At 42.5% G+C, this 144179-nt stretch overlaps 2 protein-coding genes across 12 annotated transcripts in view; one reads left to right on the top strand and one right to left on the bottom strand.

Moving 5' to 3' along the window:
* Nucleotides 1–60594: 60594 nt before the first annotated feature.
* On the top strand, nt 60595–109181 carry rgs19 (regulator of G protein signaling 19). Of its 7 annotated transcripts, none has more exons than XM_026331689.2 (6): nt 60595–60855; nt 60935–60986; nt 89959–90131; nt 91359–91445; nt 92009–92243; nt 106140–109181. In XM_026331689.2, exons 1-6 carry the CDS (start codon nt 60845–60847, stop codon nt 106326–106328), a joined length of 747 nt encoding a protein of 248 aa, XP_026187474.1. In that variant the 5' UTR covers nt 60595–60844; the 3' UTR covers nt 106329–109181. The 7 variants fall into 7 exon arrangements, with proteins under 7 accessions (XP_026187474.1, XP_026187473.1, XP_026187476.1 ...); XM_026331688.2 differs by having other exon boundaries at nt 91347–91445; XM_026331692.2 differs by lacking the exon at nt 60935–60986 and adding an exon at nt 65887–65997 and having other exon boundaries at nt 60596–60855; nt 91347–91445.
* A 33227-nt stretch (nt 109182–142408) lies between these two features.
* tcea2 (transcription elongation factor A (SII), 2) overlaps nt 142409–144179 on the bottom strand; it is a 16705-nt gene continuing 14934 nt past the window's right edge. For 4 of the 5 annotated variants that reach the window (XM_026331386.1, XM_026331389.1, XM_026331390.1 and 1 more), the window contains one exon: nt 142927–144179. This exon is cut by the window's right edge and continues 82 nt beyond it. In XM_026331386.1, the coding sequence (XP_026187171.1) occupies nt 144160–144179 (20 nt within the window). In that variant the 3' untranslated portion in view covers nt 142927–144159. The other variant, XM_026331387.1, reaches the window with a different exon arrangement.

Genomic DNA, 144179 nt, shown 5'->3' with positions numbered 1-144179 from the left:
GAATTTATCCTGCCAGCCTCAACCAGATTAGGGGCTACCCGCCTTTCACTGGAGCGGGAGATTCTCCAGGCCAATACAGGTAACCCCTCTCTCTCACAATGCCGCTCTCAATGTCTCTTTGTCCCTCCCCAGTTCCGCGCCAGAGTGTTGGACCTATGCCATGCATCCCGGCTCCACGTCCACCCCGGATTTAGACGAACCCTCCAGGTGGTACTACAACGCTTCTGGTGGCCTGGAGTACGAGGAGACGTTCACCATTACGTTCTGGCCTGCCCTACCTGTGCCCAGTGTAAGGCGACAAACCAGGCGCCTCCCGGCCTTCTTCAACCTCTGCCCGTTCCCAAGCGCCCCTGGACTCATATCGCTATGGACTTTGTAACAGGACTACCCACGTCGTTAGGTAATAACACCATCTTGACCATTGTTGATTGTTTTTCCAAGATGGTACATTTTGTCCCCCTACCCAGAGTTCCCTCGGCTGCCCGAACTGCCCAGGTCCTCATAGATAATGTCATTCGGCTGCATGGAGTACCACAAGAAATCGTGTTTATCCTCCGGATATCATCCTCAGACCAATGGGCAGGCTGAACGTCTCAACCAGGAGTTGGAGAAGGGTCTACGCATCCTGTGTGCCGAGGACAGCGGTTCGTGGGTAAGAAACCTGGCGTGGGTGGAGTTCGCCCATAACACGCTCCCATCGGCCTCTACTAACATCTCGCCATTCCAAGTTGTGTATGGTTTTCAGCCCTCGGTGTTCGATCCTCCACTACCCCGAGGAGGCCCTCCCTCGGCCTCCGCGGCCTTTCGGCAGTGCCACCTGGCTTGGAGACGGGCTAGACGAGCTCTTCTCGACTCCAGAACCAGCTATATGCGTCAAGCAAATAGGAAGCAGCGGCCAGCTCCTCACTATCAACCGGGGCAGAAGGTTTGGTTGTCCACGAAGGAGGTTCCTTTAAAGGTACCCTGTACCAAGTTAGCTCCTAGGTTTATTGGAACTTTTCCCATAACTAGAGTTATCAACCCCGCAGCAGTCAGATTATGGTTACCCAGAGCTTTGAGGATTCATTCTACTTTTCATGTTTCTCGTGTTAAGCCTGTCTACAGTAGCAGTCTCCTATCGGTCCGCCGGCTCCTCCAGTCACGGCGCAGGGGTCGGGGTGTGCAGTATCTGGTGGACTGGGAGGGGTATGGTCCTGAGGAGTGTACTTGGGTGCCTAGCAGCCGCATTCTGATCCTGACCTCATCACGACTTCCAACGGTCGCATCCTGATCAGCCCAAGGGGCCGCCAGGGGTCGGCCGTTGAGGGGGGGGGTACTGTCACGACCGGCTACGTAGAGTCGGGTTGAGACTCTTATTTTGAAAAGATCCCGTCGTGGGAGTAGTTACCTTTGGGCTTCCCTTAGCAATTAGGCAACACCACTCACCTGTGTTTTCTTGCAGGAGCTCACGGTATTTAGTCGCCTCTTCAGCTACAGACGGATCGCGGGATTGTCTGCTTCACCATCGAGAAGTGCGGTTTCATGAGGAGTTTCCAAGCGGACGAAGGAGAGTCTTCGTGGAGGAGTTTCACCAGGACCAAGCGCTTACCCCGTCGAGTGAAACGAGTTCCCACGGTGAATCCCGACAGCAGGTTCGGACGCTACAATTAGACCAGTGACTGTTTGTTTTCTTCCTCGCTAATCTGCAGAGGAGTTCGATCTGCGGATTTTCTATGACTGTTGTTTTTCCCCTCCTTGTCTGACAAGAGGACTAACCGGAGGTGTTTTCAGTTATTAAGAGCTGGTACAGGAAACAAAACACAACGCATTCACCATGAAACATCCTTGAAGCCTGTTGTCTACCCCGCCCCCTTTTTTGCAAATGGCCGAACAACACGTAGCTAAATTAAACTAGCTGTTGTTCTTACATTTTAAGAGTTATATTGACGACCTTGGTGCCGTTTGAAGCAAAAGCGTCCCAGTTTTCTATCGGCGCGCTGTAAAATGTGAAATATGACTCCCCTCCCCCTCTAGCGTCGAGCGCTGTTTGCCCAGTGTTGTCAAGGCTACATTTACAGTAAGGAGGGGCTGCGTTAAAGCCCACTGTTGCATCATCTGGCTCGACTTGCCATATATTGTTGCAAAGGTCTCATCATTGGCTACAAGATGCGTCAGTCACCATTTACGAACAATTTGACTGGCTAATTCCCCTCTCAATCGAAGTTAGACTATGCCTCCTGACTGGGATTTTCTCTGAGGATGTGAATTCTATTGGTTTTACCGTTAGTGACGCTGTGAAACATAACAAACAAGTTTGATTGAGGCCTCATGTGATTCACAGAAGCTTGCTATGTAAAACTTTATTGAATAAATGGACGAAACAGCCGTAAAACGAAGCGGTTTACGGCTTTTTATGAGGAGGATGATGGATTTATGGATTTACTGTACAATATTACGTCTTGTTGGACTAAAACATTGGTGCACTTTGTTCTATGGATTCTAACGAACAAAACGATATGCGACACTCCATATTTGAGTACATATATGAACTAACGCGACAGAAAGGTAAGGAACAGCGTATTGTACTGTATTTCTACTTTTGTTAAATATTAAGAAACTGTAGTCGCTGTGATTATTCAATCCAAAATTGCTTTATGTCATTTGAATCGTGAGACTGTAAGGTTTTGTTAGACATAAAATTTTTTAGACTGTATCCACATTTTCTGACGATCTTTTTGTGACATATCTAGACATACAAATATCGGCTCGGATCCGCTCCAAGGGTGACTGTTAGAATAAGGGCATTGTAAATTGCTAACTGTGTTATGAGAATTGTCATTTTGCAGACAGATTTATGTAAAGTGTGTAACCAGGCATGTCATAGTTGAGGAAACCCAGGTTTTCTGTGCAAATCACCAAGACATGTAAATGTATGGATGTGAACTTTGTATGAACTCTGAAGTTAACCTATGTTTCAACTCTCCCCTATTGTGTAAAGTGAGACGGTGCCTGGAAGTCATGTAACCACCTCCAGATATAAATTAAAGTGTTCTGAGCGGGCTCGTGGCTGCAGCCGGAGATAGCAACAAGTTTGTATCTCCTAACAGTCACGAGCTCAACCTAGAACAAAGAAAAGAAAGTCTCTGTGTAGATGTTTGATTAGAACCAACATTTATTGGTGTTTCCGCCCGGTTTCCAATACAGCATCAACGGTGAAGAGGAGGACGAGGACGCTGGAAAACTGCGCGCAGTCGGTCCCATAGGGGACCGAGAAAAATCCACCCTCGTGAATTCGACGGGAGGTCGGTGTCTACTCGCCTGAAAAGATCCTCTTCACTTCTGCTGCTTGACGGAAGCCGGACAAGAGACGTATCTGCAGAAATAGGTGAGCTGCGTTGACTTCTATGTCTGGGACATAGCAGTGTCAGGGACACTAGAAAGCAGCTGTAAGTTCGTCAGGGACGAAACCTATGTCAGGGACATAGTAGTGTCAGGGACACTTGAAAAGTAAAAGCGCTATTCGTCAGGGACGAAAAGAAAGTATCAGGGATACTGAAACACGTGTGAGTGAATGAGAACGTGTGACTGATGGTAGTTGACGGACTATTGTCGGCTGAATAGAGCAGCGTCACTACCTATTAAAACTGTGTATTTTGTTGGGCACAAGTAAAAATTGAAAAGTTGAGTGTGGTGGACGGCTGTATCCGCAGGTACTTAGCACCTGTAGAAGCTTGATACAGTGGACGATCCCCGCGCTGTTGTGACTGATCGTTTGCTTGTGCCAAAGTTGCAACTATGGGAAAGGGAAACAGTAAACCCCAATTAATGGGGGATCCTAAATTTATGAACACTTATTCTCCTGGATCAGCGAGATATTTAGGAGAATGGAAGAAAAAGTATGAGTTTCCTGGAAAATTGGAAACCTGCGCATGCGATAAATTGGTAACTCAGTTAAAAGCAGAAATGGCCATAGCAGAACCTAAGAAGATTGATAAATTTAAACTTCAGCTCATTGAGGCAGTAAAGTGGCAAGAGCAAGCTGAGAAGAGAAGGCAGAAGAGAAGAGATAAAAAGTCCCTCATAGCAGCCCTCCAAGAGGACCCAGCTGATTTTGTAGGGCGTCCACAAGCGTTAATTCAACAAGAAGAAGCGGCTGCTGCGGCTGCCGCACCTGTGACGGGGGCAGCGAGGACAGCTGCGGCCCCGCCTCCTACGGCTGGACCTGCTCTAATCAGTCCTAGCCACACTAGATCAGGAAATCTGTATGGTCCTTTAGTTAATGAGGTCCAAGGACTGGCAGAGGCTATGTCAAAATTAAGTCCGTTTAGGGACCTCCAGGGCGATGGGTCAAGGATGGGGCCCCGTCCTGATCCGCCGCCCTGGCCACCATTGACTGACCCAGCCAGCATCTTTCCAGCCATAGAGGTGCCTAACCCTCATTTTGGAGTAGGGAATGATAACAGGCCCCTTCTCCTGGTAAGGAGACCGTGGTCTTGTAAGGAGCTGGAGGATGCAGTAAAAGGGCTAGGGGACCCCTTCGCTAATGTTCGTCAATGGATTGTAAATCTGCAACAACTTAGACAAACTTACAATTTGGACGGGCAGGAGATTGACTCAGTGTGCAGGAAAGCTTTAGGACACAGATATGGAGGAGTGAGGGGAGGATATACAGGGCGGACTCCAGGGGGGGAGGTTTTGGCCCCCGGAGATCCAGTCTTAGACAACCAAGTTGCATTACTGACAGATAGAGTAAAAAATGCATTTGTTAAACCTCCTGATTACCAAGCTATTGCCCAATGTAAACAAAAAGAAGGTGAGGATGTGCAGGACTATATAGGATGGCTAGAGGAAGTGTTCAAGGCAAACAGTGGTTTGGACCCCTCTGACACTGTCGCTTCCCCCTATCAGCAACAACTGAAACAGGCCTTGCTGAGTGGGTTTCTTCCGTCCATCACCCACCACATCCGAAAGCTAAATATTAATACACCCACAGATGGAGTGACTCAAATAATGAATTATGCACAGCATGCCCAAGACTTACAGAAACATAAATCAGAACGACAATCAAAAGCTGCAGTGTTTGCACTACTGGATGTCATGAGTGACAGGGGGAGAGGAGGTCCTTCACAGTACAACAGGAGAGGATTCAGAGGAAGAGGCAGAGGTAGAGGGAGCTCAGGGAGAGGTTTTGGAAATAGGAAATGGAAGGATGATGTATGCTATAATTGCGGTAGACCAGGACACTTTGCCCGTGATTGTGATGAGCAGAACCAGAGCTCAGGGAGAGATGAAGGCAGACGATCAGAAGAGTATAGGAGACCAGGACCCTTTAACCCCCAAGCATGACTAGGCCCTACTGTAGATGAAATGCTGAACCTTGAAGAAATTGTAGACACTTATTATAGTGCAGAAGGGAATAAGGTAATGCCCATTAGAATGCTAAAAATTAATGGAGTGAAAATAAAGTTTTTGTGTGACACAGGAGCAGACAGAACAGTCTTGAGGGATAAAGTTCCTGGCGTGACAAGAGGTGATAAAAATATTTTTGTAAAATCAGCAAATGGACAGGTCACCCCTTGCAGTTTCTCCCAAAGTTTTATGATTGAGGATGAGGCATCTGGCTTTCAGGAAAAGGCAATGGCAGTTTTGTGTCCTAACTGTCCTGTGAATTTATTGGGCAGAGATCTGTTGAGCAAATTAAAAATATCCCTAGTGCCTACTACTAACGGGATGGCAGCCATAGGCCCGGGGGAGGAGATCCCCTCTTATGTAGTGCTGAAACAAGGGGCACCACATTACTGGTGGTCCCTAGATCAGCCCATGCCTGACCCTGGACGCACAGGAGAGCAGCTCCTGCGCCTGCTGCCTGATCCTCAACCACCACACTCAGAAAGCCTCTCCCCAGAGCAGATGCATGTCACCCTCTATTATAAACACACCCCAGGTCCAGATTTTGATTATGTACGGAAGTTTGAGAAGTTAGGGCCACAGAGAATAACACTTAAGACCCTTTATACTGATAGGAAAGGAAAGGCAGTCTGCTCTGTTAGTCTTCCTCCAGAAGCTAAGCGCCTCTTGATGGGATGGACACCTAATCCTCATTTGTCAGTTTCTAAGACGAATGACATGTATTGGGAGGAGTTAAAGCAGTTTTTGAATAAAGCTGAGAGTATTTGTGATTGGCATGAAGAAGAAGGAGGCTGGTTTAGTAATAGTGTGGGAAGCTGTTTTTACAAAAACTTAAATTGGGTTGTGACGGCCACTCCCCGTGCTCACATGGGGGAGGATGACCGAGAATGAGTGTTACTTCTGGAGGAGTTAGATCCGTGTTTGGCTGAGGTGCCTGACAGTTTCTGGTCTCGAAGCAAAACTGATGTAGGCCTAATGACTACAGCTCCAGAAGTTATTATTAAGGCCAAATCTGATTATAGACCTAGGATAAAGCAGTATCCCCTTAAACCAGACGCCCTTCAGGGAATCAGGCCTGTGGTACAAGAGATGCTTGATGCAGGGATCCTGGTGAGGGTACCAGAGGCTCAGTGTAACACCCCTATATTCCCAGTGAAAAAGGCTGATGGGAGGAGTTGGAGGATGATTCAAGACTTAAGGGAAGTAAATAAAGCAGTTGAAAGTAGGGCCCCGTGTGTCCCAGATCCTCACACTTTGTTGAACCATATAAAACCTGAGATGAAGTGGTTCACGGTTGTGGATCTCAGTAATGCTTTTTTCTCTATCCCAGTACATCCAGACTCACAGGGATGGTTTGGGTTCACCTTTGAGGGAAAGAAACTTACCTACACCAGGTTGCCACAGGGTTATGTTGATAGCCCCACTATATTTGCATCAGAATTGGAAAATTGCCTATCTACATTTCATGTGCCTACACATAGCCAAATTTTGACCTATGTGGACGATATTTTAATTACATCAGACACTCAGCGGCACAACAAAGACACGGCGATAACACTGTTTAAACATTTAGCAAAAACAGGCAACAAAGCATCTCCAAAAAAGCTACAGTGGGCTACTTCTGAAGTTGTATTCCTGGGTCATAAATTAACACCAGAAGGCAAAGCCCTGACTGAATCCAGGAAAGCAGCTATTCAACAAGCTTGTAAGCCTATCACTAAGCAACAGATGATGCAATTCTTAGGGCTGTGTAACTACTGTCGACAGTGGATTCCAGATTATGCTCAATTAACACAACCACTGTTAGATCTGATTTATGAAACACCGATGGCCATGAAGCAGGAAATAAAGTGGACTCCAGAAGGTGAGAAGGCTTTCTGTGAGTTAAAAGCACAGTTAGCGACCACATCTGTCTTGAGTCTCCCAGATTATAGTAAACCCTTTGTTCAAACTGTGGATTGTAAAGGGAAGTTCATGACCTCGGTGCTAACTCGGTTGTCAGGAGGAAAGCAGAAGCCAGTAGCCTATTATTCTAAGAGGCTGGATCCTGTGGCTTGTGCTTTGCCTGCCTGTGTCAGAGCTGTGTGTGCCGCTGCAATGGCAGTGCAAGCCTCGGCAGAAGTAATACTTTTCCATCCACTTACACTGCTAGTCCCACACTCAGTTGACTTACTTCTGACAGAAACTAAAATGTAATTTTTGTCACCAGCTAGACATCTGTCAGTCATGGCGCTCCTAATGTCCCAGCCACATTTGACTATAAAAAGATGCTCTACACTCAATCCATCTACATTGTTGCCCACAGCTGAGGAAGGCACACCACACTGTTGTATTACAAACACTGAGGAGACATGTAAACCCCGTAGTGATTTGAAGGATATAGCCTTAGCTGAAGGGGACGTGTGGTTTGTAGATGGTTCTTGTTTTAAAAATGACAAAGGAGAAAATATGTGTGGGTTCGCAGTAGTGTCACTACAGGATGTCTGTGCAGCAGGGCAACTTCCTTCACATTTCTCAGCACAGGCTGCAGAAATAATAGCCTTAACGCAAGCATGCAGGCTAGCAGAGGGGAAGAGTGTTACAATTTATACAGACAGCCAGTATGCTTTTTCAACTCTTCATTTCTTTACTGCACAATGGGCTCGCAGAGGAATGAAGACAGCTGGAGGACAGTCAGTTAGACATGCTCCACTCTTGCAAGAGTTATTACAAGCTGTCATGTTACCAAAACAACTTGCGGTCTGTAAATGTGCCGCACATACGAGGAATATAAATCCAGTATCTAAAGGAAACAATAGAGCGGATGCTATAGCAAAAGCAGCGGCGCAGGGACAGTTTGGAAAATGTAACCTTTACCTCATGGAAGAAGTGAAACAGCCTATAGATTATGAAGTACTTTCAGACATGCAGAAAAGAGCTCCACCGGCTGAACAGCAACTTTGGCTCAAAGAAGGAGCCATGATAGAGCAAGATCTTTTTAAGATTAAAGACAAACTTTGTCTGCCTAGAAGTCTCTATCATACGGCAGCTATTTTGACACATGGGCCTTGCCATGTGTCAACAGGAGGGATGGTATATGCAGTGGAAAAGTATTTTCATGCACCAGGTTTTAATAACTACTCAAAAAATTTTTGTAAATCCTGTTTGACTTGCTGTAAGCATAACCCACAGGGAAATCTCAGACCAAAGAGAGGGAGATTCCCCAATCCGGACTATCCATTCCAAGTTATTCACATGGATTTCATAGAGTTGTCACAATGTCAGACATACAAGTACTGTCTTGTTTTGATAGATGCATACTCTAAGTGGGTTGAGATTGTGCCCAGCAAAAGTGCTGATGCACTGACAGTGGCTAAAGCGCTGTGCAAAAACATTATTCCAGATCATGGGATCCCACAGCAAGTCTACAGTGATAATGGTCCACATTTTGTAAATGAAGTAGTTACGCAGATGTCTAAACATCTGGGGTTTGAATTGAAAAACCACTGTTCATACCATCCCCAAAGTGCAGGCCTGGTAGAAAGAACTAATGGCACTATAAAGATGAGACTGAGGAAAACTATGGAGCAAACGGGAAGAACATGGGTGGAATGTCTCCCCCTGGTAAAAATGTATATGAGGGTCACGCCAACAGACAGAGGCCTGACCCCGTTTGAAATCCTTTATGGAAGATCTTTTACACTTCCCATTTGTGAAAATGTGTGTGAAAAACCTCAAGGAGAAACTACTCTAGCTGAATGGATGAGCAAGATGTTGCAAACTAGAGAAGTCATGAGTGCAAATAATCTGCCAAGAGATGTTTTGTCTCCACAGGTGCAGAGAGTCAAACCTGGTGACCAAGTCCTGATAAAGGTCATCAAGAGGAAGACCTGGTCCACTCCCAAGTGGGAGTGGCCCTATACAGTGATCCTGACCACTCCCACTGCAGTAAAGATTCAGGAGAGACCTACGTGGATTCACCAGAGCCACTGCAAGATACTACAGCCACTAGGAGCCGAGTAAGGTGGAAGTCAGCCGGTATCAAAACCCTTGGCTGCTGAAGAGACCATCTGATCCTTACTCCCAGCTATGGCTCTCCATCGGCTGATTCTGTGTCTAGGGACACTAAGTATTGTCTGTTATGCAAGCACAAAGGTGACTGTAAATACCACTTGCTCCAAACAAAGGGGTTATCAATTCGGCATACAGGTATGCTTACCGTTGAATAGCTCAGCTGTAATTACAATTCCATTCCACGCCCTAGTGAACACAAAAACAGGTTCAAAGGGGGAGCAGTATAGGGCCTATTATTGGTACCTGACAAATGATCCACAGGACACAAGCTGGTCGACCCTAGTGGCCGATCAGGGTAATCGATGGACCCCATCATGGGGCACCACACGGTATGCTAAACATCAAAAACAATTATTTAAGTTGACAACGATGAATAATGGCCTCAGTTTAACGGTTAACCTTACAACGAAGTCATTGTGGCCCCCAGGAGTAAAAACTCAAGGTGCAGGAGAACAAGGGGATTGTTGGGGATTTAGGCTGTGGGCCCATGCAGCTGGCACAGACCCTTGGTTTACACTTATCATATGTGCTGAAAATCGCACTATTACTGACCTCATAGAGCCACAAGTGAGCCCCACAACAAAAAGAAAACGAATCCAAGTACGGAACCCAAATAACATGACTACTGATGATTGGCTTCACGTAATGACTGGAGTGAGCCAGAGTACAAATAACTGGTTATTGCTGGCAGAGGAAGCGGCAAATACAACCAAGGGTGACTGCGTGGTTTGCATGGGTTCACGGCCACTCCTTAGAGTAGCAGCTGCACCACATATGGGAAATTGTACTTTAGAGCTTCTACAAAGTTCCAGTTCTTCATCAACTTGTTCCAGCTGGGATAATGTTTTTCCTGTCACACAGAGAACCAAAAGCGCCCCCCTCTTCAATTCTCAAGTGGCCCAACAGAACTTTACATGTATAAGGTTAACAGGTATTAATCAAGTGGGGAATGTAAGTGCCCACTGGTGCAATGAAATACATAACATAACTGTCCCCAGCCATCTGTTGGTGCCTAGGGGAGATTTATGGTTATGGTGCGGAGGTAAGAGCATCTATGATGTTTTTCCACGGAATGCATCAGGAATATGTGCATTGATTAATTTAATGCTGCCTGCAGTTGTACTTGAATATAATAACGCCTCTTTTGTACATGCCTATCTTGAAGCTAATCGTGACTGGTTCACAAAAAGAAGCATCAATATTCCAGGGCCAGACTCCACGTATATTGATGCTATTGGAGTTCAAAGGGGGGTACCAGATGAGTATAAGTTAGTAGATCAAGTAGCAGCGGGGTTTGAGTCCTTTTTGTTCTGGTGGAGCACCATAAATAAGAATGTGGACCGTATCAACTATGTGCATTACAATGTTCAGAGGTTGGCAAATTACACCACAAAAGGATTCATAGCAGTACGTGATCAACTACAGGCCACCTCGCTGATGACCTTCCAAAACTGTTGGCTGTAGATATGCTCTTGGCGGAGAAGGGAGGGGTATGTGCCATGTTCGGTGACATGTGTTGCACGTTTATCCCGAATAACACAGCTCCTGGAGGAGAATTGTCTGAGGTGGTTGAAGGATTAAGGACATTGAGTAAGAAAATGAAAGAACATTCAGGAGTGGACACCTCAATATGGGACCGATGGTTAACTGTGTTTGGAAAATACAAAGCTTTGGTGGTTTCAGTTCTGACCTCCGTAGCAGTGTTCTGTGCTGTTTTAGTCTTGTGTGGGTGTTGCTGTATCCCCTGGTCGAACGCCTAATACAGCGAGCGTTGGGCCCAATGGAGAAACAGGTGGATCAGCTGTACCCTCTCCTCATAGCCATGGACCACTCTGATGAAGACGATGATGAACAGGTTGTGTAAATACTGATTATGTGTAACTGTTTGTGCTCTGATAGAGGACCAGAGGTGGTCGCCCAGGAGCCTGGGGGCCGGTTGGGAATTTTTCCTTTACAGAAGGTTTTCGCCCAACCCCTCACAGAGCCTTGCTTCTCCAAATCTTGTTTAGTCATAATGACGAGTTTCCAGAAAATCCCAAAAGGAAGATGGAAAACTCTGATACTATGGTGAAAATGACAAACAGGAGGGAAATGTTAGAATAAGGGCATTGTAAATTGCTAACTGTGTTATGAGAATTGTCATTTTGCAGACAGATTTATGTAAAGGGTGTAACCAGGCATGTCATAGTTGAGGAAACCCAGGTTTTCTGTGCAAATCACCAAGACATGTAAATGTATGGATGTGAACTTTGTATGAACTCTGAAGTTAACCTATGTTTCAACTCTCCCCTATTGTGTAAAGTGAGACGGTGCCTGGAAGTCATGTAACCACCTCCAGATATAAATTAAAGTGTTCTGAGCGGGCTCGTGGCTGCAGCCCTAGATAGCAACAAGTTTGTATCTCCTAACAGTCACGAGCTCAACCTAGAACAAAGAAAAGAAAGTCTCTGTGTAGATGTTTGATTAGAACCAACAGTGACCATGGTGGCCATGGATGGGGAATGCCTTACTTTTCCTAATCTGCTGCATAGTCGTCAGACTTGGCAAGTTTTCTCTCTATCATAACCTGTACACTTACTTGATTTCCCTCTCTAGTTAATTAGTTAACTCCGTAAAAAGCCTCCAGTTATTCCAAAATGCTGCCGCCAGAGTCTTGACAGGAACTAGCAGAGAGATCATATTTCTCCTATATTAGCTTCTCTTCATTGGCTAACTGTAAAATACAGAATACAATTTATAATCCTTCTCCTCATATACAAATCCCTTCATGATCAAGCTCCTTCATACCTCAAAATATGGTACCTCATAGTACCATATTATCCTAATAGAGCGTTTTGTTCTCACAGTGCAGGTCTACTAGCCTTTAGCTATCAAGCTCCTCTCTCCTGTGGAACCAACTCCCAGTCTGGGTTCAGGAGGCAGACACTCTCTGTACTTTTAAGGCTAGACTTAAAACTTTCCTTTTCGACAAAGCTTATAGTTAGGGCTGGTTTAGGTAACCCTGAACGATCCCTTAGTTATGCTGCTATAGGCCTAACTAAGCCTGAGGATTCTCCATCGGTGCACCAAGCTCCCCTACCCTACCCTACCCTACCCTAACCCTCTCCTCTCCTTCTCTCCTTCCCCCTCATGTGTATTCCACCATTGAATGTCACTAACGCTGTGCTCTCTCTCTCCCCTAGTTTGTGCCCTCTCCATCTCTCTCTGTTCTCTCCCTGTAGCTTCTGCAGGTGTCCCTGGTCACCTGCCTACAGTGTCTATTTGTTGTTTATTGTTGCTCTTCTTTTCTTTCTCCACTCACTCATCCGCTCACCCCAACCGGTCGAGGCAGTGGCTGCCTAAACTGAGCCTGGTTCTGCTGGAGGTTTCTTCCGTTAAAGGGAGTTTTTCCTCACCACTGTTGCCAAGTGCTCACTCATGAGGGATTTCTTTTTTGTAAAATGTCTTGAGATGACTGAATTGTGATTTGGCACTATACAAATAAACTAAATTGAATTGAATTGGTCAGTATAATAATTAACATAAAATAAAAAGTGGAAAACAGCAAAACCCATATGTGTTTTGAAAGTTCACCTCAAAATCTTAGTATTAACACAATGTATCAGTAGTATATAAATGGTTTGTCTTCTGGGCATAAGCGGGAGGGGTCACTTTTTATGATCGTTTTTATGACAGTCATAAAAACAATAAAACCATAAAATCGTCGACACGCTCTCCTCCCACCGGGCGGCGCTATTTTCCTATTGGTCATTGGGCATTCCTATTGAATGTAATTGCGTCTGTGTGTGTATCACATGTCGCGAGGCATTTAAATACCCGCAGAAGGCACATGGGAGCCTTTTCTACCTCTTGTTTATTAGCAAGAACTGTCGGGAACAACCATGATGATCTTTCCATCAGGTACGTGCGTCGTTTGTTCCTTGATTTAATAGCGTGTATATCAGATCGTCTGCATTGAATACAATGTATTTCAAAATAGCGTGACTCCATCAGGTACCGCAACCATTTCGTTGTTGGATTTCGTTGTTTCGTTGTGGATTCTCCACATTCAGCAGCAGCTGCTGGAGGTGTGTATCCTTCTTTTATAATTTTTATAATATGTTTTATCTCGGGCTGTGCCTGTTACTGAGGTGATTCTAATGGAAATATGGTCCGCTCAACAGGCTCCAGCGCTGAGCCGGATAAACGTAGCAGTGCATACCTGCGTGATAAAGGTGAGAGTTATTCCGATGTGTATTCGTGTTTAAAGTAGGATCAATGCTTAGCAGAAACTTGTGATGTTTACAAATTGTTGGTGTGCTTTACAGAAAATCCTGGAGGGCCGCAAAGAGGCCGCCTGTCTTTAAAGAGATGCAGAGAGCACGCTATTTTAACCGAAATAAACAGTCAGGGTGAGTATGCACGTGATGGTGGGTTTATATTAAAAAATAGACTAAGTATTGTATTATCGGGGGTGGTGTAGCTGATTATCTTTTATACAATCTGGTAATGTGGCTGGTGTCGAGAGTTCGGTGAGCACAGGGACAGGAGGAGGAAGCCCCAGCGGGCCTGTGCTATCCAAGAGTTGTGGAGCGGCTGCTGGTACCGGTCGGACTGCTGAGGAAGGTCAGATGGCGGCCCAAACTGAGCCGCCCAAACTGAGCCCGGATCTGCTGGAGGTTTTTTCTTCCGTTTAAGGGAGTTTTTCCTCTCCACTGTCGCCAAGTGCTTGCTCATAAGGGAATTGTTGGGTTTTTAGTTTTAGTTTTTGTAAAGTGCCTTGAGATGATTTGTATTATGATTTGGCGCTATACAAATAAAATTGAATTGAATTGAATTGAATGCGCAAAATCTGTTTTCTACCTCTCTAGACAAAAATGGCAGGGTGTGATAACCTGTATAGAGGTGGTGCTGATAATGGTTCAACAATGAATACAATGTCACATGATCAATTCTCACGCTGGGCTGTTGAGATGATAACCAACCCTAAAGGTTTTTTTGGTGGCTCATATATCTGTGAACTTTGTTATAACACATACGAGACACCCTTGCTGCATAATTGCCTACATGCAAGCCCATTTGTAAATCAATACAAATCAATGTTTCCAGAACCACAAATTACCTGACCCTAAACACAATATGATTCCCTGTGCTACAGTTAAATATTGTGAGGGGTGTGGAAAAATTTACAGGTCTTGCATAAAGAACCCTAGACACAGATGTGCAGCCCCGCGGTGCAGACACTGCGGTGCACTTAGAGGGGACATGGTGCATCAGTGCTACATCCAGCCGCCGCCGCCTAAAGAGGTAGAGGAGGAACCCCCTGATAATTACATTCTGTATGAGTTTTAAACCAGATACCGTGATGGGAGACATGAAGCGAATTATGTTTGTGCCATGGAGATGAGTGAAGAGGTTGACCCCTACCTGTTTTGTTACACTGGTGTTGATTGTGTGGCCGCATTTATCAGGCAGTTTAGACGCAAGAAGTACAAGGGCTATACGTTCATAGCTCATAACGCAGCAGGGTTTGACAGTTATGTTGTGCTCGAATATCTTGTGAGACAATGCATTACCCCCCTAGTCATCATGAAAGGTAGTCGTGTAATCATGATGTACGATGACGACTACAGCCAGCGGTGGATCGATTCATACAGTTTTCTGCCTATGAGTCTGGCTAAAACACCAGCCGCCTTAGGCTTTGATGGTATGGCGAAAGGGTACTTTCCTCACAAATTCAACACTGTTGAAAGTGAATTTTATGAAGGCCCCTACCCCTCGCCAGAGTATTATGGCTATGACAAGAAGCACCAGAGTGAGCAGGTGAAATTCATGCAGTGGTATAATGGAGTTAAAGATGATACTTTTAAAATGCAGGCTGAGCTAGCTTATTATTGTCGAGATGATGTTGCGGTATTGCGCAAGGCCTGCAAGATTTACCGCACAGCATTCATGCAGTGTACAGAGACTGACCCTTTTGTGTTCACGACTCTGGCATCAAGTTGTATGGGCATTTTTAAAAAGCTCTTCCTTCCTCAGGACACATTGCCACTCACCTATGATGGGATGTATCTGGAATGTAATAAAGCATTCTCAGATGTGTCTGTGTAATGGCTCGGATACGTGGCCTATTCTGAAAAGAGGGTGATCAGACATGCCCTGAGAGGTGGTGAACACAAGATTGGCTCCTACTGTATTGATGGATTTGATGCCGCCTCAAACACCTGTTTTGAATTTGCAGACTGCTATTATCACCTTTCACAAGCCTGTATCCTACTGTTCAGGCTAAGAAAAATTATCCGATTGGGCATCCCGAAATAATTGTAGGCAATTTTGACAGCACTGAAAATTATTTTGGCTTTGTCAAGTGTACTGTTTTACCCCCTAGAGGTCTGTACCATCCTGTTTTGCCATACAGGTGCCACCACAAGCTCATGTTCCCCCTCTGTCGCAAGTGTTGCGAGGAGCTGAATCAGGGCAGTGCCTGCAGTCACACCGACTGTGAGAGACAGCTGACGGGGACGTGGGTTTCCTTCGAGCTTGAAAAAGCTATTGAGAAGGGCTACCGGCTTGTGAACATTGATGAAGTGTAGCATTTTCCAAAAAAGACTAACACACTATTTGGGAATATGTTAAAACATTTTTGAAATATAAGCAGGAGGCCTCGGGGTAACCCAAAAATGTCAAGACAGAGGAGGAAAAGCAGAAGTATGTTCAGGACTACGAAGCCCATGAGGGTATAAGGCTAAACCCTGACAAGATTGCTGTCAATAAAGCTGTCAGGAGCTGCAACAAGCTCCTGCTAAACTCATTGTGGGGGCGTTTCAGCATGAGGACCAATATGGGCACATGTGAGTTGATCACTGAGGCTGAGCGATTCACAGAGCTCATGTTTAGTGACCATTTTGACGTCAGACAGTTTTGCTTCATATCTGATGAAGTAGCTATGGTTCAGTGGCGTTATAGTGATGACCGAGACGGCAGGGCCAGTGATGTGAATGTGTTTATTGGCGCAGTGACAACTGCCCATGCCAGACTCATGCTGTACGAGCTATTGGACAAGTTGCAGGAGTGTGGACTGTACTGTGATACTGATTCTGTCATTTTCACATCTAGACCCGGTGAGTGGATGCCGACTTGACAGACAAGCTGTGTGATGATGATGACAGGGAGGATGATTTTATCACAGAGTTTGTCTCAGGTGGACCGAAATGCTATGCTTACCATACTCAGAGAGGGAAGAGACGTGAAATGTAAAGAGTTAACTCTGAATTCAGCTAACGCATTGGTTGTGACTCAGGAGTCTCTAGCAGGGCTTGTTAAATCATTTGTGGCTGATCAGCAATCAGACAAGCACATCATCACAGAGACTGACACCATCAGACGTCATAAGAGAAAGTTCCATTTACAGAATGCCAGTGTCGCAAAGAAAGTTCATGTAGTCTACAACAAACGCAGGGTCCTGCCTGACTACAGAACATTGCTTTATGGATACTAAGTTGGAATTTGACGGGCGTCTAATGCACCCTTTTAGCATGATTGTAATGGGCCCTCTAATAGCGGAAAGACTGTCTTTGTCAAAACACTTATTGAGAATGCACAGAGTCTTATTTCACACAGAATTGATAATATTGTCTACATCTACTCATACTGGCAGGCAGTGTACGATCAACTCCTAAAGATTATTGACATAAATTTTGTCCACGGGCTGCCAGAGTCACTGTGTGATGACACCCTTTTGCCTCCAGACAAAAACAACCTCCTGGTTATAGATGATTTGATGAATGATGCCAGTGGTAATTTGGAGGTGCAAAATGTATTCACATAATACATTTTGAACTTTGTTCATACAGGGTAAAGCCAGTCGTACTATTAGCTTAAACACTAACTATCTAGTTTTGTTCAAAAACCCTCGTGACAGATACCAGGTGGCACTGATTGCACGTCAGATGTACCTTGGTAATACAAAATACTTTTTAGAGGCATTCAATGATGCCACAAGTGCACCATACGGGTACTTGCTAATTGATTATAAAGCAAAGACACCTGACCATCTGAGACTTAGAACTAACCTGCTCTCTACCCGGCAAGTTGTGAACATCCCCAGATGGGGGAAGTGACAATGTCTCACCGTATGCATAGAAATCTGCCATTGCTGGAGCTCCTGCATAAATCAGCGCCGAGGCAAAGACGTGCCATCATAAGCAGCTGTGACAACGACTTTATTACCGCTCTGTGTGAGATTGCCCTCAATGTGTTAAAGGGAAATATCCCAGCAGTATACACAGCTAGTAGGTAGATATGGAGCATGCCCAGAAAATGTATCTTGCATCACCAGCTGGAGATGTTAAAGCAAAACCAGGACAATGGTAACATAAGACAGACTGTTCAGAATGACCTTGACCGGGAGATGACAGCTGTTTTATATGACCAAGGGGTTGATGTGCATGAGAAGGCCAAAACGTATGCTGCAATTCTACAGACGTATTTCACACTGGTGAGACAGGGCGAGCGTGAAAAGGGTGTGTTGACTTTGTAGCTGCCTCCCATGCAAGGGTCTGCAGGAGGTAGTGGTGTTGGTGGTGATGATGAGAGTGTGAGAGCACCTGGCAATGAGAGTGACAGTAGGACGCGAGATTTGGTGGTTGACGAGGTGCTGAAACATGTTCCCAAGAGACAGAGAAAAAATACAGAGCACATCATGTCTGCACTGTCTAGATCACCAGATGTGTTTTCATGGTCAGCCCAGGACGAAGTCAGAATCAACAATCAGACGATCAGAGGCACACACCTATATGATTTAATTAAAAGAGTCACTGCACCCCATTGTGTCTCTGACTCCTCATGGCTAGGAGCAGTTTCTAAAAACGCTTGCAGATCTGAATGTACCATTATCAGCAGTATCAAACACCCTGGCACGACGGGTCATACAGGAGTATAAGACAGGTAAAGATGAGGTAGAATCTAGCTCCTCATACACCAGTGAAAAGAAAAGAAGAACTATCACAGCTCCACCAAGACCCATAAGGGCTGCACGTCACAAACAGTCCTCTGTGCCCTGGGCTCAATACTGACTCATTTTAAGACTATGCTGACCTGGTATTTGTAATAATGATGATCTGACATATTGAATGTATTTTTATTTTATTTTATTTTTTTTCATATTGAATGTGTTTGTAATAAATTCCTGACATGCTGAATGTATTTGTCATATGTGATTGTATTTGCAGGGCTTCTGACAATGTGAGATGTGTTTGTGATGTCACCACCATATTGAATGTATTTTTGAAATATTTGTTGTCCTGCTGAATGTATTTTTGAAATATTTGTTGTCATGATGAATGTATTTTTGACAATATTTGATGTCCTGATGAATGTATTTTTGACAATATTTGATGTCCTGATGAATGTATTTTTGACAATATTTGTTGTCCTGCTTATTGTGACCTGTAATACATTTTGAATGTATTTCTGTGTACAAGGTCTTTATTTTATCTCATTGTAAAATAAAAACACTCCACGAATCAATATACACACACGTCTTTATTATCATTTTATCATCTCAGACATACACATTGAACACATTTAAAAATGCTGTGTACTGGCTCATTACACACACACACACACAGTATCTTTAATATCATTTTATCATCTCAGAAATATACATTGAACACATGTAAACTTGTTGTGTACAGATGCAGGTCTAATTCCAGCGACAAAGCTTGAGACCATCTGCTCATTGAAAAACCTGAGGCCTGTGCCTCGACAGTGCTCGCCACAGGTCACCGAGAAGGGCGCCTGAACCTGACTACGTGAATAAAGCACTCTGTTAGCGTTTTTTAGGAGAAACCTGCCAATATGGGGATTGAATTTGTTGGGGGCGTGCCCGAAGCTGTCAAAAAAATATGCTCGCCGGTCACTTGTCAAATATATTGCCAACCAGTGCTCCCCAGGCAAGGTGGAAGGATCAGTGTTTACAATCACCGCGGCAGGACGTTTGGTTATTTTGAGTCTGGTCAGCTGGTCACAGGGCTTCACGCCTACAAAATAGGTTCTGTCGCCAATTATCTTTTTAGCAGCGCCAGTCAATTCGATGTTGTTCATGTCTCAGTAATAGTCTACCAGCACCTATCTACTGTTTGACACTTCAATAAGTGAATCGTAGACTCCGTAACAGATTAAGTTAACGGTGCGTGCCAGAGGAGTCCGGAACTGTGGGAATGCAGACACACTTTGTGTGACTAGTATTGCAGTATAGTGTATAAAGTGTAATCCTATATGTTTAGACACGGGAAAGGGTCACCGCTCTTCACTGAGGGGAGACAAAAGGGAATAACAACTCCATATATGGTAATAGTCCTTTGTGGAAAAGTACTGGCATGTAGGGCGGTGGCTAAGCTATATACATTGTATAGATTCTGCTTATAGCTCAGATCTCTCCGTGTGTCCCATGAGGGTTGATCTCCAGAGCGCTCTGTATAGTTTATGTCAGGATTGGTGCTGGGGGGGTTAGAAGTTCGGACCAAGGATTGCCCACTCTGGTACTCAAGGTTCAAATGAAACTTTATTTTAAACAGAACTCAAGGAAGTCAAAACATGAACATAGAGAACTAACGGGACAAGTACATAAGCCAGGGGCCGAGACAACACAAACCAAGGAGACGAGACAAGAGGGTCAAGGTCACACATACCAAGGGGAAACAAACATGGTCAACGGCCTGGGGTCACACAAACACCTCGGGGACACACCAGGCTCACACAAACGAACAAGGGTCAAAGGTCTGGGGTCACACACACCACGGGGACACACCAGACTCACACAAAGAGACAAGGGTCGAAGGTCTGGGGTCACACACACCATGGGGACACACCAGACTTACACAAGAGACAAGGGTCAACGGTCTGGGGTCACACACACCACGGGGACACACCAGACTCACACAAAGAGACAAGGGTCGAAGGTCTGGGGTCACACACACCACGGGGACACACCAGACTTACACAAGAGGCAAACGACAAGACTAAGACAAGAACAAGGCAAACCTAAACACGAGGGAGACAAAGCATAAACTAGAGGGACTAAACATGAACACCAGAGAGCTAAGCAGAAAAACAAGATGTGGTAAAACACATACAAAACAGAGGTAGATAACTTAACTGAAACTTGGAGAGAACAAAAACCAGTCCATGATCAAAAACTCAAGAAGGGAAAAGCAAGGCAAATCTGGGCAGTTGGTAATCAAACGAAGCATCTGGGAGGAATCACAAACAAGAGCATGTTGAGCAGATGATCTAGCAACCAAAGAAACACTGAACCAAGGTATAAGAAGGGAGGAACACAAATGAGGGTCAGGTGAAAACAATCAAGTAATTGGGTCAAAGTAAAGTGGAACAAGGGAAAACAAATTCCTAAGGGAATCTACAAAATAAAAGCATAACAGGAACTCAAAAACACAGATCCTGACAGTTTAAATAAAACCTGTAATCAGCTGAACCACTCCAGCTGCCTCTGTGTACTTCCTCATCAACGGACCTGGGTAAGTCACAGGTATATTTAACAATTTGGTGGCCCATACGGGGATGAGGAAAATTGGATTGACTGCCTGAAGAACACATTGACAATATACTTGGCGCCGCAGAAAGGTGAGCAGGAACCTTTGTTTTGAATTGTGCATAATTGGTATATTCTAAAATTACAATTGTCAATGTGTGAATCGGGATAGTTATAAATTTGGATGGTTTGGGGTGGTAGGTCGTCATTCTGTGTTGGATCGTTTGACGTAAAATAAAACAAAACCTTGTTGGATCGGTAATAATAATAAATGTCGTGTTGGATCGACAGATAAACAGAAAAACCGTGTTGGATCGGTGGACTTTAAGTTTTTTTATTTCCGGTCGTGGTGGACCCACCAGTCCTCGATGGGGGAGTGGCAGACCTGGGTTGTATTACAATTTATTTGGCTCCCTCTGCTGAAACAACCAGGGATTGCAATAACAACTATAGATAGAGCTCCCTCTGATGGGGAGGGGATAACTACAGAAAAATAAATAAATAAATAAATAAAATAAAATAAAATAAATATATAATACAAGAATAAATGATAATAAATAAATAATAATAAGAATAATAAATAATAATAATAGTAATAATAGTAAAAATATACAAAATAAAAATAGACCACGCATTAATTTGGAAGGCAGACCCGAATACAACAATGGAAGGACACCTTGACCAACAGGTAAGTGATGAGGAATGGGGCCCGCCTAAAAATTGGGTGAAACTGGAAATTCAGGTGGCATCAACCCTGGCGGCAGGTCGGCTGAAGCAGGGGCAGAAGACTACAAAAGAAGGAATGGAAGAACAATAGAGGAAGAAGCTATTGGATTTGATTAAAGAAAAAGGAAGAAACCCACAGGATCGAGCTGCCCTGATCCCATGGATATGGAAGATGGCACATGGACACGAGAAATGGGCCAAGGAAGCAGGAATGGAAAGACAAAAAGCTTCCATGTTTCGTAAAGGTAAGTTCAGACAGAAAAAACAGGAAGAGGAGGCAGAGGCCAGTACCTGGACTAATATAGCCCTGCTGTGGCAGAGTACCCATCATCTACACAAGGATAAGACATCGAAGGCCAAAGGGGGAACTGACGAGAAATTGCCGCCACCTTATTTCATAAGTAGTCCGTCCGCATCCTCGGTTCCAACCCTATATCTGGTAATAGAGATTAAAAAAGGAGAACTGCAAGTGCCTGATCTGCCTCAGCCTGGTCCAAAGGCCCACCCACAGATATCAGGCCATAAGGAGTATACCAGTGAGTGGGAAACCTTGAAGTTAACTCCCTCTGGAAGTGGACGAAGTTCCCCGGATCACGTGCTGGAACCTGTTCCTTTTGCAGACAGAGCACATAGAGAGGGGGGCCCAGGAATGTTCATATTCAAACATCTCCTGAGGCAAAGGTAAGTACAGACAGGTGGACGGACCCACAGACTTTAGACCAGGAAGTGTTGCTGAAGTTCACCCCACAAAGACAACCAAAGGTAGGACAGATAGTCCTCTGGGAGGAAGGAGCATGGCGTCCAGAGATAAAGGAGGCTGATGAAGAAGAAACGAACGTCTCAGGTGGAAAGGAGACTGGTAAACTAGAGGATCCAGGTCCCAGTGAGAACTACTGCCAAAAGCTCAGATCATGGGGACCCCCCAAGGGTCCCCCACTTCTCCCCAATCAGTCCACCCAATCCATTGAGATCAGCGAGGACGAAAAGGACCGAATGGAGGATGGGGAGGTAAATCCTCATTCATTTCAAGCACCCTTGTTGGCCTCAGGAGGAAGAGTGAAGTATTGGCCGTACGGGCTCGGGGATGTGCAGGCGTTGGTGGATCAACTTCCCCTGGTGGCAGAGGGAGGAGGTTTGTGGCTTGGCAAATTGGATAAGCTGACCGCAGGGCAGAGATTGGCATTGGGAGACTTTAGGGCGGTTATTCAGAGGTGCCTGACCAGTATAGACGCACGAGACCTTGAGAGGGCAGCAGGGACCTTGCGCCGGCATGATGAGGAGCCGTTTGCGCAATGGGCTGGTGACCTGAGCAAAGTGATTAGAATAAAATATCCATTACCCACTTCGTCCGCCGTGCCCAAATTGGCATGGAACTGGAAAGAAAATCCAAGGACCTTCTTAGATCAGACTAAGGAGCTGTGGGTGCGTCATACTGGGTGTCATCCTGGCAAACCAGGGCCCCAGAGGGAGTGGTGTAGACAGGCGGTATTGGAGGGAGTACCGGAGAAGGTAAAAACTGCTATGTGTGACAATCCTGATTTACAGGGGGCCGACTCTGTAGTGTGGGAGAGACATCTGGTGCAACATCTGGTGCAACAATTGCAAAAGGAAGACGAGCAGAATCAGGGCCTCCAAATTCAGCTTTTAAAGCTGCGGCTGTCAGAGGCCTGGCAAAGGGATAACTCAGATAAAAAGAAGGAAAAAAAATTGATGTGGCAATGGGGAATGGATGCTCCGGAATCCTGTTTCCCATACCGCCCTGGCAGCCGAATCGCCGTCTACCGGGGGGGTACAGGGGAGCTCCGAGGGTAAATGGATGGAGAGGATGCGGGGGGCGTGGGGGCCCACCCCGAGCCACCTTAAATGTATGCTTCCTATGTGGGGACACAGATCATTGGGTAAAAGACTGTCCTCACAGAGGTTACTTCACCCGAGGAAGAGCCCGGGGGGGACAGGGTGCCGGTCCATATTGTGGACGGTCAATTACATGAAGTTGTCGTTTTTGGTCGACACTGGGGCAACGTGCTCCACGTTGAACACCACCTCAAAATCTACACTGTTGACGCAGACTAACACAGTTATGGGCTTCTCGGGGGAGAAACAGACTCTGCCGGTGACACTGCCACTACTCACACAAGTGGGCCACCAGTGCGTCCGCCACTCCTACATCTATTCTCCGGGCACTCCTGTCAACGTCCTGGGCAGGGATTTACTGATCAAACTGGGGGCTACTATTCTCTGCTCCCTGGGCTGAGTGTGACTCTACCAGATGGCACGTGCTTGTCCTGCACCCGGTATTCTACCGGGGAATGTGCACAGTTCCTACTTAGACCCTCTGAGGAAGAGGAAGCTGACATTTACTGGGCTAAACTTTGCCCTGAACCACCAGACCAGGGAGACAACTGGTCAGCATATCAAAGGTGGCGCCCCTGGATCTCGCTCCTCGACCGCCATTGGCAGAGAGTTGTAGAGATATCTTTTCCTTCACATATCAGGGAGCCCAGTTTCGGTATACTAGATTACCTCAGGGCTTCGCTCTCTCACCTGGCATATTTAATCAGGTACTGAAGCAGGCGCTCGTCACTTGTCAATTGCCGGACCAGACCACCCTAATTCAGTATGTAGACGATCTCTTGCTGGCGGCGCCATCTGCAACTGCCTGCATCCAGGCCACTAAGACAGTCTTGATGCTTCTGGCAGAGAGGGGTTTTAAGGTTAGTAAACAGAAACTCCAAACTTGCAGAACACAAGTCTCCTTCCTGGGGCGTTTGATCTCCCAAAAGGGGAGATCGTAGGGGTCGAGGAGCGAGATCCAGGGGTGCCGTGGCCAATGGCGTCCTGTTCCAGAAAAAAGGGGGAGAGAGGAGAATTCTGATGTATACCATATATGTGTAATGCTGGATACAATGGAAAAGAGACACCACGCCTGTACACAACATGCAGCAGCCGTGGCAAAGATTATCAAAAAAACCGCTCACATCGTGATGGGACACGCACTTCGAGTCCTCACGACATACAGTGTAGTGGCCTATGTGAACTCTCAAACATTTACCCTGTCGCCACTTAGGCAACAAAGGTTGAGCAAGGTTCTGGAGGAACCACAAATTTCGTACACCCATGAGGGAATCAATATGGCAGACAGAATTGGAACAGGGCAACCACACCAGTGTGTGGAAAAGGTCCTGAAGGAGGAGAGGGCGCGACCAGACCTACAAGATCTCTATACGGATGGTTGCTTTTGTAGAGACGAGAAGGAAGGACTGAAGGCAGCATACTCGGTGGTGGAGGACACAGGGTGGCCGAGAGACTGGAGGGACAAGAGTGGCCGAGAGACTGGAGGGACAACAGTTGGCCCAGAGAGCCAAGGTGATGGCAGTAATAGCAGCCCTGAAACTAGGGAAGGGACAAAGAGTCAACATCTACACTGATTCAGCCTATGCAGTGGGGGCAGTGCATGTGGAATTAGGACAATGGCTTCGAGCTGGATTTGTCACTGCCTCTAATCAGCCCATCAAACGTGAGGCGGAAATGAAGGAGTTGGCTGAAGCGCTGCTCAAACCACTGGCCGTGGCAGTGATTAAGTGTAAAGGACACGACTCGTCTAACAGCACCACGGCAAAGGGAAACCAGGCCGCAGACCAAGCAGCTAAGGCAGCGGCAGGGTATCAGACCAAACTTCGGTTATTGGACGTGGAACAAGAAGTTAGACAGCGACTCAACCTGGAAGAGCTTAAGAAACTCCAAAAGGGGGCATCCCCACAGGAGAGGACCCTCTGGAGAGAGAGAGGCGCTACAGAAGTAGATGGCCTATGGAGGGGACCGGATGGTCGCCCAATTCTCCCTCCAGGAATTAGGAGAACAGCTCTACAGGAAGCACATGGACTGGGACATGTGGGAGCAAGCCAAATGATGAGAAATTTAGGACAATGGTGGCATCTCTACTTACAAGATATGGCAAAGGAACCGGTTATGGCTTGTGACATTTGTTCATAGTTCAACCCAAGACCCACAACGCGACCAGAAATGGGTAAGTATCCCTTGGTCATTAAACCAGGGAAAGAGATTGTGATTGATTTCACGGATATGGGGACCACGGTACGTGGATATAGGTATGTGTTGATGTGTGTGGATGCTTTCACAGGGTGGCCAGAAGCCTGGCTGGTAGTAATACTGTGATTAAGTGTCTAATTAATCAATACATTCCTGCACATGGGTTTCCTGAGAAAATCAGATCAGATAATGGGACTCACTTCAGAAATCAGGACCTACAGAAGGTAGAAGCAATGCTGGGATTGAAGCATGGGTTTGGTACAGTCTACCATCCTCAGTCACAGGGAAAGGTAGAAAGAATGAATAGGACAGTGAAAACCAAATTGGCTAAAATCTGTGCACAGACAAAAATGAATTGGGTGGATGCATTACCGCTTGCCTTAATGTCAGTTAGGTGTTCAGTTAATCAATCTACAGGCTTTACTCCCTTTGAACTTCAGACAGGTAGAGCTGCAAGAACATACCTCTGACTCAGTTGAAACAGAGAAGGACCCTCCCCACGAAGTGTCAATAATCCCAGCGGTTTGGGTCTAGGTACTGAGGTAGTCTACCCTCAGTCTGAAGATAAGAGGAACAGCGGCCGACACGGGCCTAAAGGGAGGAGGTGAAAGCAGCGCCCCTCTCCAACAAGAGGTGTGCCAAGCCTCCAGCCGACGAATCAGAGCGCAAATGGAGGCAACGTCAAGGGATTGTTGGTTGTGATTTTGAGTGGTAGTTTTAGCCGTTGATTTATTTAGTTTATTGTCTATGTTTAGCCATTGTTAGATAGTTTAGTTAACAACTGGGGAGTTAAAACGGAGATGTTTGGATTTGGGAAGGTATTGGGGGTCCTTACGACCCTGATTGTAATGATTGTTGTTTTGTGTTTGGTTATATTTTCTTTTTCCACTGACCCAACTATCATTCACAGGGATCGCCGTGGGTTTGGGACAGGGTATCACTGCGAACCTAAGTTGACCCTCAACTACACACAACGGTCTGAGACGCTATTCAAATTCGACCTGTGCACTGTCATAAATTGTGGCGGATATCTGAGTAGTTGGCGTGAATACGATGTATACTTATGTGCCCCTCCTGCCTTAGTGCCGGATTGCAAAGAGAGAGGCGTGCGATACACAGGGGGGCCCTGTGATTGGGGACAGATGACTAAGTACACAGGCCTATGGGACCCCACTACGATGGCATTCTCCTATTTGGATTCGACCCGCAGTCAGTGGTGGTGGAAAGTCAACTTCCAAAGAGATTTTAGTCCGAGTAGTAACCCTCTGTCCCTTTCTTTTGGCCAATTGAGCAACTCGTCATACAATTGGTCTGTTGCGTATTTCTTCTTGGGAGTCACTGCAAGGGACCCCTTAGAGTTAATTAGGGTGAACTTCCTAGATCCTCCTCCCAACGAGATTACCAGTCTTCTATCCCTCCCTGTGCTTGCCCCGTCCAGTTAGCCTAGTTCGACTATTACAGATAAAGTGATAGCAGTTGATTATTCCACTCTCAAACCCCTAGACATTATGGAATTGGCTACTGGATATTCAGAGGAGAACCTGTGGTTGTCTTGGATGGCACAAAATGCCAAAGAACAACATGTAGGGGACTGTGTGGCCTGTGCCTCCGCACGCCCCCACTTAAGAACTGAACCAACTCCTCTTTTCCCAGAGGACAAATGGGGTTATGGGTGTATGATAGGGTTAACTCGAGCTGCCACCCCCGCCAACTGTACCACCTTGGCTAGTATTTTTCCGCCGATTGACAATAAGACTAAAACTGGCCCCTTTACACCAGACAAGGGGAACGGCTCTTATATATGTTTTACCATCACGCACCTGAGTCCCTCCGTTGCTCTGGGACAGATCCCATGGGATTGGTGTAACCATACCCTGAGTGGATCTGTCCTCGGGTCATGGGCACAAGCAGGTTTATACTACTATTGTGGCGGCCGACGTCTTCTTGTCGTCTTCCCCCTGCCGGTGTAGGGACATGTGCTATGGTGTGACTTCGTGCGCCATTGGTGCTGGTGGGAAATGCGTTGGTCTCTTCAAGGCCGGGGGTTAGCCTACCAGCATTGACCACGCGATGCCGACGCCATGTTTTGTCTAAACGGCAGGTGACCTCTCAATATTTTGATCTTTCTGTTGGTTCTCCCACGTATATTGATGCAATCGGAGTGCCCCGAGGGGTGCCCAACGAATATAAATTGGTGGACCAAATTGCAGCAGGTTTTGAAAATCTCCTGATTATTTCAGCTCTCTTTTCTATTACCCCGAGCAAAAACGTTGACCGTATTAATTACGTGCATTATAATGTACTCCGATTGGCTAATCTGACCAGGGATGCGGTAGAGGTGTTGGCGGAGCAAGCCGGTCCTACCTCCCTGATGTCAGTTCAAAATCATATGGCGCTGGATATGTTGTTGGCCGAGAAGGGAGGTGTATGCGCTATGTTCGGTGACATGTGTTGCACTTTCATTCCCAACAATACGGCACCAGATGGGACGGTTTCTAAAGCTCTGGAAGGGCTGCGCACGCTCTCACAAACTATGCATGAACACTCTGGTATCAAACACCCTCTGGAGGATTGGATGACGGGTATGTTCGGTCAGTGGAAAAATCTTATTATGTCACTATTGGTTTCGATTTCTGTATTTGTAGGCATACTGGTCACATGTGGGTGTTGCTGCATTCCCTGTATGAGATCCCTGGCGCTCCGGGTAATTTCATCCACCATAGAGAAGCAGGACCCGAAGGTCCTCATGCCTTTATTGGCTACTGATCCTGATGATGTACACGGTAGTGATGCCATACTAAGGCCTATTGATATGTGATCTCCTAGGGGAGATCAAAAGGGGGATATCAAATTTTGATACTTACATATTAGGGGTGGGCTCTTAGGAGAGCCCAAAAGGGGGAATTGTGGGAATGCAGACACACTTTGTGTGACTAGTATTGCAGTATAGTGTGTAAAGTATAATCCTATATGTTTACACACGTGACAGGGTCACCGCTCTTCACTATGAGGGGAGACATCTCCATATATGGTAATAGTCTGAATTCCTTTTGTGGAAAAGTACTGGCATGTAGGGCGGTGGCTAAGCTATATACATTCTATAGATTACGCTTATAGCTCAGATCTCTCCGTGTGTCCCATGAGGGTTGATCTCCAGAGCGCTCTGTATAGTTTAAATAAAACCTGTAATCAGCTGAACCACTCCAACCGCCTCTGTGTACTTCCTCATCAACGGACCTGGGGACCTAAGTCACCGGTATATTTAACAGAACTTTGCTTCCAGTCGGACATTTCCGGTTTTGATTAAAGACACGTTCCGGTACCGTTGACATGTTTAGCCGCATGTCGTCGTTCCGTCGCTGGCTGTCTAGGTGGTGTCCAGCAAACGATGTGGGCTTCATAGACAATTGGGCCACTTTCTGGGGAAAACCCGGTCTGATAGCGAGAGATGGCATCCATCCCACTTTGAATGGTGCATCTCTCATCTCTAGGAATTTGGCCGAGTTTCTTAGCCGACCTAAAGCCTGACAATCCAGGGTGGGGACCGGGATGCAGAGACTCAGTCTAAAACGCTTCTCTGCAGTTTCCTTAGAGCCGCCGCCCCCCTCAAACCACATAGAGACTGTGTCTGCCCCTCGAACATATAAATCAAATAAATCAGAAGTTAATAGAAGAGGAGTTATTCATAAAAACTTAATGAAAAATTAAGACCACTCCTCTTATTGAACAGAAAAACAGAACTGTCAAATGTGGATTATTAAATATTAGGTCCCTTTCTTCTAAATCTCTGTTAGTAAATGATTTGATAACTGATCACCAAATTGACCTACTTTATCTTACTGAAACCTGGTTACAGCAGGATGAATATGTCAGTCTGAATGAATCAACCCCCCTCAGTCATAAAAATTATCATGTTCCTCGAAGCACAGGTCGAGGTGGAGGAGTAGCTGCAATCTTCCACTCAAACTTATTATTAAACTTTCATCCTCAGAACAGTTATAACTCATTTGAGAGCCTCACTCTTAGTCTCTCACATACAAACTGGAAAACACAAAAACCAGTTCTACTTGTCATTTTGTACCGTCCACCTGTTCCTTACTCAGAGTTTTTAACTGAATTCCCTGACTTCCTGTCTGATTTAGTGCTTAGATCAGATAAAGTCATTATAGTGGGAGATTTTAACATTCATGTAGATGTTGAAAATAACAGCCTCAGCATTGCATTTAATTCTATATTAGATTCAATTGGTTTCATTCAAAACGTTAATAAACCCACCCACTGTTTCAATCACACCCTTGATCTTGTTCTGACCTATGGCATCGAAATTGAACATCTAATAATTTTTCCCCCAAATCCTGTTTTGTCAGATCATTCTTTAATAACTTTCGAATTTAAAATGATGGATCATGCAGCGTCTGGAAGAAAATTCCACTACAGCAGATGTTTATCTGACAACGCTGTTAATAAATTTAAGAAAATGATTCCATCTTTATTTGCATCTATGCCAAGTATAAACATAGTGGAGGGCAGCTGCCTTAATCCTACTCCCTACCAAATTGATCATGTTGTTGATAGCGCTGTAGCCTCACTGCGTGAAGCGCTTGATTCTGTAGCCCTCTGAAAAAGAAGTTAGTGATTCAGAGAAGACTAGCCCCATGGTATAATTTACATGTTAGAGCACATCATAGTACAGAAACAGCACTGTTGAAAGTTACCAACGATCTTATCTTAGCCTCAGATAATGGACTTGTTTCGATACTTGTCCTCCTAGACCTTAGTGCAGCATTCGACACCATTGACCACAACATCTTATTACAGAGACTGGAGTATGTGATTGGTATCAGAGGAACAGCGTTAAAGTGGTTCCAATCCTATTTATCGGACAGATTCCAGTTTGTTCATGTCCATGATGAACCTTCCACACGAACAAAGCAGCGTCACATTTGGTTCGATGTCGCCCGTCCTGGCCCCAGGAATACATTTGACTATGGTCGCTGGTGTCTCTAAGATTCATTTATTGCAAGTATAGGAAGCATCTGCTGAATTTTATCTGTAATAGTTGTGATTTTATTTGTAAAGAAACTCATAAATTCATCACTGCTGAGAGCTAAGGGAACACTGGGCTCAACAGAGCTGTGACTTTTTGTCAGCCTGGCTACAGTGCTGAAAAGAAACCTGGGATTGTTCTTATTTTCCTCTATTAGTGATGAATAGTATGTAGTTCTGGCTTTACGTGGAGAGCTTTTTTATGTTAGTAGACTGTTTTTTCAGGCTAGAAAAATTTCCTCTAAGTTTGTGAAACGCCACTTACTTTCCAGCCTTCGTGATGCCTGCTTTAAGGTACGAATATGTAAATTATACCATGGGGCTAGTCTTCTCCAATTCACTAACTTCTTTTTCAGAGGGGCTACAGCGCTGTCGACAACATGATCAATTTGGTAGGGAGTGGGATTGAAGCAACTGCCCTCCACTATGTTTATACTTGGCATAGAGGTAAATAATGATGGAATCATTTTCTTAAATTTATTAACAGCGTTGTCGGATAAACATCTGCTGTAGTGGAATTTTCTTCCAAACGCTGCATGATCCATCATTTTAAATTCAAAAGTTATTAAAGAATGAACTGACAGAACAAGATCAAGGTGTGATTGAAACAGTGGGTGGATTTTGAATGAAACCAATTGAATCTAATATAGAATTAAATGCAATGCTGAGGCTGTTATTTTCAACATCTACATGAATGTTAAAATCTCCCACTATAAAGACTTTATCTGAACTAAGCACTAAATCACACAGGAAGTCAGGGAATTCAGTTAAAAACTGAGTAAGGGACAGGTGGACGGTACAAAATGACATAGATCTGGTTTTTGTGTTTTCCAGGTTGGATTCGAGAGACTAAGAGTGAGGTTCTCAAATGAGTTATAACTGTTCTGAGGATGAAAGATTGCGGCTACTCCTCCACCTTGACCTGTGCTTCGAGGAACATGATAATTTTTATGACTGAGGGGGGTTGATTCATTCAGACTGACATATTCATCCTGCTGTAACCAGGTTTCAGTAAGATAAAGTTGGTCAATTTGGTGATCAGTTATCAAATCATTTACTAACAGAGATTTAGATGAAAGAGACCTGATATTTATTAATCCACATTTGACAGTTCTGTTTTTGTGTTCAATAAGAGGAGTGGTCTTAGTTTTTATTAGGTTTTTATGATAACTCCTCTTCTGTTAACTTCGGATTTATTTGATTTATATGTTCGAGGGGCAGACACAGTCTCTATGTGGTTTGAGGGGGGCGGCGGCTCTAAGGAAACTGCAGAGAGGCGTTTTAGACTGTGTCTCTGTGTCCCGGTCCCCACTCTGGATTGTCATGCTTTAGGTCGGCTAATAAACTCTAATAAACTCAAATTTCTAGAGATGAGAGCTGCACCATTCAAAGTGGGATGGATGCCATCTCTCGCTACCAGACTGGGTTGTCCCCAGAAAGTGGCCCAATTGTCTATGAAGCCCACATCGTTTGCTGGACACCACCTAGACAGCCAGTGACGGAACGACGACATGCGGCTAAACATGTCATTGCTGGTCAGATTGGGGAGGGGTCCAGAGAAAACTACAGAGTCCGACATTAATTTAGCAAAGTTACAAACCGATTCAACATTAATTTTAGTGACCTCCAATTGGCGTCATCGGGTGTCATTGCTGCTGACGTGAATAACAATTTTTCCAAATTTCTGATTAGCCTTAACCAGCAGCGTCACATTTGGTTCGATGTCGCCCGTCCTGGCCCCAGGAATACATTTGACTATGGTCGCTGGTGTCTCTATTTTCACGTTCCTGACTATGGAATCGCCAATCAGAATCGGTTTCTCAGCGGGTCTGTCACTGAGCGGGGAAAATCTATTAGAAACGTGAACAGGCAGGTGATGAGCCGTGTCCTTCTGCTTAGGAGTACGTTTCCATCGGACCATCACCCAGGCTAATTCTCCGGGCTGCTCTGGAGCTGCCCTCGGACCGCTAACAGACCCTAGGCTCGGTGGCTCCACACCAGCTAACGGGGCTAGGCTAGCTGGCTTTTGTTCGAAGGTGCGGAGCCGCGCTTCCAAATCAGTGATCCTCGCCTCCAAGGCTAACAGAACCTTACAGCATAGAGACATAGATACTCTAGGTCCATATGTTCAAAATTAAATGGATTTCTGGTAAAACTCCCTGTATAGGCCTTGTTGTCCACGAAGCCCAGGATGACAAATTTAGGGATGTGGCCCAGATAGAGATTGTCCTGACAGCACACCCGGGTTCCGGGAGGATTGGGTGTGTTTTCAGCGCCACTCTGTCGACGCTGTATTTCGCATTAGTGTGCTGCTGCACCCTGCTGTGGGCGAGTCTGAGGCTGGGTGAAAGTGTGACCTTTTTCACAAAAAGCCTGGCACTCAGGATTTTAACACAGAATTGTGTATTGGGTTCGGCCATCAGGCAGAATTAGTTTTTTGCCCTTATGAATTTCATGGAAATGTCGAGTCCGTTTAGTAGGAATTTTTCCTAAAAACAGGTCCACGTGTACCGGTGCAATTAATTCCACAATCCTGCTGTTTTCTGTATAGCGGCCTCTGACCCCTAAGCCCCTGTTTTCACCGTCCAGGGTGTGGTTATTCATATGTCCGCATGTATCTTTCACAAATAGAGTGGTGCTGAACTGGGACTCCAGTGTGTCCCTGCCATAATTGATTAAGCATTCAATCACCCCCCGATAAGGATATGTGTTTGATGCCTGGGTGATTATTCTGTCACCTAGTATCATATCCACCTGCGAAAACATTGTGCATCCTGGATAATTCATAAACCCGTCTACACTGTTTCCAATGTTCGTCTCGTCTGGATTTGTGATTTTCACGCGTAAATACAAATGAATATCATTTAGATCCAGATAATCTTCACTATTACACGAAATGAAAAAATCAATAGGTGCCGTGTCGTTAATCACCGAAACCTGGGGGATTTCAATAAATGTATATTTTTCAATGCTCTTCTGGGTACACGGAACCGTAAACAGATCCAGCTCCGTCTTTACACATTCAGCGGACTGGCTGTGAATGAGCGACATCGTTAAAATATGTCTTTAGTCGCACTTCTGCTGTGAGATCTTGATCTGCGCCGCTTGACAGATGGAGACTTTCTGCTCCGCCTGACAGAGCCACTCAGTGTTTTACACAACTTTTTGGTCTGGCTGTGCGCTGTCACCAGCTCCCCAGGAGGGCGTTTAAGCCCCCGAGGCGCATACACTGCAACACCTCCCCCCTCCTGTCTCCCATTCATCAACTTGCGTAAAATATTGCTCATCACATCACATATTAGCAGCTGCTGATTTTAAATGTGGTTTCGCAAGATTAAAACCATTTCTGAGCAGCAGAACTGCCCATCTAAACAGATTCCGGAATAACCCGCCGGGACTGTTTCCATATTGGGTGTGTGCACCGGCAAAACCGTTAAATTCACCACCGGCCTGATTCTGATAATATCTCAGCAGCGTGTCGCCGTTATCGGGTGTGTATGGGCATCTCGTCATGGTCTCACGGGGCGGAAATGTAATTTCACAATAACCTTTCCAAAGAGAAACGGGATGTGTTCATTGTGGTCGTTTTTCAATGCCACCTCTATGCAGTCAATCCGGTGCTTAGCGAGACGCGTGTAGTCTGGCTTGTCAAAGTGGTCTGTCTGTATCTTCCCTCGTTTCTCTGCTGTTATATTAATGCATCTGAGTAATGGTGCACACATGTCCCCCACCAGCTGATGTTCAATAATGTCTGGATATACAAAAATATTATATAATCCTGCATGAATATCCGCATGGTGTGGTGCTGTAAATATTTTCGCCCTGGATGGAATACTAAGGGCTGCTTCATCCGGATCAAAGCTCAGTATCCTAGCAAGCTGGCCTTTAAATTTCAGTACCAGTCCTTCAGCACCAGATATTTGAACTCTGTGTGAAATCTGATTGTAGCGCATTTTTATAAACATAGTGTTTGCGTCTAGCGCGCACGCCGTGTTGAATTCCTGTGTTATTCTGTCTACACTATAGTGTCCTACAGGGATGGTCAGCGTATTTTCCTTCCCCGCCTTAGGGACTCTTATCAATATGGATGCATCATCTTTGGGGAAGCTGAGCCATGTTGCGGGGTACTGGATCTCTGAAAGCCCCACTTCATACATGTCGTCCAACTGTATCGGTCTGGCTAGCTGAACCCTGTAACTCCAAATCTTGTTGTTGGGATATAATTTTGTTGATGCATTACTTGGGAGTGTGACATGAAAACTTGTAGTCCGTCGCTTCTCCACGTCGACACCCTGCTGTTTACAAATGTACCTTTTGATCCCTCAGTCCTTTAAATCACAATAGGTGTTTATTCACCTCTCCCAACGCTTGATAGATGACTGTATGGTGATGGCGCCGGTGCGGTCTTGATCACTGTGTGACCATTGTGTCCTGTGGTGTCTCTCTCAGATGGTCTGAATATCTTTTGTATCCACCCATGTGTTAAATTTTTCCGGCCATCCGAGCCATTTCACCAAAAACTTGGTGCCACTGCGCCTGGCTCTTATTTCCTTTATCTTATAGGGCTTGTCTGGATCTACAATCACAGGCTGGAGCTCTTGGTGATAAAGTGTCCCTTTCACGGCTAAATCGCACAGTGTGTACACAGCGGGGGTTGTCGGACGGCGTCCTTTTATAGTGAAAATTTCATCTGTGAATGTTTGGAGGTACCCCTTCCTGAAAACCCCTCTGTGTTTTAAAATCCTCACTGTGTCGCCTATATTAAATTTGAATAGTGGCAGGTGGTTTTCATCCTTGGTCTTGTACAGCGCCTTGATCACCTCCTTCTCATTTTCTCTGGTCACCGATACTGGAGATTGTGGAAATGCAGTCGCACCTATGGGGACTTCATATAAGATAAAGGAAGTAACTGGCTTTAGCTTGCACAGCGACCACCGCCCAGAACACATAAAAGACAACAAGGGAATAACAACTCCATATATGGTAATAGACTAAATTCCTTTTGGTGGAAAAGTACTGGTATGGTGGTCACCAGCTTTAGACAGGCTATAGGTTACACCTATGGGTTCAGATCTCTCTGCATGCTTGTGTGAGGTGATCTCCGGAGACGTCTCTGTACTTTTATAATAAACCGGTGTGCCGATTCCCAACTTCCACTCTGTCCTCTTTTATCCCTCCATTAATGAACTTGGGTGAAGGTCACCATGTCTGACTTTTCAACAAGATCTATTAATTGACCTGTGATATGCCGAGTTATATGATCTCACCAGATCGTCTATTTTATCAGTATATCTTTGCGAATTAACATCTGTTAAATAGCGCCACATTAACCCTCTGGGGTGTGAGGGGGTTTTTGGGGCCTGGACAAATTTTGACATGTCCTGACATTTGTGCTTTTTTCAGTGTTTTTTAAACATATTGTCTAAAGTCTAACAACACTGTAATCAGCACAAAATTGGCTACAATAATATGTGAGCAGCAAGTTTATACATGATTGTGTTTTTTAGAAAAAAGTGTTTATGCATGGTTAGTGAAAAACTACAATATTTTACTCACTGAAATAAGACCATAAAACACAAACAGAACATTGGTTCACAAGACTTTGGAGACCTGCATGTTGTAGGCTAAAGTGATCCTCATTTGAGTTAAAATCAGTGTTTTTACTCTGAGGACAAGCTAAACTATTTGTCTCTGTGAGGAATGTAAGGAGCGCCGCTTCACGTGCGTAACGTGCCATCATCCAAACGCGCAGAAAAAGTGAGTAAATTCTATGATGAAGTTTTATATTATATGTCATTTCTCGGGGGTGTGCACATATTTACCTGGTTCACCTGAGATTATTTATATGTGAACAGTGAACAGTGTACAAGGCGGGACCGCATTACCTGTAATGAGGTGACACAGGAAAAAACGGACTTCTCCTTACGTTCATACGGATTAAATAAAAAGTGATGATTTGTTTTTGACTTGAATTGTTACACTCAAAAGAAAACATTTCAAGCTTTCTAGCCATATAATTCTTATTTTTATGAGGCAAGTATTCGCTGAAATTCTGGTTGTTTTATTTACGCGTCTGTGAAGAGAAATGGCAGAGACAGAAAAGTCCGAGAGCGCACCCTGTCGGCTTTCTTTATTTAAAAAAAGCACAACGTTTTGTTGTTATTATGATGATATACAGATTTGAATGATATACTTCTTTTATCTGTACGATCAGAATTGACGGAGTAATTTAAGTTTTTTCAGCCTTATCGGAAAAAGATGCGTCAAAACGCGAGCACGCGTGCGTCGACCCCAGAGGGTTAAACGTTCTGTTAAACCTCTCCACGACTCTGGCTTTAGTTCTATGTCATCCTTTCTGACCGCCAGAGGGCGGTGCTGTAAGCACTGAATGTTCCCTTCGCGCATGCGCAGTTCGAGTATTTATACCAACTAAGTTACGTGTGACCCTGGATGACCCCCGGAGGTGATATATTCCGGCGTCATCCAAGGCTCTTTTCCTCTTTTCTTCTCGCGCGTGGTTCGCATGGTGGCCGATTGCTTCGCAAGCGGCACATTCCTTACCAGTTGCTGGGAGCCCCGTGACCAGAGTGGTCGGAGAAGCGGATTCGCCCTACAGGGGCTGCGACTGTGGATTCGGGATTCCCGTTGTTACATTACCCGGGAGGTAATAATTGCACGCTTTTTCGCTGTGGGTGCACCGCAGCAGCAAAAGTTGTTTTCTGTTGGAGTGCCGAATTTGTTGGTGACGGTCGCGTTCGTGCTCCCCTCTCCCATTGTTTCTTTTTCTCTCGGCATCGGACGCATTGTGTGTTCACCTCGGTGAAAACGCCGTGGTTGTTTTTCGTTAGTGCTATTGCAGTGCTGGTGGTGACGGTAGCGTCTCCGCTCCCCTCTCCCACTGGTTGTCGGCTGCATGATTTGATTGCTCCGCCGCTGTTTCGCTTGCCAATATCACAGGCATTTACTTGTGTTTTCCGCTGCGGCTAAACCGCCGCAGTTGTTTTTCTTTGATGGCGCTACGCCTGTAGCCTCTGCTGGTGACGGCAGCGTTCGCGCTCCCCTCTCCCACTTTTTCCTTTTGCTGCATCGTGTCTGCACTGCGGTTGGGACGATGTAGAAAAAAAAAAAAAAGAAACGGACCTCAGCTGGTGGCAGCAGCGTTCGCGCTCCCCACTCCCACATCGGCTTTGCCACATCATTTCTCTCCTGCAGGTGATTTGTGGTACCTGCTCTTTCTGTGAAAGCAACAAGAAAAGGACGGGAGTACACACGCCTTCAGCCTCTATTGGTGACGGTAGTGTTCGTGCTCCCCGCTCCCACATCGGCTTTGCGGCATCATTTCTCCCCGGCGGGTGAGTTGTGGTACCTGTTTTCTCTGTGAAAACAACAAGAAAAGGACCGAAGTACACCCCCCCTTCAGCCTCTATTGGTGACGGCAGCGTTCGCGCTCCCACATCGGCTTTGCTGCATCATTTCTCCCCTGCGAGTGAGTTGGTGTACCTGCCTTCTCTGTGAAAACAACAAGGACAGGAGGGAAGTGCACTCACCTTCAGCCGCTATTGGTGACGGCAGCGTTCGCACTCCCCACTCCCAATTGGGTTGCTGCATCGTCTCTACCTTGCGGGTGGGACGCTGCGTCGGCTTTTCTTTGAAATAATAACAAAAAAAAAAAAAGGAGGGACATACAGCCAGCACTCTCAGCCTCTACTGGTGACGGCAGCATTCGCGCTCCCCGCTCCCAGTTTCTGGCACTTGGATTATTCCCCTGGGCGGCGGTTGCGGCGTCAGGGGCGTACTGGCCATTTGGTACTGGGGCAGACAGCAAAAACCTCTCAGCATGGAGGGGGCTCACTGCTGTGTGACCTGTGGTGACAGGCTTCAACCGGACGATGGGCACGACCTCTGCCCGGCCTGCCTCGGCCCGGATCACCTGAGGGAAGGGTTGTCCGACAACCCGTGCATGAACTGCATCTACTTGCCTCGGGCACAGAGAGTAGCCAGGTTGGCACTGCTGACACCAGGAGATGAGGGTGACCTCCCCCCCTCAGGACGAGGGGCGCTAGGGCCCCCTTGGCGGTCAAGACGCCTGGCTGAGCCCGCGGTGACAGCGGCCCCCCCTAGGAAGAGGACAAGGGTCAGACGTGGGCTTTCCTCGAGAGTTGACAGGCTGTCAGCAGAATTAGCGGAGATGAGATCTGTGTTCTTGACTCAACACGCAGACCCTCCATCAGCGGCGGCAGTGCAACCCTCTCCGCCTGGGCCCAGTTGGACCCCGGAGGAAGATGTCCTTTCGTTGGCTGTCTCAGCTTCCCAGTTTACAGATGATGCTGAGGAAGGGCCCTCTCGGGCTTCAGGCACGAGTTCGGTATCCTCTGGTCACAGCTTGGCGAGTACCACAGGGGACACTTCGATGCAAGACCTCATGCGCATGGCGCTGGGGTGCTTGAATATAGAGATCCCACAGCAGGTGGACCCGAACCCCCAGAGTGCCTTCTTCAGGCGTGGGCGGCCTCCTGCGGCCTTTGTTGTTCCCCCTTCCAGAGAATATCTGGAGGAGCTACATACCTGCTGGAGGGACCCAAGAGCCAGGTCTCAGCTTTCAGCAGATGGTCGAGTCCTAGCATCCATGCACAACGCAGCGGAGGCTGGCTTGGCACACATGCCAGCAGTAGAGCCAGCGGTGGCCTCCCTCATTGTGACACCTGAGGAGGCCCTGAGCCCCACTGTCCGGTACCCGCGGCCCCAATGCCGGGTCACGGACAACCTAGTGACAAGGGCCTATGATGCTGGTGCGTATGCTGGCCATCTGGGAAACTCACTGGCGCACTTGATGTTTGCCTTATCGGCCTCCTTGCTGGACACCACAGATGTGGCTTCCGCTACGGCATTCAGCGATGCGGCATTGCAGACTTTTGCCCTCTTAACCCGTGAGCTGGGTAGGATGATGTCGTTTCTTGTCCAGACTCCGCGTCAGAAATGGCTGGCACAGTCAGCTCTGACTGAGCAGTGTCGCAATGTCCTCCGTAGTGTCCCTGTGGAATCGGGACACTTGTTTGGGTCAGCTGCATCGGCAGAGCTGGAGTGCACCATTCAGGCTCGGGAGACCAGACAGCAGTTGTCGAGCCTCAGTAGACCCATGGCGCCCCGACCCACATTCAGAATTCGGACAGCAGCTCCGAGGACCCGGCTGCCGCGTAGGACCCACCATGCTACTGGTCCTTACCAGCATCAGCGGGTGCTGAGGGTGGGCAGGGGCTTTCGGGAGCAAGCCCGTCCTGAGCCAGAACAGCCTTGGGTCCAGCGTCCTCCCCGTCGCCCCCCCAAAGCCCCTAAGGGCCGTGGGGGCAGGGGATGAAACGTCCGGGCCGGCGGTCGGGAGCTTCACCCAACAGCACCTCAGGGGCCTGGGGGCCCTCTCCGTGAGAGGGATGCTCAGGATTCTTCGTGACTTCGCTGGTATAAGTCATTCAGTGCTTACAGCACCGCCCTCTGGCGGTCAGAAAGGAGGAACTAGAACGAAAGTTACGCATGTAACTACGGTTCTATGAATCCTGAATGACCGCCAGAGCTCTCATGTCCCATCCAGGGTCACACGTGACTTTATTGGTATAAATACTCCAACTGCGCATGCGCGAAGGGAACATTCAGTGCTTACAGCAACGCCCTCTGGCGGTCATTCAGGATTCATAGAACCGTAGTTACATGCGTAACTTTCGTTTTGTTATATGTAGAGAAAAGCACAATGTTGTGCTTTTTCAACAACTGTTTAAAGTGACTGTTATGAAACTCTGTACCATAGTCAGTCTGAAGCCTAAGCGGCACTCGACCCTCATCCAGTATGCTCTTATATGCGTCTGCATAAATTTAATGAAAAAAACACAATATCAATACCATAACAAATACAAAAGTATTTGATAACGACGAAAAAGCATGGAACAATACTGTTTTCACACTAGCCCTGCTGCCCAGGTGTCCACGAGGACTGACAGATTTGCAATTTCCGCAAAATTCTTGAAGCCCCAGACCTCATTGGTGTTGATGTGTTTTTTTGAAGTCTTCAGGTTTTGTAGAATAACTTTGCCAGCTCCTGCAATCCTCGGATTTTCAACAGCTAGGCCGTTCTTGCGCAGGAATGCTGAGAGGGCCGGAATGAATCGGTCTGTCCACAGTTTCTCCATAACGAGGTCAAAATGACGTGCCAGGAAGTCTACAGGGAAGCCCCAAAGACACTCGTGATTTTCCTGGGACAAGCAGTCGATGGCGCAGGCTTGGCACCATTTCTCCCGGTCGACCCAACATTGAGCCAGCGTCATGAACAGCAGGTGCTCCACGGCCTGTTCCATTGTCTTCACAAAGACTACTGACTGTGCTCCATGTCCCGATTGCGGCGATGCTGATGGATAAATCCCGCAAGACAATTCCTCCAGAGTCAGGGGGCCATTAATCTCTATTTAGAAATATGAGAAACATCATTAAACACAGTTAAACACACACACACACACACCTAACTATCATACTTCGCACTGGCATAAGGCTGCAGAATCTTACCGTCCTGTCTCACAGGCTGTGAGTCTCAGCTTGGTCTGCAAACGAGTGACACATTTCCTCAGCAATTTCCATGTCATCATAAAGCAAGCATCTCCTAACCCGATCAGGATCTGAGATACCCTCGTCCTCTTTGATCGCTTTGTCAGTCTTGGCAAACACATGTTGCAGTCCATACCAGTCTGCCCACTGGATGAAATAAAAATCCTTAAACCATGAGACACAGTCGCTGTACCACACCGGATAGGGGTGTATGCTCCAGGCTGTATGGATAGGCTGCTGCACACATTTTCCACATACAACACTACCCGCCGCTCACTATATTTAAACTTGTAAATGTACCCTGTTGCACCCTCATACAGCCACTCGCAGGGGCCTGCAGCACCGCTAGACACATGCCTTCTACGCCACTTACGCGGCGCAACAGGAACAGCAGCACTACACATACCTAGGTCACACGACGCATGCTCGCCGCCGCGCCTGCCGCCGCGTCCGCCCCTGATAACGATGTCACTAGAGATTCTGCCATGGCCCATGGTTGCTTGAAGTCGTCCTTAGATAAAATCATACTGAATGAGGCACATACATCATCATTTATACACCATAACAGACACATCCCACAAACAATGTCATGACCAATAGGAAAATAGCGCCGCCCGGTGGGAGGAGAGCATGACGACGATTTTATGATTTTATTGTTTTTATGACTGTCATAAAAACGATCATAAAAAGTGATCCCCGCCATGTGATATTTCAGTTTTTCTTTTTTAATAAATTTGCAAAAATTTCTACATTTCTGTTTTTTACTGTCAAGATGGGGTGCTGAGTGTACATTAATGAGAAATAAAATGAACTTTTTTGATTTTGGCAAATGGTTGCAATGACACAAAGAGTGAAAAATTTAAAGGGGTCTGAATACTTTCCGTACCCACTGTAGGTCCAGTGTATACATTCTCAACTTCCACCTTACAGTTGTACAATCTATAGATTGGCAGTTTGCACATTTAACCCTCTGGGGTCGACGCACGCGCCATCGCGTTTTGACGCATCTTTTTCTGATAACGCCGAAACAAACTGAAATTACTCCGTCAATTCTGATCGTACAGATAAAAGAAGTATATCATTCAAATCTGTAAAGGGTCTAGTTTTAGTGGTATACCATCATAATAACAACAAAACGTTGTGCTTTTTTTAAATAAAGAAAGCCGACAGGGTGCGCTCTCTGACTTTTCTGTCTCTGCCATTTCTCTTCACAGACGCGTAAATAAAACAACCAGAATCTCAGAGAATACTTGCCTCATAAAAATAAGAATTATATGGCTAGAAAGCTTGAAATGTTTTCTTTTGAGTGAAACAATTCAAGTCGAAAACAAATCATCACTTTTTATTTAATCCATATGAACGTAAGGAGAAGTCCGTTTTTTTCTGTCTCACCTCATTACAGGTAATGCGGTCCCGCCTTGTACACTGTCCACTGTTCACATGTAAATAATCTCAGGTGAACCAGGTAATATGTGCACACCCCCGAGAAATGACATAAAATATAAAACTTCATCATAGAATTTACTCACTTTTTCTGCGCGTTTGGATGATGGTGCGTTACGGACGTGAAGAAGCGCTTCTTGTATTCCACACAGAGACAAATAGTTTAGATTGTCCTCAGAGTAAAAACACTGATTTTAACTCAAATGAGGATCGTTTGGCTCCTCATTGTGTTGTATTGTGCTGCCCTAATCCGTCCCATCTACACTGACTGAAAGGCTCATTATGCGCGCCTTTGTCTGGTCGTTCAGTGCGTCTTTTGTGTTCTCAGGTAAATCACGACTATTCATCCTCAGACACACCCTCTTGCATATGGCCTTTCTGGACAAAAAGTGTCTTAGAAAATTTAAATCAGTGTATTGTATACTGTGAATGTGTGAACAAGATGACATTCACAGCACTCTGAAGTAAACACTTTAGCCTACAACATGCAAGGTCTTGTGAACCAATGTTCTGTTTGTGTTTTATGGTCTAATTTCAGTGAGTAAAAAATTTTAGTTTTTCACTAACCATGCATAACCACTTTTTTCTCAAAAACACAATACTGTATAAACTTGCTGCTCACATATTATTGTAGCCAATTTTGTGCTGATTATAGTGTTATTAGACTTTAGACATTAATATGTTTAAAAGACACTGAAAAAAGCACAAATGTCAGGACATGTCAAAATTTGTCCAGGCCCCAAAAACCCCCTCAGACCCCAGAGGGTTAACAGTCCAGCAGGGCAGGAGAACTATTGAAATAACCGTTCATCCATGGCCTGACCCAAGGTTCACATTCATGAATGTTAAAAAATTGTATCATGTTTGCCGAAGCACCTAGTCTATGCAAAGAGCATGAACTTATTTAACTGGACAAAATGAAATAATACCAAAATATAACATAAATAAACAAAATAAAGCCATGAGAGGCTGAAGTAATACCAGATGTAATTAGGTGAAAGCAAAGATCAAAAGAGAAAAGTGGTTAAACTGCATAAATTTCTTTGCATTTCAAAGGTGTTGTAAACATTTGTATTATCTGGTGTTGCTAGATAACTAAAGCTGGATGAGATTCAAACAATAAAAAATAAATAGAAACTACAAAATATAAAATCTATACTTCTAACAAGTAAATAAATCTTATTCAACCTGCCCTTTTGCAATATTAGTATTGATTTTCAGCTCAGAAGCTAATGCTTTAAACAGCTGGTCTGAAAAAACATTTCGCCAACTGCATGCAGTTAATGAGCCAGATGTTGAAATGTTAAAAGCATTTGCTGCTTGCTTGTTTACAGCAGAATTAACAGGGTTCTGTTCCATAAAGGTATAGCAAAGGATCAGGAGGAGGAATGAACTACATGGTCAAGGAGGTGTAGAGTTGGAGGAGAGGAGGAGAAGAAAGGAAATGAGGGGAATGACTACAGTGGATTTGTATAATGAGGAGAAATGGAGAGAAAATGAACGCAATTGAGAAAGAGAGGGGTAGAAGTGACACAGATTGAGTACAAGGTCATTTGTCCTCATTCCTAGGGCATGTCAGGTAATTTTGGTGTCAAAGGTTTTCAGTTCACTCACTGCATTGACAGTGACGTAGAAAGCCCTTGTTAGGAGGAGGTTGGGGTGGACGGGTGGGCCATAAAACATCTGGAGCCAATTCCAACTGAGACTGGGTGAGAGACAGGGCCATACATCTTGGACAGATTGCCAATTTATCATATTGCTGACACACACAGACAGACACATTTAAACTACATGCACTTTAGAGGGACCAACTAACTTAAAATGCATGTGTTTATTGTAAATGCATGTGTTTGGACTGTGGGACAGAAAGGTATTAGTCAGCCACAAGCTTGAATCCAGAACTAGCTTACTATGAGGTGACATTAGCAGGATAGCTTTTGCAATCTAGTATTACCATTATTCAAGCATTATTATATAGTTAAGATGTTAATCTGTTTACTGCAAAACTAATGTTGGCCTCAGTGTAATTATCACTATGTTTAGCATGCTAAGTTAAAATAAGATGATGACGATTGAAAATATTATAGTTGCTTAATGTAAGCATGTTAGCATTGTTGTTGTGAGTTAGAATTTATCCTAAAATACCACATGGGCCCTGCAGAGCTGCTTGAATCACTGTGTTTTCATGTGTTATCCTGTAGCACTGATATAAGAGGAGCAAATAATCAAGTGTGAGAAAAATGCAAGACTAAAGAAAGGAAAAAATTTATATGAGACATTGAGAACAGAGTGGTAGGACTGATATGTTACTATAAGGAATCATCAAAATAAAATCATCACCATGTCTCACCCTTTCTGTCTTTGCACCTTATCTCGTCCTCCTTTTATTCTTCATCACCTCTCTTATGAAGAAGATCCATCTGCTGCATCTGCCTTCATTTCTTTCCCACATAGATCAATAATAACATGTAGAACTGACAGGGCAGATAAACAGTTCTCAACAACTGAGAACTGTTGTTGTTTTTTCTCCTTTCTCACAGCAACATACACACTTGCAGGCCTACACATAGAGGATATGCCATGCAACATTTTTATCTTATCAAAAGACTGAATGTGAATGTGAGAGACTCCTGCTGAGTGCAAAAGGGTGACACATTGACAGTGTTGCAGGAAAATGATGGTGTAATAAGCATGTCCTAACAGAACATTGCACCCAGGCTTGTGAAACCAGGCTGTGCAACCAGGCTGTCAATTGTTGAGTCAATCAAATGCTCAGGCTGCACTTTGATTATACCGCACATCATGACCATAACTTCATAACTTCACCCCAACCCAGTTTCAGCTTTTTTTGTTTTATGCTTTAAGTCTTTAAGTCTTTTCTGCTCTTAGCCAAGACTGAAAGATTCAGGAAGTCTTTTGTGTCCACGGCCATAAGACTCTATAATTCCTCAATATAAAAAGTTAGTTATGGAGTTCCACAAGGTTCTGTGCTAGGACCGATTCTGTTCACCCTGTACATGCTTCCTTTAGGATATATCATTAGGAAGCACTCTATTAATTACCACTGCTATGCGGATGACACTCAGTTATATCTATCTATTAAACCTGTTAACACAAACCAGTTAACCAGACTTCAAGCCTGTCTAACTGACATAAAGGCTTGGATGACCAGTAACTTTTTACTTTTAAACTCGGAGAAAACAGAAGTCATTATATTTGGGCCTAAAAATCTCAGAAATAACTTTTCTAAAATTATAGCTACTCTAGATGGCATAGCCCTGGCCTCCAGCACTACTGTAAAAAACCTTGGAGTTATTTTTGACCAGGACATGTCCTTTAACTCACACATAAAACAAATTTCTAGAACTGCATTCTTTCACCTGCGCAACATTTCCAAAATTAGGAACATCCTGTCTCAAAATGATGCAGAAAAACTAGTCCATGCATTTGTTTCCTCAAGGCTAGATTACTGTAACTCATTACTATCTGGATGTCCTAATATCTTAATAAAAAGCCTCCAATTAATCCAGAATGCCGCAGCCAGAGTCCTGACAGGAACTAGCAAGAGAGATCATATTTCTCCTATATTGGCTTCTCTTCATTGGCTCCCTGTAAAATATAGAATAGAATTTAAAATCCTTCTTCTCACATACAAATCCCTTCATAATCAAGCTCCTTCATACCTTAAAGACCTCATAGTACCATATTATCCCAATAGACCACTTCGCTCTCAGAGTGCAGGTCTACTTGTGGTTCCCAGAGTTTCCAGAAGCAGAATGGGAGGCAGAGCCTTTAGCTATCAAGCTCCTCTCCTGTGGAACCAGCTCTCAGCCTGGGTTCAGGAGGCAGACACTCTCTGTACTTTTAAGGCTAGACTTAAAACCTTCCTCTTTGACAAAGCATATAGTTAGGGCTGGCTTCAGGCAACCCTGAACCATCCCTTAGTTAGTTATGCTGCTATAGGCCTAGACTGCCCGAGGACCATCGGTGCACTGAGCTCCCCTACCCTAACCCCCCCCCCCCCCTTCTCTCCCACCTCATGTATATTCCACCATTGAATGTTACTAACCTTGTGCTCTCTCTCTCCCCTAGTTTGTGCTCTCTCCCTCCCTCTCTCTCTCTCTCTCTCTCTCTCTGTACCTTCTGCAGGTGTCCCTGGTCCTGGAGCTGTTTATCGCTGATGTGCAGTTACTGGCCCCACCAACTTGCAGTGTCTATTTGTTGTTTATTGTTGCTGTTCTTTTCTCTCTGCTCTATCCACTCACCCCAACCGGTCGAGGCAGATGGCCGCCCAAACTGAGCCCGGTTCTGCTGGAGGTTTTTTTTCTTCCGTTAAAGGGAGTTTTTTCCTCTCCACTGTCGCCAAGTGCTTGCTCATAAGGGAATTGTTGGGTTTTTAGTTTTAGTTTTTGTAAAGTGCCTTGAGATGATTTGTATTGTGATTTGGCGCTATACAAATAAAATTGAATTGAATTGAATTGAATTGAAACAATAACGCACACACCCACACACCCACACACGCATGTACGCACACACACACACACACACACACACACACAACCCCCCCCAAATAAATAATTAGTTAATTGCTTTATTAGTTTATTAAATTTACTTTATGAATTACTATTAATCAATATAATTTAAATAATCTCAAATTTAATAACTGCTGTAACAATTGAATTTCCCCTTGGGGAATTAATAAAGTACTTCTTCTTCTTCTTCTTTCAGATCCTCCAAACTAAAAGATAAATGTTGTTGATCACTTAAGGCAGAATGACCTGCCTTAATTCTCTGATCTGAATAGTGAAAGTAATGGTAATGCAGATGCACCTAGTAGTACAGCTATATGATTTGCTAGTGATGATAGCTTTTAGAGCTGCCACTGCTATGGCTATAGTTTGGTTAGGATATGGCTAAAAATCTATTTCTGTGCATTACTAACAAATGCTACTTTTCCATTATACAGTTTTAGCATTACTCGGCTCTACTCTACTCGAATCGACTCGGTTTAGGTCATTTTCCATCACAACTGAGTACCACCTTAATGTGTGCGCCATCCTATCATGGTGGTGCAAAACTGAAATGTTTACACCTCGTAGGACTAGTGTTGTTTTGCGAGTAGTGCTCATGATTCCTCAAGTGACGTCACTCCCTGGCCAATCAGTGGCCCCCATTCTGCCAACGTCACATTTTAGTATCGTCTCAGCTCACTTGGAACCTCGGCCGAGCAAGTACTAAAAAATTACCTGCTCCAGGTATTATCCCCTAATGCAAAACATTGCATTGAATTATGGTAAGTGTAGGGTCCTTGTCATTCAGTCTAAATTACTAAATTGTTGTCTGTAAATAGCATTTATTTTACTTACAAGTTGTAGAACTTTTTTTGAAAGCTCCAACATATCTAATTGTCTCTTGATAAATGGTGATGATTAATTGCGTTGTCTGTAAAATGCCAGAAAATAATAAAAATTATTGATTGTTTGGCCAACAGTTCAAAAAGACACAAAGATTTAAGAAACTGAATCCTCAGATTTGAGAAGCCAGGAAACAGAAGCTAGATATTTTTGCTTAAAGTTCCTCAAAAAACTCAAAAGTTGCCAATTAATTTTCTGCTGATTGAGGAAGCAACTAATCATTGTGGCTGTAATGTAGGTAACTACTACATTGTTACTGTTATGGTAAATAAGTCACGAGATAAGTCACAAACAGAAGATTTATTCTGGAGAACGAAAATAAAGATACTCCACAGCAATCTCGACACTCTTCAGTGGTCGCCACCTGGAGACCTGCCTGCTTTTTCTGGGTGCTGTGCATAAAAATCTCTCAGCAGTTCTGAGACCAGGATCAAAGCCCGGGAAATCAAAGAACATTCCTCTGGTCCTTAGCCCTCCCAGTTCACCAAGTACTGGAAACCCCGACCCTTCCTTCGGATGTCCAACATGGATTGTACGGTACGGTTGTCAATCATTCTCGGTGGAGGTGGATCCTCTGCCGGAGGACTAAGGGCGCTGTAGGTGACACACTTCTTACTTACACGCTTCTTACTCTGCATGGGTGAACCTCGTGCTAAACCCAGACATCATTTTTTTTGTGCTGTGCCGCATTCCACACTCTCATTGGCCGTTCTTAAATTAAAGACGACTCACTATCTACCACATTAATAACCAATAAGAATATACAGAATATAGATTCCTTTTGTCTCTTTCTGCCTCCCCTTGTTGTTTGTTGTGCTGTTTCCCTTGTCTGTGACGCACGCAATGCAGCAATAAAAGCCCTGGGTCCTCACTTACACGTCGCCAGTTTGTCTGTTTACCCACATGGTAGATGTTGCCGTTGCTATTGATTATCCGAGTGAGATACTTACCTGTGCTTCTTGCTCTATCAGGTCTTCCTGCTGCGGTGATTGCCTGCGGTGTGCCTTGGTTTAGTTGTCTTGAGCTGTGCGCCTCGTCTTGTCAGACGTGTGTTTGTCTTGGTCCTGTCCTGGAGTTTTAGTTTCTCCGCCTACCTCCAGTGAGTTTCTATTGTTTAATAAACTCTTCAGTTTGATTCCAGTATCTGCATTTGAGTCCTGACTCTGAATCATAACACTTCTTTTCTGGTGGGCAATTCTACAAGTGGGATTCCATTCTCATAACTAAAAGTCTGGTCAATAAAATTATCATCAGTCAATTAACACAGTTACTTCCAACACTGTCTTTCCAACCGAAATAATTCCAGGAAGCTCCCACCTATTTAACTCCAGAGGGATTTGAAACAGTCCGACAGACTAATTTTAGAGGGGGGATTAGGAGGGATTGTCTTTTGGGTGATCCCTGCACTGGCAATGGAAATGGCCCTGTTGGCCGCAGCGCAGGCAGCTCCCTTCTTATGTACGGCGGCACCATAAGAGAGCAGCCTGGTTCTTCCCAGCTGCATAGGTTTCTCGAGAGCTCCCTTTGGTGACCACCTGCTGCCCTGGTTGAGACCAAAAGAACTTCGTCTGGGTCACACTGCTCTTATCCAGTCTAGTAACCAGCTCTATTACTTGATCCAGTGTTTTACAATCCTCTCTCAGGGCTAATTCATCTTTTAGTCTGTTATGAAGTCCATTGCTGAAAGTCCCCTGTAATACACAGTCTTTCCAGCCACTCTTTGTGGCTAAGATGCAGAATGCAACTCAATACTTCAATACTGCATGTGACGGTCCCCGCCTGGTGGCTGTTTTGGTGTTTTGCTTGGTTGTATGTCTTCCAGGAAGTTGGAGTGAGAAGCCATAATTCGGGATGCTGTACACCTTGTTCTGGGCGGGGCTTTATGGATTTAAGAGGGAGTACCCGTACGGACAAGAGAGACCCCAGATGAGACAGAAGGACAGGAGACACGAACCAATAGAGACACCAACAGAAAGAGACGGAGACGGCTGGATTTTGTTTTGAGCTTGGACTGGAATTTGGAGTGTGTTCCATTAGCAAGCTATTTGTATTTTGATTTGTTGATTGCTGCCTTTGACATACCCCTGTGACCTACATTTACTTTGAGCTTATTCTGTGACGGTTTCATACATTTTATACATTTCATTAAATCTTTGGTAGAATATTGGTTTCTCTGATTTTTTTGTCACTTCCGTTGAGCCAGGACGTGACATGCGTCAGTCCCTTGTCGAATAGACTAATTTCAGAGTCCTGGACTGGTACTTCAAATATTCTACAAAACTCTCCACAAAAGTTGCTAAAATTAACAAACGGAGGTGACTCGATCTCAGCCAAAGCACTGGCCCAAGCAGCAGCCCCAAAAGGAGTCCACAAATAAAAGCTATTTTGGCTATATCGGTTGAATAAGTGCTGGGTTGTTGATCAAAGACAAGGCGACACTGAAATAAAAACTGGCTGCTGTTATTTTATTACTAGTTGTCTCAGATCTCTGGATTTATGATTTCTCACTGAAACTTGTTGCATGGAGACTACTAGATTTCCATTGAGTGATTCCACTTTTGGCCCACTGCCCTGTCTGTCAGGCTGAACCCTGTTTGCCTTGGTAATTACCTTTCTCTGTCTGTCTCTACTTTCTTTCTTTGTCTCACAGTAATACAGCCCCCTTCCCTCTTTCTCTGTCTTTCTCTCTCCTGAGACAGAAACTAGGGGAGTGAATGCAAGATGAAGGATCACAAAAGACCAACATTCATTTAAAGCTGAGCTCTGATGACAAAGACACACACTGATTTGGTCTGAGGGAGTCACACTGAGAGCACTTCGATTAGTGTGGTCCCTCAGGTTCACGCTGTTCTGAGTGATACATGTGTAAGTGTGAAAGGGAGGGGAAGAGAAGAATCAGACTGACATACAGAAGTTCTATAACCTGCAGCATTAAAGTATTTAAATTGTGAAGTGCGTGTTGTAGTCATTCCAATAACATGGATATTAGACTTAAACATTTGTTTGTTGAATATGGGCACCAAATTTGACATTAGGAATCACAGATGAAGCCCAATTAAACAGTGAAAAAAGTATTTTCATGTCTTCAATCCACTTTAACAAGCCAAGCTAGTAAATGAGATTTTAAATGATAGTTTTACCTACTTCATCACAGAGAAAACTATAGATGGTCCACTTTCTCAGGTCAACTCCAGTTGTTCACATCTAGCACAACACTGTTTCAAAGAAGCTGCAGTGACATCACTGGTTTAACATGCTATTATGAGCTTCATCATAATCCCTATTCATGTAGGATTATATCTTTATGGGAAGTCAGGTAACTTGATTTCTGCCGTAATGATATTAATCTTGTCCAGATCAGACATGTATGTTTTTTACCTTCAACTCTCAAGATACTTCAGCCCCAACCACCTGCTTGCACACACCTATACTCAAAAGCTGCTTTTAGTGTATCTCCTCTTTCCTTTCATTGCAGCTCTGAGCCTATATTTAATTTGGATACATGGGGTGAAAAAGGGGCAAGAAAAGGTTATGGACCAGGTAGGATCAGATTGTAGTATCTAGGGAATTACAAACCATTAAATCTTTGCAAAAATCCAATCCTTTATATCAATCTTGTATATAATAGATATCCAGCAGAAAATAGGCTATATCTAAAATAAAAGAAACACTATTTTACTGTGAAAGTTACATACACAGGAATAAAACCATATGGTAAGGTCCATGTGGAGCTGCAGCAGGTTCTGTCTCTTCATCACTCTGTGGTTTTAGCCCTCTTCCTGATTCTATTTTGTCCTCACTTTCCACAATCATCAGTAGCCAACCAAATCAAGTAAACAAAGCTACATCAAAGCTCACACAGAAAACCAAGCATGCCTATATTTACAAAGCTGCCAGCCTCAGCTACCATGTTGCAGGCACAGCATAATCACAAGGATTCCAGTTCCCCACCACAGTTCTTCTTGATCCTCAATTGATCCACCAAATTCAAATACTACCCAGCAACAATAGGACCAAAACTCCCCTTTCTAAGTCTCAAACCTGGTCTTCAGACAGATAACAGTGGTGGGTATTTATGCACTGATTCCACTAGCACCATAAGGCAATCAGAAACTGGCAACCCTCTAGTAACCAGCAAAATGCTCCAAGACCATGTATTCACCCATATTCACAGCCACACTAAAGAGAAAAAAACAAATTGATCTCCTGCTGAGACCAACCACTACACCAAGGGGAAGATTGGCACCTAGAAAATGGCATGTGACTCCTCACCCAAAGAATGTACATTTGCCACATGTTGACATGTTTAGCCGCATGTCGTTGTTCCGTCGCTGGCTGTCTAGGTGGTGTCCAGCAATGAACTGAAGTTTTATTGCACCAAAGTATCCTGTGTCTGGTTTTGTTCCCCACTATACAAATAAAGGACTGCTAAGTGAAGAGAGGGGAGAAGGGTGAAAGTCGCATGGGGAGAGAAGAAAGTCTCTTCTCTCCATTTGCAACTGAGGCGTTTTCACTTGCAGACATATACTTGGTACAAAGTTGTCGTGTGTTTCATTACCTTCAGGAAAAGAACCATGTCAGTGTAGCGTAAACCTGACAGCAGCCATTTGCCAAAATCAAAAAAGTTCATTTTATTTCTCATTAATGTACACTCAGCACCCCATCTTGACAGAAAAAAACAGAAATGTAGAAATTTTTGCAAATTTATTAAAAAAAGAAAAACAGAAATAACACATGGTCATAAGTATTCAGACCCTTTGCAGTGACACTCATATTTAACTCACATGCTGTCCATTTCTTCTGATCCTCCTTGAGATGGTTTTGCTCCTTCATTGGAGTCCAGCTGTGTTTAATTAAACTGATTGGACTTGATTAGGAAAGGCACACACCTGTCTATATAAGACCTTACAGCACACAGTGCATGTCAGAGCAAATGAGAATCATGAGGTCAAAGGAACTGCCCAAGGAGTACCACCAGTCGGGGCTTTATGGCTTTATGGTCCGACAGAAGCCTCTCCTCAGTGCAAGACACATGAAAGCCCGCATAGAGTTTGCCAAAAAACACATGAAGGACTCCCAGACTATGAGAAATAAGATTCTCTGGTCTGATGAGACCAAGATTGAACTTTTTGGTGTTAATTCTAAGCGGTATGTGTGGACAAAAGCAGGCACTGCTCATCACCTGCCCAATACAATCCCTACAGTGAAAAATGGTGGTGGGAGCATCATGTTGTGGGGGTGTTTTTCAGCTGCAGGAACAGGATGACTGGTTGCAATTGAAGGAAAGATGAATGCGGCCAAGTACAGAGATATCCTGGAAGAAAACCTCTTCCAGAGTGCTCAGGACCTCAGACTGGGCCGAAGGTTCACCTTTCAACAGGACAATGACCCTAAGCACACAGCTAAAATAACAAAGGAGTGGCTTCGGAACAACTCTGTGACCGTTCTTGACTGGCCCAGCCAGAGCCCTGACCTAAACCCAATTGAACATCTCTGGAGAGACCTGAAAATGGCTGTCCACCAACGTTCACCATCCAACCTGACAGAACTGGAGAGGATCTGCAAGGAAGAATGGCAGAGGATCCCCAAATCCAGGTGTGAAAAACTTGTTGCATCATTCCCAAGAAGACTCATGGCTGTGCTAGCTCAAAAGGGTGCTTCTACTCAATACTGAGCACAGGGTCTGAATACTTATGACCATGTGATATTTCAGTTTTTCTTTTTTAATAAATTTGCAAAAATTTCTACATTTCTGTTTTTTTTGTCAAGATGGGGTGCTGAGTGTACATTAATGAGAAATAAAATGAACTTTTTTGATTTTGGCAAATGGCTGCAATGACACAGAGTGAAAAATTTAAAGGGGTCTGAATACTTTCCGTACCCACTGTAAATGGTGTATTCAGGTCCCTTCCCTTTTATAAGCAATTGTCTCAATAGTGTGCTGTATTGTACACTTATTTTAAATCAATATACCATATACATCAAGCTATGCTCAGTAACTCATAATGACAAAATGAAAAAAACAGGTTTTTATGCATTTTTATCCTGAACTTTTTCTGTGACATTCCAAACTGTGCTTAGGTAAATGCTTTTTGTTTTAATTATCCTTGAGATAACTTGAAGTCAGCCTTACAAACTGAATTCATTTGACATAGTTTAGAAAGACACACGTGTATTCAAGGTCCCACAATTCACACTGCATTGTTCTCTGGTCTGATTAAATAAAAATGTAACACCAAGCAACTTATCACCATCCCTACAGTAATTCTACAGTGCTTTGACATTTCACATCCAACCTGATAAAGCTTGTATGTAAATACTATTGTACTGTTTGCATGCTATGTGTATTATGTTACCGTCAGTGTTTTCTTTTAGGCTGCTACAATTCAATTTGCAATATTTAAATGTTGGTTGAGACTTCTGACAGAGGTGCAACTTTACAAATAACAGTTCTGCAAAAGGCCATTAGTGTCATCTTTTGGTTAAAAGTGGAATACTACACCCATTTTGAAGTGGCTTAATAGGAAGATTAAAGTTCACATTTATTTGTTTGTTACAATGTGATCAGAATATATGCTCATTGTCCATTTACTCTTATTTGTGGTTTTATGCAATTGCTATCTATATGTTTGAGTCAAGTTAATTCAATTGCATGTGAAAGACAAGACAAAGAAAAAAAACTTTTCACACAGTTCAAGAAGATGCTCTCTCACATATACTTTCAGTCTTATTCATGCGGAGGAGAGAATGATGAAACAAAGGGAATTCAGTCCAAGAAGATGTGCCTTTGACTGTTTTTGTTTTTTGTAGTTAATCACTTTTGCCTAACATTTATGATCATAGCACTGCAAAATTCTGTTCATTTAATGTAATTTTTTACTTAGAAGCCAGAAACTGTGTGAAGAAAGGACTTTTGTAGGAAACCAGTTATCTCTGCTGAATATTATACCAATGCTGTTGCAATGTTGAATCATTATATCGTTATATCCTTGTGCACATGGTTAAATCAGAGTTAAGAAACTCAGAAATGCCTGAATTAAGTCAGATCAGCAGGCTCACATTTCATAACAATATCTGTTAACTTGTTAACATGACATGTACATTCCTTCTGTTTATGATCCAGTGTGTTAATCAAGCAATCTGAGTCATTTAGTTGCTTAGTTACTTTACATGGTCCCAAGAATTTAGCAGTTAGTGTGTAGCTTGAATTTGGCAACACTAACACTCGATCTCCAACACTGAATTTTTTCTGTAGAGAAGTTTTATCATATTGTTTCTTAACATTTGTTTTATGATTTCATTTCCTTTAGGTAATTTGGCATAAAATCACATAGCTCAGGATGTCTTGAGTTGACATGTCAGGATCTCGTAGTTTCTCATTAGGCACTTTTAAATGACTGCGCGGTCTGTTTGAGAAAACTAGTTCTGCGGGGCTGTACCCTAATGATTACTGAATTGCTACACGCATCAAACAAGAATGGCAGGCAACAAGAATGTTGTTTCATCATCCAGTTTCTAGACAGTATTTCTGTATCATACCTTCCAGTCGTGGCCTAATGGATAGGGAGTTGGACTTATAACCTGAAAATTGCAGGTTCGAGGCTCAGATCTGGCAGGAATTGTTGGAGTGAACCTTCAAACCTGTCCACCTTCAATACCACGACTAAGGTGAGACCCTTGAGCAAGGCACTGGACCCCCAACTGCTCCCCAGGTGCCGCTGCACTGGCTACCCACTGCTCTGTGTGTGCACTTTGGGTGGTAATGGAATTTCCCCATTTGTGGGACTAATAAGGGTAACTTAATCTTAAAGAATGCAAGCTTCAGAATTGAAACCACGATGAATTCACCACCCAGCACGGCAGAACACAAAAAAGATGCCCACACAAGCATAATAGGAGACAGAAGAAAACACAGACAACAGAGAAGAACAATAAAATAGAGAAGAGACTGCTTTCATTCCCCCTGCAGGAGGAGAGAATCCAGAAATCCAAAAGAGAGTTGAACGCTCATGCCTTCCTCTGTGTGTGGGTTGTTCTGTAGCAACCTCACCTTAAGCTGATTCTCATATCAGTAGAGCTCCATGGGACAATCCAGCAGGGACCAGACGAAGATAGCAATTGCAGTGAACGGACACCCCAGGCACGACCTGGTTGGTCGGTTGAAAGGGTGCTCGTGTATGGTCGGATCATGATCAATCTAACTTTAAGGCTTAATAAACTTTAGGAGTGTTTCCTAAAAGGGGAATAATGTTTTTCTCTTTTTCCACCCAGCTGCTTTCAAACACATACATTTTAGATCACTTGATAGTTTTTCCACACACATAGCAAGTAACCAGAGTCAATACTTCAGCAACAACATAGACGAAAGTCCGTAAAAGTCACATAGGTATGTGAATTAGTCACACGCATGGGTAACAGATGATTGAACAATAGCACAGGTTAAATCTAACATCATAGTATGGTAGTGATGCTTTCAGTAGGTTGCATTACATATCTTGCATATTTAGCAATAGAAGCAAAAAAACAATAACAATAAGTCATCACATAAGTTTCAGGTCATATCTGGTAACAAATGTTTAGCTGCCAAATGGATGGTTTAAAGGTATTTATTGCTGGCTGTGACCAGTGGGGAGTCTGTCACAAAGAGCTCTCTTGGTTAGTCAACTGTGCAGGGTCTGTTCATGATCAAAGAGAGTCTGACAATGCAGCAACTGGCTGAGATGGCGGTATCAACTCCTGCTCTTTGCTGCAGTGGCATCAAAAGGTCACTCATCTTTTTCTTATCAGTTTCAGAATAATAAATTCCTTAAGGGTAAATCTCAGATGGCTACTTGATTTCATCAATTTAAAAATATGGTTAACTCCATTTGATGTTAATCCTGCCTTGGGTGCACTACATAAACTACCTTTACTTGAGGGGACGTAACATACCATATACGGTTGGCTCAGTGGGAATTGAAAATCAACTACTATGTAAAAGTTTGTAATTTAACAAAAGGAAAAAAAGCAATAACATAAAGCTTAAAGAGAACAGCAAAAAGCTCCTTGTTTCTGCCGGAACCTAACATAAACAATAACTGCCGGCAATTCCCAATCTAACTGCAAAGAGTTAAAACAACGGAACACTGAAAATAAATACAAATGAACACTTAGCAAACCTCCAAGGGTAACAATGACTTATGGAGGTAATACAAAAGAAAATGCTCTTAAGAAAGCAAAAATAATTAAAAAATAAATAAATAAATAAATAACAATGGAGGGTCACTCAACTACTCACTAATTCTAATAAAGTACAGCTATCATACACAATACAGAAACCACAAGCTACAAGACCCCTTGCTTGACAGTCTGCTTCTTCTTCCTTTTTAAGCTGGGAAGCTGCCAAGTGCAGTGCCGTCACTGGTCATCTGTCTGTACCACAAACCCATCCCAGAGAGTTGTGTTGTCATGTGATGATGATAATAATGATATTGATGATAGGATGACATGAAACTATGCAGAAAAACACCCATGGCTGAGGTCACTTTAATCATCAGGCCATGCACACACAAACGCTCACAGGAGAGATTAGATTAAAAAAAACAAACCAAACAGGGTTTGCACATCCCACCAAAGATCCATTTTTTCTGCGTCATCATATTTGTCTAATTTTGTGTTAAACAACCAAAAATACTTAATGCTGTCCTGCTAGAATCTTTAAAAAATGTCCATTTTTCCCCTGACATATTGTGTCAACTTATTTTTTCCTGCTGCAAAATCTACTGAATCATGTTTTGTCAGATATTTTTAGACTCTTTAAGACATGCTTTCGATGCAGGGGCAGCAGGAAGAATAAGCATCCAACTCAGGCAGCACTCAGGCAAAATAGCACAGGCTCAGTGGATGGATGGATGAGGCAGGTTATACAAACTATACAAACTGCACTCTGGTTCTTTGATGAGAAATCCAGTGTTTGAAGTAGCAGGAGAAAATGCAGATGCAGCCATTGCTAACTACACCATCTGCACACTCTCAAAATGCTATGTTCATCAGTCACTTCATATGCAGTTTCAGTGCCCCCTTGTGGTGACAAGGGCCTGCACTGCAGAGTACATTCACCAGGCTTGCTGAATATTAAGGTTTCATTGTAGCAAGAATAAACTAATATTTGCATAATTTTTAATCATAATATCATTTAAGCATATTTTACACAAACAATTGGTAAAAGGAAAGCTACTGTCATATAATAAACCAAGGCCTTCCTGACTGCTTTCATTTCATGTACACACAAAGCAGCAGGCAGTAGAAATGCATTTGATAAGACTTCACACAGAGATTTGTGCTGCTAGATATGATTCAGCATCATATCACTGATCAAAGGTTAACTTCTGATACCATTCAATGGTGGTGACTAAAGCCAACCAGGGGTGCTGGACACAAGCCAGATTTCAAATGCTGAGTATTTTTATGAACCTCAACTCCCTGTTCTTCAGTATGGCATGTGATGGACTTCATAGTGAAAGTGTGATTTTAGTGATCTCACCATGCACTTGTAGGTTTTTAGTAAGCCACTTTTTAGAAGTCAGACAGTTTTAATGCAGAGTAAGGCTGAGTATTAGTGACATTTCACTGGCACTTTGGCATATACTATTGGACAATATGCTAGTGGTATCAGTTACTTATACCCATACCGGAAGTGCAGTTTTATAAGACCGGAATAATAATAACATTTTATTCTATTAGGGCCCCAACCCACCACTCCCCTCTCTGTGTCACTTTCTCTTTCTCTCTCTTCTTGGTGTATGGTGCCCCCTCCTGTTGCTGCTGGTTCATTCAAATTATCACCACCGAAATGGGAAAATTGTTTTTGTGCTTACAGCCCTTATAGATTCTTGCAGTTGTGAAACTTTACTTTCATCATGGTGAAATATAACTTAAAAGTTTTGAAAGAAATCAAGCATGATAGATGAATGAGTTTCAAACACCTACAGATTTTATGTCCGAAGGTGTTCACCGGGGTTCGTAGAGGTGAACTACCTGAATGAAAGAAAACAACATTTGAATATACTGTGATGTACTGTCTGGATGTCCCAATATCTCCATAAAAAGCCTCCAATTAATCCAGAATGCTGCAGCCAGAGTCCTGACAGGAACTAGCAAGAGAGATCATATTTCTCCTATATTGGCTTCTCTTCATTGGCTCCCTGTAAAATATAGAATAGAATTTAAAATCCTTCTTCTCACATACAAATCCCTTCATAATCAAGCTCCTTCATACCTTAAAGACCTCATAGTACCATATTATCCCAATAGACCACTTCGCTCTCAGAGTGCAGGTCTACTTGTGGTTCCCAGAGTTTCCAAAAGCAGAATGGGAGGCAGAGCCTTTAGTTATCAAGCTCCTCTCCTGTGGAACCAGCTCCCAGCCTGGGTTCAGGAGGCAGACACTCTCTGTACTTTTAAGGCTAGACTTAAAACCTTCTTGTTTGACAAAGCATATAGTTAGGGCTGGCTTCAGGCAACCCTGAACCATCCCTTAGTTATGCTGCTATAGGCCTAGACTGCTCAAACTCAGACTGACAATGGTTTAACCAGAAATATGAATTTGAACAGACTGTAACAGGTGTCCCTGGTCCTGGAGCTGTATATCGCTGATGTGCAGTTACGGTCCCACCAACCTGCAGTGTCTATTCGTTGTTTATTGTTGCTGTTCTTTTCTCTCTGCTCTATCCACTCATCCCAACCGGTCGAGGCAGATGGCCGCCCAAACTGAGCCCAGTTCTGCTGGAGGTTTTTTCTTCCGTTAAAGGGAGTTTTTCCTCTCCACTGTCGCCAAGTGCTTGCTCATAAGGGAATTGTTGGGTTTTTAGTTTTAGTTTTTGTAAAGTGCCTTGAGATCATTTGTATTGTGATTTGGCGCTATACAAATAAAATCGAATTGAATTGAATTGAATTACTGTGCATGTAGGTTAAGCATATGAGCGCATAGGCATTAAACTTTTCTCATTAAAAACTGCAGGTGTGGCACCTTAATTCTAAATTTTTTTTATCATATTTATTTTCTATTATGAATTTACTCATAATACACCTGCATACAAGTAAAATTGTTTATCTCTGAAAACCTACACAGTTAGGCCTTTTATTTTTGCACATACAGTACTACAGCCTCTACTGCCCATATAAAGCTACATTTAATTGAATATGTGTAATATGTGTAAAAGAATGTATTGCCTAAAAATTCCAACGCATTGAAGTGGATAATAAAGACCGAGTTTTATCATAGAAACTCCGGGTTTCCTCCGGCTTCGATGGACGTATGAGTTCGCGCATGCGCTCTGCCGCCTGTGTTCGCCACCGCGGTGATTCCCCCCCCCCCAACACACACACGCTCTTTCTGTGGGTCTCTCTACCTCTCTCTCTCTGGGAAAAACCCGAGCAGGAGGAGAGCAGTAGAGGGGGGGAGGAGGAGGCCTCCTTCTTCCGATACAGCGGCCGAGGCAGGATATTTACAAAAAATAAATACATAAAATCCACGCACCAAATCCCCGGTGTGGAACGGCAGAGGAAGAAAAAAACACACGGATGTGCCTCCGAAAACGCAGCGGATACCGCCCTCCGGACCTTATTAATGCCAAGATTGTGAGTATCTGATCGGCTGCAGACACGAGCTTGATGAGAGGGGAGGGGTGCTGGTTTCACTTTAATTTCCCTTTGCCAGGTCCCCAGTCAGCGGCCGGGCTATTCCTCGCTCCGCGCTGCTTGAGGGAAAGGTCGGTCTTCGTGATTCCTTCCCCTCCCTGCCTCCTCACCCCTCCCTTCTTTACTTATTTCCTTTCATGCCTACTTACTTCCTTCTCAAGAACGAGCAGGAGAAATGCTCTCTATGGGGAAAAGAAGGGCTAGAGCGAAGCCCCTGTCTCTTCTTTCCGTCTTTTCCCAGTGTTTACTTCTAAGGTTTTCTTACTAGCTCTGGTACCGGCGGGGGTGGTCGGTCCCGAGCGTTCTTTCTTTGGCTTTTTTCTGTACACTAAAAAGGGTCGTGCAAAAACACTAACAACTCGTTGAAACCGAGGAAGAAGCAAAAAGACATTCCTGCGTTTGTGTATATTTTTATTCATTCGACATTTATTTTTTCAGTTGTCATGTGAGTTGCCAGTAAACTGATATTGCTGCTGTCGATAACCATGGAACATTCAGAGCCATGGTGTACAGGTGACAGCAGGCTCTGTGGGGGCACAGGTCGTTTTGAAAGGCTCAGGTCACGCCACATTTTTTCACCTAAAGTTTTATCACAAACTTCTTTCATTTGAATGGAGTTTTTACACATTTATAATAATCTCTCAGGAGCTCACATTCATTTTCCTTGACACATCCATTTTCTTTCTTGTCTTTAAGTTACTGTGTTTTCACAGTGAGGATAAATTTGAAATACAGATTTCCAAAAGAAAAACACTATCTATACAAAAATAGTGAACACTGCTGCTAGTTCAAGCAGGAACTTATGGTTAAGGGTGCTGATTTATGGAAGTTTGTTGCCTGTAGAAATTAGAGAAATTACGTAGGGTAATATGCAATTTGGGCTGATCGCATCTGGCCAATACGTCACAGATTGTGATCCAGCAGATTGGACTGGTGCATACTTGCCCCATTTGGTACAATCAGTAGAAGGGACTTTAATAGTGTTAGTGTTGGATAATAGGACGGATATGTCATATATAGACTTGATCTACCCGCTACTGGCCCATTCAAATCAGTGAAGAAATGCACTAATATTAATGGGGTGCACATGACATTAATTAAGTCTGTTTACAGGTCTTGGAAAATACTACTGCTTATGTGAAGAAAGTTATATGAAGCCTTTTGTGGCTTCAGAAAGAGAACACCTTTGTTGGAGTCCAAGAGTACATGTTTAAAAATGACAAGATCTGTGGATGTAGAGTTAGAGAGAAGTGAGCTTACAAGACCCACTTCTAATTTCTTGAGACTAGCAGTTTGTGATACATTGTCACTATTAGTATAATAAAATAAAATCTTTGAGTTATCAGCAGACATATTGCACTGTGGGTAAAGTAGACAAAGGGTTTCAACAGGAAAGAAGAGTGTGTGGAATATAAAAAGTCAAAACCTCTCATTTGATTTTGATCTTTTGTGAGTCCAGCAATTTTATAGAAGTGCAATGTTTAATTGGTTTAGTTTCCTTTTGATATTTACCATTTAGTAACATTAAAGTGGTAGGTAAAAACTAAAGTTGCTTATAAAATCTATGGCATGATTAAGGCTCAGGATAGTTGTTCAAAATGTAACATACACTTAAATGTTGCTGAAATTTTTTGGCCTCATCAATTTTTAGATGAATCTGACACTGACCATAATCTTGATTACAAAGCTTTTATCTTTCTATCTGCTCTTATTTGAACAACTGAACTCTGTCTAGGGATATTCCAAAGACATTCAAGGGTATTGTGATGTCACAGGTTTCTTTAACAGTAAAAGTGAATAGTGGTTGCTGTTCCCCCCATGGAACAGCGCACCAAACTCTGACAGGGGCTCACTCTTCCCATGATCCATTGAAAATGAAATCCCCAACCACAGCACATTTAACACAGATTCTGTGGCAGTTTATGTATAAACTGACAATATGAAATTCATACATCTATTATTACTACTGTAACATTCCAATGATAGTCTTATGGTATACATTACAGTATCTTGACAACCTAGTATAATTTTAATATTCCCGCTGGGATGCTTAGAAATTGGTATAATTCTTATTGCGACCATACAACGTGTCTCATCTGGTTAGCCACTTTTAAGAGGAAGAGACACAAAAAAGCAGAAATGAATGTATTGTTGCATTAAAGTATAATTAGTTTGAGCAAAGATGGTGTAATATTTTTCAACCTCATCCTTTCATTAGCTAGGAAATACTTTTTCATGAATAGTACTGTACAACTTTGGGTAAAGGTATTGCACAGGAAAGTGCTTTTGAAATACAGGCGAAAGGAAGTGTCAGACTTGTCAGGTTTTGAAAGTACAGCTTTGTGCATTCTTTCTCAATTTTCAGTTTGTTGTGTCCAAGCATGTGGAACTGCTGGCTATCAAATATCAACATCCACCTCCTTTTGGTTTTTGGGTTCTTTTCCTGTAGCCAATTCAAATTTCCTGTCAAAAAACCACAGGTATACAAACTCCTCCTCTATAAGATCTGTCATTTATTCACCTAAAGCAGCAGTTGAGTACAATTGCACCATGAATACCAGGATCAACACCTTAAGGTCTCAGGAAAAGAGGTGTATGTTTTGGAGGCCCAGTCCCAGTAAGACAGTAAGGCATCCATAAGTTTTTTTCCTTCTTCCCGTTGCCAGTTGCTACACATTTCCTGTGTCTTTCTTCACTGTCTGTTGCTTGCTTCCTCTTTTTTTCAGGTTGGTCATCATCTTCCTTTCCTGTGTCTTTGTCGCTTTCTATTTCCTCCTTTGTGTCTTGCATTCTTTCTGTCAGTCCATCTTTCCATTAGTGAGGTGTGTCTTTGTGTCTGTATGTGGTGGCCTTTCCATGTGTTTACTGTGAGCATCTGGTGGTTTTTACATTTTGCACTTTGCAATAGAAACAACAAAGTGCCCCAAAAGGGGCAGTGCAAATGTTGCCTAACATATTGTCACTTGACAGGATTTTTGAGTAATGAAGCCCTCAGAATTCAAACTCACTATAACTTTGCAGTCCTCTTCAATCAAATCAAAACAGTACAGGGAATCTATGGTCCCTCATAGTGGTACAGCATTCCACAAGCTATAGTAAAAATATAATATTATAAATAATATATATTATAGTAAAATATAAATTTGAGTGAGCCCAGTCATACTTTTGTCTATGGATATAATATGAATATGTCCATGGGTTTAAGGGTAATAGGCTACATCTCCATTAAAATGTGATCTGTCACACTTGTCACACTTGTCAGATTAAAGGCCAAGGTTGCTAAAATAGTCTGTGTTTCCACAAAATGACTTCTTAGTACCATTACCTTCCCTCTTGAAGCAAATTGGGTTTGGGGTTGTTTCCACCTTTCCAAAGTTTTGCTGTGTTTGCCATGCACTGTTTTTGAACATTTAAAATGTGACTTGATACACTTTTCTCGTGTTTTGTCCAGGTCTGCTGATACACTGATGTTCCAGTATCCAGTGTTTATAAGACCTGGGTGTGGTCCAATATGACTGATGTTTAGGCCTGAAGCAGTCTAATATTAAATAATGTTTAATCTTGTCTTGGTTGAATATTTGGTATTGGTGGTATTTGGTAGCATTAGCTTTGTTCAGTATTTGCAGGGTTTGAGCCCTGCTTTGGTCCAATATGAACAAGTCTTAAAGTCCTGGTTTAGTCCAAATGTATATGTTGTGGTTGGTCCAATATTCTTCAGTGCACAGAACTAGTTTGGGTCAATTCACTTATGATGCTGTTGTTACTCTATTTTGGTTCAGTAGTCATTGCTAGTCATGTGCTTTTTTCTGAAAGCACTGTATTTTCTGGACTATAAGTCGCACCGGGGTATAAATCGGTTTTAGTAAAATCAGCCTCGTTGAACAGAAAAAAACACTTTGGTGTATAAGTCATATTTGTAATTATGCAAATATACATAGTTTAGTCTAAATTAGCCTATGAATGAATGAATGTAGGATAAGCATAAGAAGAAGTAGAAGTGCATTATGAAATTCATTCATCCGTGTCAAGTAACGTTAAACAACTGCGCCAATGTCGGGGTGGGGGGAAGTGGCATGTCCTCTCAGATTGTCTGAATGCTCACTCTAAACTTTGTTTCACCTGTGTACTTATTACCTGCGCTTTTAGGTCTGCTGTATAGCTCTTTATCTTGGGCAGCATTTTCATTTGTGTTACACTAGGAGTTAGAGTCAAGCATGAACACAAATGTTTTTACTTTTTAGGCGGTACAGTATTATCTTCAAATAAGTCAAGAGTGCCAAGATTACAATGTAAAACGTGTGACTTCTCGACAAAATTACTGTAAATATACACATATAGGTTGTATACAAGTCACACTACAATCCAGAGGAATAAAAAAGGAAGAACAACATATATTCCAGAAAATATGGTAAAACATATGCCATCCTAGGCACCTGTTAGAGCAATGACATTCCATGATCTAATGAGAGAAGACTATCTCTAGACATCCTCAAGATTGTTTGCACCTGAGATGTTTATGGAAACAGACTGATTCACTTTCTTTCTGTGACTTCTTTGAATTTTGATTGAAAACTTGGTTCATGCTTATCATATGTATACCTTTTTGTACACCATTGACAGAAGATTTTTATGGCTAGAGGTGGATGCTTGAGAGACACACACTGACTTTGGCCTTTTTTTCTCCCTCTGTGTTTGTGTGTGTGTGTTGCCTGTGTACACCCTTGCTTTTGTGGATAAATGTGCATTCTATGGGTGTTACGTACTATGTTTTCTTGTGTGCTGTCTCTGTAAATTTTGTGTTTATGATTGTATACGCTCGTGGGATTCCACACATTTTCAAATATGACTGTGTGTTTGTGCTGCATTTGTGTTGTACTTGTATGCTTGATGGGCATATCTGAGTGACTGTCTATTTGTATGTTTAATTGTGCATTCCACCCTGTGTGTGTGTGTGTGCGTGTTTTTATAAAGGAGAGGTCCGAGGCAGAAGGGGTGATGACATGCATGTGTCCAGCCTGCTAACATCGCCGACAACTTGCACACTAATTGACTACGTGCCCTCACAACATGATGGACGTACTGGTAAAACAACTGCACCTCTTCCTCCTCTCTAACAAATGCACTTTTTCCATTATGTGTTCATCTCTTTATCTTGCTAATCTATCTCTTTATTTCTTTGTGTCACTATTTGCAAAATGCCTACTAAAATTTAAAGCTATGATCATAGTCCAGGTTGAAGGCAGACATCCACAGACTGTGGATGCACTCACAATTGCATACATACAGTGGAAATAAAAAGTGTAACACATTCCTGTTAAAAAGTCAGGTTTTTGTGATGTTAAAAATCCACAATAAATCATTTCAAAACTTTTCCCACCTTCAATGTGAACTATAACACTGAATGCTGTGATTGAATCACATTGAAGGTGGGAAAAGCTTTTAAATGATTTATTGTGGTGTCATTTTTTAACATCACAAAAATCTGGCATTTTAATAGGGGTGTGTACACTTTTTATATCCACTGTATTACACATGGGGATATATGTGCACAGGTTTGTTCCACGTGTACTCGAAAACATGGTGGCGATCTCCTGATGGCACTGTTTCATGTGGATTAGCAGCATTGAAGATGGTGTGTGAATACTTAACAATCTGAGCACCAAGGATGAAGAGTAAAATATATATATGCAGTGCTTGAAACAAGTATCAGCTCTACTTTTCTAGAGCATGTGTATTCACAAATTTAGGAGGGGCTGCAGAGCAGGAGTGAAGCATTGAGAAAAACGTAGGAGATTTAAACCATTTCTCCCAAAAAGTATTATGGGGAATGTGAGGTCACTGCAACAAAGTGGATGAACTTTCTGCTTTAGCTAGCAGCCAGCAAGAGTACAGACAGTGTAGCTTGCTTTGCTTCACCGAGACCTGGCTGCATGAAAATATACCGGACAGCTCACTTGAAATGCCTGGGTTCTCACTAGTGCGAGTGGACAGAGGGAAACAGAGAGGCAAGAAAAGAGGAGGCGGTCTCTCTGTTTTTGTTAACTCCAAATGGGGCAACCCTGGACAGTGAAGGACTGCATCTGCATTCCAGACATTGAGCTGTTGGTGGTTGGACTGAGGCCATACTACATGTCCCATGAATTTTCACACAACATTTCTGTGACTGTTTACATCAGCTGCAGCACAGAGTGCATGTGACATCATCCACACAGTTGTCACTGGTCTCCAGACAAAACACCCAGTGCCCTTCTACTAATTAATGGGGATTTTATCCATGTCAGTATTTCGGGAACTCTGACCAACTTCATGTATGTGGACTGTGCAACACGAGAAAATAAGATTCTTGATCTCCTTTATGCCAATGTGAAGGAGGCATACAGCTCTTCTGCCCTCCCCCCACTTGGTGGACAGACCACAACTTAATATATCTAGTACCAACATACAAGCCCGTAGTAAGACAACAGTCTGCTACGAAGAGGTATGTGAAGGTTTGGTCAAAGGATGCTGAGGAAGCCCTGCAGGAGTGGGTGGACAAAATCAATTCCATACTTCTCTCTCGTTACCGTTTCATTTGGTTTTCTTGTATTTTGTATTTTATTTTGCCCTAGAAATCCCAGGCGGAAATAAACCTCTTTTCGTTCTGCATTTGGGTCCTACCACCTCTCCTTCGCTCCTGCACCCCTCAACACACACCGGCTCATAACACACACACACAAACCCCCAAAAATAAATAATTACTTTATTACTTTTCTACATACAAGTTAATTACTTTATTACTTTATTAATTACTATTAATTCATATAATTTAAATTAAATTAAATTTAATAACTTTAAATTAGAATAACTGCTGTAACAATTGAATTTCCCCTCTGGGATTAATAAAGTACTTCTTCTTCATCTATCTAACATTCAGTGATATTACTCGATGGCAACACTGCAGATGTTTAAGATGTAAGACGTTTAATCAAATACTAGAAAAAAATAGTGGCGGTAAAGGTTGTTTGTTATGATGCAGTCTTTATTTCAGGTGGCACCACACCTGCTGTAATACTGTGAATGAAACCCTCTGCATATGTGGCTGTCTCTACCTGAATGAGTTTAAAATTTGCCGATGCAAAGTAGCCACGATATTCTTTACCTTAATGCAGACAAAGTTACAAAGTATGAGGAACTATTTCATTCTTTATTCCACAGTCAAAACAGATGCAGCTTGGGTTGGTAACTTTAGATATGACTGTGAGTGTATGTTTGTTTGTCTCTGTGTGTCAGCCCAGGGATAGACTGTACCCTGCCTCTCGCCCCATGTCAGCCCAATGTCTGACTGTGTAACTCACAGTTGGATTATTTCTGTGGTCATGCTTGTGGTCTTGCAAATTTTGGGGTAGAACCAACTATGGTTCCCAAAGTATATTTCAGAAAGAAACAGTCTGCGCTTAATTTACTTCCAAATCCTGGGTCAGTTCTGACGAAATTATTTAACTATTGTGTCATGTTTTATTAAGAATTACTGTGACAAAGATGCAAAAACAAGGCATTTTGAATTGCGTACTGTTTCAATTTGCTGTTCTGATCAATACATCACCGGCTGACCTTGGTGCATTTCATCTATTTATCAAAGTTTCCAATGATGCTTTAATCAATCACCTCACCCATTAAATATATGACATTTGCTATATGATCCAGGTCCCTGACAGATGTCTGATTATTGGACATCACATTCTAAAACTAGCAGCTAAAACAAGCTTTATTCTTCATGAGAGACTGTTCACAATTTTTTGGAATGTGGCTACAGGTTCATGTAATTTTGCATTCTGCATTAATAATATGCATTCTCAGTTGATCTCAGTAAATCAAGGTACTCTCAGCAGCTCTGCAGACAGCTGGCTTGTATCTATAAAAGAACAAGCATGTAGGCCTGGAGCATTTGTGTTCTTGAGTGAAACCTCTTCATAATTGTAAAGTGTAGTGTTCTTGCTAAAGAGAGACAGACTTTGACAAGTCTAGACTGTACTCCAGGGATGTCCATGTTCAGAGAAAGAAGGAATGCTAGTGGTGTTTTTTCCCCCTTCTTTTACCAGCATTTCCAATAAAGCCATCATACCACTAATTGGTTCATGTAGTCTTGATGGGTTTGGTAGGCTTGGTGCATCCGTGGGTGTGTGTGTGTAGACATCAGGTCTGATTCATCAAGTTTCAGAAAGAAACCAAGAAACCCTCTGTGTCACAATACCTCTGACTCCGTTTCCTGCTTCTCTCTCTCTCTCTCTCTCTCTCTCTATCTATCTTTTCCCATTGCCTTGGACTGCTTTTCGTCTCTCTTCTCCTTTAAAGGAGTGAAGGCACATTGATAGATGGGATCATTGTAAATGTTAGCAAAACAGGGAAAAAAAGGACCTGTTCTTTCATTCAGTCATCCATCGTTGTTCCACTATTGAATCGTCTCGTCTCTGGTGAGCTTTGCTGCTGAATAGGTTCTGTTGCTAAACATGGAATGTACCAGCTATTAATCAGGGTTTGGTTATGTTGCACAGTCCTAAGAGTTGTAACTTTCTAGTCCAGTAGTCAGACATCACCAGTGTGTGTGTGGACTGATTCCTTATCTGGCTGCCCATGCTTAAAGTACTGCTATTGGATGTTGCTTCACTGAAAGTTGTGTGATTTAATAAAACATTATTATTATTATACAGGGGAAATATTGGAAATTATGTTGTCTGTCTGATGAAACACTTTAACACTCAGAGATAAATGCAAAAAATGCATTGTCATCAAGCTTTAATCAAGACAGTTTTTTTTTTTCAGTTCCTGAAAAGTGGTTATTCTTGGCAAATAAAATTTTGCATGTTTTGGGTGATTGGCAACAAATAACCAACCAATCACATTTTATATGTTGAGAATTTTAAGGATTTAGATGGATTTACAACTTTACAGACAGGCCTGTGCTTTAGTTTATTATTATGTTGTTGATTCTGCATTGGCTGACTTGGCAATAACTTATATTCCTTGAGTATATGTAACAGTAATATGGAATCAACAAACAGTGCAACATCCATAACAAAAAACAAATCCAGTTAGTTGTTAGTTAATTTGATGTCTTTCTAATGTGATTAAGGTCTTTTTAGCAATGCAAACACTGAAAACAAATTACATAAACACAAGATGAAAACAAAAACCCAGTTTCCCATGTCATATTTATGAGTTCTGAACCTAACTATGTTGAATATTTCAGCAACTGGATAGCAAGGCCTAGTAGATCAAGACAGGTATGACAACTCTCTCAGTATAAAAAAATGTAAAAAAATACTTTTGAGTTATTTCTAAATTCAAGTAAAATCAAGTTATTTTAAACCTTATGAAACTAAACGTGGAAAAAACGCCTGGAAGAATTACCAGTGCATTCAGTGCTGATTTGATTTTGATTGTGATTCATTTGAGATTTTTGTGGGCTCTCCCTTTTTACTCCAGCTTCCTCTGACAGTCCAAAGACATGCAATTTGGATTTAGGTTAACTGGTGACACTAGGCGTGAATGTGAGTGTGACTGTCTGTCTCTATGTGCTCCCCTCCCTGTGATAGACTGGCAATCTGACCAGGGTTTAGCCCACCTCGCCCGATCCCATTGTTACCTGGGACTGGTTGTTGCTGTCTATCTACACGGATCACCACTTTGAGCTTTAAATTGACAATAAAATGACAAAGGGCCTCATGCAACACAGCTGCCATAGTCTCCTCCCAAACATTCCTTCCTTTTCTCTGTTCCAAGTCACCAGGCAAGTCACCAGAAGAAAACATAGCAGTGTCAGTAATCTTATTAGGGGGCTGTAAATGGTTAATAAATAATAATAGTAAATATTGCATTAATAATAATATTATTCATTAATATTAACCTTGACACTCACAAAGACATTAAAAATAATCGTTTGAAAAGGCCAAAACATTTACACATTGATCAAAACGTCTATCAGAAATATTAAACTATATTTTCTAAAAAAAAAAAAAACATCTATCATAATATCAGACAGCACTAAAGTGGATCATACCATCTTATCTGATTCTATTATTGAATTGTCATACTATTGAATAGGCGTTATCAGCATACATCAGTCCTATTTATATAAGTCAGTAGGAGCCTACTACACCTACTGGAGGCAATGAGTTAATGGAGAGTAGCCACATAAATGTAGGTTTTTGTTTGTTTTATTGCCTGACTAACCAAGATGTTTTGATGCCTAAATGTAACCAAGACATTTTATTTCTGAGATGTTTTTTTGTCTAAATCTAACCAACACATCTTAATGCCTGAATATAACTGAGTAGTTGTCATGCTTAACCCTCTGGGGTCTAAGGGTGTTTTGGGGCCCTGGACAAGTTTTGACATGCCCTGACATTTGGTTTTTTTAGTTGCTTTTAAACATATTAATGGCTAAAGTCTTATAACACTGTAATCAGCACAAACTGGGCTACAATAATATGTGAGCAGCAAGTTTATACATGATTGTGTTTTTGAGAGAACAGCATTTATGAAGTGAAAAGTCACTGAAATAAGGCCATAAAACACATACAGAACATTGGTTCACAAGACCTTTGAGAACTGCATCTTGTAGCCATGAGTATTTGCTTTGAAATGATGTGAAAATCATCTTGATCACTCATTCACAGAAAACAATACACTGATTTACATTTTCTAAGACACTTTTTTGAGTTGAAAAGACATATGCAGGAAGGTGTGCCTGATCATGAATAATCATGTGATTTACCTGAGAAGACAAAGACCCGCATAATGAGCTGCATAATGAGCCTTTGTCAGGAATGTTAATGAGAGGGAATTACTGCAATGCACTGCAATGCAGATGCAAACGTTCATCATCTGAGTTGCGTTATTCCTCTGAGGACAAAGTAAACTCTTCGTTGCTCTCCGGAACCATATGAAGCTTCTTCACCTGCGTAGCGTGCCGTCATCCAAACGCACAGAAAAGTGAGTAAATTCTGTGATGAAGCTTGATGTTTTATGCCATTTCTCAGGGGCATGCACATAATTACCTGTCTCACCTCAGATTATTCCTATAAGAACATTGCGCTCAGTGCGAGGTGGGATCACATTAGCTATAATGAGGTGAGACAGGAGAAACCATGCTGCTTTTTACTTTCACACGGATTACAAAAAAAGAGGTGATTTGTTTTCGACTTGAATTGTTTCATTTAAAAGAAGTCGTTTTTTATTTACACATCTGTAAAGAGAGGTGACAGAGACAGAGAAGACAGAGAGCAAACCCTGCTTTTTTATTTTACAAAAGTACAGCGTTTTGTTGTTATGAGTGTATACAAATAAAACTAGACCCTTTTACGGATTCGAATGATATATTGCTCTTATCTGTACAGTCAAAACTGACGGAGTAATTAAAGTTGGCATGTTCATTGACCCCTGAGGGTTAATTTTCCCAAATTTGGAGACTTTGTGGACCGATTAATACACAGAGCAGAATATAGCGATGTCCCACATCAAATCAAACAGCAGAGCCTGGGCTACAAGATTGTATAAACCTTCTTTACATTATCCAAACACAACAAAAATGACAACTTAATGAATCATTAAATATTAAAAGTCCAGACACCACCACTGTGTCAACCCACTCACCACAATTCCAGGTCTACCGCTATTGTACTTTATGCAATACACACAATATGCACCTCAAATGAAAGCGGAGACTCTACAGATTCAGTAAAAACACGGTATGACAAAGCATTTGAAAGATGGAAGCCAAAACACAGCAACAGCAGAAATCCCTTCAACAAACTATAACTCTAAAAATTGATCTTACCTTGGTGGTTTTGCTGTCAAAAAAAACTGTATTTTACTGGTAAATCCATACTCCATTGTGTTAAGATGGATGCCTGTGTTACATTGAAATCATTCCGGGAGTTTCTTTGGAGTCTAGGACCCAAGCGTGTTCACCGGAGTCTCATTGCCTGGATGTGCTGTCAGTCTCATTTTGGCAACTGTAGCGTTATTTGCTATAGTTATTAGTTGCTATAGTTAATAACTATACATTCTACTGGCTCTATCGATTCAAATGAGGTGTCAATCACTCAAATCGACCAATCGGTTGCGGAGATACAGCCCTGCGCAATGACATATGCGGAAGGAGTGATAAAAATGTTTAAATTAAATTTATGTTTAGGGAGGAAAAAAGCTGAATTTTGGGGTGGCAGATTCGAAACTTTAAACTTTATTATTTTTTTGAAAGCATTGAATACCATTAGTGATAAATACATAAAATATATAGGTTCAAAGATGATTAAATATTTACATTTACATGATGAAATACAAATAGTGCACATGGTGTACACAACTGTGCAGTAATGCCATTTTGCCATTTTTACTGTGTGCCATCTTCATTTACTCCTCACCAGTAACACACATACTGATATTTACACATCTGAACAAATCTCACAAATGTTCCCTTGAATGTGACGCCAGAAGTATTCTAATAGACCTTTGGTTACAGAGATATACTCATTTCATTATGGGTATGCAATTTTTGAGAAGAGTCCTAAAAAATAAACCTAGGGGCCAATGATGACAGTGAAGATCTGTAGGATGGTAGGTGAGTAGGGACATACTGACCAATAATTACAGTCTGATGGGAAGCCCAAACGGGCTATTGAATAACATGACAACAGTCCAACCAGGTGATTCGACACATCTGGAATGTTATGGTTGTACAAATGACTTGTAACTTCGACTTAAAAACAAATTTTTAACAATCTGTTTACAAGCCATATTTTGTACTTTGAAAAGTACTTAACAACCTCTTGATCCATTTTGCCTCCGAAACCACCTAAAACGGGGATGAAGTTGGACTGTGATTCTGTTGTTAGCAAAGCTGACTCAGCAGTATTATTAGCTGATATGGAGGGAAGGAATAGGAGAATGATGTCAGGCTGGTCAGACTACCCAAGGGAATTGAGGGGCAACAACCCAATAAGTTCTTCTCTCAACTGATATAAGAGGTATTTGGCCATGAAATTTTCTCTTCTGCACCTGAGTTAGACCAGGCCCATTGTAGCCTGGCCCCCTAACTGAAGCTGGGGATCACGCCCCGGCCTGTGCTACTTTGCTTTCACCGCTTTCAGAACAAGGAGCTGAAAAAGTAGTACACTTTATGATGAAGCTTGATGTTTTATGTCATTTCTCAGGTGCGTGTACAGAACTACCTGGCTCACCTCAGATTATTTCCATGTGAACAGTGCACTCAGTGCGAGGCGGGATCACTGTAGCTATAATGAGATGAGACAGGAGAAAACGTATCGCTCCATACGTTCATATGGATTAAATAAAAAGTGATGATTTGTTTTTGACTTGAATTGTTTCATTTAAACGAGGACATTTCAAGCTTTCTAGCCATATATTTTTATGTATTATGTATTATTAAGTTTTCGCTGACATTCTGGTAGTTTTATTTACATGTCTGTGAAGAGAGATGACAGTGACAGAGAAGTGTGCATTCTTAATTTTACAAAAGCACAGCGTTCTGTTGTTATTATGAGTTTACACAAATAAAATCCTTTACAGATTCGAATTATATATTGCTCTTATCTGAACGATCAAAACTGACAGAGTAATTTAAGTTTGTTTGGGCATTATCAGGAGAAGACGCCACAAAACGTGCTGGCGCGTTTGTCGACCCCTGAGGGTTAACTTGGAAGACATTATGTTAATAAGTTAGGTTAGTTAGTTGTGCTGTTTGTTTTAAACAGCTGTCATCGCACACCGAACGAGAAACGCAGCGTCGGGTCGCGCCACGTCTTTAAAATTATTAGTGTACGCACACCGGCGGTGCCGTTCGGCGTCTGTCCGTGGTGCCCAGCTACAAAATATAAGGTCGCACCGTTATTTGTCGGTCATTTGTTTTTTTTTTTATTTATTTGCATCGCGCTGTTTGCATTGCAAGAAAAGCCATGTTCAGAAGAACAGTTCATGTTCTTCAATGTTCAATTCATGTTGAGGACAGTTCATGTTCAGAAGAAGGTTAAAGGTTAAAGAACTGTTAATACAGACATTTGAAAGAAATAGAAACCAGATATAGTCACAGACTAGAGAAATCTAATTATTATTATTATTATTTTTATTATTATTATTTATTTATTTATTACTGATTGATTGATTTATTTTCTTATTAATTCTTAATTAATTTTTTTATCTTAAAATTAAAATAAAGAGATTTAAGAAGGTTGGAATTTTTTTAACAAAGCTTTTCTTGTGGAAAACCTGATGCGGCCCAACCTTACCCAGACACTGCCTCTAGCGGTCCCCAGGTAAATTGAGTTTGAGACCCCTGTGTTACAGACTCATCTCCCAGTTGTATTTGTAAGCTAGGCATTATGTGAAGGGTGCCATACCCGACTTTCCTAATTAACCGCATGGTAACATAATAGATGATATTATGTCTTTTGATTTACAAAAAAGGGGCACAATTTCTTTTATAATCAAATTAATTTCTACTTTAGAACTCCTAACATACGAAATGCATGAGAACAGGACCTTCAGTTCAATTCAATTCAATTTTATTTGTATAGCGCCCAATCACAATACAAATCATCACAAGGCACTTTACAAAAACTAAAACTAAAAACCCAACAATTCCCTTATGAGCAAGCACTTGGCGACGGTGGAGAGGAAAAACTCCCTTTAACGGAAGAAAAAACCTCCAGCAGAACCGGGCTCAGTTTGGGCGGCCATCTGCCTCGACCAGGTTGGGGTGAGCTCAGTGCACTGATGGTCCTCGGACAGTCTAGGCCTATAGCAGCATAACTAAGGGATGGTTCAGGGTTGCCTGAAGCCAGCCCTAACTATATGCTTTGTCAAAGAAGAAGGTTTTAAGTCTAGCCTTAAAAGTACAGAGAGTGTCTACCTCCTGAACCCAGGCTGGGAGCTGGTTCCACAGGAGAGGAGCTTGATAACTAAAGGCTCTGCCTCCCATTCTGCTTTTGGAAACTCTGGGAACCACAAGTAGACCTGCACTCTGAGAGCGAAGTGGTCTATTGGGATAATATGGTACTATGAGGTCTTTAAGGTATGAAGGAGCTTGATTATGAAGGGATTTGTATGTGAGAAGAAGGATTTTAAATTCTATTCTGTATTTTACAGGGAGCCAATGAAGAGAAGCCAATATAGGAGAAATATGATCTCTCTTCCTAGTTCCTGTCAGGACTCTGGCTGCGGCATTCTGGATTAACTGGAGGCTTTTTATGGAGATATTGGGACATCTAGATGGTAATGAGTTACAGTAATCTAGCCTTGAGGTAACAAATGCATGGACTAGTTTTTCTGCATCATTTTGAGACAGGATGTTCCTAATTTTGGAAATGTTGCGCAGGTGAAAGAAGGCAGTTCTAGAGATTTGTTTTATGTGTGAGTTAAAGGACATGTCCTGGTCAAAAATAACTCCAAGATTTTTTACAGTAGTGCTGGAGGCCAGGGATATGCAATCTATAGTATCTATAATTTTAGAAAGGTTATTTCTGAGATTTTTTGGCCCAAATACAATGACTTCTGTTTTCTCTGAGTTTAAAAGTAAAACGTTACTGGTCATCCAGGACTTTATGACAGTTAGACAGGCTTGAAGTCTGTTTAACTGCTTTCTGTTAACAGGTTTAATAGATACATACAACTGAGTGTCATCCGCATAGCAGTGGGGTAATTCATGGGATAATTTCCTATAAACATTTTAAAGTGAGTCCACTCTTCTTCTATGTGTGCCCATCACTCCTTACTTCAGTTTAAGGGCATATATGTTAAAATCCAAACTGGCTAAAATGTTCCCTCAGACTGATCCCATCTGAATGCACATGTGAGCAGTTATAGCTTGACTGTACAGTCAGGGTTTGTCTGTTTGTGTGTTTGTGTATGTGCTTAGAGAGGCTTGTCCATATTAGGATGGGAAAGTAAAATGAATATAGGAGTTGATGTGGTGGACCAGATTCTGGTCTTGTTTTCCGGTGCACTTAGTGTCCGTGCAAGGATAGTTGTACAAGTGTGTGTTTGACTCCTGTAGAAATAAGTGTTTTAGTGTGAAAGTAAGGGAACTTGTGTGAAATTTCAAAGACTGTAAATGAAGAAAGACAGTTTAAGAGGAAAAGGAAACGTGCAGCATGTGCATGTTGAACATGTCAGGGCAGGGTATTTCTAATTCTTTTTTGGCATATAATCTTGGGTCTGACTCACTGATATTCACCTTTTTGTAAGAGGAAAAACAATCTTGCAGGCAGACATAGAAGCAGCAGCAACATCTTCACTTAAGAATTTAGATCTGGGTCTCTGAGTCTAACCTTGATTCTCCTAAAGGGGAGACAGGGGTTCCTCATCTGAGGGCTTTTAGAATTTGCAGCTGCAGTGTAAAACCATTGACACTGTGAAAGAACATGGCAGGCAGAAAAGGACCACTTTAATAATAACGCCTGAAGGTGTAAGAACGAATCATCAGTACAGGAGACTGCAGCCTTTTTAAACTCCTTAGTTCCACATCAGTGTTGCGTAAGACAAATTTATTGGAAAGAACTAATGAAGAGAAAATAATAACCACTTTAGGTTGAGTAAAATATCTTTAGCCACAATTGTGAGTTCAGTAAAGATGTCTTGATGTGATCTGCAGAGTTGGAGCTGGTTTAAGGGAAGCAAGATTGTGATATTTTTAGTGTGGTATTTTTAGAAAAACTATTTCTTTAAACCCAGTTTTAAATGGGATCATTTTTCCACAGAGTGACGAGATTTTTAGCATGCATGCACAATGTACATGTATTCACATATTTAAGACTACTGTATGTTCTGACACTACATTTTCTCCTAACCAACATGCAATTATTTTAATGTTAAATTAGCAGTTTACAGCTTAGCCAGTAAAAGGCTAACTATTTTATTATATTAAGCGAACAAAGCAGAGTGCAAAATCTGTAGATATGAACTGTGCAATCAGTTCAACACTTGATATGCAGACCTCCATTCCAAATTACAATAGCAACCTTAAATCTATAGTTGTTTCATGCTAACATGGGTGTATGCGGCAGATTTTCACTTCCTGTCACCCCACAAACGACTTCAGGTCAGCACTGTAATGATGGTCAGAGACTCCCATATACAGTCAAGCCCGAAATTATTCATACCCCTGGCAAATTCTGACTTAAAGCTATTTTTATTCACATGCCACTTTTTGTTCAAATGTAAATAAAAAATGAGTAATAATTTTTTCCACAATGATACCTCTGGTACATCGTCTTATTTTCTTCTGGGAGACGCCTGTGTCATTTCTAATCAAGAAAAAACTTACTGGTTAAATAAAAGTAACTTTAAGTCAGAATTTGCCAGAGGTATGAATAATTTCGGGCTTGACTGTATATTGTAGGACAGAAACGTGGTCAGAGCTGCCAAAAAGGCAATTGACCTTTGTGGTTTGCACGTTGTCTTTATTAAATTAGAATTCCAGGAACATAAGCTACCCTTTGATACCAGTAAAATGAATATCCTGATCCCTGATTTTCAGAAGTTGGACCAGGACTAACAATTCACTCTGCACTGTCATGTTGTTCTCAGACATCACTTCCTCATTTCCTGTGTTTCAACTGGGGACAGATCTCATACTGACATACACATACACAACAATGCACATTTCCCTGGGCACATAAGAGATTCCTGTCTACCTCTTTTTCTTGTTTAAATCCCATCTTTCATTTTGCTGTCTAAACATCTCTTGATCTGTCATCGTGAACCTCACCTCTCTGTCACACTCATGTTGGTGATCAAGTGGGGAGATTATGGAGCAATAATTTCTCAGATGAATACTTATAATGAGCAGTGGTGAACAAGCTAGTCTAGTACAAAGAAGGGGATCACAGTGAACCAGGTAACCAACAGATATTGATGGATGAACATACACACAACCTCTTGTTGTTCTATTGTTAAATGCTAACAAACTAATAGTCTAAGTATAATTCTTAAATCAGTGAGTCATGTCATACCACATGGTGGTCTTAATTTACATGTCAGAAGGAACCTTGGCCCTTATTTATAATATAACTGTTGCATATGCACAAAACTGAGCTTGAAACATCCGCATGCCACTTCCTTTGGTAAAGCCAAGATTTCTAATAGAATAATTGACATGGGAATTAGCATACCAGCGTGGAAACACTGACCCTTGTGTCATACATACAAATAAGGAGTGCACCTGAAAATCCATAGATGCACTCATAAATAGCAGTAATAATTAGAGTAAAGTATGGATTTCAGAGTTACATTTTTTAGTGTGATTTAATCCACTGTAAACTGCAGAGATGTCAAACTCAAGGCCCACGGGCCACATCTGGCCTGCTATATAACTAGATAACTTTATATGTCTATAATTATTGTCCCAACAGTATAAAGCACTCCTGTCCCTCATACTAAAAATCCCACAATGCACTGCAACAGCTGGCGTGGCTATGTAGAGCTGCGCACCACCCCCTCCTCCCGCAGCTCCTCTGCTTTAATTACACACTGATCAGTGCGACTCTTGTGTAAGCTGACCTGAAGGCAATAAATCTCCCAGTTTAATAAATTAATCGATTAACTATTAGTGTTTATACAGTGACATTTAAGCTAGCCACAAAATAAATGGCAAAATGAAAAGTGGACTCTTCAAAGTAGTTTGGAGGCAGAGTACCTGTTTGTGGAACCAATATAACATTAGGTGTAATTAAGGAATATAACATCAGACGGCACTATGAGACACGACACCAGGACAAGTACAAAAACCTAGACACACAGCATAAGCTACGGTAGAAGAGGGACCTTGATGTTATTGAAAAAATTTGTTTTAATTAGTTTTACTGAGGAAAAAATTGTTACAGTCTGTTCAAATTCATATTTCTGGTTAAACCATTGTCAGTTTGAGTTTGAGCAGTCTAGGCCTATAGCAGCATAACTAAAGGATGGTTCAGGGTTACCTGAAGCCAGCCTTAACTATACGTTTTGTCAAAGAGCCTTAAAAGTACAGAGAGTGTCTGCCTCCTGAACCCAGACTGGGAGCTGGTTCCACAGGAGAGGAGCTTGATAGCTAAAGGCTCTGCCTCCCATTCTGCTTTTGGAAACTCTGGGAACCACAAGTAGACCTGCACTCTGAGAGCGAAGTGCTCTATTGGGATAATATGGTACTATGAGGTCATGAAGGGATTTGTATGTGAGAAGAAAGCAGCATTCTGGATTAACTGGAGGCTTTTTATGGTGATACTGGGACATCCAGATAGTAATGAGTTACACTAAACTAGCCTTGAGGTAACAAATGCATAGACTAGTTTTTCTGCGTCATTTCGAGACAGGATGTTCCTAATTTTGGCAATGTTGCACAGGTGAAAGAAGGCAGTTCTAGAGATTTGTTTTATGTGTAAGTTAAAGGACATGTCCTTTTCAAAAATAACTCCAAGGTTTTTCACAAATGACTGTAATGTTAAAATTCACATTACTTAGTTATCCTAAGAAATAATGTTGTAGCATTTCACTGGATTAGAAGTAGCAGTTAATGCAACCTCAAAACTTCCTTAACATTTCCCTCTTGTTTAGATTAATTATGTATTATGTTTACAATACAGTACAGCTGATGTAGACAGTATTTTGTTTTTGACTTCAAAAAATGTTTGGTTACCATGAAAGTTCTGTCTATTACCACACTGACATGAATTTTGCATAGCTGACTCTTTGCAAACTAATTTGATCCTGGCAGAGTACTGTCACTGTGGAACATAAGATGCACCAAGAGGTCTTGGTATGGCTTCTCATTCGGATTGTACCTCATATACATTTGGCCACAAATGAAAGTAGCCACAGCCAGTAGTAGCTACTGCAGTGCCTGCAGGCAGACACTACACCACCAACAACACACTTTTTTCAAAACCTTTTCCTTTTTTTTAAATAAAAGGTTAGCCTGTGCCCTTAAGGTCCATTTGCATTTTTTATTGGTGTGTGTGTGTGTGAGCACTAGGGTAGTGCTAGAAAACAGCATGCATGCTCCATCAAGTTTACCAGGCTAAATAAAGATTAAAAAAATATTTACAAAGATGGGGTCGAGATGACAAGGAAGTGAAGTACCTTGTGTGTATGTGTCAGTCTTACTCATGTCATCTACTTTAATCTAACATTCAGATTCAAACCCTGTTAAACATACACACACACTAAAAACACATGGAACAAAAAAGGAAGTGAGGCATCTGCTCAAAAGGAACTATAGACTTTAGCTTCTTTCTTCCTTTCGTTTGTCTTTATCTCTCTTTCTTTTGTTCATTTATCTTGTATTTTTCTCTTTGTAGACCGTTGCTCCTCTCATTTATGACTTTCCTTTTTCTCTTTCTTGTTCCTTAACAAAGCTTTCAATGAAGTTTTCTGTGTTCAGTATTCACCTCTAAAGAAAAACTTGAATTTACACATAGACTTACATAGCTTGCCTTCTGACACACACTGATTATCTTGTTCTCAAACACACTCCTGCGCACACCCACAAAGGTAGAAATGTGATAGCTCTGTGTTATAAACGATGGTGCAGGTAATAAAAGAGAGGAAGGGAGTGTTCCTCTGTCTGCTCTGATTGAGCAGGTGAAATACTATGTAAAATCAGGTTTACGTTATGGTTAGCGTAAAGGACAAAGGAATGTATTGTAGGGAATGTCACAAAGATAACAGGGGAGCTCAGTGCACCGATGGTCCTCGGGCAGTCTAGGCCTATAGCAGCATAACTAAGGGATGGCTCAGGGTTGCCTGAAGCCAGCCCTAACTATACGCTTTGTCAAAGAGGAAGGTTTTAAGTCTAGCCTTAAAAGTACAGAGAGTGTCTGCCTCCTGAACCCAGACTGGGAGCTGGTTCCACAGGAGAGGAGCTTGATAGCTAAAGGCTCTGCCTCCCATTCTGCTTTTGGAAACTCTGGGAACCACAAGTAGACCTGCACTCTGAGAGCGAAGTGGTCTATTGGGATAATATGGTACTATGAGGTCATGAAGGGATTTGTATGTGAGAAGAAAGCAGCATTCTGGATTAACTGGAGGCTTTTTACAGGGAGCCAATGAAGAGAAGCTAATATAGGAGAAATATGATCTCTTTTGCTAGTTCCTGTCGGGACTCTGGCTGCAGCATTCTGGATTAACTGGAGGGTTTTTATGGAGATATTGGGATATCCAGATAGTAATGAGTTACAGCAGCCTGCCTTGAGGAAACAAATGCATGGACTAGTTTTTCTGCATCATTTTGAGACAGGATGTTCCTAATTTTGGCAATGTTGCGCAGGTGAAAGAAGGCAGTTCTAGAGATTTGTTTTATGTGTGTGTACTGTTTCACAGTAGTGCTGGAGGCCAGGGCTATGCCATCTAAAGTAGCTATAATTTTAGAAAAGTTATTTCTGAGGTTTTTAGGCCCAAATACAATAACTTCTGTTTTCTCTGAATTTCAAAGTCGAACGCTTGAAGTCTGGTTAACTGGTTTGAGTTAACAGGTTTACTAGATAGATACAACTGAGTGTCATCTGCATAGCTGTGGTAATTAATAGAGTGCTTCCTAATGACATAGCCTAAAGGAAGCATGTGAACAGAATCGGTCCTAGCACAGAGCCTTGTGGAATTCCATAACTAACTTTTGTTCGTGTGGAAGGTTCATCATGGACATGAACAAACTGGAATCTGTCCGATAAATGGGATTGGAACCATTTTAACGCTGTTCCTCTGATACCAATCACATGCTCCAGTCTCTGTAATAAGATGTTGTGGTCAATGGTGTCGAATGCAGCACTAAGGTTTAGGAGGACAAGTATAGAAACAAGTCCATTATCTGAGGCTAAGAGAAGATCGTTTTAACAGTGCTGTTTCTGTACTATAATGTGCTCTAAATCCTGATTGAAAATCTTCAAATAGTTCATTCCTGTGCAAGTGGTCTGATAGCTGCTTAGCAACAGCTTTTTCTAGGATTTTAGAAATAAATGGTAGGTTGGATATTGGTCTATAATTAGCCAAGACTCCTGGATCAAGACTAGGCTTTCTGAGTAAGGATTTGATTACTGCAGTCTTAAAGGCCTGTGGTACGTAGCCTGACACTAGAGATAAATTTACTAAGTCTAATAAAGATGAGTTAATTAATGGCAGGGTGTCTTTAAGCAGTCTAGTCGGGATGGGGTCTAAGAGACACGTTGATGATTTCGATGAAGCAACTACTGATGTAAATTCAGAGAGATCTATGGGAGAGAAGCAGTCTAAACATAACTGAGGTCTTACAGATGATTCAAGAGCTACTGTAGTAGAAGATTCATTGCAGGTCTAGGAAGCATCTGCTGAATTTTATCTCTAATAGTTGTGATTTTATTTGTAAAGAAACTCAAACTCATCACTGCTGAGAGCTAAGGGAACACTGGGCTCAACAGAGCTGTGACTTTCTGTCAGACTGGCTACAGTGCTGAAAAGAAACCTGGGATTGTTCTTATTTTCCTCTATTCGTAATGAATAGTATGCAGTTCTGGCTTTATGGAGAGCTTTTTTATATGTTAGTAGACTGTTTTTCCAGGCTAGAAAAATTTCCTCTAAATTTGTGGAACGCCACTTCCTTTCCAGCCTTCGTGATGCCTGCTTTAAGGTACGAATATGTAAATTATACCATGGAACTAGTCTTCTCTGATTCACGAACGTCTTTTTTAGAGGGGCCACAGTATCAAGCTTTTCACGCAGTGAGGCTACAGCACTGTCAACAATATGATCAATTTGGTAGGGAGTGGGATGGAGGCAGCTGCCCTCCACTGTGTTCGTACTTGGCATAGATGTAAATAAAGATGGAATCATTTTCTTAAATTTATTAACAGCATTGTCAGATAAACATCTGCTGTAGTAGAATTTTCTTCCAAACGCTGCATGAGCCATCATCTTAAATTCAAAAGTTATTAAAGAATGAACTGACAAAACAGGATTTGGGGGAAAAACTATTAGATGTTCAATTTCGATGCCGTAGGTCAGAACAAGATCAAGGGTGTGATTAAAACAGTGGGTGGGTTTATTAACATTTTGAGTGAAACCAATTGAATCTAATATAGAATTAAATGCAATGCTGAGGCTGTTATTTTCAACATCTACATGAATGTTAAAATCTCCCACTATAATGACTTTATCGGAACTAACCACTAAATCAGACAGGAAGTCAGGGAATTCAGTTAAAAACTCTGAGTAAGGGACAGGTGGACGGTACAGAATGACAACTAGAACTGGTTTTGTGTTTTCCAGTTTGGATGTGAGAGGCTCAGAGTGAGGCTCTCAAATGAGTTATAACTGTTCTGAGAATGAAAGTTTAATAAGTTTGAGTGGAAGATTGCAGCTACTCCTCCACCTCGACCTGTGCTTCGAGGGACATGATAATTTTTATGACTGAGGGGGGTTGATTCATTCATCCTGCTGTAGCCAGGTTACAGTAAGACAGAGTAAGTTAATTTGGTGATCAATTATCAAATCATTTACTAACAGATATTTAGATGAAAGATATCTAATATTTAATAATCCACATCTGACTGTTCTGTTTTTCTGTTCAATAAGAGGAGTGGTTTTAATTTTTAATAGGTTTTTATGAATAACTCCTCTTGTGTTAACCTCTGATTTATCTGATTTACAGTGGGTACGGAAAGTATTCAGACCCCTTTAAATTTTTCACTGTTTGTGTCATTGCAGCCATTTGCCAAAATCAAAAAAGTTCATTTTATTTCTCATTAATTTACACTCAGCACCCCATCTTGACAGAAAAAAACAGAAATGTAGAAATTTTTGCAAATTTATTAAAAAAGAAAAACTGAAATATCACATGGTCATAAGTATTCAGACCCTGTGCTCAGTATTGAGTAGAAGCACCCTTTTGAGCTAGTACAGCCATGAGTCTTCTTGGGAATGATACAAGTTTTTCACACCTGGATTTGGGGATCCTCTGCCATTCTTCCTTGAAGATCCTCTCCAGTTCTGTCAGGTTGGATGGTGAACGTTGGTGGACAGCCATTTTCAGGTCTCTCCAGAGATGCTCAATTGGGTTTAGGTCAGGGCTCTGGCTGGGCCAGTCAAGAACGGTCACAGAGTTGTTCCGAAGCCACTCCTTTGTTATTTTAGCTGTGTGCTTAGGTTCACTGTCCTGTTGAAAGGTGAACCTTCGGCCCAGTCTGAGGTCCTGAGCACTCTGGAAGAGGTTTTCTTCCAGGATATCTCTGTACTTGGCCGCATTCATCTTTCCTTCAATTGCAACCAGTCGTCCTGTCCCTGCAGCTGAAAAACACCCCCACAACATGATGCTCCCACCACCATGTTTCACTGTAGGGATTGTATTGGGCAGGTGATGAGCAGTGTCTGGTTTTCTCCACACATACCGCTTAGAATTAACGCCAAAAAGTTCAGTCTTGGTCTCATCAGACCAGAGAATCTTATTTCTCATAGTCTGGGAGTCCTTCATGTGTTTTTTGGCAAACTCTATGCGGGCTTTCATGTGTCTTGCACTGAGGAGAGGCTTCCGTCGGGCCACTCTGCCATAAAGCCCCGACTGGTGGAGGGCTGCAGTGATAGTTGACTTTGTGGAACTTTCCCCCATCTCCCTACTGCATCTCTGGAGCTCAGCCACAGTGATCTTTGAGTTCTTCTTTACCTGTCTCACCAAGGCTCTTCTCCCACGATCGCTCAGTTTGGCTGGACGGCCAGGTCTAGGAAGAGTTCTGGTCGTCCCAAACTTCTTCCATTTGAGGATTATGGAGGCCACTGTGCTCTAGGAACTTTCAGTGCTGCAGAAATTCTTTTGTAACCTTGGCCAGATCTGTGCCTTGCCACAATTCTGTCTCTGAGCTCCTTGGGCAGTTCCTTCGACCTCATGATTCTCATTTGCTCTGACATGCACTGTGAGCTGTAAGGTCTTATATAGACAGGTGTGTGCCTTTCCTAATCAAGTCCAATCAGTTTAATTAAACACAGCTGGACTCCAATGAAGGAGCAGAACCATCTCAAGGAGGATCAGAAGAAATGGACAGCATGTGAGTTAAATATGAGTGTCACTGCAAAGGGTCTGAATACTTATGACCATGTGATATTTCAGTTTTTCTTTTTTAATAAATTTGCAAAAATTTCTACATTTCTGGTTTTTTCTGTCAAGATGGGGTGCTGAGTGTACATTAATGAGAAATAAAATGAACTTTTTTGATTTTGGCAAATGGCTGCAATGACACAAAGAGTGAAAAATTTAAAGGGGTCTGAATACTTTCCGTACCCACTGTATATGTTCGAGGGGCAGACACAATCTCTATGTGGTATGAGTGGGGCGACGGCTCTAAGGAAACTGCAGAGAGGCAGAGTCTCTGCGTCCCGGTCCCCACTCTGGATTGTCAGGCTTTAGGTTGGCTAATAAACCTGGCCAAATTTCTATAGATGAGAGCTGCACCATTCAAAGTGGGATGGATGCCGTCTCTTGCTACCAGACCGGGTTTTCCCCAGAAAGTGGCCCAATTGTCTATGAAGCCCACATCGTTTGCTGGACACCACCTAGACAGCCAGCGACGGAACAACGACATGCGGCTAAACATGTCATCGCTGGTCACACCTTTACAAATGTGTGTTTGTAAAGGTGTGTGGTTCTCCATGTAAACTGTGTGTATACAGTATACTCACTGGTGAAAAACACACTGTACAAATGTCAGCAGCTGTCAGTCGACTGCCTTTCTCAAACATGTTAACAGAGGAATGTATCAGCTCTTTTCAAATATAAGTTCATCTTTCCTGTAGGCAGTGTTATGGCCACTGTATGGACCGGTAACTCGCCACCGCATATTTTCTCATAGTTTGCCTCTGCTCAACAAGCATCTGTAACTCTGCGTTTTCTCTGTAGATTAATGAGAGAGCTGACTATGGCGCGGTATGTCAGTGGCCAACTGTAAGACAAAGTATTTTCTCCCTACAGGGAAACATCTTTACAACTGTTGACAGGGAACATAGACAAAGACTTTTCCAGAGCTAATCTATTTTTCTGTCTGACACCATATTAACACAAAGCATTCAGATTTCCTAATACATCCATGGTATTATCATAAAGGATTTTCTTTGTCAGTTCTTGCAGTATTTCTTTAATCAGGTGTCATTAAGCCAAGAGGACACAATGAAAAGATCACCAGTCCAGTCATATCAGTTTTTTACAGTTACAGTATGTGACTAGAAAGAGACTACATTCTTTATTTTAGTTCATGTGCTGGCTTTATGTTAAATAATGAGTATATTTACCACTTGCTGCTGAATGTTTATTTACATGAAAATGTTGCAGGTCACCGCCTTTGTTCACTAATTTGCAGTCACCAGAATCACCAAGCATACCTCAGTGACCCATGCTCTGGAGTATCGCTTCAAACACACGCACACAGATCAGTCGACAGCTGGAGGCTAATGTTAGCTGAGCTCTATTTTCACAATATCAGAGAGATTTAAAAAAAAAAACAAATTCATCCAATTTAATGATAAAAGCATCGAGAGGAGTTTTCTTCCAGGCACAGACTTTGTTTGTGTGAGTGCAGTGGTATAATGGTATTGTGATGATATTATTGCAGTGGTATTGTGTTTTCATTGAGCAAGGAGAGAGCATTAAAAATAACATATATCTAGGAGTGGCAGTTTTTCATGTTCATAAAATACAAATGTTGGCCATAAACATCTGCAACATCTGCAATCCAGCCCTTTGGGGGCTCATAGACCCACAACACAGAAACCTGTGTGCAGGTATATATTATCATTGTGTGTGTGTGTCTGTTCACGTGACAGTGTGATCACATGATGCATCACGTTGCCTAGTCTGTCTTCATACCCACTCTCTCTCACTTCCTCTTTTTCACATGGTGCCTCACTGTCTCTTCTTCTGTATCCTCTCTAAGTTTGTAAATCTCGTTTCCCTGTTTCTTTCTTCCTCTTTTACTCTATAATTGCTTTCTTGTCATCTGTCTTCCCCCAATTTATTTATTTGTTGCTTCTCTTTCTTGCCACCTCTCACATATTTATTAATGCAAATCCAACACCCAGTCAACATTTAAATGGTGATAATATTTATTATATTACTTAAAATTCTTCACTGTGAATGTGTCATACACGTGTCATATTACCATATTAACTTTGCTACCTTGGTAAGATTACTGTAAACAAAGGTGATCATGTGAAGACGGTGTTTAACTTCTTTATGACACTGGTTAGAACTGAAGTTTCACCCTTCTCAGGCATATACAGTGCATTCAGAAAGTATTCAAACCCCCTTTACTTTTTTCAATTTTGTTATTTTGCAGCCTGATACTACACTCATAATGACAAAGTGAAAACTGAATTTAAGGAGAATGTTGGTAAATTTATTAAAAAGGAAAAACTGAAATATCACATTCACAGGATTCAGACCCTTTACTCAGTACTTAGTTGATGCGCCTTTGGCAGCAATTACAGTCTTCAGTCTTTTTAGGTATGACGCAAGAAGCTTTGCACACATTGGGGATTTTTTGCCTTGGGCCTGATCTGAGGTCCTGAGTGCTGGGGAACAGATTTTCATTAAAGATATCTCTGTACTTTGCTCCATTCAGCTTTCCCTCAACCCTGTCCAGTCTCCCAGTCCCTGCTGCTGAAAAACACCCCCACAGCATGACGCTGCCACCACCATGTTTATGGAGCCAATTTGATGTCTTTAAGTTTTGGCATTGTAAATAAAGTTTGGCATTGAAAAAAGAAGCATTGGCATTGAAAATAAAGTTTGGCATTGAAAACAGAAGCATTGAACACTTTGGACACCTTTTTTGCAACAACATTGAGTATTTGCGGATACATCCTGTGCATGAGTAGTCTTTCCTGAATCCTGCTCGCTAATACTTGAGCCTCTTTTGATGGCTTCCTGAAGACGGTTGAGGATGATTGAGGATCTTACTGGATATGGAAAGTAGAGTGATCCCTCAGTAGTTACACTTTCTAAGGTTCCCTTTCTTAGATTACTGAGAAAAAAATTAATTTAAACAATTTTAATATCAGGCTGCAACATAATTGAAAAAAGGGGAATACTGAATCTTGAATACACTGTATCTTATATTGGAACATATTATTTTTAGGTTTAGCTGTTTTATTTCATTTTCCATCTTCTGTATGCTCAAAGGTTTTACCCTTTCACGTTCACTAACTTGAAAGTCATCTGTTCTCAGCAAGCATATACTTTCCCAGCCTTTTTTTTTTTGTCATCCTCAGCTGATTTTCAAGTCTTATGCTCTTTACAAACACGATTGTCACGAATGTCAAAATGAACTGAAAACTGATTAATTGACTGATACTTATACTTCATTTCAGAAAAAAATATTGTACTCTTTACACCACTACATTCATTTTCAACTACAGTATAGTTCTGGTTATCCATTCATTATCTATAAACGCTGATTCCTATTTAGGTTCATGGGAATTTGTTGGAGCCTATCCCAGCTGTCTTTGGGTGAATGGCAGGGGTACACCCTGGACAGGTCACCAGTCCATCGCAGGGGCGAATATAGATGAGCAACCACACACACTCACACTCACCCCTACGGGCAATTTAGAATCACCAATAGACTCGACATACATGTTTTTGGACTGTGGGAGAAAATGAGTACTGGTCAACTATCAGCTTGGGTTTGTAGTCCTCTAAACATGTGTACCAGTAGAAAACCCACAGGAAGAACTTCTTGTTGTGAGGCAACAGTGCTAACCAACAATCCACCATGCTGGCCTAGTTCAGATTAAGTTAGATTAAGTAAATTAACATTCTTCTTAAAAATCCATGTGCCAAACCTAAAGAGACACCTAACAGTAAAATACTGGCTTAAGTCAGTATTAACATTATATTAATTATAGTATGATATAATAATACTCATTTATAATACTATTAAATATTCTAAATATCTAATACAAAATGTGTTTGAATGCATGACTTTACTTTATACTTGAGTAGTTTTCTACAAGGATTTGCAACAGTGCAGAAAAATTCACAGTGTATTCCACTCTCTTTAGTATACAGGTCCAGTCCCAGCCGAGCGAGAGGGTGAGCTGGCCATGGGGGGAGGTCGCAGCGAGACCTCTGCATTGAGTGGGGCAGGAGGGGGGCAGGGCATGAGCACTACCCAGAATTCCCAACGGCCTAACGCCTGCTGCTTTTGCTGGTGCTGCTGTTGCAGCTGCTCATGGTAGGAGACAAAAACCCACACATACACTTAGTACACTCCTAGGTGTGCCAGGAAAGGTTTATCAGAGTACATCACCCTTTTGTGTAATCTGTGCATGTCTGCCTGCAAGTTTTTTTAAAATGTATTTAGTAGAAAATGGCTTTTCTGGATCACTGAATATGTTTAGGTCACTTTATCTTCACTTGCAACATTGTCTATCAGCAGTGGTCTACAGTTGACCAAAGTGCTGTACAGACTCAAAATGAAACAAAAAAAGACAACATACTTTGAGCTAGGCATTGGACCCAAATGCAGTCTAGGCACAGAGAGGCAAAACAAAGTACAGGCAACTAGAACACAAACACTAACCAGACATCAACAGTGAGAAGACCAACCAATAATCAAGGGGTACAGAGTCCAAGAGAAATGAACAGAGTCCAAACAGAGAACAGGTGCATAAATCCAAATACAGAGAACAAGGCAGGTGACAGAACGCCAACATATGACATACAAAATGAACCAGAAACTAGGCATACAGAAACTAAGGTTTAAATACAAATGAGACACACATGCAAACAATCAGACACTAATGACAAAAGTAAAACTAGAGACACCAAGGCAAGGAACAGAAAACAAGAAACACTTCAAAATAAATGTCCAGTGACAGATGATGAAAATGTGTCAAATTAGAGACATCACACCTACACAAAAAGAATTACCTGCATACAACCAGGCCAGAGGATATTTACTTTTGGAAACACAAGTGAAACAGCTTATTAAAAACAAACAGTTATGAAGATGTTCATGAATAAGCATTCAAACATTAAAGCAAAGTGAGAATGTGCCACTGGAGTTTGTGAAGTGTTCCAGAGCAATTTCCTTAATAATTCCAGTCTATGTGCAAACACTAACACACTAAGGAATACAAAGGAAGGACCTACTCCTAATCACAGAGTCTCCAGACATTAGCCTAGACGGTGGCTGTACAGTTATCAATGCTCTATAATTACCACAGTAGAATTAATTATTTATAGGCCTCACACACTCACATGCTCATACGCTAACGGTGTAGACACCTGTAGCTGCTGCTGTTAACAAAACTGTGGTTAGTGTTAATATTAAATGGGCAAGTAACAACATTGTGTTTATAGTTACTTTTAACAATTACTCTTCTATCAGCATTGGTTTAGTGTGTTTGTGTGTGTTTCCTGTCTGAAAGCTGTTTTATCATGTCAGTCTCACTGTCAGGAATGAAGAGGAGAGACGGAGGCGGAGAAGAAAAAAAAGAATATCACAGGACACCAAAATGGAAACCATACCAAAATTTGAAGCTTGGTGAGGAGAGTGCCTGCTGGATCCTAGTGCTAGACAGATTCTGTTTTCAGTCTAGTTTCTTTGTTAGTAGGTCTTTTTGAAATTTGTTAGAGTCAATTTGGTAAAGTTAGGTCATTGTCTAAACAACACATTATTAACAAGATTTAATCTATTGTATTACAAAATAGATTAATATGATAATGTGCTATTTATAGCATTCTAACATTCCAGTTTAGCCAGCACTTTATATTTGACATGTTTACATGTTGTATGTAAAAATCTTTAAAAAGCGCACAAACAAAGAGTGTCATGTTTAAGAGTGACTGTGGTTTTAAGCAAGTGTTACTCAAATTAGAATATATCGGTTGTTTAGCATCGGATGAATCCACAGTTGTTGCCCAAGTATGTCCAGTAACAAGATTGTGACAGTTTGTGACAGTTCTTGCAGCTCTTTGTGACGTTTCTTACCTTTCTACAGTTTAAGAGATTTGGGCCATGAAAATTTTTCAGCACATGCACAAAAAGTGAAGTAAAGTGAATAAATTAGTAAAATATGAACATTGTTTCCACTCTTCCCCCCTCAGCACCAAACCCTCAGTTGAAGAGATCCAGCTGTGGACTCAGTCCTTCGACAAACTCATGAGGAACCCGGCAGGTCGAAATGTTTTCCGAGAATTCCTGCGGACAGAATACAGTGAGGAGAACATGCTGTTCTGGCTAGCCTGTGAAGACCTCAAGCAGGAAGTCAACAAGAGCGCCATTGAAGAGAGAGCACGCTCCATCTATGAGAACTACATTTCCATATTGTCGCCAAAAGAGGTATGATATGGTTTATTAAGGCTGTAGCTACACCTCTGCCTCTGTTTTTATTATCTGTTTTGTTGGGAGTAATGCATGACAAAATATTTTATAATAATATATATATTATATATTAGATGTTATGTATAATTTCTATTATATATTATATAATATTTTTGCAGTAACACAATAATATAATATACCCAGTACAGTAACACACACATTACAACTAGAATTTATGAAGACTGCGAGACATTCCAGCACCAGAGAAAAAATCCTCCAGCTAAAACAGTATGTGTAGCTGCTATGTAATGGTTAAGATGACTGTGTAAATGGATTCGACATTAGCAAGATAGACACAGAGGTGTGGACTGGCCATCTGTAAGATCTGGAGAATCACAGAAAGGCCAGTAGTCCAGTATGGCTGATGGCCATCACACATCAATTATTCATTTTAATATTTATCATCCATTTCTTAAAGTATTTACACACTCTAAGAAAATAGAAGGTGACACCCCACAAATGTGTTTGGTCCATACTCCCCAATTAAGCACACATGCCTCCTTGGATGGACATACTCCCATTATTTTCAGTTCGTCGGAGCAAAAGACAACAACATAACAGTCAAGTGCAATCTATGTGCAACACCGCAGAAACTCTCTACATGCAGAAATAGCACAAATTCCACTGGATGTACAGTGAATGAATAAACTACATTTTAGCATTTAAGAATGCCTACTTCTGCGGTTATTTTGGGGACACAAAATTAATGTAACTCCTCTGTACTAATTTAGAAACAGTAGTATTGTAAAGTAACTATCAGTACAGTAACTAGTAATATGCAATGTATTACATTTTGGAAGTAACTTATTTTGACTTCTACATTTGATTTAATTGTAACATAAGTCATAAATACAGTGGTTTGTTACACATCCCTTAAATTCTTTATTCTGCACATCACAACGCTTCCACTTTCCCAGGTAAACTGTACTGAATAAAATAAAAGGGACAGGTCTCCTCTCCCCTCAGGCTGATTTCAGTGTTGCACATGTAAGGCTAGTGTCATTGTTTAAATTCTAGGAGATCATTGCTGTTTAATAACTTCAGGATGTTGAATCATCAAGCAATTGTTGCTCAAGGTCAGTGCTAGTGTTTCAAAAATACAAAGATTTTAACTAAGGGAACTACAATGTGTTGTAAATGTTTTCTTATGCAAGATCTGGCTGCCACATTTATTTTCCAGTATGGTTGTTCCTTCACGTTTGCCCCACCGTCACTTAGTTTTCAGTCTGTTATCCATGATTCTTAGACTTAATGAGACTTCCTCTGATACCATCAACGGGCAAAATAAAGCACATTCCTGCTTTAACAACCTTAGGCTTTTTCTCACCACCATCATGACAAATTTTATCTCTGTCAATAGGGCTATAGCAATATCACCAGCTCATTTTTATACACAATATGGGTATGATTCTACAGTATGTGCCATATACAGCTCCAGGACCAGGGACACCTGCAGAAGGTACAGAGAGAGAACAGAGAGAGAGGGAGAGATCACAAACTAGGGGAGAGAGAGAGCACAAGGTTAGTGACGTTCAATGGTGGAATATACATGTGAGGGGGGAGGAGAGGAAGAGAGGGGAGGGTTAGGTTAGGGGAGCTTAGTGCACTGATGGTCCTCGGGCAGTCTAGGCCTATAGTCAATTATAGTCAATCAGTTATCAAATCATTTACTAACGGAGATTTAGATGAAATAGACCTAATATTTAATAATCCACATCTGACTGTTATGTTTTTCTGTTCGATAAGAGGAATAGTCTTAATTTTTATTAGGTTTTTATGAATAACTCCTATTCTGTTAACTTCTTATACAGTATGTTCGAGGGGCAGACACAATCTCTATGTGGTTTGAGGGGGGCGACGGCTCTAAGGAAACTGCAGAGAGGCGTTTTAGACTGAGTCTCTGCGCCCCAGTCCTTACTCTGGATTGTCATGCTTTAGCTTGGCTAATAAACTCTAATAAACTCAAATTTCTAGAGATGCTGTAGCCAGGTTACAGTAAGACAGAGTAAGTTAATTTGGTGATCAATTATCAAATCATTTACTAACAGAGATTTAGATGAAAGAGATCTAATATTTAATAATCCACATCTGACTGTTCTGTTTTTCTGTTCAATAAGAGGAGTGGTCTTAATTTTTAATAGGTTTTTATGAATAACTCCTCTTGTGTTAACCTCTGATTTATCTGATTTATATGTTCGAGGGGCAGACACAATCTCTATGTGGTATGAGTGGGGCGACGGCTCTAAGGAAACTGCAGAGAGGCAGAGTCTCTGCGTCCCGGTCCCCACTCTGGATTGTCAGGCTTTAGGTTGGCTAATAAACCTGGCCAAATTTCTAGAGATGAGAGCCGCACCATTCAAAGTGGGATGGATGCCGTCCCTCGCTACCAGACTGGGTTTTCCCCCAGAAAGTGACCCAATTGTCTATGAAGCCCATATCGTTTGCTGGACACTAGTGGTGGGTGATACTGCAAGCTTTGGTGTCGATCTGATACCAAGTAAATACTGGGCCAGTATCGCCAATATCGATACCGATACGTTTTGACAATTAATGCATTATCAAATATAAATACCTTTTCATGACTTTCAGGTGTTTTGTTTTAAATTGCATTATTAATTTATTAAAACCCAGACAAAGTTCAACAGTAAATAGAAAGAACTTTATTAAGTCGAGTCGCTGAGTCACGTAAGATATCAGAGCAAGAGGGAGGGGTGGGGGGGTGTTGGTGTGTGCCTGCTTCGCTCTACAAGACCGGCATACAGGCACAGGCACGCCACTTACACACAGGCACTTATTTAGAGATGCAGACAGACAAGATAGTTAGGTCGCCTCTGAAAAAAACGGCAGCAGTGCATACGGGAGTAAAAATTCAACCAAAGTATCCATATTTTTGTCGGGGTATCGACCGATTTCAATACTAGCGTTGGTATCGATATTATCGATATTAGGATCGATCTGCCCACCCCCACTGGACACCACCTAGACAGCCAGCGACGGAACGATGACATGCGGCTAAACATGCTGGTCAGATTGGGGAGTCCAGAGAAAATTTCAGAGTCCAACATTAATTTGGCGAAGTTACACACCGACTCAACATTAATTTTAGTGACCTCCGACTGGCATAATCGGGTGTCATTGCTGACGTGAATAACAATTTTTTCCATATTTACGATTAGCCTTAATTCAATTCAATTCAATTTTATTTGGATAGCACCAAATCACAATACAAATCATCTCAAGGCACTTTACAAAAACTAAACTAAAAACGCAACAAATCCCTTATGAGCAAGCACTTGGCGACAGTGGAGAGGAAAAACTCCCTTTAACGGAAGAAAAAACCTCCAGCAGAACCAGGCTCAGTTTGGGTTGCCATCTCCCTCGACCGGTTGGGGTGAGTGGATAGAGCAGAGAGTAAAGAATAGCAACAATAAACAACAAATAGACACTGCAGGTTGGTGGGGCCAGTAACTGCACATCAGCGATATACCACTCCAGGACCAGGGACACCTGCAGAAGGTACGGAGAGAGAGAGAACAGAGAGAGAGGGAGAGAGCACAAACTAGGGGAGAGAGAGAGCACAAGGTTATTGATGTTCAGTGGTGGAATATACATGTGAGGTGGGAGGAGAGGAAGAGAGGGGAGGGGAAGGGGGGGACGGGGATGGGGTTAGGGAAGGGGAGCTCAGTGCACCGATGGTCCTCGGGCAGTCTAGGCCTATAGCAGCATTACTATCAGGGTTGCCTGAAGCCAGCCCGAACTATATGCTTTGTCAAAGAGGAAGGTTTTAAGTCTAGCCTTAAAGGTACAGAGATTGTCTGCCTCCTGAACCCAGGCTGGGAGCTGGTTCCACAGGAGAGGAGCTTGATAACTAAAGGCTCTGCCTCCCATTCTGCTTTTGGAAACTCTGGGAACCACAAGTAGACCTGCACTCTGAGAGTGAAGTGGTCTATTGGGATAATATGGTACTATGAGGTCATGAAGGGATTTGTATGTGAGAAGAAAACAGCATTCTGGATTAACTGGAGGGTTTTTATGGAGATATTGGGACATCCAGATAGTAAGGAGTTACAGTAGTCTAGCCTTGAGGTAACAAATGCATGGACTAGTTTTTCTGCATCATTTTGAGACAGGATGTTCATAATTTTGGCAATTTTGCGCAGGTGAAAGAAGGCAGTTCTAGAGATTTGTTTTATGTGTGAGTTAAAGGACATGTCCTGGTCAAAAATAACTCCAAGGCCAAGCACAGTAGTGCTGGAGGCCAGGGCTATGCCATCTAAAGTAGCTATAATTTTAGAAAAGTTATTTCTGAGATTTTTTGGCCCAAATACAATGACTTCTGTTTTCTCTGAGTTTAAAAGTAAAAAGTTACTGGTCATCCCGGCCTTTATGTCAGTTAGACACGCTTGAAGTCTGGTCAACTGGTTTGTGTTAACAGGTTTAATAGATAGATACAACTGAGTGTCATCTGCATAGCTGTGGTAATTAATAGAGTGCTTCATAATGACATAGCCTAAAAGAAGCATGTACAGGGTGAACAGAATCGGTCCTAACACAGAGCCTTGTGGAATTCCATAACTAACTTTTATTCGTGTGGACGGTTCATCATTGACATGAACAAACTGGAATCTGTCCGATAAATAGGATTGGAACCATTTTAACGCTGTTCCTCTGATACCAGTCACATGCTCCAGTCTCTGTAATAAGATGTTGTGGTCGATAGTGTTGAATGCAGCACTAATGTCTAGGAAGACAAGTATAGAAACAAGTCCATTATCTGAGGCTAAGAGAAGATTGTTGGTAACTTTTAACAGTGCTGTTTCTGTACTATAATGTGCTCTAAATCCTGATTGAAAATCTTCAAATAGTTCATTCCTGTGTAAGTGGTCTGATAGCTGCTTAGCAACAGCTTTTTCTAGGATTTTAGAAATAAATGGCAGGTTGGATATTGGTCTATAATTAGCCAAGACTCCTGGATCAAGACTAGGCTTTTTGAGTAAGGGTTTGATTACTGCAGTCTTAAAAGCCTGTGGTACGTAGCCTGATACTAGAGATAAATTTACTAAGTCTAATAAAGATGAGTTAGTTAATGGCAGGGTGTCTTTAAGCAGTCTAGTCGGGATGGGGTCTAAGAGACACGTTGATGATTTTGATGAAGCAACTACTGATGTAAATTCAGAGAGATCTATGGGAGAGAAGCAGTCTAAACATAACTGAGGTCTTACAGATGATTCAAGAGCTACTGTAGTAGAAGATTCAATTATTGCAGGTATAGGAAGCATCTGATGAATTTTATCTGTAATAGTTGTGATTTTATTTGTAAAGAAACTCATAAATTCATTACTGCTTAGAGCTAAGGGAACACTGGGCTCAACAGAGCTGTGACTTTTTGTTAGCCTGGCTACAGTGCTGAAAAGAAACCTGGGATTGTTCTTATTTTCCTCTATTAGTGATGAATAGTATGCAGTTTTGGCTTTACGGAGAGCTTTTTTATATGTTAGTAGACTGTTTTTCCAGGCTAGAAAAAATTCCTCTAAGTTCGTGGAACGCCACTTCCTTTCCAGCCTTCGTGATGCCTGCTTTAAGGTACGAATATGTAAATTATACCATGGGGCTAGTCTTCTCTGATTCACTAACTTCTTTTTCAGAGGGGCTACAGAATCAAGCATTTCACGCAGTGAGGTTACAGCGCTGTCAACAACATGATCAATTTCGTAGGATTGAGGCAGCTGCCCTCCACTTTGTTTATACTTGGCATAGATGTAAATAAAGATGGAATCATTTTCTTAAATTTATTAACAGCGTTGTCGGATAAACATCTGCTGTAGTGGAATTTTCTTCCAAACGCTGCATGATCCATCATTTTAAATTCAAAAGTTATTAAAGAATAAGCTGACAAAACAAGATTTGGGGGAAAAACTATTAGATGTTCAATTTTGATGCCATAGGTCAGAACAAGATCAAGGGTGTGATTAAAACAGTGGGTGGGTTTATTAACGTTTTGAATGAAACCAATTGAATCTAATATAGAATTAAATGCAATGCTGAGGCTGTTATTTTCAACATCTACATGAATGTTAAAATCTCCCACTATAATGACTTTATCTGATCTAAGCACTAAATCAGACAGAAAGTCAGGGAATACACAATGACAAGTAGACAAGTAGAACTGGTTTTTGTGTTTTCCAGTTTGGATATGAGAGACTAAGAGTGAGGCTCTCAAATGAGTTATAACTGTTCTGAGGATGAAAGTGTAATAATAAGTTTGAGTGGAAGATTGCAGCTACTCCTCCACCTCGACCTGTGCTTCTAGGAACATGATAATTTTTATGACTGAGGGGGGTTGATTCGTTCAGACTGACATATTCATCCTGCTGTAACCAGGTTTCAGTAAGATAAAGTAGGTCAATTTGGTGATCAGTTATCAACTCATTTACTAACAGAGATTTAGATGAAAGAGACCTGATATTTAATAATCCACATTTGACAGTTCTGTTTTTCTGTTCAATAAGAGGAGTGGTCTTAATTTTTATGAATGAAGTTTTTATGAATAACTCCTCTTCTGTTAACATCTGATTTATTTGATTTATATGTTCCAGGGGCAGACACAATCTCTGTGTGGTTTGAGGGGGGCGGTGGCTCTAAGGAAACTGCAGAGAGGCGTTTTAGACTGTGTCTCTGTGTCCCGGTCCCCACTCTGGATTGTCATGCTTTAGGTCGGCTAATAAACTCTAATAAACTCAAATTTCTAGAGATGAGAGCTGCACCATTCAAAGTGGTATGGATGCCATCTCTCGCTACCAGACCGGGTTTTCCCCAGAAAGTGGCCCAATTGTCTGTGAAGCCCACATCGTTTGCTGGACACCACATAGACAGCCAGCGACGGAACGACGACATGCGGCTAAACATGTCATCACTGGTCAGATTGGGGAGAGCCAACTCGATGTTGCCCGCTCTGGCCCCAGGAATACATTTGACTATAGTTGCTGGTGTCTCTAACTTCATGTTTCTGACTATGGAATCGCCAATTATCAGAGTCGGTTTCTCAGCGGGTGTGTCGCTGAGCGGGGAAAATCTATTTGAAACGTGAACAGGCAGGTGATGAGCCGTCGACTTCTGCTTCGGAGTATGTTTCCTTCGGACTGTCACCCAGTCTAATTCTCCGGGCTGCTCTGGAGCTGCCCTTGGACCGCTAACAGACCCTGAGCCTGTTACTAGCTAACTAAGATAACTGGTAGGCTAACGAAGGAAATAAGTCAGGAAATAGCAATTTTGGAAAGCAGAATGGGAAAGCTGATCTGTAGACGAACTATACAGCACGACACGCTTGCAATAGTAAGTGATTCATTTACCCAGAAACAGATCGTTTCTCATCCCTCATTTATGGTAAAGAGTGCCCAAGAGACCAAGCTATTTGTGTCAAGAAAACAGATCTGCCCTACCACGCCCTCTTATGTTAACTAAAATAAATCCCATTTAGAGCTTCCATAACTTAACCCTCTGGGGTCGACGCACGCACGTTTTGACGCATCTTTTTCTGATAAGGCCAAAACAAACTTAAATTACTCCGTCAATTCTGATCGTACAGATAAAAGAAGTATATCATTCAAATCTGTAAAGGGTCTAGTTTTAGTGGTATACCATCATAATAACAACAAAACGTTGTGCTTTTTTTAAATAAAGAAAGCCGATAGGGTGCGCTCTAGGACTTTTCTGTCTCTGCCATTTCTCTTCACAGACGCGTAAATAAAACAACCAGAATCTCAGCAAATACTTGGCTCATAAAAATAAGAATTATATGGTTAGAAAGCTTGAAATGTTTTCTTTTGAGTGAAACAATTCAAGTTGAAAACAAATCATCACTTTTTATTTAACTTCCGTGACTTTATATTTCAATCCAATTTTCACTATGCTTCTTGTCTGCTGTATGAATCATATCGTTCTACGGTGCATTGTTACACATTTTAAATTGAAAACGATATTGGAGCCTGCTGCTCCAAACATGTCCTTTGTTAATTTTCTATTGACTTTCTCACTGCTTCTTCAATTTTGGTGCACACTGCACTATCATGTCATCTGTTAAGCGCATGCTTAGTGTTCACGCCAACACCCACCTTAAGATACAGTATGCAGGTCTCTTACTCACTGGACCAGTGGTTCCTGCTGGTTATAAACTTAGAAATACTGTAGTACACACACACTACACATACACACTAGTGAAGTCTGACATGCCTACAGTGCTCATGCTAAATAAAGAAACCACTGTTACAGTAAAAATAGCAGTAAAGCAGATAGTGCTTTCCACATTCGCACATTGTGTAGGTGTGTTGCCATGTTTAGACTGATTTGTAGTTTGTATGTACAGTTGTCTGAGTGTGTTTACAGGAAGCTGCTGCACTCATCACATTCTAGGTACTGCTGGCTTTTTATAGATAAACACACACCAAAATACAGAGCTATCCCAACATGTGAGTTTGGCACAGAGGATACATGCCTGCCTCACTGTCTGCATGTGTGTGTCTTTTCTAAATAAGAGCAGAGGGAAAACATAAGAGAAAGCTTTGTTGTTCTATTAATATCTGCTGGTGCTGTGACTGCAGGGCCACTCTGAGTGTGTGTGCTCCACTGCATGCATTCATGCCTCTATGGGAGTTTATTAACAAAACTGCAGAGTACGAAACCACTTCAGACTCTAATTAAAGCATGAATCTAGGTCTGAGAGTAGTAAGACGGATGTGTAGATGCAGTGCAAGTTTTGAATACAGAATTCAGATTTGATGTTTTGAAACAGCAAAATGATAAGTCAATTGACAGAAAATAAAACAGCAATTATTTAATTAGATTAATCAGTTGTGACTTTTAAGCGTGTGTTACCTACTATTTTCAACAGAAAGCAGCTCAAGTCTGCTCAAAAGTCACTAGATACTGCTAAACAACATCATATGCTAATAATGATATAACACAAATGCTTTATGTACATATACCCAACATTTAAAAAAAATTAAGTTTGAAAAAAATGAGGGTCAAACTCCAATTAGCTTTATCATATTCAAGCTGCATCTAACTGTACCTCTAATTTCAAAAGCTTTTTATACAGACCATTGTACAATGAAATACGAAATATTATGATCATTTATGCACACATATAGCCGAATGGGTTCTGATTTAAAGCTCAGTCCCACTTCTTTCTGGGTGCTGATTGGTCAAGTGAAAGTGTTCAGACATGGGATATGTAACATTTCTGGCTTTATCATTCTGCTAGATCAACAGCTTTCTCTCATTCAGACAGAGGTCACTTTTTCATTAATATTGCTCTCAGTTTCATTCAGACACAAAGAGCCATGGTACACGTGTAATATTTGCCATATGCACAAAGTTTGAACAGTACATCATGTGACTTATATGTGGTCAGAACTACTGTCCAACATTGCTGCTGTGACTGTTATGGAAATGTGTCCAGGGTGCTTATTAAGACCTGAAGGTGACACCTTCAGATACCACTAGATTAAGGGAAGAGAGTGCATGTCTGAAAGGATTTAAAGTCAAACCAAAGATTTGTTAGTTTTTTTTTTTTTTCTTGGAAAAAAATAAGCTAAATGTTGAAAAGGGGCATTCTAAGAGGGAAGTTGGCAAGACTGAAAATGGCTAAAAAAGACTTATAATGACTACAAACATTCATTAAAACTGATAATAGCAACAAAACTGCTGAAATCGAGACATGGCAGGAACGTAGAGGCTCCCATGCTGGTTATAGGGATTGGTCAACCCATTGGAAATGTACATAAACATGTTGAGTCCATTTCTATACTGACCACTAGTTCTCCAAAGACAGCACAACTCATCTCCTGTCTTTACAAAGGCATTCATCGCCTCAAAGGATAACTCCTTAAGAAAGACAAGCTCATCAAATATTTCATTGCTACCTGTGCTGTACAGAATTATTCCTTGCCAGCAGGTGGAGTTACGTTTGCTAGGTTTGAGAACTTTGTGTTGCCGTAGTTAACAGGAGGGGCTTAGGTTGGTAAACACGAAGTAAAAAGCACATGTTCAGTACGATTGATAGAGTTCAGAATTGCTACAACTGAATCCAGCTCAGTCCTTTTTTGTTGCTCATGGAAAGCATTGCCTGTGAATATTTTTAGTTTAGTGTCTTGGGAACAGTTATCAGTGATTAGTAATGAGAAAATGTTTAGTAAAATAGCAGATAGCTTGTTTTATGTTGGTAACAAAGTCATATGGGCTTCTACAGCTAGGCAAATGTACTTAGCTCACCTTTACTGTTATTGAGATGCTGGATGTTATTTATATAAGTTTAAAGAGATGTTTGTTATTTTACACTCTTTTACAGTGGGTACGGAAAGTATTCAGACGGAAAGTATTCAGACCCCTTTAAATTTTTCACTCTTTGTGTCATTGCAGCCATTTGCCAAAATCAAAAAAGTTCATTTTATTTCTCATTAATGTACACTCAGCACCCCATCTTGACAGAAAAAAACAGAAATGTAGAAATTTTTGCAAATTTATTAAAAAAGAAAAACTGAAATATCACATGGTCATAAGTATTCAGACCCTGTGCTCAGTATTGAGTAGAAGCACCCTTTTGAGCTAGTACAGCCATGAGTCTTCTTGGGAATGATGCAACAAGTTTTTCACACCTGGATTTGGGGATCCTCTGCCATTCTTCCTTGCAGATCCTCTCCAGTTCTGTCAGGTTGGATCGTGAACGTTGGTGGACAGCCATTTTCAGGTCTCTCCAGAGATGCTCAATTGGGTTTCGGTCAGGGCTCTGGCTGGGCCAATCAAGAACGGTCACAGAGTTGTTCCGAAGCAACTCCTTTGTTATTTTAGCTGTGTGCTTAGGGTCATTGTCCTGTTGAAAGGTGAACCTTCGGCCCAGTCTGAGGTCCTGAGCACTCTGGAAGAGGTTTTCTTCCAGGATATAGCTGTACTTGGCCGAATTCATCCTTCCTTCAATTGCAACCAGTCATCCTGTCCCTGCAGCTGAAAAACACCCCCACAACATGATGCTCCCACCACCATGTTTCACTGTAGGGATTGTATTGGGCAGGTGATGAGCAGTGCCTGGTTTTCTCCACAAATACCGCTTAGAATTAACGCCAAAAAGTTCAGTCTTGGTCTCATCAGACCAGAGAATCTTATTTCTCATAGTCTGGGAGTCCTTCATGTGTTTTTTGGCAAACTCTATGCGGGCTTTCATGTGTCTTGCACTGAGGAGAGGCTTCTGTCGGACCATAAAGCCATAAAGCCCCGACTGGTGGTACTCCTTGGGCAGTTCCTTTGACCTCATGATTCTCATTTGCTCTGACATGCACTGTGTGCTGTAAGGTCTTATATAGACAGGTGTGTGCCTTTCCTATGCAGGCTTTCATGTGTCTTGCACTGAGGAGAGGCTTCCGTCCGGCCACTCTGCCATAAAGCCCTGACTGGTGGAGGGCTGCAGTGATAGTTGACTTTGTGGAACTTTCTCCCATCTCCCTACTGCATCTCTGGGGCTCAGCCACAGTGATCTTTGAGTTCTTCTTTACCTCTCTCACCAAAGCTCTTCTCCCACGATTGCTCAGTTTGGCTGGATGGCCAGGTCTAGGAAGAGTTCTGGTCGTCCCAAACTTTTTCTATTTGAGGATTATGGAGGCCACTGTGCTCTTAGGAACCTTGAGTGCTGCAGACATTCTTTTGTAACCTTGGCCAGATATGTGCCTTGCCACAACTTTGTCTCTGAGCTCCTTGGGCAGTTCCTTCAACCTCATGATTCTCATTTGCTCTGGCATGCACTGTGAGCTGTAAGGTCTTATATAGAAAGGTGTGTGCCTTTCCTAATCAAGTCCAATCAGTTTAATTAAACACAGCTGGACTCCAATGAAGGAGCAGAACCATCTCAAGGAGGATCAGAAGAAATGGACAGCATGTGAGTTAAATATGTGTGTCACTGCTAAGTGTCTGAATACTTATGACCATGTGATATTTCAGTTTTTCTTTTTTAATAAATTTGCAAAAATTTCTACATTTGTTTTTTTCTGTCAAGTGTACATAAATGAGAAATAAAATTAACTTTTTTAATTTTGGCAACTGGCTGCAATAACACAAAGTGAAAAATTTAAAGGGGTCTGAATACTGTATGTACCTTATGTTTGGCTGCACATGTTACATACCGTTTGGATTGTTAATTTATGTTTATATGGGAGAACCATAGTCTTCATACATTTTAAGTTCAAGTGTCTGAGACAGGAAATGTTTTTATTTCTTTCAGTTTTACTCTGTACGCATGTGAAGGATAACGTCTAACAATACACCTGACACTTGTCGTCGATTTATCTGTCTGCATAATTGCATTCAGGTGTAACAGTAAGGGCAGAACACTACCACCTCATCTAAGCATATTTCCCAAATTCGCTCCTTTGCTTTTGCAGCCCAGTTTTCTATAGTCTTCAGATCTGCCACTTTCTGACTCTGTCATGCACTTAGTGTCATCCTGCTAATGATAATATATCTCTGCCTCTTTTTAGTAGACTAAAGCATTGTAGTACACTAAAGTGCCAATACCGAAATGCAAACTCATATATGCAAACTCACGCTCATGATGATTTTAGATCTGCTCCATTTAACCCATCTCCCTGATCTTCAGACTCACTAATGTTGGGCTGATGTTGTACGACATAGGAAAAAGTTGTCTGACTTCATCTTATCAGATTCTTGTTGGATTGGATTTCTGGCCCTCCCCAATATAATTTAACCCCCCCCCCCCGTAAATTCTTCAGGGATTACATTTGCAGACATTTTTTTGTGTTTTATGGTCATCGTGAACACTTTACTAGGAGTGCAATTCTAAACAAGTGGGGGTCTGAACTCCTTGCTTTGAACATTAAATTGTTCAGTTCCTCCAGCATATGCCCCATTCTATCTTCTAATTATAGGTGATTTCAATATTCCTCTAAATAAGCCTGCTGATTCCTTTGTTCTTTGTTATGGAAGTTCTCTTGATCTGGTTGTAACTCATTCTGTGTCAGTGCACAATCTTATGAGACTTTGTTGTAAAATTGTAAAATGACACCACAAGTCGTAAGGATTCTATATGATTGGCTTCCAATTCCGCTTTCACCTTATATTCTGATTCACCTCACAACACTCTAATCACTCTTCAGATGGTCTAATATACTGCAGCTAGACTGTTAACCAACACTAAAAAGTATGAGCATATAACATTGGCTTCGTGTTAGAGCTGATTTTAAAGTTTTATTATTAACCTGTGGAATAACGATTCTCTCCTTTTTTAGCAACAGTCCATCAAGTGAAAAAGTGAAAGTGACTTATATGACCAAGTATGGTGACCCATACTTTCAAAGTTTGCAAGGCGATACACTCCCATATCTTAGTGGTCTTGTGCACGCTTATTCCTATTTAGTGTCACAGGGATCTGCTGGAGCCTATCCCAGCTCTCTTCAGGCGAAAGGCACACTCACACACTAGACAGATTGCCAGTCAATCACAGGGCCACAACAAACAACCACACGTACTCTCACTCACTCGCATGGGCAATTTAGAATCACCAATCGACCTGACATACATGTTTTGGACTGTGGGAGGAAACAAGAAGTGGTCCACTATCAGCTTGGGTTTGTAATCCTCTAAGCATAATTCTTCTCCCTCTGTGGTCAGATACTGGTAAAGAAGATCAGTACATTTCTGTTGTAACACAAAAGGAAAATTTCTTTATGAAACTACCCTCCCATCTGAAGTAATTCTTGAATCTGTGTACTTGTACTTAAATTCCAGTACTGAATTGCAATTTTTAATGTATCACTTTCTTTCTACACTAAAGTGAACTACATTTCCCTCCAGGTGAGTCTGGATGCCCGGGTTCGAGAGGTGATCAACAGGAAGATGCAAGACCCAACACCTCACACATTTGAAGATGCCCAGCTACAGATCTACACATTGATGCACAGGGACTCCTACCCACGATTCCTTTCCTCCAACATCTACAAGTCACTCATTCACAGTGGTTCGCGTACCTCTTCAGAATCCTAGTCCCACACCATCTCTACCTCCTCTTCTGATCCTGCACTTGCAGGATTGATGGCAGACCGTTTCATCGCCCACTCCAACGAGTCTAGAACTTTCCAGAAATACCCAGTTCACTACTCCTTTTTTCAGAATCCCATATTTCTCTAATTACTGCCAAGATTTCCCTCTCTTCCCTAAACCTATAGTGCCGTCGCCAAGTCCTGCTCTCTCTTCTCTCTCCTCTTTCCTCCGGTTGACTGCTCTTTTTCTGTGCCATCTGCACCCCCCCCTATCTATTCTCTTCTCTTCGGTGGTCTGATGTCTTAAAAGGCCTTCAAAAACAAGAAATATGTAATTTTCAGCATAACAGACATGGAAATATTGAAATAAAAATCATTTGACTGAGTTATTGTGAAAAATGAAGAAACTAATTAATTATTATACACAGTGACATGCAATTAGTTTTGTCATTTGGACACTATGTCCAGTATATCTGTTAAATTTTAATATTTTCGATCCATAGATGCTTTAAAATTTTAAAATTTTATTTTCTCAGAATGGACAAACAGCCTCTGAGACTATAGTTGTATTATATGATGACATGAGATTTCTATTGATGAGATTTTAAATAACAGTGGCTCAAGTTGTTAACTGCTTTTGTATTCACAATTTTTAACTACCAATAAATATGCTAGTGCCATACCATGAAAAGCGCCTGCAGGTTCTCTTACTAGCATTGTCTATTGAAATAGATCTCAGTCTTACACAGGAGGTCCTGTTTGGACAGTTTAAAAGATCTGAGCAAACTCCATCTGCTGAGGAAGATGTAGATATAGATTAAAGGTACTACTCTCCGTTTGATTATCAGCTTCTATCCTGTCCCAAAGCTGCGGAACACACTTCACCTCCACTTATCTTTGTCCTAAAATCTGATTTCTCTTTCACTTATGTATCTTTTCCTTCCCTGTTCTTCACAATAATGTTTTCCCTTAATGGAGAAAGAAATGATCTTGGATGTTACTTCAGGACATCATCTGCTGTTATATGGACATGTACGTATTACTCGTAATGCATTTGAAGGGGAGAAATGTTCATCTGTGCCATGGAATTTTACCAGTTCATCCCTCAACTCATGACTGTCCAGTCACCTTTAAGAGCCCATTGAAGGTAGACGTCTCTGACTTCCGCTCACCTCACCGTCTTGTTTTTTAGACTATGGTTGCCTCTGCTTTGAGACTGACAGGTAAAAAACAAAAAAAAAACAAAAATTGTATTATTCCCTTTCTTTATCTCTTTTGTTTTCTCTCTGTCAACTGGAAAACACAGGGTGCTCCCTCCATTCCCCACTGCAGATAACACCAAAAAGTTTTTTTCTTATTTCTCCCCTCTCGTTTGCTCATTTTCACACCTGTGATACACAAATGGACAAATGGATGGATGCCACGTCCTTCCGACTACTGATTTATAGACAGACGTCTATTTTTTAAGAGAACACTCTATATGGAACACTTTAATTATGTTGACTTGTTCTGTTTTGTTTCGTTGTTTGTTTCTCCCACTCTGTCCCCTTCCTGGATTTTTTGCAAGCAGAGGAGGATTCCTCTGACTGTACTGATCCCCACCCAACACCACAGACACTGCAATAAAACACAGACACAACACACATCCATCTACAGGCATGTACATACAACTAAAAACATTTGTGTTACTATACTTTCAGGGAACTTTTAATAACCTGCCTCAGATGTTGTCAAGTCCACCAAAACAGCTGACATCTATTTCAGAATGAAAGAGAAACATTAGCCCAGGTTTGCTGTGTAATATTTTAGAATTTTAGAGCATTATGCTCAGAAACATTTTAGTAAGCTAGCTAATGAAGTGATAGTCCACTCTGACTTGTGCAGTTACACAGAAAGATCTGTTACATTTCATCACAATCATTTTTTTAAACAGCAGTCCTTTATTCATAATTAGAGTCAGAGTGGACTGACATTAGATAAAACTGAAGTCTCTCTGAGATGTTCAGGTTACTGTCAATTGGCCTGAGAACTGTAAACATTTTACTGGATGACTGATTATCTCACCACTTAACAGAAAAACTAGAACAAAAAGTCACCATCTCTATCCACATAACAGTGTAAAAATTGTTTAATTACAGAAAACGTGACTTTTATTCTTATCCACTTCTGCCATTTTTGTCTCTGCGTTATATATACGTCAACTATTTTAATAATCAATTTTTATCCATTATTTGTTGCAGCCGTAGTTGAACTTAAAAGAAAAACATGCCAATTTGATTTATTAATTAAATCTTCAGTATGTTACACAAAATAGAAAGATAGAAAAATAAGTGTTACAAGCATACAAGTTGTCCTTATATGTATAGTAATATCAGCACAAGCACACACACACACACACACTTCAGGGTGGCCTACCTGGGCACTGCTGCTGCTGACCTCTGTCTCTGTGACCTCTCACCTTGACCTCACCACTGTCAGCGGAGGCCACAGGGTTGAGTTGTGGTGGGGTAATTTAGGAAGGGAGGTGGGAGGAAATCCCAGGTGCAAAAAATGTAGATCTTCATAAAACAAAAACAACTGTTAAAAATATATAAATATGGGAAAAAGGAATATAAAGAATATGATATGCTTACATCCAATGCTTCATGGGAAATGAAGTTTGAGGAAAACAAATGTTTGTAGTTGTCTGTGAAGGCAGAGACAACAGATTTAAAAAAAAAATAGAGATGCCTAGTTCTTAACAGACTAGCCACTCAGAATGCATTTATCTTAGTATTGTTAATGTTATTTATTTTATATTTTGTTAAAGCTGTGATTTTGATTGTATATATATAAACGGAAACCTTTGAACATCAAATGAGAAGTAGCTTCATTTGTTCAGTGTTTGTGTGCAACTGAATTATTTTCTTTATGTCTTTTATCAGAAGTTCATTGCAGCAGCTGTCTCTACTGGGAATTAAAACCTTAAGCTTGTGCTACTTTCATAAGTAATAGTGGCACTGTTTCTTAAATACCTCTAGTCAATTTAGTGTAATTTGTATATCAGATATCAGTATTCCTGATGCCCTACTCAGTTTTAATCATAAAAATAACATATCAAAATTTTATCATCTTGAAACATTGAGACGTCACTAAAAGATGTCTAAATACCTCCAAAAAAAATAATCAGGTTAAAATGGATTTTTGTTTCCACCGTCTGTCCACTTGTGTTTCGAGTCTCAAACTGAATTTGTTATGACAGATTTTCCTTAATAAAGTAAAGCTGAAAACAGAAACAAGAAAATCATTAAAAGAAAATAAATCACCTCTAGCAGACAATGAACTTCAAATACATGAAATGAAATCCCTTCATGATCAAGTTCTTTCATACCTTAAAGACCTCATTGTCATGAGTCCCCTGGGAACTTCCTGCCAGAGGACTCTTATTTTGTTAAGACTTCCTTTTCCCTGTGTTCTGGTCCCTGGCAGCTTTGTTAGTTATGTGTTTATTAGTTTCACCTGGGTTTGATTACCTTTTGTGTTTCCTCTATTTATACCTCCCCTCTTCCTTTGTCCTCTGCCGAAGCATTAGTTATTGTTATAGTTTAGTTGGTGTTCGTATGCTGAAGTGTGTTTTGCGTTGTGACCGTCTCACTCGGTCCTTTCGAGTCTTACCGTGTAATTGGGTTCCCTAGTTTGGCATTGTCTTGAGCCCTGGATGTCCCAGGGGGGAAATAAAGCCTTGGTTTGTCCTGCATTTGGGTCCTCACCTCTCCTCCTTCACACCACTCCACCAACACCCCGTGACACTCATAGTTCTATATTATCCCAATGGACCACTTCGCTCTCAGAGTGCAGGTCTACTTGTGGTTCCCAGAGTTTCCAAAAGCAGAATGGGAGGCAGAGCCTTTAGCTATCAAGCTCCTCTCCTGTGGAACCAGCTCCCAGTCTGGGTTCAGGAGGCAGACACTCTCTGTACTTTTAAAGCTAGACGTAAAACCTTCCTCTTTGACAGAGCGTATAGTTAGGGCTGGCTTCCGGCAACCCTGAACCATCCCTTAGTTATGCTGCTATAGGCCTAGACTGTCCGAGGACCATCGGTGCACTGAGCTCACCCCAACCGGTCGAGGCAGAGGGCCGCCCAAACAGAGCACGGTTCTGCTGGAGGCTTTTTCTTCCGTTAAAGGGAGTTTTTCCTCTCCACTGTCGCCAAGTGCTTGCTCATAAGGGATTTGTTGGGTTTTTAGTTTTAGTTTTTGTGAAGTGCCTTGAGATGATTTGTATTGTGATTTGGTGCTATACAAATAAAACTGAATTGAATTGAATTGAAATAAAAGAACCTGCCAAACCGTAGACTTATAAAAGTTGTCAGGTACATACTGTAATCTTTTAAGGAAGAAAGGAAAAGAATCCATTGCACAGTGCACATAGTTTGCTAGGTGGCATTGCTACAGTGTGGCATATATACAGTGGGGCAAAAAAGTATTTAGTCAGCCACCAATTGTGCAAGTTCTCCCACTTAAAAAGATGAGAGAGGCCTGTAATTTTCATCATAGGTATACCTCAACTATGAGAGACAAAATGAGAAAAAAAATCCAAAAAATCTGATTTTTAAAGAATTTATTTGCAAATTATGGTGGAAAATAAGTATTTGGTCAATAACAAAAGTTCATCTCAATACTTTGTTATATACTCTTTGTTGGCAATGACAGAGATCTTCACAAGGTTTTCACACTCTTGCTGGTATTTTGGCCCATTCCTCCATGCAGATCTCCTCTAGAGCAGTAATGTTTTGGGGCTGTGTCGCTGGGCAACACGGACTTTCAACTCCCCTCAAAGATTTTCTATGGGGTTGAGATCTGGAGACTGGCTAGGCCACTCCAGGACCTTGAAATGCTTCTTACGAAGCCACTCCTTCGTTACCCGGGCGGTGTGTTTGGGATCATTATCATGCTGAAGCACTCAGCCACGTTTCATCTTCAATGCCCTTGCTGATGGAAGGAGGTTTTCACTCAAAATCTGACGATACATGGCCCCATTCATTCTTTCCTTTACATGGATCAGTCATCCTGGTCCCTTTGCAGAAAAACAGCCCCAAAGTATGATGTTTCCACCCCCATGCTTCACAGTAGGTATGGTGTTCTTTGGATGCAACTCAGCATTCTTTCTCCTCCAAACACGACGAGTAGAGTTTTTACCAAAAAGTTCTATTTTGGTTTCATCTGACCATATGACATTCTCCCAATCCTCTTCTGGATCATCCAAATGCTCTCTAGCAAACTTCAGATGGGCCTGGACATGTACTGGCTTAAGCAGGGGGACACGTCTGGCACTGCAAGATTTGAGTCCCTGGCGGCATAGTGTGTTACTGGTAGCCTTTGTTACTTTGGTCCCAGCTCTCTGCAGGTCATTCACTAGGTCCCCCCGTGTGGTTCTGGGATTTTTGCTCACCGTTCTTGTGATCATTTTGAGATCTTGCGTGGAGCCCCAGATGTAGGGAGATTATCAGTGGTCTTGTATGTCTTCCATTTTCTAATAATTGCTCCCACAGTTGATTTCTTCACACCAAGCTGCTTACCTATTGCAGATTTAGTCTTCCCAGCCTGGTGCAGGTCTAAAATTTTGTTTCTGGTGTCCTTTGACAGCTCTCTGGTTTTGGCCATAGTGGAGTTTGGAGTGTGACTGTTTGAGGTTGTGGACAGGTGTCTTTTATACTGATAACGAGTTCAAACAGGTGCCATTAATACACGTAACGAGCGGAGGACAGAGGAACCTCTTACAGAAGAAGTTACAGGTCTGTGAGAGCCAGAAATCTTGCTTGTTTGTAGGTGACCAAATACTTATTTTCCACCATAATTTGCAAATAAATTCTTTAAAAATCAGAGTGATTTTCTGGATTTTTTTCTCATTTTGTCTCTCATAGCTGAGGTATACCTATGATGAAAATTACAGGCCTCTCTAATGTTTTTAAGTGGGAGAACTTGCACAATTGGTGGCTGACTAAATACTTTTTTGCCCCACTGTACAGTGGGGTGAAAAAGTGTTTTTTGCATGTTTGTTACACTTTGTTTCAGATCATCAAACAAATTTAAATATTACTCAAAGATAACACAAGTAAACACATCATGCAGTTTTTAAATGAAGGTTTTTATTATTAAGTGAAAACAAAATCCAAAATTATATGGCCCTGTGTGAAAAAGTGTTTGCCCCCTAAACCTAATCACTGGTTGGGCCACCCTTAGCAGCAACAACTGCAATCAAGCGTTTGCGATAACTTACAATGAGTCTGTTACAGCACTGTGGAGGAATTTTGGCCCACTCATCTATGCAGAATTGTTGTAATTCAGCCACATTGGAGGGTTTTCGAGCATGAACCACCTTTTTAATGTCATGCCACAGCATCTCAATCGGATTCAGGTCAGGACTTTGACTAGGCCACACCAAAGTCTTCATTTTGTTTTTCTTCAGCCATTCAGAGGTGGACTTGCTGGTGTGTTTTGGATTACTGTCCTGCTGCAGAACCCAAGTTCGCTTAAGCTTGAGGTCATGAACAGATGACATTCTCCTTCAGTATTTTTTGGTAAACAGCAGAATTCATGGTTCCATTTATCACAGCAAGTCTTCCAGGTCCTGAAGCAGCAAAACAGCCCCAGACCATCACACTACCACCACCATATTTTACTGTTGGTATGATGTTCTTTTTCTGAAATGCGGTGTTACTTTTATGCCAGATGTACACACATCTTCCAAAAAGTTCAACTTTTGTCTCGTTAGTCCACATAGTATTTTCCCAAAAGTCTTGGGGATCATCAAGATGTTTTCTGGCAAAACTGAGATGAGCCTTTATGTTCTTTTTGCTCAGCAGCGGTTTTTATCTTGGAACTCTGCCATGCAGACCATTTTTGCCCAGTCTCTTTCTTATGGGGGAGTCATGAACAGTGACCTTAACTAAGGTAAGTGAGGCCTGCAGTTCTTTGGATGTTGTTGTGGGGTCTTTTGTGGGCTCTTCGATGAGTCGTCGCTGTGCTCTTGGGGTAATTTTGGTTGGCTGGCCACTCCTGGGAAGGTTCTCCACTGTTTTCACCATTTGTAGATAATGGCTCTCACTGTGGTTCGCTGCAGTCCCAAAGCTTTAGAAATGGCTTTATGACCTTTTCCAGACTGATAGATCTCAATTACTTTCTTTCTCATTTGTTTTTGAATATCTTTGGATCTCGGCATGATGTCTAGCTTTTGAGGATCTTTTGGTCTACCTCGCTTTGTCAGGCAGGTCCTATTTAAGTGATTTCTTGATTGCGAACAGGTGTGGCAGTAATCAGGCCAGGGTGTGGCTAGAGGAATTGAACTCAGGTGTGATAAACCACAGTTATGTTTTAACAGGGGGGCCAAACACTTTTTCACACAGGGCCATATAGTTTTAGATTTTGTTTTCCCTTAATAATAAAAACCATAATTTAAAAACTGATTTAAAAATTTTAATCCCTCACATTAAAGTGTGACAAACATGCAAAAAAATAAAAAATCAGGAAGGGGGGCCAACACTTTTTCATACCACTGTATATAAAATAATTTGTTTTCCCTTCTCACCCGTAGGGGTGGTATGTGTGTCTTCCTCAATCTCGGGTCCTCTACCAGAGGCCTGGGACTTTGAGGGTTCTTCACAGCATCTTAGCTGTTCCTAGCACTGCGCTCTTCTGAACTGAGAGCTCTGATGTTGTTCCTGGGATCTGTTGGAGCCACTCTCCTAGTTTGGGGGTCACAGCCCAGAGGGTGCCGATTACCACAGGGACCACTGTTGCCTTCACCTTCCACATCTTTTCTAACTCTTCTTTCAGCCCCTGGTATTTTTCAAGCTTCTCATGTTCCTTCTTTCTGATGTTGCTATCACTTGGGATCACTACATCTATCACTATGGCTTTCTTCTGTTGTTTGCCCACCACTACTACGTCCGGTTGGTTAGCCATCACCAGTTTGTCGGTCTGTATTTGGAAGTCCCACAGGATCTTAGCTCAGTCATTCTCCACCACCTTTGAAGGTGTGTCCCATTTTGACCTTGGGACGTCCAGTCCATACTCGGCACAGATGTTCCTGTACATTATGCTGGCGTTCCATGTATGCCCTGCCTGCTAGCATCTTACAACCTGCTGTTACACTGCTGGATTGTCTCAGGGGCATCTTTGCACAGCCTGCACCTGGGGTCCTGCCTGGTGTGGTAGACCCCAGCCTCTATCGATCTTGTGCTCAGGGCCTGTTCTTGTACTGCTACAATTAGTGCCTCAGTGTTGTTTTTCAGTCCAGCTTTTTCCAGCCACTGGTAGAACTTTATGATATCAGCCACTTCTTCTATCTGTCGATGGTACATACCGTGTAGGGTTTGTCCTGCCATGATTGTTCTTGCTCTTCTCCCTCTGCATGGGGCTTCTGTTGCCTGAGATATTCACTAAGTATTCCATCGCTCTGGGCCATCTTCCTGATGTACTCATGGATCTTTGCTATTTCATCTCAGATGGTGGCTTTGACGCTCACCAGTCCTCTGCCTCTTTCCTTCCTCTTAGTGTACAGTCTCATGGTGCTGGATTTGGGTTGAAACCCTCACTAAAACTAGACCCTTTACAGATTTGAATGATATACTTCTTTTATCTGTACGAACAGAATTGACGGAGTAATTTCAGTTTGTTTCGGCCTTATCAGAAAAAGATGCGTCAAAACGCGCCGGCGTGTTCGTCGACTCCAGAGGTTTACATTTATGCCAAGTAGAAATATAGTGGAGGGCACCTGCTTCACTCCCACTCCCTACCAAATTGATCATAATGTTGACAGCGCTGTAACCTCACTGCGTGAAATGCTTGATTCTGTGGCCCCTCTGAAAAAGACGTTAGTGAATCAGAGAAGACTAGCCCCATGGTATAATTTACATATTCGTACCTTAAAGCAGGCATCACGAAGGCTGGAAAGGAAGTGGCCTTCCACAAACTTAGAGGAAATTTTTCTAGCCTGGAAAAACAGTCTACTAACATATAAAAAAGCTCTCCGTAAAGCCAGAACTGCATACTATTCATCACTAATAGAGGAAAATAAGAACAATCCCAGGTTTCTTTTCAGCACTGTAGCCAGGCTGACAAAAAGTCACAGCTCTATTGAGCCCAGTGTTCCCTTAGCTCTCAGCAGTGATGAGTTTATGAGTTTCTTTACAAATAAAATCACAACTATTAGAGATAAAATTCATCAGATGCTTCCTATACCTGCAATAAATGAATCTTCTACTACAGTAGCTCTTGAATCATCTGTAGGACCTCAGTTATGTTTAGACTGCTTCTCATACAGCTTACAGCATACAGCTCTCACCATATATCTCTCTGAATTTACATCAGTAGTTGCTTCATCGAAATCATCAACGTGTCTCTTAGACCCCATCCTGACTAGACTGCTTAAAGACACCCTGCCATTAATGAACTCATCTTTATTAGATTTGATAAATTTATCTCTAGTATCAGGCTACGTACCACAGGCCTTTAAGACTGCAGTAATCAAACCCTTACTCAAAAAGCCTAGTCTTGATCCAGGAGTCTAAGCAGCTATCAGACCACTTACACAGGAATGATCTATTTGAAGATTTTCAATCAGGATTTAGGAGCACATCATAGTACAGAAACAGCACTGTTAAAAGTTACCAACGATCTTCTCTTAGCCTCAGATAATGGACTTGTTTCTATACTTGTCCTCCTAGACCTTAGTACTGCATTCGACACCATTGACCACAACATCTTATTACAGAGACTGGAGCATGTGATTGGTATCAGAGGAACAGCGTTAAAGTGGTTCCAATCCAATTTATTGGACAGATTCCAGTTAGTTCATGTCCATGATGAACCTTCCACGCGAACAATAGTTAGTTATGGAGTACCTCAAGGCTCTGTGCTAGGACCGATTCTGTTCACCCTGTACATGCTTCCTTTAGGCTATGTCATTAGGAAGCACTCTATTAATTACCACAGCTATGCAGATGACACTCAGTTGTATCTATCTATTAAACCTGTTATCACAAACCAGTTAGCCAGACTTCAAGCCTGTCTAACTGACATAAAGGCCTGGATGACCAGTAACTTTTTACTTTAAAACAGAAGTCATTATATTTGGGCCAAAAAATCTCAGAAATAACTTTTCTAAAATTATAGCTACTCTAGATGGCATAGCCCTGGCCTCCCACACTACTGTAAAAAACCTTGGAGTTAATTTTTGACCAGGACATGTCCTTTAACTCACAAAACAAATCTCTAGAACTGCATAGCATTTGGGTCCACCTGAGACAAACTCTGTGTCCTCTCCACCCTCATCATCACACAGTTCGTCTGTCAAGTCACCTAGGTAGGGGCCTCGGCATCCACTCACCAGGTCTAGATGTGAAAATGACAGAATCAGTATCACAGTACAATACTCGTTCCTGCAGCTCCTCCAATAGCTCGCACAACATGAGCCTGGCCCTACCGTCTCGGTCATCACTATGACGCCACTGAACCATAGCTATTTCATCAGATATGAAGCAAAACTGTCTGACGTCAAAATGGTCACTAAACATGAGCTCAGCCTCAGTGATCAACTTGCATGTGCCCATATTAGTCCTCATGCTAAAGCGCCCCACAATGACTTTAACAGAAGCTTGTTGCAGCTCCTGACGGTTTTATTGACAGCAATCCTGTCAGGGTTTAGCCTTATACCTTCATGGGTTTCATAGTCCCGGACATACTACTGCTTTTCCTCCTCTGTCTTGACATTTTTGGGGTACCCCGAGGCCTCCTGCTTACATTTCAAAAATGTTTTAATATATTCCCGAAATAATGTGTTAGTCTTTTTCTGAAAATGCCACTTCATCAGTGCTCACAAGCTTGTATCCCTTCTCAATAGCTTTTTCAAGCTCAAAGGAAACCCACGTCCCCGTCAGCTGTCACACAGTCGGTGTGACTGCATGCACTGACCTGATTCAGCTCCTCGCAACATGTGCGGCAGAGGGGGAACATGAGCTTATGGTGACACCTGTATGGCAAAACAGGATGGTACAGGCCTCTAGTGGGCAAAACAGTGCATTTGACAAGGCCAAAATAACAGGAAGCATTTTAGCATTTTATACAGCAGTGATAATAGCAGCCTGCAAATTCAAAACAGGTGTTTGACGCAGCATCAAATCCATCAACACAGTAGGACCCAATCTTGTGCTCACTACCTCTCAGAGCATGTCTGATCGCCCGCTTTTCAGAATAGGCCACGTATTCGAGCCATTGCACAGACACATCTGAGAACGCTTTATTACATTCCAGGTACATCCCATCATATGTGAGAGCCAGAGTGTCCCGAGGCAGGAAGAGCTTCTTAAAAACACCCATACAACTTGATGCCAGAGTCGTGAATGCAAAAGGGTCAGTCTCTGTACACTGCATGAATGCTGAGCGGTAAATCCTGCAGGCCTGGCGCAATACTTCCACATCATTTCGACAATAATGAGCTAGCTCACCCTGAATTTTAAAAGGCTTGTCTTTAACGTCATTATACCACAGCATCACCTGCTCACTCTGGGGCATCTTGTCATAGCCATAATAGTCTGGGGAGAGGTAGGGTCCTTCATAAATTTCATTTTCAACCGTGTTGAATTTATGAGGACAGTACCCTTTCAACATACCATCGAAGCCTAAGGCGGCTGGTGTTTTAGCCAGACTCATAGGCAGAAAGCTGTATGAATCGATCCACCGCTGGCTGCAGTCGTCATCGTACATCATGATTACACGACTACCTTTCATAATGACAAGGGGGACAATGACAAGATACTTGAGGACGACATAACTGTCAAACCCTGCTGCGTTATGTGCTATGAACGTGTAGCCCCTGTACTTCTTGCGTCTAAACCGTCTGATAAATGCTGCCACACAATCAACACCAGTGTAACAAAACAGGTAGGGGTCAGCCTTTTCACTCATCTCCATAGCACAACCATAATTCGCTTCATGTCTCCCATCACGGTATCTGGTTTCAAAGTCGTACAGAATGTAATTATCAGGGGGGTCCTCCTCTACCTCTTTAAGCGGCGCCGGCTAGATGTAGCACTGATGCACTATACCTCCTCTAAGTGCATCGCAGTGTCTGCACCGCGGGGCTGAACATCTGTGTTTAGGGTTCTGTTTACAAGTCCTGTAAATTTTTCCACACTCCTCACAATATTTAACAGTAGCACAGGGAATAATATTGTGTTTAGGGTCAGGCAGTTTGTGGAGTTCTGGAAACTGCATTGATTTACATTTATGCGCTTGCATACGTCACATTTGACTGTGGGGCCTGGATGCTGCTGCTCGCACATGGTGAAGCAAACATTACACCTGTGTATGCAATTATGCAGCAAGGGTGTCTCGTAGGTGTTGTAACAAAAATCACAGACATATGAGCCACCAACCTTTAGGGTTGGTTATCAGGTAATAGTGCTCAGCATGTAGATAGAGCCAGATGGTGCAGTGGTGCAGGGATCCATGTGTTTGGAAGCCGTTTTCTACCACCACCACCATGATGAAAAATGATTATCTTTGCATCTATTTCCCTCTGAAATCTAGTGACATCACTAAAACCCACCTGCTGTGTGGGGGAAAGACCTACAGATTCCTGTAGTTCTTTAGCTCTGCGTAATATTTGCAGAGCCCCCAGTGAGGGTTTTTCTGCTCTGATAATACACATGCTGAAACATAAATTGTTGTCTGAAGTGTCATTATCAGGATCTTACAAATGCTTTCCCTTTCTCAACAAAATTTCACTATAAGGCACACTCCCAAGCTTGAGCCATGTGCTGCCGCCCCTGCCTGCTTGTGCCACACTCACCACAAACTCAAGGTCCCCATCTGACAACGAGTCGTCATTGCTCTGGATCACTTGAGAAACTTCATCGATGAAGGTATGTAGCCATTATTGGACCTTAAAACCACCTGCACATTCCTAACCAAAGAGGGCCCTCTCAACACCACATTCAGCACACTACCCGGACGTGACACATCAATAGCCCTATTTATAACACTGGTTAAACGTTCCCTAACAAGCACAGGAATCTGTTCAGAGTCGGTATCAATGTCAACGTCTCTGAAATGAACAGGTTGTCTCAACTCTAAAGCATCAAATGCCGAAATATCCCTGACAGTAATTAAACCTGCCCCATGCTGAAGACCACTAGGGCAGGGGGGAATATTATCTGTAGACCCATCAGTCAGAGGAGGGTCTGAAATCACTGAACCAACCACATGACCGCTCTGCAGCAGGTGTCGAGCCCCCGAATCATCATCAGCAACACCACCAGCAACAACTTCAACATTACATATTACAGATCATACAATGATCATCAGCAGGTGGCGGGGTCTACTGACCCCACTCGTATGAAGGACTAGTGACATGCATCAGACAGGTAGGCTCTGAATCAGCATCAGCAACACCACCAGCAACAACTTCGTCATCATCTGCAACATCACACACAGTCCGATCATATGCATGCTCAACTACGGCAACACCGGGGACATTAGGTGCCAGAATGAGGCGTTTAGCCACTCCACCGTGTGGAAGAAGGCTAATTCTTCTCTTGAGCTGTACAAACTTTCGGCGTGTGTTTTCAGACCATCTGTCATGTCATCGTCATGTGACGTATTCCTGGATGAACCATTATCAGCAGCACCGGTATTCTGGTTATCACACCCAGCCATTTTTGGCTAAAGAGGTGGAAAAAAGATCTTGTGCGTCTGTTAAGTAGTCAGTTAACTCTGCAACTGTGTGCTGTTGGAACTGGAATTTTCTCCCTCAGTTCCGCGTGTTCGTTTGATTGATGAAACGGAGGAGATGAATGTGGTCTCAAATTAGCCGTTTAATAAAACACACTGAATAAAGCAGTTACAGAGCTCCAGGTCAAACTTTCCCTAGCCAATAACAGTCTCTGTCAGGGCACGAAGTCTGACTGACTAATTTTCCCTTAACCCGGTGATAATATTACAGAATGAAATGTGCAATCTTTAGGAAGCTGGCGTGTTCTTCTCCCATAGGTTGAGAACGCTGGGATGTCCCGAGATATCCCTGTTGCTATGACTCCTGGCAGAGGTCAAGCTGCTCTGTAAGACAGAGTTCAACAACAAAAGTACCAGGCACATCCTATCTGATGTTATGTCTATGTTATTTCTCATCCTTTGGGAAACCTTGCAATTACTGAAAAACAAGTTCATGTCTAAACTACTACTGTTTCACACATACTAGAATGCTTCATGATTATACTGTAATGATGCCTTAAAAATTTAATCCATAATATGATAAATGTAAGCTAATACTACCTTGTACCTTCAGCTGTAATATAATAGAAGTTATACCTTAAGCTGTAATGTAATAGAAGTAATGATTCCCACAATTCCCCCTTTTGGTCTCTCCTCCGAGAGACCAACCCACAAATATGGAAATTTTATTGTACAGCCATCGTGACGTCTTCCTCCTCAAACACCATCGCCTCCCCCTTTGGAGTAAGCAGTGGCAACTGGTGAGCCACCTGCTGGCCCTCAATGGTAGTCACAATGAGTCTGTGACAAAGAGATCTAATACAGGGGATACAACAACAGCCACACAATACCAGAGCAGTGACCATACCAGTGAGAGAAAGAAGAACAGAAACTATTGCAGTTTTCCATTTACCAAAAATACGACTGAACCAATCCTCCAAAGGGTCATTAATACCTGAATGTTCCTGCATCTCCCTCGACAGGGCCCGCAAGCGCGCCAGAGCCTTAGCAACGGATCCATCTTGAGCTGTATTGTTAGGAATGAAGGTACAACACTGACCCCCAAACATAGAACATACACCCCCTTTTTCAGCCAATAACATATCCAATGCCATTCTGTTCTGTACCGTCATCAGGGAAGTGGGACCTAATTGCTCTGCGAGGCCCTCAATCGCATCCCTGGTAATGTTAGTTAATCGTAGCAGATTATAATGTACATAATTGATGCGGTCTACATTTTTGTTGGGGGTGACTGGAAAGAATGCTGAGATTATAGGTAAATTTTCAAACCCTGTCGCCACTTGGTCTGCCAATTTGAATTCATCAGGTACCCCTCTTGGAACCCCAATTGCATCAATGTATGTGGGGCTGCCCTGGGTGAGATCAAAGTCAGGCATACGTTGCCCAGAGAGGAGGACGTCCCGTCGTCGTCTGGGGCCCCATTATTGCGGAAAAATCTGATCTTACTCTGCCACCGTGGATCCATGCCATGGGGAGTGGAGGGTAACCAATGTGGATCGGTGGAAGCTGCCACCGCCCCCCAAGTTGGACACATGCTAGGAGAATCCTGATTACGAAGACACATATCATTAAAACTATAGTAGCCACACAGATAAAGATCATACCCTCTCCACGCCGCCGGGTACCTGCCGCAGGAGATGACAGAACACAGGTCAAACTGAAAAGTAGTCGGGGAGCCCCTGACATACGTCAGCTCAATCCCTCCGTAATTGAGCAAACAGTAATCACTGATTTTCACAGATCTCTTACCTCTCGTCTCAGTGGTCTGGTCACTCTCATATTTCTCCCAAGAAAATATTCCCAACACTATCATTAGGCTAAGACCTACTACTGCAATTATGGTTATTTTCTTATATGGCAGATCCATGCTGCCCTACTGTAAGATTAATAAAAAACAGTGAACATTCAATTATAGAAAAAGCAGACAATACAAATGTAGCAAAAAATATAAAAGTATAAAGATATAAAACCATACAGTCAGAATAAAAATGCTGGTGGTATGGGTTAGCAAACAGTCTTTCCGGACTCAAAGTCTTATTTCACTCCGTGTCTCTGTCCGTCGCTGAAACAACGAACTTCAAACCTTCTCACCTATGATTTTGAGTCCCCTTCTGTGTTTGCCTCAGCACCAAGAGCCTCTTTGATGTCACTTAATTGTTTACCTGGCTCCTCTGCTGGTGTGCACATACTCCAGTGATACCATACATCACCTTTCCCTTGCAGTCTCACTGCATGTGGTGTCCTCTCCACCACTCTGAACGGTCCCGTCCAGCGCAGTTCCGACCACTTGCGTTTGATGACCTTCAGCAACACCCACTCGGCCGTATGAGGCCCTGCTCCTGCTCCTCCTGTTCCCTTTGCTGCTTCTGTGATCTGTGTGGAGAAAGCTGAGACAAGAGCCTTTAGTTGATCATAATACGGCCTATAGCCTCTCCTAGGAGGCTCCTCAAACCTTAGTCCAGCTCCTGGTCCCGGGAGCTGGCGCCCTGTCAACAATTCGTATGGAGTGAACCCTGTAACCCGATTTACAACCCCCCTTATGCCTAATAGGGCTATAGGGAGCGCTTGTATCCAATTAAGTTTTGTCTGTGCACAGATTTTAGCCAATTTAGTTTTCAGATTTTGGTTCATGCGCTCCACTTTTCCCTGCGATTGTGGATGATACACAGTACCAAATGCATGCTTTAAGCCTAGCATTGCTTCAACCCTTCTCAGGTCCTCATTTTTAAAGTGAGTTCCATTGTCAGACCTGACCTTTCTAGGAAACCCATGCTGTGGAATGTAATGGTTAGTCAAACATTTGATAACAGTTTTGCTGTCTTCACTCTTTGCCGGCCATGCCTCTGGCCAACCTGTATAGGCATCCACCAGGACCAACAAATATCTCTTACCTTCCACTCGTTCTCCCATATCTGTGAAATCAATAATTACCTCATCTCCTGGTCCTGTATTGATGGGAAAGTGCCTTCCTGCGGTCTTACTGTAGGCTTTACATTATGTCCTCGGCAGATGTCACAAGCCTGGACGTACTGCCGAGTCATGTCTGGAAGAAACGGATGCCACCAATGTGAAAGATATCGATCCATTTGCTTATGTCCCAAGTGTGTCAATCCATGTGCCTCAGCCAAAACGCTCTTTTAGTTTTGGTGGCAAAACCAGTCTTCCATCCGGTGCTCTCCATAATCCTCCATTTTCTGTTGCTCCTCTGTGTTTCCACACTGATTTTTCCAACGGGGAGGCTTCCTGTTGTGCTTCTCCAATCAGGGCGCTGGTCAGCGGGGGCAGAATGTCCGTTACCCCCCTCCCTGAAGTGAGAACCATCATGTGTGCTTGATAACCTACCACTCTCTTAGCCTCCTCATCTGCTCTCTGATTCCCCCACGCCACTCTGGTTGTGGCCCTGTCATGTCCCTTACATTTGATGATGGCCACCGCTTGTGGTCCCATCAGTACTTCTGCCAATTCTCTCATTTCTTCCTTATGTTTGATAGGCTGTTGGGAAGCTGTCTGAAATCCTGCTCTGACCCACTGCGTAAGTTCTGTCTGGGCTGCTCCTACCACATAGGCTGAGTCTGTGTAGATGTTAATCCTTTTCCCTTTTCCCCATTTGAGTGCTTCTATCACTGCTTTCAGTTCAGCTAACTGGGCCGATAGTCTTTCCCTAAGCCTTTCTGCCTTAAGAATCTCAAATCCCTCTTCTGCCTCCCTGATAACTGCATATCCTGCCTTCAGTCCCTCGGTGGGATGCCTGTAACAGCATCCATCTGTGAAAACTGTCTCCGCTTCTCCTTCTAACTCTATACTGCTAAGATCTGGCCTGATTTTGATCTCCCTGATTATTCTTTCCTCACACTGGTGGGGCTCACCCTCCATTATCTGTTCTGCCATGTTGATGCCCTCATGTGTGTAGGTGATGTGTGGACTGACGAAAATTTTCGCTATCCTACTCTGTCTCAAAGATGTCATGGTGAAGGCAGCCGAATTAACGAATGAGACCACACTGTGCGTCGTTAAAACGGTAAGCGCATGTCCCATTACGATGTGTGCAGTTTTCTGGATGACCTTTGCCACTCCTGCCGCATGCCTGGTACATGGTGGATGTCGTTTTTCCATGTTATCAAGCAGAATACTGATGTACATAAGTACTTTTCTACTCCCCCTTTGTTTCTGGAACAGAACACCGTTTACCGTGTGTTCAGCTTCAGAAACATCCAGAAAGAACGGCTGAGAGTAGTCTGGAATAGCCAAATCAGCAGCACGTGACAAAGCTCCTTTGAGGTCAATAAAGGAGCGTTCGGCAGATTCATTCTAATCAAGGGCTGCTGCTAAGTTTTTAGGTCCCGCTTGCTGGACCATAGCACGCAAAGGAGCCCTATGCTCACTGTATGCCGGGATGAAATGACGGCTGAACCCCGTAAGGCCCAGAAAGGATAACATCTGTTTAACTGTCATGGGCTTGGGATGATGAAGAATGGAAGTTCGATGCTGGGGCGACAGCCCTGAGCCAGACGCAGATATCAAACGGCCCAAAAAAGAAACCTGTCGGCGGCACAGCTGCAACTTTGATTTACTGACTTTAAAGCCAATGTCATGGAGCTTAAGCAGCACGCGACGCGTGCCTTCAAGGCAGTCCTCAGGAGTGGCAGCGGCCAAAAGCAAATCATCAACATATTGAACCAAAACAACATTAGGCGGAAGCTGCAGACCTTCCATGAGCTGACACAATGCATGATTGAAAAGGCCAGGTGACAAGAGAAAACCCTGTGGGACTCTAGTGTATCGCAGCCGTTCGCCTCGGAACGTAAATGAAAAAATGTCACAACATTCTTCTGCCAATGGCAAACAGAAAAAGGCATTTGCCAAGTCAATACAAGAGAACCACTGATACTCGGGGGATAGTGTTGCCAAGGCAGTATAAGGATTTGGAACGGGGACAGTTGGTGTCGTCACTAACGCATTAATTCTGCGCAAATCATGTGCCATATGAAACTTACCTGTCCCCTGTTTTTCTACCGGGAGTATTGGGGTGTTCCAGGCCGCAGTGGAAGGCTCCAATACTCCAACACGCTTTGACCCGTCAATCGTTTCAGCGATACCTTCTTCAGCAACTGGTTTATGCGGATACTGAGGTTGCCAAATGGGAAATGTATCTTTAGAAGGAGATAGGCTCCAACTCATGACAGAAACCCATGTCCGTGGGACCCGTCGACCATAATGAAACAGGCAGTTCCTGTAACATCTGAGGAACGAATTCATGATCAGATTTTTCTCTGCCATGATGGCGAGTGATGGTTTGATGTTCCAACACGACCTGATCTCTGGCTTCCCGATTAATTTTGTAAGCGTTGTGGGATGGCGAGAACCACACGTCCGGCAACTGGGTGGGAGTCCAGTCCATGGCCGACAGCAGGGTTTTAGTCATTGGGCCCAAATCTTTAGCCTGATGTTCGGGATGCAGCAAGAGAGACACATGTGGGCAAGCCTCATGCCCCATTTCATACCATACCTTTTGGTCCTCGTTAAGCTCCACCACTCCAACCACACCCTCTGTTCCCACTAAAATTGACGTGGTTTTAATATCCCACATTTTACCTTCCAACTTGGAGTTAAAAATGGACTGATACCAATCCATCTGGTTTCAATCATAGAAAAGAGTCACATGCAGGGGGTCCATTGGAGGAGCGTAGGGCGCTATTAGTGGAGTTCTGGAAACTGCATTGATTTACATTTATGCGCTTGCATACGTCACATTTGACTGTGGGGCCTGGATGCTGCTGCTCGCACATGGTGAAGCAAACATTACACCTGTGTATGCAATTATGCAGCAAGGGTGTCTCGTAGGTGTTGTAACAAAAATCACAGACATATGAGCCACCAACCTTTAGGGTTGGTTATCAGGTAATAGTGCTCAGCATGTAGATAGAGCCAGATGGTGCAGTGGTGCAGGGATCCATGTGTTTGGAAGTCGTTTTCTACCACCACCACCATGATGAAAAATGATTATCTTTGCATCTATTTCCCTCTGAAATCTAGTGACATCACTAAAACCCACCTGCTGTGTGGGGGAAAGACCTACAGATTCCTGTAGTTCTTTAGCTCTGCGTAATATTTGCAGAGCCCCCAGTGAGGGTTTTTCTGCTCTGATAATACACATGCTGAAACATAAATTGTTGTCTGAAGTGTCATTATCAGGATCTTACAAATGCTTTCCCTTTCTCAACAAAATTTCACTATAAGGCACACTCCCAAGCTTGAGCCATGTGCTGCCGCCCCTGCCTGCTTGTGCCACACTCACCACAAACTCAAGGTCCCCATCTGACAACGAGTCGTCATTGCTCTGGATCACTTGAGAAACTTCATCGATGAAGGTATGTAGCCATTATTGGACCTTAAAACCACCTGCACATTCCTAACCAAAGAGGGCCCTCTCAACACCACATTCAGCACACTACCCGGACGTGACACATCAATAGCCCTATTTATAACACTGGTTAAACGTTCCCTAACAAGCACAGGAATCTGTTCAGAGTCGGTATCAATGTCAACGTCTCTGAAATGAACAGGTTGTCTCAACTCTAAAGCATCAAATGCCGAAATATCCCTGACAGTAATTAAACCTGCCCCATGCTGAAGACCACTAGGGCAGGGGGGAATATTATCTGTAGACCCATCAGTCAGAGGAGGGTCTGAAATCACTGAACCAACCACATGACCGCTCTGCAGCAGGTGTCGAGCCCCCGAATCATCATCAGCAACACCACCAGCAACAACTTCAACATTACATATTACAGATCATACAATGATCATCAGCAGGTGGCGGGGTCTACTGACCCCACTCGTATGAAGGACTAGTGACATGCATCAGACAGGTAGGCTCTGAATCAGCATCAGCAACACCACCAGCAACAACTTCGTCATCATCTGCAACATCACACACAGTCCGATCATATGCATGCTCAACTACGGCAACACCGGGGACATTAGGTGCCAGAATGAGGCGTTTAGCCACTCCACCGTGTGGAAGAAGGCTAATTCTTCTCTTGAGCTGTACAAACTTTCGGCGTGTGTTTTCAGACCATCTGTCATGTCATCGTCATGTGACGTATTCCTGGATGAACCATTATCAGCAGCACCGGTATTCTGGTTATCACACCCAGCCATTTTTGGCTAAAGAGGTGGAAAAAAGATCTTGTGCGTCTGTTAAGTAGTCAGTTAACTCTGCAACTGTGTGCTGTTGGAACTGGAATTTTCTCCCTCAGTTCCGCGTGTTCGTTTGATTGATGAAACGGAGGAGATGAATGTGGTCTCAAATTAGCCGTTTAATAAAACACACTGAATAAAGCAGTTACAGAGCTCCAGGTCAAACTTTCCCTAGCCAATAACAGTCTCTGTCAGGGCACGAAGTCTGACTGACTAATTTTCCCTTAACCCGGTGATAATATTACAGAATGAAATGTGCAATCTTTAGGAAGCTGGCGTGTTCTTCTCCCATAGGTTGAGAACGCTGGGATGTCCCGAGATATCCCTGTTGCTATGACTCCTGGCAGAGGTCAAGCTGCTCTGTAAGACAGAGTTCAACAACAAAAGTACCAGGCACATCCTATCTGATGTTATGTCTATGTTATTTCTCATCCTTTGGGAAACCTTGCAATTACTGAAAAACAAGTTCATGTCTAAACTACTACTGTTTCACACATACTAGAATGCTTCATGATTATACTGTAATGATGCCTTAAAAATTTAATCCATAATATGATAAATGTAAGCTAATACTACCTTGTACCTTCAGCTGTAATATAATAGAAGTTATACCTTAAGCTGTAATGTAATAGAAGTAATGATTCCCACAATTCCCCCTTTTGGTCTCTCCTCCGAGAGACCAACCCACAAATATGGAAATTTTATTGTACAGCCATCGTGACGTCTTCCTCCTCAAACACCATCGCCTCCCCCTTTGGAGTAAGCAGTGGCAACTGGTGAGCCACCTGCTGGCCCTCAATGGTAGTCACAATGAGTCTGTGACAAAGAGATCTAATACAGGGGATACAACAACAGCCACACAATACCAGAGCAGTGACCATACCAGTGAGAGAAAGAAGAACAGAAACTATTGCAGTTTTCCATTTACCAAAAATACGACTGAACCAATCCTCCAAAGGGTCATTAATACCTGAATGTTCCTGCATCTCCCTCGACAGGGCCCGCAAGCGCGCCAGAGCCTTAGCAACGGATCCATCTTGAGCTGTATTGTTAGGAATGAAGGTACAACACTGACCCCCAAACATAGAACATACACCCCCTTTTTCAGCCAATAACATATCCAATGCCATTCTGTTCTGTACCGTCATCAGGGAAGTGGGACCTAATTGCTCTGCGAGGCCCTCAATCGCATCCCTGGTAATGTTAGTTAATCGTAGCAGATTATAATGTACATAATTGATGCGGTCTACATTTTTGTTGGGGGTGACTGGAAAGAATGCTGAGATTATAGGTAAATTTTCAAACCCTGTCGCCACTTGGTCTGCCAATTTGAATTCATCAGGTACCCCTCTTGGAACCCCAATTGCATCAATGTATGTGGGGCTGCCCTGGGTGAGATCAAAGTCAGGCATACGTTGCCCAGAGAGGAGGACGTCCCGTCGTCGTCTGGGGCCCCATTATTGCGGAAAAATCTGATCTTACTCTGCCACCGTGGATCCATGCCATGGGGAGTGGAGGGTAACCAATGTGGATCGGTGGAAGCTGCCACCGCCCCCCAAGTTGGACACATGCTAGGAGAATCCTGATTACGAAGACACATATCATTAAAACTATAGTAGCCACACAGATAAAGATCATACCCTCTCCACGCCGCCGGGTACCTGCCGCAGGAGATGACAGAACACAGGTCAAACTGAAAAGTAGTCGGGGAGCCCCTGACATACGTCAGCTCAATCCCTCCGTAATTGAGCAAACAGTAATCACTGATTTTCACAGATCTCTTACCTCTCGTCTCAGTGGTCTGGTCACTCTCATATTTCTCCCAAGAAAATATTCCCAACACTATCATTAGGCTAAGACCTACTACTGCAATTATGGTTATTTTCTTATATGGCAGATCCATGCTGCCCTACTGTAAGATTAATAAAAAACAGTGAACATTCAATTATAGAAAAAGCAGACAATACAAATGTAGCAAAAAATATAAAAGTATAAAGATATAAAACCATACAGTCAGAATAAAAATGCTGGTGGTATGGGTTAGCAAACAGTCTTTCCGGACTCAAAGTCTTATTTCACTCCGTGTCTCTGTCCGTCGCTGAAACAACGAACTTCAAACCTTCTCACCTATGATTTTGAGTCCCCTTCTGTGTTTGCCTCAGCACCAAGAGCCTCTTTGATGTCACTTAATTGTTTACCTGGCTCCTCTGCTGGTGTGCACATACTCCAGTGATACCATACATCACCTTTCCCTTGCAGTCTCACTGCATGTGGTGTCCTCTCCACCACTCTGAACGGTCCCGTCCAGCGCAGTTCCGACCACTTGCGTTTGATGACCTTCAGCAACACCCACTCGGCCGTATGAGGCCCTGCTCCTGCTCCTCCTGTTCCCTTTGCTGCTTCTGTGATCTGTGTGGAGAAAGCTGAGACAAGAGCCTTTAGTTGATCATAATACGGCCTATAGCCTCTCCTAGGAGGCTCCTCAAACCTTAGTCCAGCTCCTGGTCCCGGGAGCTGGCGCCCTGTCAACAATTCGTATGGAGTGAACCCTGTAACCCGATTTACAACCCCCCTTATGCCTAATAGGGCTATAGGGAGCGCTTGTATCCAATTAAGTTTTGTCTGTGCACAGATTTTAGCCAATTTAGTTTTCAGATTTTGGTTCATGCGCTCCACTTTTCCCTGCGATTGTGGATGATACACAGTACCAAATGCATGCTTTAAGCCTAGCATTGCTTCAACCCTTCTCAGGTCCTCATTTTTAAAGTGAGTTCCATTGTCAGACCTGACCTTTCTAGGAAACCCATGCTGTGGAATGTAATGGTTAGTCAAACATTTGATAACAGTTTTGCTGTCTTCACTCTTTGCCGGCCATGCCTCTGGCCAACCTGTATAGGCATCCACCAGGACCAACAAATATCTCTTACCTTCCACTCGTTCTCCCATATCTGTGAAATCAATAATTACCTCATCTCCTGGTCCTGTATTGATGGGAAAGTGCCTTCCTGCGGTCTTACTGTAGGCTTTACATTATGTCCTCGGCAGATGTCACAAGCCTGGACGTACTGCCGAGTCATGTCTGGAAGAAACGGATGCCACCAATGTGAAAGATATCGATCCATTTGCTTATGTCCCAAGTGTGTCAATCCATGTGCCTCAGCCAAAACGCTCTTTTAGTTTTGGTGGCAAAACCAGTCTTCCATCCGGTGCTCTCCATAATCCTCCATTTTCTGTTGCTCCTCTGTGTTTCCACACTGATTTTTCCAACGGGGAGGCTTCCTGTTGTGCTTCTCCAATCAGGGCGCTGGTCAGCGGGGGCAGAATGTCCGTTACCCCCCTCCCTGAAGTGAGAACCATCATGTGTGCTTGATAACCTACCACTCTCTTAGCCTCCTCATCTGCTCTCTGATTCCCCCACGCCACTCTGGTTGTGGCCCTGTCATGTCCCTTACATTTGATGATGGCCACCGCTTGTGGTCCCATCAGTACTTCTGCCAATTCTCTCATTTCTTCCTTATGTTTGATAGGCTGTTGGGAAGCTGTCTGAAATCCTGCTCTGACCCACTGCGTAAGTTCTGTCTGGGCTGCTCCTACCACATAGGCTGAGTCTGTGTAGATGTTAATCCTTTTCCCTTTTCCCCATTTGAGTGCTTCTATCACTGCTTTCAGTTCAGCTAACTGGGCCGATAGTCTTTCCCTAAGCCTTTCTGCCTTAAGAATCTCAAATCCCTCTTCTGCCTCCCTGATAACTGCATATCCTGCCTTCAGTCCCTCGGTGGGATGCCTGTAACAGCATCCATCTGTGAAAACTGTCTCCGCTTCTCCTTCTAACTCTATACTGCTAAGATCTGGCCTGATTTTGATCTCCCTGATTATTCTTTCCTCACACTGGTGGGGCTCACCCTCCATTATCTGTTCTGCCATGTTGATGCCCTCATGTGTGTAGGTGATGTGTGGACTGACGAAAATTTTCGCTATCCTACTCTGTCTCAAAGATGTCATGGTGAAGGCAGCCGAATTAACGAATGAGACCACACTGTGCGTCGTTAAAACGGTAAGCGCATGTCCCATTACGATGTGTGCAGTTTTCTGGATGACCTTTGCCACTCCTGCCGCATGCCTGGTACATGGTGGATGTCGTTTTTCCATGTTATCAAGCAGAATACTGATGTACATAAGTACTTTTCTACTCCCCCTTTGTTTCTGGAACAGAACACCGTTTACCGTGTGTTCAGCTTCAGAAACATCCAGAAAGAACGGCTGAGAGTAGTCTGGAATAGCCAAATCAGCAGCACGTGACAAAGCTCCTTTGAGGTCAATAAAGGAGCGTTCGGCAGATTCATTCTAATCAAGGGCTGCTGCTAAGTTTTTAGGTCCCGCTTGCTGGACCATAGCACGCAAAGGAGCCCTATGCTCACTGTATGCCGGGATGAAATGACGGCTGAACCCCGTAAGGCCCAGAAAGGATAACATCTGTTTAACTGTCATGGGCTTGGGATGATGAAGAATGGAAGTTCGATGCTGGGGCGACAGCCCTGAGCCAGACGCAGATATCAAACGGCCCAAAAAAGAAACCTGTCGGCGGCACAGCTGCAACTTTGATTTACTGACTTTAAAGCCAATGTCATGGAGCTTAAGCAGCACGCGACGCGTGCCTTCAAGGCAGTCCTCAGGAGTGGCAGCGGCCAAAAGCAAATCATCAACATATTGAACCAAAACAACATTAGGCGGAAGCTGCAGACCTTCCATGAGCTGACACAATGCATGATTGAAAAGGCCAGGTGACAAGAGAAAACCCTGTGGGACTCTAGTGTATCGCAGCCGTTCGCCTCGGAACGTAAATGAAAAAATGTCACAACATTCTTCTGCCAATGGCAAACAGAAAAAGGCATTTGCCAAGTCAATACAAGAGAACCACTGATACTCGGGGGATAGTGTTGCCAAGGCAGTATAAGGATTTGGAACGGGGACAGTTGGTGTCGTCACTAACGCATTAATTCTGCGCAAATCATGTGCCATATGAAACTTACCTGTCCCCTGTTTTTCTACCGGGAGTATTGGGGTGTTCCAGGCCGCAGTGGAAGGCTCCAATACTCCAACACGCTTTGACCCGTCAATCGTTTCAGCGATACCTTCTTCAGCAACTGGTTTATGCGGATACTGAGGTTGCCAAATGGGAAATGTATCTTTAGAAGGAGATAGGCTCCAACTCATGACAGAAACCCATGTCCGTGGGACCCGTCGACCATAATGAAACAGGCAGTTCCTGTAACATCTGAGGAACGAATTCATGATCAGATTTTTCTCTGCCATGATGGCGAGTGATGGTTTGATGTTCCAACACGACCTGATCTCTGGCTTCCCGATTAATTTTGTAAGCGTTGTGGGATGGCGAGAACCACACGTCCGGCAACTGGGTGGGAGTCCAGTCCATGGCCGACAGCAGGGTTTTAGTCATTGGGCCCAAATCTTTAGCCTGATGTTCGGGATGCAGCAAGAGAGACACATGTGGGCAAGCCTCATGCCCCATTTCATACCATACCTTTTGGTCCTCGTTAAGCTCCACCACTCCAACCACACCCTCTGTTCCCACTAAAATTGACGTGGTTTTAATATCCCACATTTTACCTTCCAACTTGGAGTTAAAAATGGACTGATACCAATCCATCTGGTTTCAATCATAGAAAAGAGTCACATTGGAGGAGCGTAGGGCGCTATTAGAGAGATCCAGGGCTTCCAGGACGAGAACAGGGAGAATAGTCCACCCTCTTTGGGGGTTTCAGGTCGTAATAAGCCCCAATATATATCCGCCCCTGGATGGGGCGCCTGTGTGGCCCGGTCTTCCGCCAATAGCCACTGTCCATTACTCATCAATCCATTCACAGAGCAGTTATGCGAATCACCATTTGGAAAAGTCACAACCACTCCCTCCGGGGAGCACAAAACTGAAGCTCCCAACTTAATAAGCAAGTCTCTTCCCAGCAGGTTAGTGGGGGAGTGTTCAGAACAGACAAACTGATGAGTGTGCGTCTGTGTCGCCACTGAGACACGAAGAGGAATGGTAAGTGGCAGCTTTGTTGTTACCCCAGAGAAACCTACTAGGTCGACAGCTTCTGATGACATCTCCGTACGCTCCAACTTGGTGTTTAAGGTGGAGTAGGTGGCCCCTGTGTCCACTAAAAAAGGCAGCTGTTGGTTCTAATCAAACATCTACACAGAGACTTTCTTTTCTTTGTTCTAGGTTGAGCTCGTGACTTTTAGGAGATGCACACTCAATGCTATCCCCGGCTGCAGCCGCGAGTCTAACCTAGCACTCTTTATTTATACAGCGATGTCGTTACATGACTTCCAGGCACTGTCTCACTTTACACAATAGGCTATCTTCAAAGTTCATACAGAGTTCACATCCATATATTTACATGTCTTGGTGATTTGCACAGAAAAACAGGGAACATCCTTAACTGTGACATGCCTGGTTGCACCCTTTGCATAAATCTGTCTGCAAAATGACAATTCTCATAACACAGTCAGCGATTTACAATGCCCTTATTCTAACAGCAGCTGTTTATCCTCGACCTGGATTGTGATCATTGGGTCTGCCCTCCCAATGTCAGGTCTTCTCTGTGGGCCTCGTCAATACAGGTTCCCCTCCCCTTGGCTGAGGGGATATTGTCCTGCTGGACCAGGTGGTGCCATGTTCGGGTTAGGAGCCTGATGTATAGCTTTGGGTGGACCTCCACGCCCACGGCCTCTGTTTCCTCTCTACGGGCCGCCTGGAGGACGATGGTAATACATCAGGCACTCTCTGATGATGTGTCCTGGTTGGCCACAACCATAACACATCAGGCCACTGCCTCGCCCTGCTCCGCCCATGAACCATCCTCTTGGCATGCCCCCGTATCCTCCCCCATGCGGTGCGTAGCCATAATTTACTGGATAATTCACTGCTGGATAATTCACTGGTGGAGGGTGGTGGTGTGGTGATGGAACCCAAGGAGGAGCTGGGAACTGGTCAGGAGTTTCAGCAGGCACTGGAGCAGGCTGTTGCACCAGTTGCTTGGCTTTTTTGTCTTTCTGTTTCTCCTGATTAACCACCTGCCTGGCTTTTCCCAGCTGTAACTTCAACAATTGCTTTTTCAGATCCTCGACCTCCAAATTCTCCTGATCTTCCTTATCCTGCACCCTCTGCAGATGATGGAGGAGATGCCTTTCCCAGACAGCTGAGTTACTCCCAGGTATATCAGGATTATCTGCCATGCTGTCTCTCACGGACTTAGGGGCTCCTCCCAGCACCGCCTTCCGGAAAAGTTCCTCCTGAATTTTCTGAATGTGGATGAACCCCCACGGAGTTAGTCCATTCGTCTTTACAGCCCCCGCTGGGGCTGGGAACTTTACACGCATTGCTTTTCCAATTTGAGTGGCCAACTCAATAAATGGGGTGTAGTCTGGTAGGTGTATGCATCCAGCAATTTCTTCAATTTGATTGACATCCCAAACTGAGAGTACCTGTCCCATCAGAGCTCTCCAGTCACCTAAGGCCACTTTTTGTCCCTGTGTAATTTGTTCAAACTTATTTAACCACTTACCTCCTCCCTCTGTAGGATGTGGGAGTTTTTCCACTATTCCATTCATATCCGCAAATGACCATGGTCTGTACTGGTGCCTTCCCCCTTTCACCAAGAGGGGCGCTTGTATGGGTGGGGCTGGAGCATGGCTTCTCAACAGATATCTGGGTGCTTGCTGTGGCTCATGCACCTGCAGCTGACCTCTCAGTGTGACCCCCACCCATCTTTCTCAGTCCCATTCTCCACTACATCTTCCTCATCTATCCCTAAGTCAATCAATGTCTCTCCATCTTTATCCCACTGATCCTGTCTCTCCTTACGTTCCCTATCCTGTCTCACCTGAAATGGTTCCACCTTCTTCTGACTTACTGTTCCCTCGTCCCTTAAACTGGCCTTACTCTCACTCCCTCTGCGTCGCCCCTCCGTCTCTAACGGTGTAGATGCCTGAATCCCTGCCTCTATCTTCCACTGCTCTAAGTCTCCCAATAGATACCCAGTGTCTTCCCTTTCTTCCTCCACATCTAACTCTCCTCCCTTTATCCGCCAGACCGGGGCCTGGACAGGAGGCGGTGGTGGGGGCACTTCAGGCAGGGGCGGATACCGTCGAGCCTCCGTATTCTTTCTGTTCTTCGCACACTTACCTGTCTCCTTCTTATCACATAATGCCGTCCGAGCCTGCATCGCTCTCACAGCAAGTGCCATATTATGCATCTCTTGTATTGTCTGTGAGCTTCTTTTCCCTCCATTTCCTTCTTCCACTTCCTCTTCACCATCATTCCACTTGCTGTTTTCTTCTTTAGTTCTTCCACTTCCCTCAATGCTCTCTGATCCTCCTGCATCAGGAGAGCGGCCAAATCCGCCAAATTCTCGTCATGCAATCCATACTTACTGATCATTTCCTCATATTTCTGCTGATACTTACATTTTTGTTTCTTCCGTTCCTGTTCGGGAATACCACTCATTAACTGATTACGTGCCTCTACCCATTGCCACTTGAGAGTGACACACCAGGCTCCTTCTCCTCCACATTCTCTAATTCTTTCGTCATCCACCATTATATACAGCAGTGACAGCCAACCGGTTTGTATGGAGTACACCCGAGCAACCGGCCCAACTGAGTACTACTTCTCTCGACCACGAGACCACTGTTAGCACCGTTAGGTTTCCACAAATGATCTCAGGCGGCTTTTCGTACTCAGGACACTGTCACTGTACACAATACACACGGTACATATACATATACACCAAAAAAACCCAAAAACAAAACAACAACTACTTATTTATACTTACCAGAAAATCGAAATAAACCTGCTTTTAATCTTTTTGCTTTCTCTTATGCCTTTACTTTACCTCACCACTTACCAGCTCTTATGGAGCCGTAAATACTATGCTTTTAGCGTGTTCAATTAGGGTCTTTAGGGGCGAACCAACACTCCCCAGAGGAACCCTTCCTCAGGATTTTATCCTGTACGTCTACAGGAATGGACTCCAACCTTACGGTCCTAGTTAAAAATTCAGGTGGACCCTATCCCACCAGGGACTTTAACCCAGCGGTTTTCTCCTCCCGTCGGATTCGATGGCAGCCACACCGGAGGGTAATAATTTAATTAATTTGTTTTTTTTCCTCTCTCTTTTTCACAACATCACTTTTTCTGTTACAATTAACTTGTATACTTCTCCTTTTACTTTTAATCTCTTATATCTCTTTATTCGTCTTGGGGTTTTTACTAATTTATTCAGTGTTTTAAAATTTAGACAGACGTGTGATTTACTATTGACACCGTTCAATTTAGCTTGTTCAATAGCAGACTTTTGAAAGAAAACAGGCGTCTGCTTACCTTTCTAAGTAGTCCCGGGACCGGTGTCAAAAGCAGTCGTCCGTCTGTTTCACCGACCAGTCCTCCGTGATCAATCACGCTCGGGGTCACCAAGTTGTTGGAACTGGAATTTTCTCCCTCAGTTCCGCGTGTTCGTTTGATTGATGAAACGGAGGAGATGAATGTGGTCTCAAATTAGCCGTTTAATAAAACACACTGAATAAAGCAGTTACAGAGCTCCAGGTCAAACTTTCCCTAGCCAATAACAGTCTCTGTCAGGGCACGAAGTCTGACTGACTATTTTTCCCTTAACCCGGTGATAATATTACAGAATGAAATGTGCAATCTTTAGGAAGCTGGCGTGTTCTTCTCCCATAGGTTGAGAACGCTGGGATGTCCCGAGATATCCCTGTTGCTATGACTCCTGGCAGAGGTCAAGCTGCCCTGTAAGACAGAGTTCAACAACAAAAGTACCAGGCACATCCTATCTGATGTTATGTCTATGTTATTTCTCATCCTGTGGGAAACCTTGCAATTACTGAAAAACAAGTTCATGTCTAAACTACTACTGTTTCACACATACTAGAATGCTTCATGATTATACTGTAATGATGCCTTAAAAGTTGAATCCATAATATGATAAATGTAAACTAATACTACCTTGTACCTTGAGCTGTAATATAATAGAAGTTATACCTTAAGCTGTAATGTAATAGAAGTAATGATTCCCACAGTGCGAAACATACACTTCTAGATGTGTGTGTGACGTGAGAAACTGATTCACCCCACTGCCCAGCTCTCTCACTGCGTCACAGAGGTTTGACAATAGTTCAGCAGCGTTCTGATTTACAAGGAATGTGTTATCACCACTAGGCTGTGGAGCAACATCCGATGCACCAGCCAGTGCCACAGCTACAGAAGCAATATCTAGGACTGACACATCACTAATCTCTGAAGCTGCAGAATAACAGTCATCACTGTCTGAGTCTGAGTCTGGTGAAGAAGTCTCTGAGTCTGATGAAGAAGTCTCAGAGTCGCTCGTGTATGCACCACTAGCTAGTAGTTTAAGCATAGACAAGTGTTTGCCACCCTTCTGGACCAGATCAACAGGAGGAGGAGGAGTGACACATGGCGTATGCAACAGCGACCTCTCACATGCTACCTCAGCCGGCAGTGTGGACCCCTGACTGGATAACAAATTGCCAAAGTTTATGGTAGGAAAACATACAGCCACATCACCTTGAGTTTAAACAGTGGAATCCTCCCGATCGCATTGAGTTGAATCCTGAGCACACTGTGTCGATACTGCGGTATCCTCCTGATCACGCGGAAACTGCTGCTGCTGCTGCTCCAGGAAGCTTGTTGCGGCTGCAGTCTCTGCAGCCCACAGGTCGATCTCCTCAGCGGCCAGCGGTGTCGCTTCAACACCAATAGCAGTGTTCATCTGCTCCTCCTCCTTCTTCTTCTTCTTCCTTGCACCTCTTGGAGTCCTGTACGCAGGGGCGGCTCCTAGTCTCTTAGCCGGATGAAAATCATCTAGATATAAACACAGACAAGCTGGTTTTAAAAAGTATTTAAATGTGGTTATAAACAACCGGTTTATTTAAATGTGAGGAGGTGCATTTTTATCAATTTCGTACCCTCGCTATCGTAATTACAGAATCATAAGCACGGAGTTATCACACCTTCCTGACAGAGATTTGCCGGTCTGGGGCGTTCTTCCTCCCTCAGCAGACCGTCGGGTGTCGCCGGACGCGCTGAGACCCTGGGGGGCGTTGAGGCGGCGGGTCGCACTGACCCACTTGGGCTTCTTCCTGGCCTCCCGCTCACTGAACTCTCGGCATAGCCTACATTACTAGATTGCACAAAAGATAATCAGCTACACCCCACCGATAAAACAATACTTCATCTTTTTAATATGATCCTACCACCAAATGCATACTCACCCTGACTGTTTATTTTGGCTAAAATTGTTTGCTCTCTGCGTCTCTTTAAAGACAGACGGCCTCTTCGCGGCCCTGCAGGATTTTCTGCAAAGCACACCAACGATTTATAAAAAATCAGGAGTTGATGGAGACTTCAATCGGCTTGAGGTTTGCCACTAGGGTAGTTTTCCACAGTCCCACTGAGTTCCTCATGAAGGTTCTTAGAGTCCTATTGATGTTGTATAGTTTCAGGCATTCCAGGATCCATGTGTGAGGCATTGAGTCATAGGCTTTCTTGTAGTCAATCCAGGCAGTGCACAGGTTGGTCTGTCTGGTCTTACAGTCTCTAGTGATTGCCTTATCTACCAGTAGTTGATATTTTGCTCACCTGGTGTTCTTACCCATTCCTTAATGGGCCCCGCTCATGTATTGAGCCATGTGCTTACTCATTTTAGCTGCTATGATGCCTGACAGGAGCTTCCATGTTGTGCAGAGGCAGGTTATTGGGCGGTAGTTGGATCTGACTGCTCCCTTTTGGGGCTTCTTCAGGATCAGGACTGTCCTGCCTTCAGTTAGCTACTCTGGGTGAGCCCCATCCATTAGCAGCTGGGTCATTTGAGCTGCAAGAGGGTCATGGAGTGCAGTTAGCTTCTTTAGCCAGTAGGCGTGGATCATGTCAGGCCCTCCAGTTCTTCATGCTTGAGACATTTTCTTGGATATCTGCCATTGTGATGGTTTCTGGTTCCTGTTCGGGGAGGTTGCTGTTGTCTGCTCTCAGGTCTGCCAGCCACTTGGCATTGGTGTTATGTAATGCCTCCTTCTCCCATGTTTTTCCAGTATTGTTCAGTCTCCAGCCTTGGTAGGTCAGCTCTCATGTTACTACCCTGCCACTGGGAGTACACTTTGGATGGTTCAGTGGAGAACACCCTGTTTATCCTCCTTGCTTTTATTTCTCTGATGTACCTCTTTAGGTGTGTGGCCAGGGCTGTGAGTCATTGCTTGGCAGTCTCCAGGGCCTCAGCTATGGACAGCTTGCTGTACTTCTTACCCAACTTCATCCCATCTCTCTGCAGTTCTAATAGTTGGCTAACTTCTCTCTGTGTTGCCCTTATTTTTGCCTCTAACCTCCATCTCCATGCAGGATACTGCTCCTTGGTGGTGGTGTATATTTTGTGGCTACGCATCTCAAGGATCACTGTTGCCGTGGTGTATATCAGCTTGTTGGTCTCAGCGATGGTCACAGTAGGGATTGTTTGTAATGCATATACATATACATATTTAGATTTAGATTTGCCTCATCGATGTAAAAGTATTTGAATAGTATTTGCAGTTGCGGCATAATAATAAACATGAAACTAATCTAATGATAGAAATAAATAAGATACTGATAAGGCAACAGATTCTCAGGCAGTAAGTTACTGTAGATACTGCACCAGTGTAAGTATATACAATTGTAACAGTCATAGAAATTTCAGCATATTGTGAATTAATTCAAAAACGGCAAATTTTAAAAAATCACTCCTCAAAGGAAGTCAAAGCTTCAACAAAATTATCAGCTTTTTTTAAAAAAATGAAAATGATCTTACATCTCTTGTAGGAGGTGAATTGCATTTGTTTTACACTGTGAAAAAATATTTTCAGAAAATTTAGCAGCAACATGTACATCAGTGGGTCTTTGTTACTGTGGACGATGTACATACACAGATGTAATGTTTGCTATTTTCACTGGAGGTACTTTCTTCTGAAGTATTACAGTGGGTACGGAAAGTATTCAGACCCCTTTAAATTTTTCACTCTGTGTCATTGCAGCCATTTGCCAAAATCAAAAAAGTTCATTTTATTTCTCATTAATGTACACTCAGCACCCCATCTTGACAGAAAAAAACAGAAATGTAGAAATTTTTGCAAATTTATTAAAAAAGAAAAACTGAAATATCACATGGTCATAAGTATTCAGACCCTTTGCAGTGACACTCATATTTAACTCACATTGCTGAAAAAGGTGTGTGCCTTTCCTAATCAAGTCCAATCAGTTTAATTAAACACAACTGGACTCCAATGAAGGAGCAGAACCATCTCAAGGAGGATCAGAAGAAATGGACAGCATGTGAGTTAAATATGAGTGTCACTGCAAAGGGTCTGAATACTTATGACCATGTGATATTTCAGTTTTTCTTTTTTAATAAATTTGCAAAGATTTCTACATTTCTGTTTTTTGTGTCAAGATGGGGTGCTGAGTGTACATTAATGAGAAATAAAATGAACTTTTTTGATTTTGGCAAATGGCTGCAATGACACAAAGAAGGGGTCTGAATACTTTCCGTACCCACTGTACCTTGATCTGTGTGTGTTTGGAACTAATTCTTTATGTGACACAGAAACACACATACATATACACATACTTCTCTCCAGCTGCTCTACCACAGATGGAGAATGATGGTTGTCGTGTCAGCAGGTTCCACATCTCTGCAGAGGATTTCTGAACTTTTCATACAGGGACCAGTGGGAGGTGGGTCTCCTCCCTGACTGAGGCTCTTCTGGCCTGCTTACTAGTTTGGCTGCACAGTTGATTCTAGGAAAAGTCCTGGTGGTTCTAGTCTTCTTCCATTTCTGTTATTGAGGCTACTGTGCTCCTGGGAACACTCACAGCTTTATAAATAGTTTGATACTATTGTCCTGATCTATGTCTCTTCACAATTTAATGATTTCATGTTTGGTTTTTGTCCTGACATGCAGTGTGAACTGTGGGATCTTACATACACTAGAGTACCTGGAGTAAACCCACGCAAACACAGGGAGAACATGCAAACTCCACACAGAAAGGTCCTTGATGGGTTGTGTAGCCAGGCCCTTCTTTTCAAAACAATCACTAAAAATATTTTGTCTGGACTGATCTTTTGTGAGACTAGTATTTTACTACAAAGTACCTACTGTAATAATAGTTTTGTATAAAGCTAAATAGCTAAATTTATTAATTATACATATCTGGGAACATAGTGACATTATTTCTACAGTGCAAAGTATAAGCATTAAATTGGTGAGTACAATATAATTACTAATGTGAAAACGTTTCAAACAACAAAAATTAGATCAAAGTTGTATTAAACCAGACTTTCTTTCTTAATATGACCATTAATGTAAGCCTAAATTGGTCTAACATGTTGAATTTGTTTGCCAAACAGTAGTGACACTAAGTGACCATATTTCTCTCCATGAACATGTTATAGCCAGCTACCCTGTGTCCTGTCTACATCACGACTTCCATCCAAAAAGATGACACCTAACAGCTCGTATCACACAGACCCCAAGCCTTCCCCATGTCCCGTGCTCATGTAGAGAAAGAGCTCAGCATTTGTTTCCACAACAAACAAGAAGAGTTCCCTTCTAATCACTTCTCATCAACTTTGTCAACATGCTTGCACCACCAGACTAAAACTCGGGCTTAACTTCAATCTCTATTTACTTTGTGTACTTTACTGGTCTATTAAAATGACCTCACACCAAATCGAGATGATAGGTATATGTGTTGTCATCCTGAAGAGGAATATTAACTGCTGTTGGCTCAGATGCTCTGGTGCGAGAAATAATCCATGTTTTAATTCAAGTACACTTCTTGGTGCCACCGTTAATTCATTCAAATTTTCTATGTAAAGTGTAGTAGTTCTATGTAAAAAAAAATTGGGGGGAGTCATTTGATAAAAGAAGAGACTGTTCACAAGTCAGACATGTTTTTGAATTTCCTTTATATTGATATGCATGTTTTTTGGACTGGGGGAGGAAACTGGAGTACCCAGGGTAAACCCACACAAGCACAGGGAGAACATGCAAACTCCACACAGAAAAGTCCCTGACGGTTTGCGAACCTGGGCCCTTCTTTCTGTGAAGCAACAGTACTAACCACAAAGCCACTGTGCTGCCCTCTAAAAACCAAAGAAGGCAAAACGAAACACAGGAACTAAAGTGTTGTGGTCTTAATCCAAGAGCAACTTTAATATAAATGTTAAGGGCAAAATATGTGGCAGCACAACATAGCAAAGAAAGGCACGTCCACTGTTTCAAGACCTCAGTGTGTTTGAAATCTGGTTTAAAGCTTCATCTAGCATAAGAAATAAACAGTGCTACATACAAAAAAAAGTAAACCAATAGACAACATGAACTAGCATATTTTTTCTCCAAATATATTACAGCTTTTAGTTGTTTATATAATAAGAAATTATACAAAACAAAAACACAATATTTTTTAAATTCCAAACTCATTTCAATTTAGCAACTTTGCTTTATGATGAAATAGTCCTCTTCAAAAGAACTGAAAGGACAAAAGAAAGATTGTTATTAAAGCCTATTTTAAGTTTCACCACAAACTTGCAACTTATACTTACTAGATAAAATGCTATATATATATATATATATATATATATATATATTCAAAACCAATTACCAGACTAAATGTGCATATCCTTGATGTGGATCAATATGCATGTCAAGCATTTCATTTCTCAAAATATTTGAAGTCCTGATTTTATTAAACCACTTAACATCTTGTACCATTTACATGTGGTGCAGTGCTGTTTTCATTGGTGTAGCAGAATAACAGGAAGCCAACAGCAGGATGAGAAACATGCTCACATGATACAAATATGACCTTTGTATATTGTCTATGTACTTTGTATATTTTCTATTATTAATAGTAAAGCTGCACTAATCAGTAATTTTATATAGATCAAAAATGGAAATAGTCCTCTTCAAATGTGTAAATGTGTAATATGAAAGGTGTAGCTCATAAATGATGAATCAACATCTATCCTTTAGTTCCAAGGAACCTTTGTCTTTATAGTGCATACTATTGTGTACATGTATTGTCTGGTTCAGGGGCGGCACTATCATCAACCCTGTTTCCAGTAGCTTTAAGCAAAAAAAGCTGACAAACTTGGTGAATAGCTAGCGGAAGAAAGTGTATTATCTGGCAGCCCATATTTTTAACAGGTGTTGGTGTAGCAAAAAGGGGAATAAATATCGGATTGACATTTCTCAGAGGGACACAAGCACAACAAAAGACAGTGAGACAAAGCAGGAATGCAGTATAAATAAAAAAAGTGGGGAAAAAATAAACAACATGAAGACAGAATAAGGATAACATACAAAGGGAGCAGAAGTGCTAACTGAAGGTAGACAGAAATTTAGAGCTGACAGGAAGGGAAATGGAGTCCAGCCTTTGCTGCCATCTTGTGGTTACAGTTACTGACCACAAAATTACTAACAATAAATTTCATCCCTGTGACACTTGGACACTTGATAGGAAAGAGAAACAGAGGAGTGTTTCGTTAGGCTACAGTGCCAATCCTCTTCTGCTTCACTTATTCCTACATTTCCCACAGAGGTTTTCAGGAAGGAAAATATAAAGTGTCACTTTTCTAATAAAGCTTGACATACCTTTAATAAAACAAACATCTGGTGTTCACTTTGCTTCTCGGTAGCCAGCGACCTACAATAGCACTCGGTATTTGTATAGTTATACATTTTTCGGTTCTTCAGACAATGCGATCTGACCCTATTCACTCAACATTTGGGTATTCCTG

The sequence above is a fragment of the Mastacembelus armatus genome, chromosome 7 (genome assembly GCF_900324485.2).
Source record: "Mastacembelus armatus chromosome 7, fMasArm1.2, whole genome shotgun sequence".
Taxonomy (NCBI): Eukaryota; Metazoa; Chordata; class Actinopteri; order Synbranchiformes; family Mastacembelidae; genus Mastacembelus; species Mastacembelus armatus.
This window is presented reverse-complemented; position numbering and strand designations above follow the sequence as displayed.

Excerpts from the sequence above, each read along its gene's own strand:
- rgs19 (XM_026331688.2), top strand. Across the intron at positions 60,987-89,958 it reads CCGCGCTGCTTGAGGGAAAG|TATACAGGTCCAGTCCCAGC; the intron begins GTCGGTCTTCGT and ends CACTCTCTTTAG. Across the intron at positions 92,244-106,139 it reads CCATATTGTCGCCAAAAGAG|GTGAGTCTGGATGCCCGGGT; the intron begins GTATGATATGGT and ends ATTTCCCTCCAG.